The sequence below is a fragment of the Hippocampus guttulatus genome, chromosome 20 (assembly GCF_054856545.1).
Source record: "Hippocampus guttulatus isolate MCC_2025c chromosome 20, RoL_Hgut_1.0, whole genome shotgun sequence".
Lineage (NCBI taxonomy): Eukaryota > Metazoa > Chordata > Actinopteri > Syngnathiformes > Syngnathidae > Hippocampus > Hippocampus guttulatus.
The window spans coordinates 6,162,026-6,302,239 of record NC_141280.1 but is presented as its reverse complement, the minus strand read 5'-3'; the positions used below and the strand labels follow the sequence as shown (position 1 = coordinate 6,302,239).

The 140,214-nt window shown below is 46.0% G+C and overlaps 10 protein-coding genes and 1 non-coding gene across 17 annotated transcripts; 4 read left to right on the top strand and 7 right to left on the bottom strand.

Moving 5' to 3' along the window:
• Window positions 1-44,719: 44,719 nt before the first annotated feature.
• Window positions 44,720-52,303, bottom strand: LOC147187754 (serine/threonine-protein phosphatase 4 regulatory subunit 3-like). 2 transcript variants are annotated; one of them, XM_086100836.1, is made up of 15 exons: window positions 51,268-52,303; window positions 51,116-51,171; window positions 50,931-51,029; window positions 50,049-50,663; window positions 49,091-49,168; window positions 48,889-49,005; window positions 48,532-48,648; window positions 48,290-48,421; window positions 47,732-47,834; window positions 47,492-47,650; window positions 47,224-47,393; window positions 46,794-46,936; window positions 46,418-46,608; window positions 46,067-46,278; window positions 44,720-45,954 (listed from the first exon to the last, which is right to left on the bottom strand). In XM_086100836.1, exons 1-15 carry the CDS (start codon window positions 51,407-51,409, stop codon window positions 45,829-45,831), a joined length of 2,460 nt encoding a protein of 819 aa, XP_085956962.1. In that variant the 5' UTR covers window positions 51,410-52,303; the 3' UTR covers window positions 44,720-45,828. The 2 variants fall into 2 exon arrangements, with proteins under 2 accessions (XP_085956962.1, XP_085956964.1); XM_086100838.1 differs by having other exon boundaries at window positions 46,794-46,933.
• A 1,278-nt stretch (window positions 52,304-53,581) lies between these two features.
• Window positions 53,582-57,936, bottom strand: LOC147187752 (T-complex protein 1 subunit alpha-like). Its single transcript, XM_086100967.1, has 12 exons — window positions 57,820-57,936; window positions 56,804-56,889; window positions 56,585-56,713; window positions 56,031-56,128; window positions 55,838-55,948; window positions 55,578-55,759; window positions 55,209-55,335; window positions 54,862-55,037; window positions 54,654-54,777; window positions 54,295-54,487; window positions 54,041-54,204; window positions 53,582-53,943 (listed from the first exon to the last, which is right to left on the bottom strand). Exons 1-12 carry the CDS (start codon window positions 57,890-57,892, stop codon window positions 53,730-53,732), a joined length of 1,677 nt encoding a protein of 558 aa, XP_085957093.1. The 5' UTR covers window positions 57,893-57,936; the 3' UTR covers window positions 53,582-53,729.
• On the bottom strand, window positions 57,427-57,561 carry LOC147187753 (small nucleolar RNA SNORA29). The gene has a single exon (XR_015098505.1). It is a non-coding gene; the product is annotated as a small nucleolar RNA SNORA29 (small nucleolar RNA).
• A 1,238-nt stretch (window positions 57,937-59,174) lies between the features above and the next one.
• LOC147187751 (pleckstrin homology domain-containing family G member 1-like) lies at window positions 59,175-87,690 on the bottom strand. Of its 2 annotated transcripts, none has more exons than XM_086100876.1 (17): window positions 87,550-87,690; window positions 76,240-76,814; window positions 72,369-72,469; window positions 71,600-71,669; window positions 68,145-68,191; window positions 66,695-66,845; window positions 66,223-66,354; window positions 65,565-65,747; window positions 65,393-65,488; window positions 65,054-65,140; window positions 64,765-64,798; window positions 64,550-64,642; window positions 64,410-64,471; window positions 64,092-64,283; window positions 63,686-63,805; window positions 61,775-63,614; window positions 59,175-61,699 (listed from the first exon to the last, which is right to left on the bottom strand). In XM_086100876.1, exons 2-17 carry the CDS (start codon window positions 76,663-76,665, stop codon window positions 60,756-60,758), a joined length of 4,578 nt encoding a protein of 1,525 aa, XP_085957002.1. In that variant the 5' UTR covers window positions 76,666-76,814; window positions 87,550-87,690; the 3' UTR covers window positions 59,175-60,755. The 2 variants fall into 2 exon arrangements, with proteins under 2 accessions (XP_085957002.1, XP_085957001.1); XM_086100875.1 differs by lacking the exon at window positions 87,550-87,690 and adding an exon at window positions 83,326-83,709.
• Window positions 87,691-102,068: 14,378 nt separating this feature from the next.
• Window positions 102,069-103,684, top strand: LOC147187750 (uncharacterized). Its single transcript, XM_086100566.1, has 2 exons — window positions 102,069-102,130; window positions 103,099-103,684. The coding sequence occupies exon 2, from the start codon at window positions 103,124-103,126 to the stop codon at window positions 103,517-103,519; it is 396 nt and encodes a 131-aa protein (XP_085956692.1). The 5' UTR covers window positions 102,069-102,130; window positions 103,099-103,123; the 3' UTR covers window positions 103,520-103,684.
• A 2,561-nt stretch (window positions 103,685-106,245) lies between these two features.
• Window positions 106,246-107,612, top strand: LOC147187749 (enhancer of rudimentary homolog). The gene is made up of 4 exons (XM_086100930.1): window positions 106,246-106,389; window positions 106,597-106,684; window positions 106,852-106,972; window positions 107,033-107,612. Exons 1-4 carry the CDS (start codon window positions 106,387-106,389, stop codon window positions 107,133-107,135), a joined length of 315 nt encoding a protein of 104 aa, XP_085957056.1. The 5' UTR covers window positions 106,246-106,386; the 3' UTR covers window positions 107,136-107,612.
• Window positions 107,613-107,938: 326 nt separating this feature from the next.
• Window positions 107,939-110,879, bottom strand: LOC147187748 (acetyl-CoA acetyltransferase, cytosolic-like). Its single transcript, XM_086100929.1, has 9 exons — window positions 110,734-110,879; window positions 109,944-110,078; window positions 109,691-109,872; window positions 109,444-109,561; window positions 109,131-109,274; window positions 108,848-108,970; window positions 108,622-108,776; window positions 108,428-108,538; window positions 107,939-108,362 (listed from the first exon to the last, which is right to left on the bottom strand). The coding sequence occupies exons 1-9, from the start codon at window positions 110,780-110,782 to the stop codon at window positions 108,192-108,194; spliced, it is 1,188 nt and encodes a 395-aa protein (XP_085957055.1). The 5' UTR covers window positions 110,783-110,879; the 3' UTR covers window positions 107,939-108,191.
• Window positions 110,880-111,111: 232 nt separating this feature from the next.
• Window positions 111,112-116,464, bottom strand: LOC147187747 (pre-mRNA-splicing regulator WTAP-like). The gene is made up of 8 exons (XM_086101006.1): window positions 116,286-116,464; window positions 115,778-115,815; window positions 115,639-115,694; window positions 114,970-115,028; window positions 114,734-114,852; window positions 114,353-114,531; window positions 112,563-112,717; window positions 111,112-112,232 (listed from the first exon to the last, which is right to left on the bottom strand). The coding sequence occupies exons 2-8, from the start codon at window positions 115,805-115,807 to the stop codon at window positions 111,625-111,627; spliced, it is 1,206 nt and encodes a 401-aa protein (XP_085957132.1). The 5' UTR covers window positions 115,808-115,815; window positions 116,286-116,464; the 3' UTR covers window positions 111,112-111,624.
• A 735-nt stretch (window positions 116,465-117,199) lies between these two features.
• On the top strand, window positions 117,200-119,252 carry LOC147187746 (superoxide dismutase [Mn], mitochondrial-like). Its single transcript, XM_086099868.1, has 5 exons — window positions 117,200-117,359; window positions 118,023-118,222; window positions 118,307-118,423; window positions 118,553-118,732; window positions 118,811-119,252. Exons 1-5 carry the CDS (start codon window positions 117,217-117,219, stop codon window positions 118,954-118,956), a joined length of 786 nt encoding a protein of 261 aa, XP_085955994.1. The 5' UTR covers window positions 117,200-117,216; the 3' UTR covers window positions 118,957-119,252.
• A 499-nt stretch (window positions 119,253-119,751) lies between these two features.
• Window positions 119,752-128,565, bottom strand: LOC147187745 (mitochondrial basic amino acids transporter-like). 4 transcript variants are annotated; one of them, XM_086099860.1, is made up of 5 exons: window positions 128,437-128,565; window positions 128,204-128,295; window positions 122,930-122,973; window positions 122,317-122,400; window positions 119,752-122,231 (listed from the first exon to the last, which is right to left on the bottom strand). In XM_086099860.1, the coding sequence occupies exons 1-5, from the start codon at window positions 128,454-128,456 to the stop codon at window positions 121,455-121,457; spliced, it is 1,017 nt and encodes a 338-aa protein (XP_085955986.1). In that variant the 5' UTR covers window positions 128,457-128,565; the 3' UTR covers window positions 119,752-121,454. The 4 variants fall into 4 exon arrangements, with proteins under 4 accessions (XP_085955986.1, XP_085955989.1, XP_085955988.1 ...); XM_086099863.1 differs by lacking the exon at window positions 128,437-128,565 and adding an exon at window positions 122,633-122,706 and having other exon boundaries at window positions 128,204-128,252; XM_086099862.1 differs by lacking the exons at window positions 128,204-128,295; window positions 128,437-128,565 and adding exons at window positions 122,633-122,706; window positions 125,334-125,376.
• On the top strand, window positions 126,267-129,830 carry LOC147187744 (solute carrier family 25 member 47-A-like). Of its 2 annotated transcripts, XM_086099865.1 has the most exons (6): window positions 126,268-126,588; window positions 127,429-127,472; window positions 127,565-127,636; window positions 128,468-128,647; window positions 128,899-129,154; window positions 129,253-129,830. In XM_086099865.1, the coding sequence occupies exons 1-6, from the start codon at window positions 126,552-126,554 to the stop codon at window positions 129,564-129,566; spliced, it is 903 nt and encodes a 300-aa protein (XP_085955991.1). In that variant the 5' UTR covers window positions 126,268-126,551; the 3' UTR covers window positions 129,567-129,830. The 2 variants fall into 2 exon arrangements, with proteins under 2 accessions (XP_085955992.1, XP_085955991.1); XM_086099866.1 differs by lacking the exon at window positions 127,429-127,472 and having other exon boundaries at window positions 126,267-126,588.
• Window positions 129,831-140,214: the final 10,384 nt, after the last annotated feature.

Sequence of the window (140,214 nt, the reverse complement as noted above, 5' to 3'; positions counted from 1 at the left end):
TCTCACCATCCACTCACTGCTCACCCCCCCCCCCCAGCCCCCGACACGCAAACATGAGCCAGTACCCCTTTTTGCTATGCTAGTTCTTCCCCGGGGTGTTTGACACTGACCCACTTTCCCCCTCCTCAGCCCAAACAATTCCACAGCAAAAAAAAAAAAGCTAATGTCTGTTTTCCAGTCTAGAAGCTTTCAGGGTAACGTTTATGTATTCGGGGTTTTATTTGGACTCCCCAGCACAGTTTTGGACGACGATATTGAGCTCCATATCGGTAAGCGACGCTCTCCTTCCTAAAGGCATGTCCTGTTGAAGTACTTTCAGTGGCGGTGGTTTGAGCGCAAACAAATTCATTGCTCGTGTGTCAATTAAAGCACAGCTTGTAACCTGGATTCCCTCTTTCGGTCACCCTTGGATGAATATTGTCATTAGGGGGGGTAGGGAGGGCGTCAACCATTGCTACTGGCTTCAGCGTCGCCTGTTCAAAGCGGGCATGTCAGCAGATTTGCCGAGCCTACATGTCACCATGCGAGAGTGCCCTCGTCAGCCTCTGCCCTCACTCTGTGTGACGCAGGCGAAATGTAAAAGAGAGAAAAAAAAAAGGGCTGCGTCGGGACATTCTGTGTCGCGGAGGCTCCAATGGTCTTTGGTGAGTTTTTGCCAACATGGTGGTCTCTGTGGGAGTTTTTAACGTTTGAAATGATTTGTTGCTGAATCATTTCTTTCTTTGCGGAAAATAAAATCAGTGTGTTTGAGCCGTTTTTTGTGCCATCGCGTATGAGGAAAAGCGCGATGGAAACCTGATTTGTCATTATTTTCAAGTGTTTACGAAGGTGCACCGTTTAGTTCAGCTTCGGTGAAGGTCTGCACTCTCATATGCGATTATACATTGAACACTTGGTTCAAGAAAGGTGCGACATTCCTGGTGGCCCGATGGCCCGGGCAACCACGTAACCGTATTGGGCCACCTCAAGTTCACAGATGCTGGCACAACATGTTCTTGTTTTTTAATATACACAATGTTCAATAATTAGAGCTGAATGCACTTCATTTTATTGATTTTATTTTTTTACTATGCGATGTACATTCAATCGCCTCCATTCACTGAGTCATTGTGTGCTATACACTCGCGTGGATTTTTGGTACCGCCCCCTCAACTCCACCAAAAAAAATCCAAAATTGGGTTGTTTTGTGGGTCAATAACATGACCCAAATTTTTGGGGTTCAATCAATCACCAAATACATTTCTCGCTGCACACAAGCCGAAAGCTCCGTATTGACACCCAGCGCGAGTAATGCATCTCCAAATTCTCCAATGCCATCCAGGAGGGCGAGGCTGAGTTGTCAACAAGCCTTGTGCAACTGTTGTATAATCTTGCCAGTCACAAGGCAATTTCACACTTGACTCTTTTTTCTCCGGGCAATCTCTCGGAACGCAGCCTGTTAACAGCGCCGGAGGCAGTGTGTGTGTGTGTGTGCTCGTGTGTAGGTGTATATTCTGTTCTGTTGCAGTACTGGCCCCCACCAGAGGAACACGGCTTGGCGCTCACTGCGACGTTTCACAGCCAAAATTGCAAGAGAATGTTCTGCCAGCTTCTCTACCTAACGTCTTCTCCAAAATATTCGATTCCTCTAAAGCGTGCACAACTCGTGGAAAGCTCTCCGCCTCCTCCCTTCTTGCCGCTTTGCGCGGCATCCACAAACGCTCTATTGTTCCTTTTCATTTGTTTTTTTAAATTTCGGAGAGTAAAGTGCACAATGCACCTTTGTTGACGCCTGAGCGTCTGAAAGGAAACAACTCGACACTAAAGGTGCAAGTGACCACTCAATTGAGATGTGTTAAATTACCCCCCCCCCCCTCCACCACCCCAAAAAAGTGGTGGTGGTGGTGGTGGTGTTAAGACTACAATCGGAAGAACTATTTACGGAAGGAAGTAGCCAAAGCACGCTAGTCAAAAGGTACGGTTTTGTTCGGTTTTCCCACAGTTTATGATTAGACTCCTTTTTTCTGGGTGACAAGTGACAAGACAATTACACCGCATCGTCACCATCTTTTAAGTGTACACAACGATATTAATTGTATGTATCAACATGAACACAGCTCAGACAACTAAGAATGTTCAAGTCGCTGTCAACGTTTCCGACGTTTTACACGAGGGCCCTGCCAAATTTGACAACGAGGCGCATTTTCAACCAAAATACTGAAATTCTATTTTCAACACTGCAACATCATTCAATAACATTCCACATGATTCCATCTACTTCAATGTTATCCGAAATCTTTCAAATTCATTCTCCAGCATGGCATATGAATCCATCTTTTCTCCACAATTGCATATTAGAAAAATAATAAAAATATTTTTTTTCCAAATGGGATTGTTTTTGCCCCCGTTTTCCCGAGTGTGCATTTTTTAAGAGTGTGAACATCAGATGGTTTGAGACAACACCCACAAGCGGCAAAGGAAGTTCAAGCAATGTTTTCCCTCCGGGGGGGGTTGAAACCAATAATCAATCAACTCTTCAAATCTTCAAAAAAAAAAAAAAAGAAAAGAAAAAAAGGAAAAAAAAGTCAAAAGAAACAGCTTTGGGCTGTGATCCGCCCTCCATCATTTCTCTGTCACTCGTCCCATCCGAGCACCTCCCCCCCTCTTCACCCCACCGAGAAACACATTCATTCAGTTTCACTGTCAATCATCTTTGCACTCTCAAGCGCCGCTCTGCAATCTGCGCAATCTTTATCAGGGATCAGACTTCCGATCAGTGGAGTGTGACGCCCGGAAGTTCGCGGCTGCAGGTGTGACTAAGTCACGGCCTGGAAAACGTTGCGTGCACCCTCCTCGTCCCTCATCGCCCGCAGGAGGAGAGGGTTTGGGGATGAGACTAAATCGGATTAGAGGGCCCAGTGACACCGGTGAATCACGTCTACTTTTTTTTGGGGGGGGGGTGGGGATAAGGGTCGCGTATTTTCACTTGCGTGTCCCGACACAATAAGCCCTCTCACACCTTGACTCGACACCACTGAACTCGTAAGGTCTTTTTTCCGAAAGCATCTGCACTTCGACGTCAGTACGGGAGCGTCACAAGAATGCAAAAGACGTAACAGCGACGAAGACGCAACTTGCCTGGAAGGGCCGTGAGAACGCAGAGGTGCTTCACTTCAAGATGACATCAGGTATGCAAAAACGGGACATAAACAATTGCTCAAGTCTTCCCTTGCCTCCCGCCCTCCCCCGCCTCCGCACCTCTTTGTGCTCGCGGGGCATTTATCAAACACATGTCACTTGGCTGAGGTTTGAAACAGTGCGAGACAAAGGTGTTGAGAAACAACTGGCTAATCGGCCGCTTTCAGGAACAAACAAAGTACTTTTGCAGGGGAATGACAGCTATCAGTGTGATTTACCCTGGCGCTCATCGCTCCCCAACGTCTTCCGCTCAGAATAGTTTGGGAATTATTCATCACAGCTTTTTTTTGTGTGTGTGTGTGTAATTTTAATTCTTTTTTTAGAGCAGATTTGTTAGTTTTGAACACGGGATAGTGTTTTCGAAAATGCTTCCTAATTTGTCTTTTTTTTTTAAGTTTATTTTAATTTTTTTAGTTTATTTATTTTCATTTTTCTTGCTTGGGCAAGGAAAACAAAAAAAATCCCGGTAAGTAATGTGTGTTAAAAATTCAACAAAATATTTTGTCAATTTATTGTGGGCAAGGAAAACAAAAAATCCCGGACAGTAATGTGTGTTAAAAATTCAACAAAATATTTTGTCGATTTATTGTGGGCAAGGGAAAAAAAAATCCCGAAAAGTAATGTGTGTTAAAAATTCCACAAAATATTTTGTCTATTTATTGTGGGCAAGGCAAAAAAAATAAAATAAATCCCGTTAAATTATAATAATAATAATAATAATGCATTTTATTTAAAAGCGCCTTTCATGCCACCCAAGGACACTGTACAGACAATAAGAAAATACAATGTAAAAATTAGTAAACGAGATATTATATAAAAACAGGACATAAAATCATAAAATCATAAAAACATAGGAAATGGAAGAGCTATGTGTTGTAGGCAATCCTGAACAGGTGTGTTTTTAGACGGGACTTGAAAGTGGAAAGAGGTGTGCAGTTTTGGAGGTCCGGAGGTAGGTTGTTCCAGAGCTTTGGAGCAGCGTGACTGAAGGCTCTGGCTCCCATGGTGCTCAGTCGGGCAGGGGGCACTGACAGGCGGAGGGAGGACGAGGATCTGAGGGAGCGAGAGGGGATATGCACCTGGAGAAGGTCGGATAGGTAAGGAGGGGCCAGGTTGTGGATGGCCATATATGTATATAGAAGCAGTTTGTAATTGATGCGATGTTGAACAGGGAGCCAGTGAAGCTGTTGGAGAACGGGGGTGATGTGCTGCTGGGAAGATGTTTTTGTGATGATGCGAGCAGAGGCGTTTTGGACCAGCTGGATTTTATGAAGGGACTTTTGAGGTAGGCCGAAGAGGAGAGCGTTGCAGTAATCAAGGCGGGATGTGACAAGACTGTGGACAAGAATAGCAGTGGTGTGGGGGACAAGAAAATTATGTGTTAAAAATTCAACAGAATTACATTTTAAAAACCATCACCACGTCTAATACAGGTACTGCACAACAGTCCACAGACTTTGAATTACACTAAACTGCTTCTAACGTTCGATACGTCATAACCCGAACGTCTCAACATGGAGGCTCTCACTTTCCATCCCTTGTGAGCCAAGTTGCCAACAACTAAAGTGGCTCTGTGGCTTCAATTCCTCTTGACAAATATTAATCCTGGTTGTACAGCGTACGTACTATACGTTCTGTATACATGTATAGTTGTCATAGATGAAGCCAAAAATGACACAGCATGTTACCTCTCGGGTGGCGTACCAACCTGAGCGCGACACTCATTCCAAACCCGCAAGCCACAAAAAAAAAAAAAAAACGGGTGTCGCCTCGCGTCTCGGCGACACAGCTCAAGGAGCGATGACTCCCACACACGCGCGGATCTTTATTTTACTTGCAGTTATTTTCTTAATTTGAAGTTAACTAAATTACCCTTGCACATTTCAATGACGACAACACGTGAAATTGTGTTCATTATTCTCTTTTGAATTAAGTTCCCAATGAGTGACCAAAAGCTTGCACGTTGAAGGCTCCTTTTAAAACGCACGCACACACGCGCACGCTTGACATACCATGCGCAGCGCTGGCAAGCAGCGGCCCATCCAGCTTGTCACCTTCTCAGCTGCGCGATCAATCACGCCATCCCGGGGGGGGGGGGGGGGGGGGGGTGTTCTTATTACAGGTTGGGCCCCTCTGGGTCAGGAGGTGGGAGTCTTTATAGCGGCGCAGACGAGCGCCTCAGAAACTTCACATCCTCCGGTGGAGGAAGATGTGCTTGCACAGGTGGGATTTATTATCACTTCCTCCTCTCCAGAGGGAGAAAGTCAAACGGTGAATAATTTCCTGATGAAAGAGCCGAAACGCTCATTTCTCATTTAATAACTTGTATCATTCAGAGGAACTGAGGTAGGCCTACTTGCCAGAAAGAACAACATCATGAAGTACTTTTTTTTTGTTTTTGTTGTTTTTTAATGAAAGTACTTTTTAGAACTGAGATCCACTCAAAATGGCAGCCGTGATGAAGTCACGCGTTGCTTAGTAAGTCGTTACGGGCAACACAGATGCTAACAAATCGCCATGCAATACCAAATATGGATGGATGAGACATGTTTACATAAACCTGCGAGACAACAAAAAGAAACCAACACGTCTGCGGTCGAGCCAACATTTTCCCATCTCGTGTTTCCTCCCAACGCCCTTTGCACTCAGGTGCGCTCTGCCCCGATGCCGATAACGACTTCTAAGCACACTCCCGACGCAGGTCAATCTTCAGTACGCATTAACTTTGAACGTCAACTATTTCCTCTCGGCTCTCCGGTGTAATTGTAGATACCCGTACGCCGGTTCGCAGCGCGCGGTACCCATTTGTCACTTTTGCGTGTCGGCGAAGCAGGTACGCTGACCCGGCCCCATTCACCGGCGCCTTAAGAAGTGCTCTCATGTTGCAGCTGCTTGGCTGAGCGTTAACAGCAACAAGGGGAAGGTGAGGAGGAAGAGCCCCGATGAGTCGTTTACAGTCACCGCGCCGCCGCGGCGCAGGTGAGCCGCCGCTACGGGGAATGCAGGCGCATTCAGCTCCCGCGGGCTGTGCGTCGGTGTTGATTTACATTGCGGCGCCCCGGCCGATACTTGTAACGGCAGGTTGAGTGCAGGCCTCACACGCGGTGCTGAAATAGACATGCAGGTCCTTAAATATAAATAAGTCACCGATGACTTCACTTTGCTCCAAGTCGAAATCCTCACTGAATGCATTCGCATCAAAATGCCGTTTTTAAAAACTGAATGGCGCATGATGTCACAAATGACAGGCACTGCACAGGACACCTGGAAAAAAAAAATCTAAGTCGAGAGGGGGGAAAAAAATGTATTTGGACTTTACTGCGTTACTTCTCACCACTGGCCACCACGCCTTACAGCTATTACCACCGCATTCCTGCTTTAAAGCCCCACTTGCCTTCCGGTTACGAACGACCTCGGTATGTGGGTCACTCAACTGGTATTCACTTGTTGAGCTCTACATACAGTAGAACTTTCTCCAGTGTGCCGACATCGGATGAATGACAGAATGTCGTCAATCACAAGCAGGCACGGCTGAAGCAGATAGCCCGCAGCTATTTCTGTCGGGTTTAAAAAAAAAAAACTAAAAAAAAACACGTTACCTATTTTTGGCATCCAGGCCGGGTGACGCCGTGACCCCTAAACGCTGGCCTTTACACAGCGTGACCTCGGAGGAGCAATAATGGAGACAGGAAGGTATTAGGAACGAGGAAGCGAGCGGAGAGGTTGAAGGGGGCCTGAGGGGGTCAAGCCCAAAATGATGCGTCGGGAGGGGAGATGAGAAGAGTTCGCCGTGGCACAATAAGGCCTCAGTCACCGGGACGAAAATTTGACCGACTGATTCCAAGGTAATTGTTACCATAACGAGTTGGTGTGGAGAGCTGTCAGTCAGTCAGGCCAACTTATTTTTGGGGCCAGAGAAAAAAAAAAAAGACTTGTTCGAAGGGCTTCCATCTTTAATTAAACAGACTAAAAAGGTGAATGGACGGGAACGACTTTCATCCATACACTGAAGTGGATTTATTGGCTGAGACATGACGAAAGAGACAATATCTGCATTCATAATCCAACTTTTCGGGTCGTTAATCTTCATTCACAAGAATCAACATTGCTAAAAAATTACTTTTCCAATCATATGAATCAAAACTGAATGGTGTACTTTCACAGACTAAAATTGTTTTTCCAACACGGAACGCACATCACGTTAAATTTTAGGGACCGTATTTTCCGCACTAAAAGGCGCACCGGATTATGAGGCGCACCTTCAATGAATGGCCTATTTTGTAATTTTTTTTCATACATTGGACGCACCGGATTATAAAACGCAATCTACAATGCATCCACTAGATGGAGCTACGCTCATTCCATTCGACTCGAGAGGCGTTCATGACCGCCTCCGAAAAACGTAAATTAACGATTACTTCGATGAAACTACGAAAATTGAAAATAATGCATCAAAACAGAAAATCAAGCGAGCAAATCACAAAATAAATTCCGTAGCCTCCCTACAGAATTTATTTTGGCATATCGTTGAGCGAACGATCAGATGTCAGTAAAATGTAAGAGACTGGACTATCTCAGAAGTGTTTGCTATTTATTCCTTTGTTGTGTATTCACAAGCGAGGACATTACAAGCACGTGCGCGCGCACGCACGCAGGCCGAGGTCGGATCAGAGTCGATCAGACGACACAAATGATATCAGAGACTGTTCGCACGGAAGGGCTAGACCGATTGTGTGCGTGCGTGTGTGTGTTGATAGACTAGGTCAGTGAACATGTCAACATCAATAGTTGGGGGTTGTATAGTGCACTGGTTCGCCCCCAGGGAGGTGGGCGGCAGGGATGAGGGGGGCATTGACATGGCTGACTGGAGAGGGTCTGCTTCTTGACTTTTACAAACAAGTTTTTAATCGCTGTGATTTAAGAGGGGGTTTAGGTGAGCCAAAAATCGCCCTTTCCCTCCGCGGTGAAGTTAACAAATAATCCAAACCGATATTGACAGATGATGGATTTTGACAAGCGTGCCAAAAAAAATCCCATCTCATGTGTTCCACTGTGGCCCTCTTTGTCCCCATGCTGGAATGTCGCGGCATTCCCAGATTTCCTGCTGATAAATCCAGGTGAGTGACAGGGATGACACGGTTTTATCTCGACGAGCGCTTCAAGTCGGGCTTGTCGTTAGAACACATGACCGGCAGCATCGCTAGCATCAGTTATCGACGCAACCCGAGTCCTTAATCATCCAATTTAAAGTACAGTCGAGAGGTTTCAATTACATATTCACACTCTCCTATAATCTGCTCGTGCTCTTTTTTAGCGACCAAGGGGAACCAAATGAATTTCAGAGACTTGTTTGTGTGCGACGTTTTTACCGGACGCGCGTTTTGGGCCGGTCGAGGAGGCGCTGCCAGCTTCACTTCCTGCCCGCAGTCTGGCTTCGTCCGGTGTTGGGCCGCAGTTTTTTGCTAACACGTGTGAGGCGTCGATCGCTTGATTCCGACCCTTCTCCCCCGCTTGGCCTTTAAAAAGGACTCCGGATGCCAGAAGAAAGGGGTTCCATCCCCACTGCCCACAGGTTGAGTGCTCCCTTGACCTCAAGAACTAATGAAAAAAAACTTACAAAAAAAAAATAAATCTCCCCCATCCGTACGCTATTACTTATAGAAAAGCCTGCTCCCGCCTTTTCGTCTTCCTCCCTGCCTCCCCTTGGTCTTTACTAGCCTGCCTCCTTCTTCGGTAGCCCTCCTGCTGCGAAACGCTTGGCTCCTTTGATCTGGCCCGGCGCTCTAATTAGAAGGAAGTGAAGTGTAGGCCAGCGAGGTCACCATTACCCGCGACCCCTCTCATCGACCACTCCAAATGTCGTTGGGGAGCGAGACGTTCTCACGGCGTTGACCCGCTGGCAGGGATGCCGGGGTGGGGGGGTGCGGGGTCTGGATCACGTTAGGGACTCCCGTAAAAATCAGGCACAATTTACATCTAATTTGAACCGCTGGAGAGGTCATCGTGCGGCGACTCGTTAGTGTCCGAACAGGGGGAAGAGACTCTAGCGTCAAACCAAACTGGCGGAACCCTCGTTAAGGTAACGTGGCCGGCCCAAGGTTGGGAGTTCATCGTAAACAGACCTACTGGGACAATTTGTCATAAAGGCACGATTAGGAAATAAAGGTTTACCTTGGAGGCCTGGACCCAACATGGCAGAGGGCTAAAAGCATGAAAGCAAGTTGGAGACTTGTCATAAAACGCAATGATTGGCCTCATTTTGTGGATAAGAGTGATGAAACAACACGACTACTGCTTTTGATCATGGCTATAAAGTAGCGGGGGCTTTACTGTGTGTGTGTTGAGGGATAGTGTGTCATTACCTGAGCGATGTGAGTCACCAGAACAGGACCCGGCGCACATAAAACCGACAGACATCAGGAAAAAATGAAGCCTAATCACATTTTGACTTGGCTTGTTAGGGGGTATTTCCTGGCCCCAGACTGATCCAATCTCGCAAAGCCGGCCGGGTGAATCGCAGACGCTACAGGAACTGTACGATGAATCGTCTGCGGCGGCGAACGCAACGTAACACGGGACGCTCGCGTCGGGGGCCGGAAACCACATCCGCGGCGCTGTCGCCGTCTTCCTGGCGAGCTAAAGTTCCACGAAGGTCGGTTGAGCATTGATAAAAGGTGTGTTTGGGGAGAATGATTTATTGCGATATTCATACGTGAAGAGGCACTCCATGTAATTATCATGTTTGGAGTTTTTATTTTATTTTTATTTTTTAATGACCTCAGAAGGGTTCAGGTTGACTGCGTCACCGAACATAAGAGGCGAGCAGCAGCCTTCTGGACCAACTGGAGACGCGCAATGGAGGACTGGCTGACTCCAATCAAAGTAAATAAAGGGTTTGAAGTGGATAAAAATAGAACCACATAATGTGACGCCCCCACCCCCCGCCGCCCCCATTTAAAGATGGACCAAAACTGCTAGGCAGCAAATGAGCAAAAATGCCGGTGAGCGACATCTGCCATCTGGTGGTGAACACTGTTATTACAACTTCGCACCGCTCAGCTATTGTACACATTTGTCAAAATTCACCGAGGGCCACCCCATGTGCGGGTGCCGGCCGCATTCCGCCAGTTAGCCATCACGGCTCTCGAGAGTCCACTCAGTGGCGCCGAGCTAAGCACTTGCGCCCTGAGCTACCGAGACGACGCAAGTCAACTGCTCACCTACAGATCAGCACAGGAACCAAAAGTGTGGGTGGTGGTGGTGGTGGTACCCTCACAGCTACGAAGCGACTTGCCTTGAAGTGATTTGTATGAGTTTTGCGTGGGTGAATTCCAATCCCGCCAAATCTTCCTTGGCTTTAGCGGTTTTCCTTTGAACGCGCCGGCTTTCTGCATGAACACAATTGGTTCTCCCTGCGAGCGCCAAAAAGGAGCAGAGTCCTCCGTTGCTCATGCCCGCGCTGCTGTTTGATCCCGATAAAACACAACAGAGAAAACAAACACACACACACACACACACACACACACACACACACACACACACACACAGTGTGAAAGGTATTCATTCATTCATTCATATTATTTGAGCACGGCTTCCTGCTTCTCCCTTTTTGAGATGTGGGGAAAAGTTCAACGTAATAGAGCAGAGTACATAAAAAAATTTTAGCTTCAACCAACAGGACCCCTCTGCCTCCTAGCTGGGTTCTTTGACCTCCACCTGTCTTAGTGGGGCCGATGCAGCCTATCGGGTGGCTTCCCCGAGGTGGCTACTTGCTTAGGACACTAGTCACTTGACAGCCGTGAAGCCAATCACTACCCCCACCCCCACCCCAACCCCACTGATGCAGGAAGGAGAGCCTCTGATGCTCACACAAATACACAGACACGCACACACACGCGCACGCACGCCCCCTCTCACCTCTGATCTCGGCGTATGCACACCTGAACACTCGATACTATTGAGTCATGGCTTTGCTAGCGTTTCATCTCTTCGCTCTTTTTATTTCGCGCATTCTTTTTCGGTTGTTAAATGAGTAGCCTCGAGCGGCCCCCCAGAAAAATCACAGGGAGATTTTTTTTTTTGACAGCCTGTGTGTGTCCTTTCATGAGATATAAACACATGGAAAGGGAGCCGGGCTGTCGTGACCTCGTGGAAATGCACACGTGGACACGCCGCATACATCAAACACACCTTATGGTATCATAAAGTACCTTAACTGCTTGAAAGGTTACCCAACATCCACCACTTTGTTTTTAAGAGACGATCACACCGATTCTAACACGCACAAAGTAAGAATTCCATCACATACTGAACACGGAGGTAAAGATGTGAAGGTTGCTAAATTTACAAATACAACAAGTGCCTTTTTGCCCCCCCTGCCCCTCAATGTTTTTCCCAACTTTGTGCACGGCGTACACACATACGCGTCGGAAAATGGTGCATTTGTGTGTTAATGATTAGAAGAAGGGGGCCATTTGCAAGCGATGGGAATGTGGGCAGTGGTTTCCTAAGTGGCGCTATCTGGGTCACGGGGCCAAGGCTACCGGGTTGCTATCAGCTGGCTCCTTCGCTCAGCGCCGCTTCACGTGGAAAAGATGCGAACTCGTCCGTGGGCCCAGCACTTTGATCCCGTTTCGACAAACCGGAATGGCACAAAACAATGGATATTTTAACCCCTTGGAATGTTAAGCTGCTAATTATATGGCGATCGAGCGGTTTAGCATGTCGGCCTCACAGTTGAAAGGTTCTGGGTTTGAAGCTTTAACCTCAACTCCTGTTTGGATTTCGAATGACATTGAGGAGAATAATGCAACCCGGACAAATTGTGATATCGCGCAAGTCTGTATGAATGTAGTTCAACTTTCCCTACATGACATGGTGGGCTTCTATAGACTGCCTGGAAACTGTAAAACATACAAACAATATAAAAGGGATCATCGATGTCGTTCCTCTCCGGCGGCTGCAACGTAACCCGAATCTGTACTTAAGTCGGACGGCGCCATAGTCTATCACTTACCTATGCTAACCATGCGGAACAGTCTCCACTTAAATAGATAATGGCATCAAGCAACAGCGTGTCACGTCACAGATGCGTGACATGGTTCAAACTCCTATTTTGTGAGCTCGCAGGCCTATTTTTCCGGATATGTCAAAATCTGCCCAAAGCGTTCAGTCGAGATGAGGGATGTAATGACATCAGAAGCCCAAATTAAATAAATGTTCTGAGCCTGTCCCAGCGTGTTCCCGAGCTGCCTCCAATAACACTGGGTCACGATGAAAGAAAAGCGTCTCTTTGTCCTTCGTGGCGCTATGGTTTTTAAGTCGTTGAGGGGGCTGCCAGTAGTCATACGGCTCTGCCAGCAAAGCATATGTAAGCACATTCATGTGCATGCGAGGGGAAGTGACAGCTGTGTCGGGACCCGCCGACAGGGACCAGCGTGACCGGCGAATTGTAGTGACAGTGCGCTGGGGATGAAGAAGCGGGATGGCTCCGGTGGACGGGCGACCTCTGACCCTCCGTGTCAGAACCGAGGCCTCCCTGAACAATAGCGTGAAGAGTAGCTGAAGCTAGAGAAGATTTTAAAAAAAGGCTCGGGGTGTCTTCACTGGCTTCCTTGATCGAGCAGCGGAGCCATATCAGTATGTCCATCTCTGACACTAATGCTATCCTAATGAGCCCCACTGATAATGCCGGCTTAAGCAAAGGGACGTGCCGGGAGGCCCGAGGTGACAGGGGTTAATGGGAAGGAGGGCCAAGGAATTGGCCGACCATCCACATGATTGCAGGCAAGACATGGCTGACGCCCCCTGGCTCCGAAAAGTGAAGCCGAGGTGGAAGCACCTTCCAACCTGTAATCTTTTTTCAATGGTCAGCACGGGAGTGCTCGTGACAAGAGTATTACATCCACTTTCAAATGCTATGTTGTGACAATATGGTGGAACGGAGCCAGTAGAAAGCAGCAAGGCAATGCTGATCTAAAAATATAACGCACGCAAACAGAATATGATACTGATTGATCTGTGAAAGACAGAGGTCTAGATTGACACAATTACAACAGACTACTATGGCCAAACTTTCGGGCCCCGAATGTCTTCACTCATACAAAAATCGCAAAGAAAAAAAAACAAAATCACCATTTACAAGAAAAAACATGCACTTGTCCTTTGTTTAAATTATCACGAGTCCTGACCTTCTATTCACTGTTTGATTCCACCAGTTGGCAACCGCAGCAACAAACGTACGCATTTTCAACTATGAGGCAATTTCACGCAGCGATGATGACACGGCCAATTAATTGGGTTCGCACTGAGTGATGAATGCAAACCTTGTTTTGACTCACCACTGATTTGGGCAACTTTTGATTGGCCGCCAAAGACAAGTGAGCTTCAAACAGAAGCGGAATATTGTGGCTTCTCTGTTTGCTTACCTGTCATCTCTAGAATGATTTAAAACGACAGCGTCACATCTTTCCCTATTGCGCCAATCGAATGAGACTTGAGCTGATGTCTGATATGAACGCTAGAATCGAGGCCTGTCGACTTGAACACTGCAGACTGACATGTGATGTCACTGTGTAAGAGAGCCCCCCCCACCCCCCCACCTCCACCCCCACCTGTCTAACTTGCTCTCTTATGTTGCCCAAAGCAAACTCATTGCTTCGGCTGGAATCTGCTATGTCCACACGGTGCCTCTTTAAGCAGGGAGAGGCAAGCGAAGAAAGACCAAATGTTAGGGAGTATTGACTCAACGGCAGGCGCCCTTATCACGGTGAGAACCTACACAGATGACGAATGAGTCTATGGAGCCGCAGATAAGACGGCAGGTAAAAGGAAGGGTCACGGATACAGAGACTGTCCCAGTAGGAGTGCAATATATAAAGTGAGCCTACGTGTCTGCTTTGTCTCCGCATGACTTGGACAGAGGTCAGACACGCCAGATTGACAGGGAAGGAGTGGACGCTTTAACGGGTTAATCAGCGTTCTAAGGGCCCGTTAACCACATACAAGCTGTCAGAAACACGTCCGGGCTCTCTGTACACCCACATGTGTGGAAGAGGAGAAAGCACACATAAACACACACGCGTGTGTATGTCGACACACACACGCGCATCGGGTTCAAGGGGGCACTGAGTACAGGGCGGTAGGTGTTAGATTACAGGAGCGGGGCCATCCAAAGCCCCGCCTGCTCCTATCTTTATTTAACCGCTGATTAGGCGGACTCTTTCAAGGCCTCTTTAATTGCCTCCGCGATGGAGCTTTTAAACCTGGGAGCCTTTTTTCACCTTTTATTGATTTCTCCTCTCATGACACCAATAAAAAACGCCCACACGGATGCCTTCTGTTTTTCCGCAGCTTTCCCTCTCTTGTTCACCCCAAATTCCTTCACTCAAGTCTTGTCTCTCTCACGAGTCGGATCAAGTGTTGCGCCACAACCGAAGGCATCGGAGCTAAATAAAGGGATGCAGTCAACCCCCGAATGTTCGCGGTGCCATCGGGATCAAAGTCATCAGCTTGATGATCAGGAATAATCACTTCTCTGTTTAAAACCCTTTCCCAGGTCGCAATTTTATGTGATCATTACCTTCCGTTTCACGTTTCCAACATTTTATATCAGTCAACACATTAAATTTTAAAGCCTTTTTAACAACAACAGTCCGTTTTACGCGGCAACAAAGAAAAATAACGGCCAAATTGCAAACGATTAACATATTTAGAATAAACTGTCGCAACAAACTCATTGGCTGACAACAATTACTCACACTTGACCAGAACTGTTCAGAGAGCTTATCCAGTATACACATCAAAATGTTCACACATCAAGCAGGACCAAAAAATAAATTGGACAACAAAACTATTCACGGATGAGTCAAAAAGTTGCACAATCAAACCAAACAACAGATTCCAACAGAAGTGTTTTCTCGCGAGCATGGTCCTCCCATGACAATCACTACGATCGTAAGCATGCGTCGGTTGGTTTTTTTTTTGTCCCGAATACGACTTCCATAACCCCGACGTGAGAGTTGTAACCTTGAAGGGGTTCTGGCAACTGCCGTGGTTCTGATCCCATCAACAGACTCATTGATTGTTGTCTGGCTGCCGTTTTGCAGCATCAGCTCAGGCCCCGCCCGTATTGATTTCAAGTCAAAATCGACAAAAGCTCTAACCGGCCGTCAATGACACTCTCGGGGGGGATAAACGCGGGCCTGCTGTAATAGCAGACGGGAAGGAGTCGATACCAACTGATATCTCATACTACTAATTTGGAAACGCACATCATTAATACCACGAAGCCCTCACCGACTGAACTGGAGACTGGCACACTGACAAAGATTCGAATTGCGTCATTAGGGATTTGTAATCAACTAATTTACAAGGCAATCCCCTTGCATCCCACACGACCTCCGACCCCGACCTAAAAAGGTTTTGATTGGCAAGAGGACGCCCAACCGTGTCAGAGACAGCAGAGGGAAGGTGATGCCGTGGGGTAAGCATTCAAGGGTGATGCGGGTTGGGGTTTTTTTTTTGGGGGGGGGTTCTCGAAATGAATTCCTCTGAGAGTGTTAATTAAAACTGTTGATTCTGCACATGCTGTGCAAAGTAGTCATAATTATCGGGATTATTTCCCTAACGATGGCTATTTGCTGTTGTTTCCATCTAAGATGCCAAACCGACACAGCCTTCGTGGGATGCCAACCCATTTTTCTGCGCGTAACAAGAGCGATGAAGTCATCCCACTGACCTGGTTTCCAAGGTCAAATAACGGCGAGTGATGTTATGCCAGCTGACTGATTCAGCACCCCCCCTCATCTCTTGTTGATACCCATCAGCTGACCAAATCACCCCGCCTCTGCTGCATCAGCTGAGGGGATGCCACCGCCGCCCCCGCCTCCCCCTCTTTAAACCCTGACAGCTGACAGTCTGGGGGCCCGCTACCCCTCCCCGCGCCAACTGCTCACCTCAAATGAGCTGTGCCATTTTTTTTCGCCACTGGAAAAATTGCAAAAATCCCAACATTTGGAGCGTGTTTGATAACATCAGCCATACGTCTCCCACCTGAGTCGGGGTCACCACCCCTAAATGTGCATTTGGCGCCACGTCTTGCGTGCAACATGGATATTCATTCAGTGAAGATGGGATTAGAGAGGCGGAATCTGGGTTAAAGACATACAGTCCATCTGTTGTTTTGGTTTTTCTCCACCGTTGATCAGAGGCGTTTATCCTCTACCTCCCCCAACGCTAAATCATTACGTCAATCGGTTATTAAAGTTTTTTTTCTCTCCCCCCAAATGCAAAAAGCTTTACGGAACTACTACTTTGTGGAACATAATGCCACAACATAGTTCATGGTTAACTTTGGTTCTCCTCTTTCTGTGCCCCTTTGTGTTTATCTTAACCCTGTTATAGTTTCCCAGGCTCCAAAGGCTGATAACTCAAGTTTAGTGATTTCCACTTTAGACGCCGCGCACACGCTCCTGAAGCAGCCGCTTGCATAAACACGCATATGGAAACTCACATTTTGCGACAGACCCTGGACGGTCGTCAATTATTGATTTTAGGGGTACACGGATGTGACCGGGGAATGTGAAGTTACAAATAACTGAGCATCGACCATTTCATAAATGGAGTCCAAATAGTTCTCAACAAGCACAAGTCAATTTTGCACCCAAGTAGTCCAACTCGTCACTTTCACGCAAAGTTTCAAGGCAATTTCTGGAAAATGAACAAAAACCCAACAGCTAAATATCGAGAAGCATCGTAGGTGATCTAATCTGTAAAATTGCTTATAACTTTCTTGTTTGGAACCTAAACATGAATGTGCGTGTGCGCAAGAGAGAGCAAAGTGGCCCTTAAGCAACGTTAGACCCACCCCCCCACCCCCAATCTCATCCATTCAGACTCCCAGGACCCAACACAGAGGCAATCTTATACCATTGACAAAAAAAAAAACATAAAACAGTGAGAAGAAAAGATAAATCAAGGTCGTAGAAAGACAAAAGCAACTGGCCGGTGGGGCCCCGAGTGTCATCTTGCCTCCACTTTGGCTGAAAAGAAGGGAGGGCGTAAAGAAAAAAAAAAAGGAAGTCTAGAATTTACCAGAGGAAAGTTCTCTTTCTTTTCCCGGACAGCTGAGCGTCTTATTATGGGATTAGATTTAACCAGTGGCCCCCCTCCCCCACTTGGAATGTGCAACAGAGGGCTGGTGGTAAAGGGTGTGTGTGTGTGTAGGGGGGCACTGTGGGGGGGTTCGGAGGGGGGTGGGGGCGGTGCCTGTATGGTTTGGGATGGCGCTTGGTTGTGGTAGTGGGACGGGTCAGGGACGTAGCTTGCGGGGAGGCCTTGGCAACATGCCCCAAATGTGGGGGTGTGCTCAGCGGTGGGGGTGTCCAGCCGCGGCACAGGGGCCCTCGTGGAGTCATGCCAACAGTGCAATTACTCCTCACGCTGAACAGCTGGCACATCACAACAGTTGTACCAAAATGTCAATACTCAGATATAGAATTTTGGAAATAAAATAGACCTGTATATTTTTTTAAAGTTCGCAAACCAAGAAAAATAATAATAATAATGAGATACAAAGACATTCCCAAAATCTAAGTCAATCGATTAATTGTGCAGCTCGAATGTAACTGCCTCTCGACTTCTGCTAGTTACACGCATTCGTGAGGCTTACGTTTCTTAACTTGGCGGTATAAAGCTAATGACGTTCCAATGAAAACGTCCGACGACTCACTGTGTACTGCGTCCAGATATGAGCTTGTTTTGGTCCGTTTTGGCACAACCAAAACAATGGCAGACCACAGCGCCGCTGTTGCATTTGTGTTTGCCTTGCAAACATTTACTCGATAGCACGGTGGAGTCGCAAGACTTAACCGAAGCGCTCATACAAAAAACCAAAGCATGTTAAAAGTTGGTCTTGGCTCAAGATCCAACAGGTTTGTTTCTAGAGTCGCCACCTTGTGGCCTGGCATGCATATTATTTTTATTATTTTTTCCTTTGCCTAATAACGTGATCATCGTTTTGCAAGCCGAGCGCAAAACGTCATCAGTTGCGCTACCGTCAAAGCAGGAATCGCAAGAAGGTGCAAACACAAAGCAAGCAGAGACAAAAGACCCCGAGTCATCCAAGTGCGGCGATCGGATCGGCCTGGCCTGGGTTTGATCCAAAGTAATATGTCAGCGGGCTGCGAGTGAAGAGTGTGTGTTGGGGGAGAGAGTGAGGGGGGAAGACGGGGGGATTCCGTGTTTATAAATTCCCTCCGTTTGAAACTCAGTCCAAGTTTATAATCCACCCACTGTGCGGTGGGCTTTGTGCTTTCCCCTTAAAGCACTCACACAATGTAAACACCACATTTAAAAAAGGGGGGGGGGGATTCTCTCCCCGCACTAACCCCCCTTAAAAATATACGCGCTAAAACACAGGGAGCAGGGGAAATGGACTCCTTTCTAAAAGGGGAAAACAAACAGAGCATCTGTCAGTCAAACTCATATGGTGCCGTGATGTCACGGACGGACGAGATGCTGTGTGTTCCTGGCCACCAGCCAGCCGGCTCGCACATGGCGAGGGCATGTACGCGCGCCCATGGCCGCAACATCCGCCGGCGCAACAGCTGTCTTCCTGTGTGCGAGCACCTCTGGTTGGCAGGTGGCGGCGCCGATTGAGGTTGGCGGTGTGCGGCGCTGCGGTGCTGAGTCAACAGCGGGAACGCAATTTGGACAAAGCCTCACTCCCTCGGTTGTTCCTTGGGCGTTGGCGCATCTAAAATGTGTGTGCGTGTGCGCACGTCACGGCCAAGGCTCGAAGTAACGTTTTTCACCCAAGCATTCAACCCTTTCATGCACAAATAATAACTTGGAACCTGATAAGATGTCCACTGTCGTAACCGCTGTTCCTGAAGGGGTTAATTCTGAAGTTTCACCATTTTGTTAGCTTAGCAATTAGCATGACTTCTCCGTCTTGTTGATTACTGCTCTTCATTCCTCTGTGAGAACAGGACAAGCTTATTCGCTGCCACAGAGGTGATGATGACTGATTTAGGAGTGACCCCCCCCCCCCCCCGCAACGTATTTCGACCCATTGGTAGCCCGTCGAAGCTCGTTAGCTCGCTAGTCAAATTTGACCCCTATAAATTCTGCTACTCAAATGCTACCCTTAAATCCCAAAGGGTCAAATTTGGCCCTAATCCTAAATTAGGATTAAAGCATTAAATATTTGAAAAAAACATATATTTTGGTCTTCAGTGAACATAGAGCAGGCATTTCATGTAAAATTCATCATTTTCCAAAGAAGAAAACGGTTCTTGGGTTCTCCAGGGTTAATCAGAAAAAGCAACAGTGGGAGTTTTGCGAGTCTGTGTGTCTTCATCAGTATGCAAAATGTGACTTTTGACTGACTAATACGAAAACGATTATTTTGCGCCTTGTTTACGCCTATACAGCTGTGCGGAATACAAAACAGATGATGACGCTATGCCAAGTACTTAGTGTAAAATACACGCACGCAGCCATCTGAGGGAGTTTAACTGATGTCATCCGCTTTACAGCAGCGGTAACAGACACGGAGACCTCAAAGCCGACACAATCTGCCTTTTACATACGAAAATACATTTGTTTGGGCTTTATGGATCTGCTCTTGATTACAGCGCAAAAAAATGTAATCCAATTTGTTCATCTTGATTCGTCTTTGAAATGTTTATCCAGGCGACGTGGTCGTTTATCCGGTGGCACACGAGCTCGCTAAGGTCTTCGACGGGAACTGTGGCTTCCAAAGACATTTCGAAGGCTAAATTCTTCTTACATTTGCGTGTTAGTACGGGTTGGACAGGCAAACAGCCGTAATGCTAACCCGAAAATGATCATTCTTTCAGAAATTAATCCATGACAGGATTTCCATAAGATTTTGATCTGGCCTATTTTGTAATCATATATTGGACGCACTGGATTATAAAACGCAATGCAATCTACAATGCATCCACTAGATGGAGCAACGCTCCTTCCGTTCGACTTGAGAGGCATTCATGACCGCTTCCCAAAAACGTAAATTAACGATTAATTCGACGAAACTATGAAAATTGAAAATAATGCATCAAAACAGAAAATCAAGCGAGGAAATCCCAAAATAAATTCTATAGCCCCCCCCCACCCCTACAGAATTTATTTTGGCATTCAACAAAAACGTATTGAATAAAGCAGTGACACAGTTCACTGAACCAACAGCAAATTATAACATTTTAAGCATGTCTCCAGCAAGGAGCCATTTTGGGGTCGACATATTAACGTAATGACCATAGACAAGCGCAGCGGATTTTAAGACGCGCTGTGAGCTTTTAAGAAAATGGAAGACTTTTCGGTGCACCTTATAGTGTGGAAAATACGGTTGATAAAAGTCATGGTAAATAAGCTACCAAGGGGGGGGGGACCGGATGAGTTGCAGTTTCTTTCTCTTGCGCTTTTGGCCACACCTCCGAGCATTGACAGCAGTTCATAAAATTTCACGACACAGCAGTTCTTTGGGATTCTTTTTTCCCTAACCTCATTGACCTCAACACTGAAAAGATTAAAAAAAGGGAAATTCCTCCTCGTATCATTCAGTCACTGGAAGCCGGGGTGGTTGCGGGGCTGCAGAGTCAAAGAGGCGTGTCAAACGGGGGGCTGGGGGGGGACCGTGCCAAGCACATCGGCTTTCGGCAGCTGACTGTAATATGATTAGCGGGCCACAACATAAGTCACCGCCAGCCTCGAGGTGCAACCATGACTCCCATGCTCATGGTCAGGATTATGATAATGTTCGCCAGAACTATTGAGACAGGGGAGTGTGTGGAGGGGGGTGGGGGGGGGGGTTGTATTTGCAATAGGAAGTGTAATTACCATGGGGGAGGAAGAACATGGACCGATTTATTTTGGGTCTTATGATAAACATACAATTGGGTCGTTCGATTTCCATAAACTTGAGATAAATGCATCATTCTGTATCTGTTGCCCAAGCGTGCTTTATACCGATTCACACAGCACCGCGCAACTGACCAAACGTGCCGGTATATTCGAAAAGGCCCTCGTAGCATTTCCTGTTCAACATAGCGTAAATATTTGAGGGAGGCGTCGCTAAACAAATGCTGTTTGCTCATAGAAGTGAAGCTTTTGAAAAAACTAGAAAGATATGGCATTAGAGGTGTAGCTTATAAATGGATAAAAAGTTATTTAGAAAACAGATATCAGTACGTGCAACTCAACAATAAAAAAACGAATCAACTGAAAATCACTCACGGAGTTCCTCAGGGGTCAGTGCTTGGTCCAAAACTATTCATCTTATATATAAATGATATCTGCAAGGTCTCAAAACAATTTAAATGTGTCCTATTTGCTGATGATACAACTTTCTACTGTTCTGGAATAAATCTGAAACAGCTCCTGACAACCGTAGAAAACGAATTAAACAAATTAAAAAACTGGTTCGACAGAAATAAATTGTCACTTAACCTGAAAAAATCGAAGTTAATTGTTTTTGGCACAAGACCAATCAAACACCAAGCTAAAATTATGGTAAACTCAATTGAGATAGAAAGAGCGTATGAAACCAAGTTTCTCGGATTAGTAATAGACTCAAAACTATGTTGGAAGCCACATATCGATAACGTAAAAAGAAAAATAGCCAAAACCGTAGGGATCCTCTACAAAACCAAGGAAATGCTAAATAAGAGATCTTTGTACACATTATACACTTCATTATTATTACCATATATGACCTACTGTGTGGAAATATGGGGAAATGCCTGCAAAACAAACACACTCCCTATTCTCAACCTACAAAAAAAAGCAATTCGAATTATTAATAGATCAAAATATACGGAACCCACAAATCCACTATTTATCAAATTAAATACGATGAAATTTTATGACCTGGTTGACTTTAAAATCGCCCAATTAATGTACAAAGCACACAATAACCTGCTCTGCCAAAACATCCAGAAGTTTTTCGAAATTCGAGAAAGCAGCTATGATTTAAGAGGTACCAACTTATTCAAAAAACTCAAAACAAGAACAAACATCAAGCAAAGAAGTGTATCTATCAAAGGTGTTAATCTGTGGAATAATCTCGAAACGGACCTGAAAATGAGTAAATCGCTTGCTGAGTTCAAAAACAAATTCAAAAAAATAGTACAAACAACCTACATCAATCAGAGTTAAAATGATAAATTCAAAACATTAAATATAATGATAAATCAGAACTAAGTTGATAAATAGAGAAAGGTATATAAATATCCATTATGAATACAAGAGAAAATTGACACAAGAGTGTCAGGGTGTGGAAGTATATAATCCCGATACAAACCAAAAGTTGTAAAAATATCACGGTTAAGGGTAAAGTATGAGCCTTAATGGAGACTTCTTTCTTCTTACTTTTTTCTTTTCTGATTGATATAAAAATGATTTATTAGATATAAACACATAACGGGGTAGGACTAGATAAGTTTTTTACTTCTTCCTACTCCCTTGAACATAATAACTGTGTTGAATGAAGATTGATTTCTTTCTTTTTACTTTTTTTTTATCTACCTTATTTTCTGTCAAATTATTACTGTATATATGTTTTATGTTCAATAAACAAACAAACAAACAAACAAAAGCCTACAAAAAAATGAGTTTTTTTTTAACCGTTCCTAAGGTTGGGGGCGCGCCCGACAACTGCAATGTAGTGTGAACCAGTCCACAACAGACCTGCGATAGACTCACACTGACCAAAAATATATTCAAGAATCCCAATTCAAATCGACACCATATTGTACAATTTCATAGATGCGCATATTCTGCATATGCCTGATGATTTTTTTTTTTTTTTTTAATGCTAAAACCACATCTTAATCCAAAACCGGTCCAGAACTGAATTCATTCATTCCTACCCCACCGTAAGTATTGTGGAAATGACTTACGGGACAATTTGCATAATCTTTCAAATTAGTCATGAAAATGATTTCATTTCCTCAACTGAAAGACGTTCTATTGCTTTTGATTTTCGGCTTAATCTTGAGGGGTCAGTTTCGAGGAAATGACCCCGAAACGGCGCAATCCCAACAGATTCGTCTTTCATTTGGAACGAGTCATCAAGATGCCGCAAATGGACCGAGGCATACATCAATCAATCGAGACGTCGCTTCATTCCCATTGATGTTGCCGAGGTGAAACTCAAGGATACATCTGCTTCTTTAAGGTCACGGGGACTCAAGTTGGACTGCGACTGCACCCACCGGACCCTCCCCCTGCACAGCTGGCTCCCGTGCAAACCCTCTCAGATATCAGCGTCTAAAACAAAAGCCCCGATGGGCTTTTAACACCCGACGTGCCAAACAAAGAGTGACCTCGGAAGCCGCCTAACTATGTTTCTTAACGCCGTGAGACGTCTAGCCTGTTGGGGGGGGGGGGGGGGGGGTGTCAGCGAAGCCAAACTCGAGGCTGACTTTCAGTGTCTGGGGACATTTATGACGTCTGGGTACCCCCCCGAATGGGGATGGCGGCCGTGATTTACAGCACTTAATCTCGGAGGTTATTCAAGCCCGTGGAGCTTACAACCTGACGAGCTTTGATGTCTTCGATTGTTGTAGCATCTGACCGCCTTCTCTGGTGCGAAGACGTGATTGGATTCCGGCGTTCGGAGGAGAAACATCTGTGCGCTGGTCCGGCTTGGAATAATGGCTTGTTGCGTCACACTCGATTCTTGCTGCTTACTGTTTTGTTTTTTCAGTCGGGGTGTGGGGAAAAACAAAATCAGAATATCAATTTTGATTTCAAACGTCTAACTATATCAAGAGATGTATCAAATCGTCTTTTATTGGAGAGACCCGCGCTACTAAGTGTCAGTGTGTACATATGTGCCTGTAAGAGTCGGGGCTTGGCGGGCTGGGGTGTGATGTCAGTTGAGGCTGCATGCGTGTGTCTGCCGAAAAGTGCATGGGCGCCTTTGGCTCTCCTTTCCAGTCAACCTAGCGGCTCTGAAAAGCGGCGGCTCAATTCCATGCAACTCCCCGAGGAATCGTAATTAATTTCCATAATTACTTTGGAGGGGGGGGTGGGGGTCGACTGGGCCAAAACAATGGGTGAGAAGTAGGCTATTGTGTTCCTACATGTCTACGCAAATGTGTGAGTGGACCGCAACCAGTCCAATTTCCTTTTCCTGTCAATTTTATTTCTTGCTCCCCCTTCGGCTAATAAAGACAGTGACCTTGCGGAGTTCCCCTACTTTGCCGCATCCCTGGCGTTTCATTGCTCCCCATTGTGGGTCCAATCTGCAGGTCAAAGTTCATGACAGGAGGTCATTAGGCAGTAAAGGGGTCCAGACAGCTCACTCCAAAGCTTTTATTTATTTTTTGGAATATTATTTTTCAATAGCATTTTTGTTTTAGCTAATCACTCCGTGGGACGTTGAGATATTTATTGTTCCAGATAAGACGTGCCGTTGGATTACAAATTACTAACCGCCCAGAATCTGGCTGCAGCTGGCGTCGCAGAGGTGTCAAATAGGGGAAGGGGAAGCATGGCTGCACTTGCACAGGTGGGGCTCCATGAACCAACACACCCCTCCCCAATTGAAGCGCAGAGCAACGTGGGAAGTGATATAATCCTCTGGACTTCAGCCAACGTTTTTCCACAGTGTACTTTTGCCACTGTGGATGAACATGAGTGAGTGTGCATCTGTCTGCGCCTTCCTCTTTGTGTCATCGATGCAGTTGCATTGTGAGGTCATAAAAAGCGGCATGTGCTATTGGGGGTTGGGGGGGGGGGGTTATGGTACATGGCACTAGGGAGCTGCTAACCTCAAGGGATTGAGCAGAATTCCTGCACTCACCACCCCCTTTCCCCGAACGCTTTCCTCGCCCGCCCACTCGCTCGCTGCACACACACAAAAAAAAAAAAAAAACACTCCCGCACACGACAGGTGCAGGCTTAAGTCCACTCTCCTTCCGTCTAACGTTTCTGTAATTTAAACTGCCACCGGCGCATGGTGCGAGTATTTTAACACATGAAGAAACACATACGAATATTTGAGCCCATGCCCCAAAATTACAAGTTTAAGGAACATTACAACTAGGTTCAATGACAATTTTTTTCCAGAAAGATTGAAGTACAAGGACTCAACTCATAGTCTCAGATACCGATATCAAGTATCAATACCATTAATACTTTGCACACATTTTTTAATTGAAAAATAACCTAAATATCATATATATATATATACACTACGATTTCCTTGCTTGATTTTCTGTTTTGATGCATTATTTTCAATTTTCATAGTTTCATTGAAGGAATCGTTAATTTACGTTTTTCATTTTTCGGAGGCGGTCATGAACGCCTCTCGAGTCCAACGGAAGAAGAGAAGGCACGGAGACTGACAAAGACATACCCGTATTTGTTGAGACTGTGAAAACCATAAAGTGTGTGTTTTAGAAAAAAACAACACCACACAGCTCTCCTTTTTTCGGAGCTACAATAAAAACGTATTTGATAAAGCAGCGACTCAGTTCACTGAACCAACAGCATGTTAAAACGTAAGCATGTCTCCAGCAAGGAGCCATCTTGGGCGTCTATATATTACCGTAATGACCATACACAAGGCGCAGCGGATTTTAAGGCGCGCTGTAAGCTTTTAAGGAAATAGAAGACTTTTTGGTGCGCCTTACAGTGCGGAAAATACGGTACTTTAGTGTCAATATGACCATTTTTTCCTCGTAATATCAAACCTTTTTTTGCTTATTGCAAGTGTATTATTTATCAACTTTTTAAATTTAAAAAGCCAACATCCATCCCTTTTTCTTTTCTTATAAGCGTGGCTCTAATACACCAATGCACAGAAATGTGTCTTCTTTTTTTTTTTTTTCTTCAAACGGCGTATGAATACCGTCGCCTTCTTGAACAACTCGGCAGACATGAAGAACCCAATGCAGTTGAGATCCTCTGTGGACCTCTCTCGTGCACGTCTGGTACATTCCAAGCACATCTGTCTTGAAATCAGGCCCCGCTTTTCTTTGTCGTTCTATATTTGTCTCCTGCCTTTGTCTATTTTTGCCTCGTCCAGAGTTCTAAATCATTTCCGCCGAATGCCTCTTGAGCATCCAATTGTGTCTGTCTCCATCGGGTTTTTTTGCTCTCTCTTTCTCGCTCTCCCCATCGTTCCATACATCCCCATACACCCCCTCCCTTTTCCTTATATATTTTCTTTGTCCTTTTCTTCGCCAAGCACTCTTTTTTTCCTTCCCCTCCCTCTGTTTGTCTCCTATTCCTCCTCTCTCCTCCCTGGTGTATCTTGTCGAGAGTCGATGCCAGACTGTAGCGAGAGCAGCGGCGACTCCAGGCGCTTTCTGTTCCTGTCAGCCGTTAGACACGCGCGCACACGCACAAGCGGAGTCAACGAGGACATCGTGTCTGGGCTTGTGGAGGACAAGCGTGCCAAGGCTGCCACCACAAGGCGGCAACGGGTATTGCAGCAACACAGGCGAGTTCATCGGTTTGGGGGGGGGGGGGATGATGAAATAGTGGCATCTTTTCAGTAACGGCTAGTTCCAGGCGGGCGGGGCGAAGCGCTGTGAGCTCACCGCTGCAAGCTTTGAGCATCAGCAGCTATTATGCAATAGAAAGCAGGGGGGCGGCAGGGGGGGGGGGGGGGTGTTGGAGGGAGAATTGGGGGGCTCAGGGTGGGGGCGCGATGTGAACAACAGGAGGCTTAGCGGGAACGATGATGCACCGAATGTCTTCGACGTCGGCGCATAATACATTCCGCTGGCTTTGCCTCTTTTGTCTCCGAAAGAGAGGTGACACCTTGCTTCAGACAGGGGGGGGGGGGGAATGTTTTTACGACTCTCAATGATCTTCTCAAAGACAAAAAGTGATCTCCCAGGGCCCGGCAGGTCGTATTCGCTGATAAATGGCTTTAATTAGTCTCACCGAGCGGAGCTCTCAGACAGACGACTCAAGGAAATATGACGAGAACATCCAAAATGATATGCAAATCGTCAACTGCGAGGCAAATCTATTCAAAATGTCGACGGTATAGCCAACGCGGAGTGGGGTGGGGGGGATGTCAATGCACACAAGGTGACCCAGAAGGAGGGGGCAACGCAGCGCTAAAGTGGCAAAAAGCATTTTCTCGCTCAATGTCTATTTTTAAGGAGTCAAGGAGATGATGAGAGTGAGAGTCAAGTGCGGGCAAGTGTCGTCTGGGTGATGAAACGCAAGACCGAAGACAAGCGTCGCAACCGGCTCGCCACATCATTTTATGCGGCCGGCGAAAGCAAATAATGAATCATAACCTCACACGGATGCTTTTTGAATGTACGAGGAAGCTGGACTACACACGCAGGCAATGGAGGAGGGGGGGGGGGGCATGTAAACCCCGCACAGGAAAGCCAGAGCCAAGACTTGAACCCCAAACCCAAAGACCGTGAAGCTAAAATGCTCAACACTAATGTCACTTTGTGTCATATCCCAGTTTTTGGTTTGTTTCTGCCCACACCTTCCCAGCGCCATCCGGCCAATCGCTGGCATGGGAACCCCGCCCCCCACCTCCCGATGAATTTGAACCTCAAAGCGCCACCCATTAAAAGACAATCAAGGACTGTGAGGACAAAAGGCTGAATACAAAAAAAAAAAAAGTGGTGGGGGGGCAGGGGGGGAGAAGAAACATTTTTTTCTATTCACTGCCATCTCGAAGACGGTTTAGATGTTGCCAGTTTCTCAGAATTAAGCCTGACAGGCTTCCTCGAGCCCAGTGGGGTACTTATAATTTGTTGGGGGAGTAAGGGAGAGAGGAAGACGGGGAGAACAATGGCATTGGCCCGCTTGTGCGAGCGTCTGATCGGCCGCCTCCGCCGGCGGGTTGTTAACGGTAATTTGCTTTATGCACAGTAAGAAGCAGGGTCAGGGTAAAGCGAGGCCTCCTCCGCAAAGATCGCATGCCCTCATCGTGGCCCAATCGAGGGGTTTACATCACCTTTGTCACGTCGACCACCCAAGCGGGCGAGATTACAAGCAACTGGCATCCGCGTGAATCGGGATTGAAATCGCCGGCATACGCTCGGATTAGTATCCGCTCGGATTAGTATCCGCTTCTTGCTCGCGGTGACACGAACATCTTTTTGGGCTTCACAATATCGATTAGAAGCTCGGCGCGAGGGGGGGAGGACGCGACACCTTCATCCGACATTTGGTTCGGGGGGGGGGGGGGGGGGGCTAGCACGGAAGGAATCGGGATTTGTTCACACGGACGGTCTACACGCGTCCGTTTTAACCAGAATTCCCGAGCTTCACGCGGCACGACAGGAGGAGTAATAAACTTGAGGAACGGCGAGCTGGAGCCGGTCAAATAAAACATCGGGCACGACTAATGCGGCGGGACAGCAAGCTTTGTGCAGTCCCAAACGGCGTCGTAGCTTCCCCTCGGCGCTCGGTGCCCTTCGTTGGCGGTAATTTGCCATTGTCACTTTGGGTTCATATCAAGGCTGTGCTGAACGGGCCCGCGTCATATGAAAGGGCTTCAACGGTTTGCCTCCGCTGTCCCAGGGCTCCCCCAGTCAGAGGCCCCGGCGAGGAGTTCTATGGCAGAGAGTGACAGTTAACAGCTTGCCATTTGAGGAGGGTGGCTTGGATCCTGCAGAGGTTCGCAAGCCAGGACCCTCAATGTACAGCATGGGAGGGACTGGACTGGACTCGTAAGCTGCGCGAGGCATCCTGCTCATCAGACCGCAGGGTCATGATTAGTCGTGCAGTCTGGCTACGGCACTCGTGTTCGGGCTGTCTCTTTGGAGGGAGATGTGCTCGTCAAGGAAAAGAGGGATTGGAGAGACAAAAGGTGGTGCGGGGTGATGTCGGTGGGTTGGGGGAGGAGGAATAAAAAAATAAAAATAAAAATAACGAAATAAATAAATAACATAAAAAACATGCAAGCGTGACGACAACAACGGGCAAGGACAACAGAGGACAACCGACACCATGTTTACACTCAATGATCCATTTTCTTGTGCGACTGAAATGATCACTCACTGAATTGTTGTTTGAAATCGTTTAACAGAAAAAGAGAACTTCTGACTGAGTTTTCCAATGCAGCATTCCTTCCTTCAGCGCAAAGCAAACTGGTCGGGACTGATTCAACAGCGCCTCTACTGGTTGGAGCTAAGTAGTGCACACTGCAAGAAATTCCACATTGTGTTTTCTTTCTATTCCAATGCCATTTTTTTCCCAACAAAAATGACTGATTTGAAATCAGAAACCATCCAAAATAATGAACCTCAAATATTTAAGTATACAGCTATTGCTGAATTTTTTTTCCCCGCCCCAAGACTTGAGTTTGACACCGGTGCTTTCGCACCTCTGACAATGACATCATCGTGCACCGAGTTAAAATGTGGTACCTGGTAGGAAACAAGGAGGCAAGAGATAGAGAGAGAAGAGCGACAGACAAAGGAAGATGATCCGCTACCTACGTAAGCTGTTGCTGGAAAAATAAATAAATAAATAAATAGAATCTGCTGTGGGCCTCCTCCCCCCCTCCCCTCGCAGAGTGCGCGAAGCTATTACAGTAATGAGCGCAACCGCCGGAGTGGCGTCATGCATCCGTAGCGTCGCCGCGTCCAACTAAGGTATGGAACAAAGAGAATGATAAGGAGAGGAGGAATGGATGGGAGTTGCTTCCCTTCATCCCTTCCCCCAGCTGACTGCTTTGTTACCTGCAGGTGTTACAATCACATCAGCTGTTAGATAACAGCAGCAGCCAGTCCACCCCCCACCCCCTCCCCACCCCGCCTGTCCCCCCCCCCTTTTTTTTGCCAGACACATTCAATTTCCCGCCACGGTCCAAATGAGAGAGACAATAAAACGCTTATTGTGCATGTTTGGTGGCTCCTCCCTCAAGACATGATGAGGATAATCAACAATAGCGATAATTAACTGCATCACCGACCGTAATTGGCTGGAGATCGCTATCGCTCCCGAGCCGGATGTACGACGACGCTTTGTAGGCGGCAAACGGCTTATAAATTTGAGGGCGGTCGAGTGCTCGTGTAGCGTTTTGTGGTAACAAGACTATTAAGACACTCGTAGTGAAGAGGTACACAGCAACACTCCATTTTTTTTTTTTGGAACAGCTAAAGAGAAAGTGCCTGGATCAAGGGCACGCTAATGGTATACTCCAAAATAGGTATGTATAAATACACCCCCCGCCCCCGTCTTGATGAAAAAAAATATATACAATTGCTTTCAAGAAAATTATTAAATGGTGACGCTTACCTAGATGCCATTTGACATTAAAAACACTAACTTCACAAACTGCAAGGACATTCTAGAGAGAATAGCAGAATTGTATCGAGTCGCACATGTGCAAGTCTCAAAAAGTCAAACTTGGTGATGGTCGATGGCGGGATTTAAATCCCAGTGCCCGGTTGCAGGCAAGTTGAGCACTCCCTCAGTTTCTTCATGACAATTCATTATTGAATCATAAAATCATCCATTAAAAAAAAAGCATAGAAATTGGATATAATCTGATTTAAGGAGACACAATCCAGCGAGATTGGAACCGTGATTCAATGGCGGCCATTTTATGACCCTCCTGCACCCTCCCACATGAAAAATACATCAAAGACACAAGACGCACCTGGCATTGAGTGAGTTCTAACCCCACCAGCCCCCACTCGCACGCCATTGTGGGAAATCATAACAAATCTCAAACACAAAAATGACTTCTGGGAGACTGCTTTACCAATGGGATTGAAGCGATTAGCGGACGTCCAAACAAAGCCTTCCTTGCACGTACGCCACAAAGGCCTCTGTTGCTAGCTGAAACACAAGCTACTTGACTGAAGTCTATCACTAACGTTTCCAAGACAGAGAGCCTCTTTATTTTTCCCCAGTCATGGAACTGAGGGGCCCTCTTGAGCGTGACCAACCCCCCCCCCCCCAAAAAAGAAGTCCCGCTGTTGGCGTTGACACCATCAAGAGACGGGCAGGAATTTTTTTTTTTACCTCAGCGGCGGAAACGGGCTCTCCTCAGGCAGAGCTTCGTAACGACGGAGAGGAACGCGCGCACACACAAACGCACGTATTCAGACCTTGGCGGTGAACCCTGCCAAAGCACGCCGCCCCTTAACCTTCCTTGAGGGGATTTGGGGGGAGGGGGGGGCGCAAGCTTTTCCTCACCTTTTGATCCACTGCTCGATCTGCGTTGCATGGTACAGCCATTACATGACTGCGTCAGATGGATTTTTTTTTGACACGAGTAATTTGAGTGTTTTAGAGAGTGTGTTGAATTATTGATGTCCAGCACTGTGCACGATTTAAGCAACATTAAATGTTTGTGGCCTAAGCTTCCCCTGATGCCACTGTAAAGTATTTCATCAACTTTGGTCATCATTTTTTTTTTTTTTTTTTGCCAAATTCTGCAAACTGTAGCCTCCTGACTTGACCGCTGGGGAAAAGAGTCATTTAAAACAACAAAGCGAGTGGCTTTGCACGGTGTGAGCACATCGGATCCCGAGGAATGTTATTTTCCCAGGGGCATTAGAAGTGGACCGGAGGGGTTAGGGTAGAATTTGAAAGTGAAACCGTGCAAGTAATTGTAGAATTGAGCAGATATGCTATGGTGCCCATAGATTGGGGGAGAAGCAAAGTTTTTTTCTGGTTAGCGGATAGCCAACGTCATTTTTGAGCACTGGACGAATGCGGTATTACGCAAACAGTCTTTACTTTGTTTGGTTGCTGCCTCTCAAATAATAAATCAGAGGAACTGCATTTATCAGCACACCTGGGGTAGAACCACTCCTTGGTTCCGATCGAGATAAACCAGAAGTAGTTTTGTGATACAAGTGTGATCACCGGTGACCTGGCAGGCATGGAAATAACAAATCGAGAAGCGTTACTTTGCCGAAATGTCCGCAGTGCAGCTTGGACCTATTTTACAGGCAAGCCACAGATCCAATTTCAGAATAAATTAAAAAAAAACACAAAAAAAACAAAGCGAGACATTATTGCATGTATGATCTGCACGTGTGTCGCAGAAACATGTGTTTCTGGGGAGTTAATCGAGATCTGCATTTTAAATAAAGATAATGGGAAGCAGAGGCAACAGTGAATGAAAGGGAGACGAGGAGAAAAGAGGCGGAGTATGCGATGCCTAGGTAGAGGTAGAGGTAGGGTGGTGGAGGGCTTGGGGGGGGGGGGGGTGTCACATTCCTGAGGCCTGATGTAGGTAGTAAATTCTAAATATTCCCGGCTGCTTGGAGGGGGTCCAGCTTGGCGGATACACGGCGCTTAGTCAGGAGGCTGGGCTGCTGATCCAGTAAGCGCTCACTCATGGCCAATTATGCTTCTTGTGATGCGTGTTTGGACCCCCCCACCCCCACCCCCACCCCCTCCCTTCTACATCCGACCCTTCCACCTCACGCCCACCGCCGCCACCTTTTTTAGCCCTCTAGCGACGCGGACTAGAGAGAAAGCGCCGTCAAAGCGCCGACCGATCAAACCTCCAATCAAACGGCGGCTGTCGCCCGGACAGGTGATGATTAATGGCTGATATTCCTGACCCGGGAGAAGAAAGGGGATCCAGCGAGGCCCGCCACAGATGGGAGTTTTCAACTCATTACAAAAGTACTGTAACATGTGCCGTGGAGACCCCCCCCCCCCCCCGTGAACAATGTTGGGGGAGATCAAAGTCGAGGCTTTCTTTGCTACCGGGCACATTAACAAACGAGATACGACGGTGCATGCTATTCACCTGTGTCTCATTCACACATACTTGAGCGCAAACGAGCTTCCTCTAGCTTCACCCCCCCTCCCCCCCGCCCACCCCTCTTCTTACCGCCCACACACAAACACATTGAAAGAGAAAGTCTCACCAGTGGCGTCTGCCCAAAGTCTGCGGTGGAAACCAAACACAGGAGTGTTGTGACTGGATGTGATCCTTGTTTCCGGGAGCGGCGCTTGCCAAAAGGCGGATTGATGGCTCTCGACCGCAGGAAAATGTTTACAGGAAAATCGTTCACCTTGGAATTCTTTTATTTTTCTTGTAATATGGTGGTACCGTGACTTCGGAGTGCCCCCGGACTTCGGCCCCGGCCGGCGTGGAGGGAGTTGCCCTCCAATCGGCGCAACTGTTTCAGATTAGCGCTCGCCTTGTGTTTAAGGACGCCGACTTCTGCTACTCCTTGTCGGATTATTGACCTCGCTCGCTGTTATGTTCGATTGGAAGGAAAGTTAACAACGGAATCATAACTGGACAGAATGTTGAGGAATTTAAAAAAAGGACACGCTTAGTGGACAGCCACCGTCCAAGGCTTTCCCTTCTTGAATATTTCACATGGCCGACAATAATTGTGATTAATCGCATGGTCTTCGCACAATGGTGTTTATTTTTCTCGTGCCTCAGCAGTTCACGCGGTTGCTTCCGTTTGCAGATTTGACAGGATATCGACAAGAGAAAGAAGGGCAGAAAATGAGTGAAGAGGAGGCGAGCCGCCGAAAAGCAAAAAAAAAAAAAAAAGAATTCGACGGAACGCCGAGGCAGGAAGACACAAAGGCGGGGGGGGGACAGTGATCGAGAGCGAGCGGACTCCTGGGACGGCTGGCAGAGGCGAGCCCATCGATCCAGGACAGCGAGCGGGCTCACATTTCACCTCCTCAGCAGTAACGCAAGCGCCCCGCCGTGGAAGTCTGGGCAGGGTCACCTCCACGGAAAGCAAACGGGAATGTCTGTAATATCGCATCTTTTTCATTCACGTCTTTTTCGGAACCTGGAGAGAACGCCGCCGCCGCTATTTCATTTCCACAAATCGATACAATCGGTCCGACTGAAAGCATTGAAAGAAACAAATCTATGAACCCAGAATAAGTCATGGCTTCCGGGGACTTTTTCAACTTGGGTACACTGCGTCCAACCAGGGTGACCCCCCCCCCCCACCCCTCCAGAGTCACATGCCATCTTCCTCAGAGGCCCGAACAAAGTGCACGCATCCCTGAGGGGGTTGGACTTTTCTGGCGGGGGGTTGCTGCGTCTCGTCTCTCAAAGCCGGGCACTGTCACCAGAGAAGGCTCAACCATGTGACAGACGACCGAACATGTGGCATCTCGCCGACCCCTGACCCAGAACCCCCCACCCCCACCACCACCACCACCACCCCACCCATCAGGCCCCTGCTGTGGCTAACGGATGGACCAGAACCCTTAGCGAGCACAAACCACTGGGGCTCTTTTGTGCGAGTGGTCAATCACATCAGAGGAGGTCACGCGGGGGTCGCATGAGAGACAGGCGAACTTTGGTCTCCGTGCGCTAGCCTTAGCTTGCGGTATTTGGACAGCGTGTGTAAGACCATTGATAAGATTGAGCTTTACGGAGGAGATGACAGATAAGACAACAGTTGGTGAAGAGCGGAGGGGGGGGGGGGGGGGGGGACCACACAGACATTTGGATGATTGACTTTAAAAAGTCCGGTATCTCACATTGGGTTTGGTTTCTTATTGCGCGGGGTAATGATTCAGCTTATCCACACGCGCACGCTTACATTGGCTCTGCCCCATTTCCTGCTGAGCACTTAAGTGTCTCACTTTCTCGCCCGGGAAACTTAACAAGTGTGATTTATCAGGGGAAGAGACCTCTGAGATGTCAAATCTATTCAGAATGGAGTGTTCAAGCAAAACTAAAGCCTCTACTAAGGTGTGGAAAGGCAGCCCAAGTCTCCACCAGAGAGAAATAAACACTTTACAGCTGGGATTGAAATTCTCAGCAGCCGGTGAATCTTCAAGAAAAATCACAAATTCCACAACACTGGCTGAGGACTATTTTCTGGTCTCGGACCAAAAACTTCTCAGCGCCACTTGGGGTTTATGTGCCACCCGATGAACATGACCACCCAGCGGGTCGCGTCAAGCCCCTTCAGTGGCATTAGCGCACGGCGATACCTCGTGAGCGCCATGACCAACAGGCGGAGGATTTAACTGAAGGCAAGCGGAACATTATGCCCTCCTACACAGGTGCTTTCCCTTTTTTAACATAAGAAGAAGAACACTGCCATGCAAATAAAATATATAGCTTGTTCTTAGAGAGGTTAGCAGGCCAAGTTGTTCTTTTCGTTTTCAAACGTCAAAATATCAATCACCTGCAAAAATGGCTGAAGTTATACATATGAATCCAGCAATGTGATATTTGTTTAAAAAGGTAAACGACAACTATTTTATAAACGTTCTTTTCTCATTTGTGTTACGACCATTGGCGGGTGACGAGTGCAGAGCGTACCGAGTCTCCTGCCGAAAGTTAGCTTGCATCGGCTCCGGTTAGCGCACAACCCCAATTAGAAGCACCGCAGAAAATGGATGTCGACTTTAAGCAATTCTGGAAAAAAATAAAATAAAATTGAAATATCCCTTAGTGTTGTAAACATCCTCAATTATGCTCTAATACCCACTTGATAAAAAAATGTATACATATATCGTATTTTTCGCACTAAAAGGCGCACTGGATTATGAGGCGCACATTCAATGAATGGCCTATGTTGTATTTTTTTTTTCATATATTGGACGCAATGGATTATGAGACGCAATTTACAATGCATCCTCTAGATGGCTACGCTACTTCCGTTCGACTTGTGAGGCGTTCATGACCGCCTCCGAAAAACGCAAGTTAACGATTACTTCAATGAAACTACGAAAATTGAAAATGCATCAAAACAGAAAATCAAGCAAGGAAATCATAAAATAAATTCGATAGCCCCCCCTTACAGAATTTATTCAACGGAGCGTCGAGACGAAAAGCCGAAACGAAAAAAAGGGCCCAAGCGTCCAACAAGGAAGACATTTCATCACGTATGTTGACACTGCATCCGAATTCACCTCCTACAGTGCGGACCGTGAACTTCGGAACTGACACTGGCTGTAAAAACAGAGCGCGCTGACAAACCTCGCAGACGTCTCGTCCCCGCGACCGGCCTCGCAGCTCCGGGGGACAGACGTACGGCGGTGCTAAACCAACACGCCGTTGGTCGAGGGTCAGCTATTAAACACAAGAGGAAGGCGGTTGGGATTTCAGCCTGCGTCAGACGCTGTTAATTGGCAGTTTATTTTTTTTGTTCGGGGGGCCCGAGGACTCGCGCGGAAGGCCGAGCGTACATTTACGCAGCGCATACTTTTCACTGCAACTGTCATCGAATTCAACCCTCTTGTGGACGTCATGAAATGATGTCGGCCAAAGTCTGGGAATGTGACAGCACAATTACCGCCAACCCCAGCCTATTTGTGGTTCGCAGTTTGGAATTTTTAATTAATTTTTTTAAACTTATCATCAGCTATTTAATTCTTATGATCTATTCCAGGGATGTCGAACAAATTTTTGTCGCGGGCCACATTTAGTTACCGTTTCCCTTGGAGGGCCGCTCTGACTGAAACCACATAAAGAAGTCAAGAAACTACTTGATACTACTTGTTACTATCACTACACCTTACTATCGAGAGGTTTGGTAACAAGAAAATGCTTAGAATCTCTCTCTTAATTAGTCCATATGAGAATTTACATTGTTAGTAGACATTTTAGAAAACATCATGGAAGTTGACATGTTTGATCTGCTTTTGCGGGCCACATAAAATGATGTGGCGGGCCAGACCTGGCCCCCGGGCCTTGTGTTTGACACCTGTGATCTATTCTACAATCATCTCAATTTTTTTGTATCTGAAACTATTAATCGAGGAATTTATATTATTAATTTTTTCACACTAACTTCTGGTTGGTTATGACCCTTCAAATGTCTTCCATCATCGTTCTACAGTTGACTTTGCCTTTCATCATCTGGCCAACGCAACAGCTAGCAGGCGGCAAAAGGCCAAGGCGGAGGCGGTCCATTGTGACTTTTGTCAATACCCCTGCACTTATCTGTAATGCAAGACGCTTTACGAGACTGATCAGTTTAACCGGGGTGGGGGGTGGGGGGGGGGTTCATGGAACGAGTGCTTTATTTGTCTTTCTATTTGTATGCGCGAATGGTGAGAGAGCGACACAAACGGGGCCCGAGGTGAGATATGCTGAGCTCGCGCCCGCCGCAGTGCCCTTGAAATCTCGGGGCGGATGAAGGGGCGCGGGTGTTTCGAGTGCTCAATGAAAGGAGAAGTGTGTCACCTGACTCTGGGAACTATTACACCCGGGAGCCCTTGACACAGTGTGCGAGTAACACAATGTATGCAGAAGCCTATAAAAAGCCCTCGTTGGAATGGAAGCAAAGGGGGGTGGGGGGGGGGGCTGCCCTTCTTGGCGTGAACTGCGATAGCCGCAGCGAGATAATGATGAAACGATCCCGCTGGACACGAGACGTGGCGGGCGCGGGGTGATAGAATCCGAACTGCGGAACAACGTGCTAATAATAGCGGCTGAAATTGTGCTATTCCTAACACCCGGGATCATCTTCACACTTTTCGAGACGGAGGGATACGTCGGTGTGGATTCTCAGTCATGCGGGACATAGCCGACGTAAATTCAATCAAAGGCGCATGGACTCGTCGTTCCACGGTGCCTTCCCGGTTGAGACCGACTCAACAGCGCCTATGCTGAGGGCGTGCGGCCTTTTGCTTCTCGATACGATTAGAGAGGTCTTAAAAACCACTCAAACTCTTCGTATGTCGGGGCAAGAGCCTTCGCAATTTTGATTGACGGTCCTTTTGATCAGCGGGCAACTCTTCACTCCATTTCACTTAACTCCACATCAACTCATCGGGCCACGCCCTGCCCTCGAAAGCCATACACACTCAACGTCACAGATACGACCGCGTACAACGGCCGACCCAATTGGTGAAAAATACCACCTGCATCTCACTTGTGCGTGCGATTTTGTTTCACGATGAAAAAATTCCTTTTATACACTTACTGGGTGATCAATGGGACCATTGATAAAAGACTTGATTCAAAAAATATTCTTGAGCTGCAGCCCGAGGTATTATTCTCCACAAGACGGAAAAAAAAAAACATGATGCCGGAATCGTAAACTTGGCAGTGTATCGATAACCATCTTACATTTGCGCACACACCACAGAAACCCAAGCAATCAAGAATCAAAGCCATCGCAGAGTGTGTGCATGTGCATGCACGTGCTATAGAAATGTGAGTGTGTGTTGAGGAAGCCAAAGATAAATGGAAGCAGAGTTGGGTGGAAACCACTTTTCGCTCCCCGCAAAAAAAAGAAAAAAAAAAGCGAGCGGCATCGCGCGTGCCTCTGATGTGCCCCCACCGGAGAGCAAAGAGCCTCTTTTCATTCCACATCGCCAGGGCCGCCTCTCCTCCTTTACCCAAGAGCATCTGAAGCCCATTCCCGCACACCCCCACCCCGCCCGCCTCTCCTCCCTACTTTGCCGTCACCCGCAAATATAACAGCGCCCCCTTCTCCTTCTTCTGCTCCTAATTGTGCCCAGCCGTCAGCGAGGCGGAAGAGGTGAGGAGCCGGGAAAGAGGGTAACGCGAGGAAAAGAGGGAAGAAGAAAAGGGAGGAATTAAAGATGTGTTTGTTCAGTAGCGCACGCTGACATATTCCTCTTATCTCCTGCCCAGACTAACCATATGCGCCTTTGGCCAAGCGAGTGGGGGAGAAAGATGAGCTGGAAGGAAGTGTGAGGGTACTAAGTACAGTATATGCCACAAAGCAAGTGGCCAAAAAGCGTCAATTTTTTTTTTTTTAACAGCGCCTTCAATTGTCAGATTAAAATGTCGTTCGCACACAATTTCTTGGCAGTGGCCTTGGGAATCATGTGACGAGAAGAAAGTCAAGTTGAAAACTGAAAGAGCTTTTTTTTAAGGCCGTTTCGATCAGATTTTACACCGCTCTGTCACAAAGTACGACTTGTAGGGGTGGGCAATCTTGGCTAGCTTAAGACAACGATGTCATCTTTGTCGTATAGTGAATCCTCGATTTAATGGATTAATCCAAGCTTGTCCATCAGAGCCGAGTGTCACATCAGTTTTTCTTTTTTTTGGGTCTAAAAAAAGTCACTATAGTACAAAATTATGGACTTGTAGGGGGTTTTTTTCATAGCCATTTAAAAAAAAGACCACAACAGTGCAGAATTACTGGAAATATATTTTTTTAAACTCTGTGTTCATGACCCACGTTAACACTTCCATTTTTCACCTCTCTTTTCATTACTCAACATAGATAAGTGCACTATTACACACACACACACACACAAAAACAGCCATCGATACAAATAGGTCGCTACGCTATGCTAAACTAGCATCTTTGCTCCATTATTCCATTCCCTTGCTAACATGGCCGCCAGGTCTGTCCACACAACGTTTTGATGGCAAAGTCGCCCCCCCCCCCCCCCCCGGCCAACATGGCTGCCACGTTGACGTGTTTTTTAGCCTGTTGCTGACTAGATGCTTTGAACCAATTATCAAGATCGTCATGCTATTGCCGTTATAGTGCCCGATTGAGACGGGTGGTAATTGATTAATTTGTTTGTTTAATTCTTATTCCACAAATGCAATACTTTTAAAAATCGATACGAATACAAGTTCGGGGTTTGACAATCAATCAACTCTTACTATCGCAAATCCAGAGACGGTGAAACTGTGACTTTTCAGGGAGAAACGAGAAGCTCCCTCTGTTGCCAGACACAAATGAAGTTGGTGTCGTGTTTTTTAAAATATGTCTCAAAAGACATCCAACGGAATTAAAAACGACAAGCAGAAGAGTTTAGCCAAGTTACATTTGTGGTTTTTTACCATTTTTGAAAAATCTGACAAAAAAAAATTATTTCAATTCTCATTCAAGGTCAGCCAGGGAAGACACACATTAAATATGATCATTCAATAAACAGACCCTGAATAGACACATGGTGTGGCACCAGCTTGGGTCCAAACGGATCTTGACCCCGCCACCCCGCCACCCCCCCCCACGTCGCCTGTTGACCACACACGCAAAAGCGGAGTGCCGCGATGAACCTGGCACGACGTGCGCCAACCCCGCGTGACGTCGAGACACCATCAATAGTCTCAGACAGTCCCGAGCAGCAGGAGCCATCAGGCCGAGCTGTACGGACCAAAAAGAAAAAAGGAGGGGGGGGGGGTTGATTATAGAGCAATATTCGCTCTGTCAAACAGAGCTTTGACTGCTACTGTATTTCGGGAAACGTTGCTGTTTAGTTAGTTTTCGGTTACCCGCCGTAAGCAAAAGCGGAGGTTTGATTTGAGTGGTTGAATAGTGACTTGAATGTACACAGCGGTAATCCTGAAAAAAAGTGACCAGAGGGCCGACGTGCGCGAGACTGGTCCCACATGTTTCAACTCCCACTGAACCGAGCGTCCGATTCGCATGTTTACAGAGTGAAAACGGACACCTTTAAAGGCTTTCATTCATGCTAACTCGCGGCGGCGGCTGCGACGAGGCGGATTCGATCGCTTGTGTGGCATCGCGATTTTGTCTCCTCCTTGACCTCGGAGATTTTTATCAGCCTTTTTCTTTCAGCTGAGGCGCCATGATGGCAAAAAGAATAAAATGATTCAATTTGACAATTTGCGGACGAAACGTTTTACTCAAATTGACAAACACGGAAGTGGCCAAAAATTGGTTCTGGGGTGCCACAAGTCTGGTTTTAAACATCTGAATGATAGTTTCGAGGCAGACATTTTTTGAGCCGATACATTTTCGTGCACCATTTAACTGAGTCAGTCGATTTTTTATTTTTTTAATCCTGCACTGCCGGTAGACCTTAGAGATTCAACTTCAAATGAAAACACGCCACTACTAGGAAGACACAAAGCTATAAATCATAGTTCTATCCCCGCCGCTACTATCTGCAACTCACGGCGTGGATTTATGGCGGGCCCCCCCGCCCCCCATCAGTGTGCTGTACTTCCGACCCATCGCGCACACGCACACACGCGCAGAGGGTGTAGAAGGTTCAGTCTTTATCACTGTGACATTTCTATTTCACATGCAGCCTATGGAGCTCTTAAACTCACATCCATGTTTCCTGTCGCCGCACTGAGGCAACAAAACAAGCCACTTAACATTAGTGACGGCACATCAGCCACAAATTCTTCCACTTCCTGACATCAGCCATGGGAAAAGTTTGATTTGAGATTGACAGAGAGCGATAACAGGTCACCAGAACACTTGCATAGCATTGAAGCATCAAACTCCACCAAGCATGAATGCGAAAAGGCAAAAAAAAAAAGGGGAGGGGGCAATGACGATTAGCAACTATCTGCAGGAAGTCTCACTTTTTCAACAATATGAAGCTGTCAAAGTCATCACAGGCCATTTGCATACTTCCTTAACACCAATTCCGACTGTTCTAAAAGGCAAAACTTTGGCACCATCTTGTGACATCAGCTCTATCAAACAGCACCAACCTTTGCAATTAGTGAACCACAAATGCGCAGGGAATGACTCCAAACTACCAACAGTGTTTTTTTCCTGGCTCATGACAGCTTTCAGCAAAACGTAATTCAGAATTGACAGTAAGGGGAAGTCAAATATATCCTGTTACCCCTTGTGCTGAAGGGCCGTTCACGTTTTGATTCTAAACTGTTATTGATAAAGGTTGAGAAGACTGAATAGTACTTTTTTGAATGCTTTAAACACTTTTTGTGGAATACTGATAACTGCCAGACTCTTATCTCCAGCGGCCCTTGCGTTAATTGAGTTTGAGATCCCTGTGCTCTCCCGTTCATGGCAACAAATGGTTCAAAGCTTGGTCCACATAACAAATTCAACTTGCAAGGTGCAGTTCTACTTAAACAAGGTACACACATAGCACACAAAAAAACACTGCAGCACAATATGCATTTGCATTTCATTGCTTCCCACCACAACCCAAAACATGACAATCACAGTGGCAGTTTGACCAAGCTTTAAAACATTTTGCACAGCGGGAGAATTTCATTTTCTGCCCTTTTCACTGGAAGCTGTCAAGCTATCAAAAGTAGTAGGCCACCGTGACAGGTCGGTTCGTGAAAACCGGCGTGGGGTTGGCTTCTGTGTGTGACTGTATCTTACCTCGTTGGTAATGTGCACCAGATGGAACGGATGATGGCTTTCCTCCACTCCTTTCACGGATGGGGCGGATGATGGCTTTCCTCCACTCCTATCACGGATGGGGCGGATGATGGCTGTACTCCACTCCTTTCCTCCTCCATCTTTCACGGTCGTGTCCCATCGGTCGTGTCCTGGCCTCCACTTTCACCTGGAGAGTCAGTCGGCCGGCTCGAGTCTTGGAACGCGGTGATTAATCATGCGACGCCGCGGGCGTGCGGGGCTGCAAGCCTCAGCGGACGCCGGGGGAACTTCGGCGGACACAGAGAAGACTTTGTGTCGGGGAAACACACGTTATTGTCCGTCACGACGCCGAGGCTCGTAAGGGGGTCCGTGAGGGTAGACTTTGTGCCGGTGTTGACATAACCTAGGCCGGGCTTCCGAAGTTTCGACGTGCAAGACATGTTTCCTGGTCGAGTGGTTCGACTGCGGGATTCCAATATTATATTACGTTTTGGATATATTCCATGGTTTGTGTGTTACTTTACACAGTCCATTATGTTTGTTTGTGTACATTCGACCAAGTATGTTTCCAATACTTTCCTAATGCCGTGACAAAACGCAGCTGACTGTTTTCGACAAACCCACTCAATCTTGTCACGAATTTTGACGTCACCCATAGCATTGCTAATGGTCTCGCCCAACAAGTCATTTGATTGGTTGATTACGTTCCCCAACGTAATCAACCAATCAGATGAAGCAAGCTAAAACCAGCTGCCATTTCCACCAATCACACCATTCGGAAGGCGTTCCTTGAAATTGCGAAATTTGCGACTTTCTCTTAAACGACGAGGTTATCGATCAGGACCAGTCCAGGTTCTCTAAAAATGTGAATCTATCCTACTGTGAAAAATACTTGACGTTTTGATTTATCACCTTGCCCCCCCCCCCAATAAATACCTCTATTCATCCAGCCATTGTCTGAGTTGCTTATCCATATATAATTGATAACAATATATGACGTCAGAAAAAGTTCCGGGGCTGATATCACGAAATATATCGAATCAAAATCATAAACTAACATACTTTCCCAGCCTTGTGGAAGTATTTTTCCAGCCTCGGTACCTACGTCATCACGGCCATGTTGATGCCTTCACTGTCTTCAGAATGGGTGCCCGTGATGCCCCCTTGAGCTTGGGAAAGCAGAAAAAAAATCTGAGTCAGGTCAGGTGAGCGGGGAGTTTGCTCCAGCATAATGATTGTTTTTCTCAGCCATGAACTGTCTGATGATCAGAGCGTTATGAGCAAGACGTGTTGTCCTGCCAAATCTCTTGTCTCTTCTCGCACACTAAATGAAGCAAATGCCACAGAAACAAAAGATTAGGATGGATGGATAGGTAAGCAGAGACATACATACTGTTTTGTTTTTTTTCCAAACCAACCAGTCTAATCCGGGGCCAGTTAACGTGACAGACAGGGTTGATGCCATGGAACCGAGTCGATCAAAAAGAAGTGTCAAACATGCTTTTCACAGGCCCAGCAGGAAGTGGCGCAACGGCGATGTCTCTGTTGGTGACCCTGCAGACTGGCAGACATACAGGCGGGTCAGGCCGGGACGGTCGCGGCTTCTTGGCAACGGGGAGAGATGGCTGCAGCGTGCTGGAGCGGAGGCGAGGAAGAAGATCACACAAACACACACGGTGGTAGAGAGGGCTTCTTTTGTCTCATGATGGCTTTCATATGAAAGCCATATGTGTGACATATGAGCAATGTGCTCCTCCGCTGTTGACTTTTAATTAAGAACTGGTTGAAGGCCATAATGCACCTAAGCAGAAATAATTTTAGGCCTATTGTGGGGAACAGGGTTGTAAGGAATGTTGGAATGTGGCATTTGGTTTCATACAGAGGAAGAAAAATTGCTGGACTATTTTTTTTTTAGAGCATCTTTTTTTCATGAGTTTTTTAAATTTTTGTATTTGTTATACCTGTATATCTAAAAAAAGGTCACGAAGCAATGTGTAATAAACTAGAATTCTCAAACGACTGTTTGACCTTCTAAACAGACGCACTGCAATAAAAAAAATTGGTTTCTTTCTTCCCTCTGTGTCGTTTTTGGCACAGCAATGAGGAGGAAAGGCGGGAAAATTATTTTCACAATGAGGATTCTCTTTTTGGAGGTCTCAAGACGAATCGACTTATATAAACACTATCACCATGGAAGCTGCTGTCAAGATTTTGAAGACGCACTTTTCTGTCCAGCTGAGCTCACTCCGAGGTGGAACTTAAATGACCCATGAAACGACACGATTGACGCTTGTACAGTATCTTCTCTTGCAAGACAAGTTCGCCACCTGGTGGGCATAGAGGGAACTTGCAATCCCATTCTTGTTAATTTGAAATTTGAAATAGGTCAAGATCAGGAGGGAGAAAAAAACCCACAGGAGTGTCATTTTTTGCTAGTTTGTGATGGTTGTCACGGTCGTTCATAATTTTCGGGTCCAGTGGAGCAACAATAATAACTCCTCCTGGACAAACTCCGCCACGGCAAGGAGACACGTGAGGACAAGCGGTAGTAGGACACCTGACAGCAAAGTTCATTTTAATGGTCCCAAGTATTCCGAACAACTAAGTGTACACTCATGTAAAAAGAAACAAAATGAGAAGATATGACAAAATACATCATATCTACAATTCCACTCAATCTTTAATCAAGATGGGATTACAAATTTCTCCAAAACATCTGCAGTTTCAAAGGGCAAAAATGGTAAAACTAGCTCACCGACTGAGGTCTTTAAAAACCTGTTCAAGTGTGACTGAAAACATCCTGAACATTTAAAGGCAGGTCTCTTTTTGTCCTCATTTACGAAAAGAGGGGGCGGGGATGGAGGTGGGGTACCCCCGAAAACAAAACGGGAGAATGGCTTGCGAGACAAAGAGAAAAATGAAACGCTGAAAGAAAATGCTGGCTTTTGTTTCTCTTCTCTTCAGAGAAATTGTCTGCCAGAGAAGGACGACACTGATGACATCATCAAACTACAAGAAAAGACAGCTCTCTTTTGCCCTGGTCCTCTATGCCTAAACTTAAAAAGGACACAAAACAACAAAGGAGGAGAGGAAGAAAAAAAGAAAGAAGAAGAAGAAGAAGTGGATTCTGGAGAGGGTCTGCGGGAGGTGAGTGTGTGGGTCTGAACTGGCTGAACCATTTGGCCAAATGATGTCCTTCCCTGAGTGGGGGGTCAGTGAGTGAGGGGGCAGTGGCGGGTTACGATCCAAGTGCTCCAAGCTCTTGGGGGATTTCAGTCTGCATATCCATTTTTTTTTTCATGTGGTCATTTCCTCCGTCAGCTTCATTCCAACAGTGCTTTCTCACCGCCCAGTCGTTCCTCCGCCGTGACTTGACGTCCGCCCGCCCGCCCGCCCGTCTGTCTGTCCTCTCAGACGCGACTTCCTCCTTTGCTCTCCTGATTGGCACTTATTTGAATCGGGCTGGTCCAAGAGGGGGGGAGGAAGAGGAAGAATCCGTTGGCGTCCGTCTCCTCTCGCTGAGCCGCCGGCAGAGCGGGGGGGCTTTTCATTCATTCGATTTTTGTTGCAGGTTCATCGTTCCCGTGCTGAAGAAGAAATTCCCGTCTTCAGAAAACGTCCGAATGGAGCACAAACGGAAGTCGGCGGCGCGCCTTTAGGAGTTCAGTTTGGACTTTTTCGAGGGTGGCAGAGGGTCGTCTTTACTCTCTCCTTCCTCCTCCTCGTCCTCTTCCTCGTCTTCATCGTCATCGGGATAGTCCACCAGTCCCACTAATCCTCCCTGGAGAAGATTTGCATTTTTTTGATTGGAGAAAGTGGCAAAAAATAAAAACAATATTTGGTGTTTGAGGCGAGATGGGCGTCAACCCAATCTGCTCGTTCTTTTAGCATACCTTTGTGGTTACCGCCGGGGTGGGGCCTGAGCTGCGCGCTCCCGAGCTCGGAGACTCCGGCGAGCCGGGGGAACCCGGGTTCAGGGAGGCGGATGACGGCGGGCTCGACAGGCTGCTTTTGGTGGAGCCCGAAAAGGAGAGTTTGAAGCTCGGGTTCTGCCTGCCGGACAAGGTCGACTTCCCCAGAACTTCCTTGTCATCTGCTTCTTTCACTGCAGGCGGAGATGGCAACACTTCGTAAGACTGACAAAACTTGGAAAAGAAAATATGGACAATCATCCAAAACATCTTGCGTGTGTTTAAAAATGAAAAAAAAAATGTTTTTAAATTAAAAATAGGAAAGCGACTTGCATTTCTTCCTCTCCATGAACTTGCTTATGGGCTCCATGAGGTCCTCCTCGCCCTTCATCTTTTCTGAAGGGCGCACGACGGCCTCACCGTCCTCGAGGTCCTCCTCGTCCGTGTTGAACCACATCTCCTCCTCGTCCTCCAGGGTCCGCGCGTCGCGACGGAAACGGTGGTTCCTCAGGATGGAGCGCATGCTAACCAGTAAGGCACAAGTTGTTCTTCTTATTATTTTTTTTAAAAATACGATTTAACATCCTCACAAAAGCGAGTTGACTTTGAACCTGACCTTTGTCCAATTACATCAGACACTACAATATGTACTGAAATTCCCGAGATTTTGCTAGCATTTGGGTAAAACGTGAAGCCGGTCTTCCCCTACCTGTCTAGTTTGGGGTTGTCCTGCCTCTCGCGCTGCTGCTCGTAGCGCAGCTTCAGGCCCTTGAAGGTCTGGACATAGTCCACGTCCTCCAGAGCCTTCCAATAATTCTCAATGATATGAGCGGTGAGAGACTTCACATCCTCCTAGGAGCAATGGAAAAGAGGAGAGGGGGGCAGGGGGGGATGATGTGGGGAAGACGGCGTGCGAATGGATCGGGAGAGGGAGAACGAAGAGAGTTTGGAGCGGCGTGGTCATGAGGAGACGCAAGGAAGAGGAGGGTAGTTTGGAAAAAGAAAAGCAGCGAGCACAGGAGAGGAAGGGAAAAAAATAGACCATACAAATGAATAGGCATTCATTTAAATGCTTCATTATTTGACAGTGTTCAGATGTTTGTTTTGTTGAAGCCCAAATTATTTAAACACCTACTCACCACGCGGACGTACTCAAACATCTCAATGATCGCCGAGTTCATGAGGTTGTAGCGCGAGCCGTTCTTGAGGAAGGCCTTCACGACAGGCTCGAAGAGGAAATTCCTCATAATGTAGCGGTTGTAGAATTCATCTTTCAGGCCGATGATTCGCCGCATGAAGCGCAGGGCACCTGGCGGGGGGGCAATAATTATAAAGTGATCAAATTCTGACACACACGCACAATTTTTTAAGTCAGCGTTAGCGTGTGGCCAAAGCCCGCAAACTCACATAGTGCCAAGAAGGCGTGCTGAGAGGCGGTGAGGACCAGGACCCTCCGGAGAATGTCCTTGTTGATGATGTAGTTCTTGATGTGGTAGGTGTGGTGCTCCACGCAGAACGTCAGCAGTTCCAGAATGAGCGCTAACAACTGGGATGTTTGGAAATCATCTAAGAGAGGGGGGATATTTGTTCATCAAGAGCTTTTGGACACAAGCACCATCTGCGCACGCAGACATGGCGGAGGTATACCTTTGCTCGGCTTTTCCTCGGTGGTGTTGGCCAGAAGCGGAGCCGACAGTACGTGCATACAGTGCTTGTAGAAGAAGCTGAGAAACTCGGTCTTTTCGGTTTTCTGGGGAAAAAGGTGTTGTCGAGAATGACACTTTGATTTAAGGCCGAGGACATGAGAATTCTTGTTTAGATTCGACACATCCAATATGGCCGCCGTCTGTGTTTTTGTCAACAAAAGTGCATTGACGACATCACTTGTTGCATTCAATTCTGATGGGAGTCGCTTCTGCAGAGTTCAGCAAATTATTTATTTTTTCCTGAAAAAAACTTGTTGAAACGAATTACATTTTCCTGTCTTGGCAACATCGAACATTTCAAAATCCACACCGGGCGAAGGCAGAGTGGACATTACCCCCACAATATTTCCAGGACATTTCCAAAACTTTATCAAACATTTCCAAGGACCTTAGAAATGCCTTTTTCAATTTTCATCACTGTTGCAGGTTTGAAAATGTATTCACTCCGCGACACATTTAAAATATTATTGTGTTTGGAAGCACGGCGGCGCAAACTCACGTTTGCGGTGGCCAGCATGTTTTCTGGATCGACCAGAGTTCGGAGCAGACCCATCAGCTGCACGGCCCCTCCCAACTCGGGGTCCGTGTCGCAGATCATGTGCTCGATGATGAGGTTGATCAGTAGGATATCCTGGAAGATAAGTCACCGTTGTGTGCGGTTATTTTATTTATTTTTATTTTTTAATGAATCGAATGCTACAATTTTCAATGAGCTGGTTTGAATTCATCCAGAGTACTCACGTCATCGTTCTGCTGAGACTCTTGCATGACAAATTCTCGTACCATGGAGGGGTTGTACTCCACCAGATAAGAGAAGATATCGGTTGCTGCCCCCCGCACTTGAACGTCATCCATTCCCTGTCATAAGCAGAGGTTGTGTCAGTCTGTGGAGTCTAATATTTGGTCGGAAAAAAAAAGAACATTTTAAAAAACAGGAACAATTGTCCGAGATTCTTTCAATTTGCCGCAAAAAAACAGAGCAGGAAAACAGGAACAAGTGCGGCGGCTCCTTGTGTTTGCTCAGCAAAGCACCGGATGAAATCCCCAATCGTGATCGCAGCACACAAACCAAATCGGCGTTCGAGTGTCTCCGCTCACCAGTATGACCTCCAGCGCGGGGAGAATCCCCATATTTGACAGAGTCTTGAAGAAGGCATCTCTGTTTTGAGGTTGTAATGTTTGTGAGAACGCGCAGAATTCCTTCAAGAAGTTCACCTGGAAAGGGAAAGGTGCCGTCAAAAAAAACAAAACAACAACAAACATCGAGAAAGGATTGGTTTGGAGCCAATCGCGGCAATACCAGTTCATGTCTTTTGTCATCGTCTGTAGCCTCGTCTGTGAGCTGTGCAAAAAGATCGGTCAGGAACTTCTCATCTTCCTGTCGTTGAATTAAAGGGGAAAAAAATTGGTGAGCACAATGTATCGATGAATCCTAAAAAAGATATCATATGATCGCTGTCCTCATTTTCGGCGTGCCATGCAAGTGAAAAAAAAAAGAGGCAAACAATCAATCACAATCAGTTGATTTGATCACAATCATTTTGTCAAGATTACAAAGTACGACGTTTTACTCGGGATGACAACATTATGTGTGGCGTACTTATCTAAACTACCACTTAAAATGAAACTGTGCGCTTCATTTCAATCGACACTTGCCCTCGAGAGTCTTCATGCCAAAATATCACTGTCAACTTTCAAATGAACGTCGCCTGAGGCAAAAGCGCGCACACACGCGCACACACACACACACACGCACATGTTTCAATTTTCTTGTACTCAACAGATTGACACAACACTTTTTGGTCTCTATGGAGACAGCTACACACACTCTACACAAAAGGTCACATGACCATTTAGGGAAAAAAAAGTTGGATGGAACAACAGGAATGTTCCCGATGGAAGACCTCAGACAAAGTTTTTACAGTCCAGTCATCTTTGCGGTGGAAGTACTTCATTTGACATGATTTTCCCAAGCGTCTTCTGTATATGAAATTTGGGCTTAGCCAGCTAATATCATCAAAGGTAAAATTTTCATAAAACGTTCCGGATGGCATCAGCATGTCTGGAAAGGTTACATGAAAACTTAAACAAGGAATTAGCAACATGTAGTTTTCTACACTTGATTACGTTTCCCAAAATTTATCGTCTATGAAGCAAACTGAAAATTGGAATAGTTCCTTTCAGTTTACGCATCTCTTCTCGACCGTCACATCTCGATCCCAAATTTAAGCTCGTGCGGATGGACGACGTGAGCTCACCTGAAGCATGCCCACAATCTCCACCTTGTTGAAGAAGATGAAGGAGTGCAGGGTGGACAGCATGTTCTCCTCAAAGACGGAGGGAGTGGGCAGTACCATGTCCTGAATGTACTGCACCCGATACGTCTGGTGGATTTTCTGACGCAGTTCAGGGTCCGAGATGGGGATCACCTCCTTAAAGCGGGCCGTCTTGGTGAGGAACTCGCGGTGCCGCCGCGGTTGCTGCAGCGCGGGGTCGAACTCCAGGCAACCGATGACGTCCATGATACACTCGTCCGAGAACATGACCTCGAAGAGCGCCGTACGGTTGAGTAGGAAAATGCCTTTGATGATTTCGTAGAGGTGGTGCAGACCCTCGCGGTTCTCCAGATCCTCGCAGACGCGGAACAGTTCGAGGAGCTTGCGGATGTAGCCCTCGTTCTCGACGGCCAGCGCCAGTTTCTCGCGCCGCAGCGGCGACGGCAGCGAGGAGGCCACCAGCTCCGCCAAGTCCTCCAGACGATTCAGCTCGCACGGCGGCAGCTCCAAACCGGGCGACATGTCATCGAAGCGCTCCTCTTCCAGCTCGTCCACCACATCTTGGGTGATGTCCACAGACGGGTCTTTGCCTTGCACCTTGAGAAAGAAGAAATCGCATGAGTGCCGAAACAGACACGAGTGGGGGTTTATTAACAGCCAGCTAGCTAAGCCAACAACAGGGCTATCGATATGGAGTTGTTCTCATTTCAGAGTTCAGCGATCGAGACGGTTCGTGTTCTTAAATTGGGAACATTGTTGACATCATCAAAATCAGTTAAGATTCTCTCACTTCTCGACACAAATTCGCAATGCCCTTGACAGCAAAATAAACACAAGTGTCGCCGACAAACACGGCTCAGTAACCTGGCAAATTTTCTCCCAGATCTCATCGCAACCGGCTTTCTCCTGGAAGCTGAGGGCCAAATCGTAGTTTTCGGCCTCTGACCACACGATGAGCGTATCCTGTCAAAAAGAGAGAAGCAAACGTGCATATCAACACATAGGAAATGGTGACACGGCACTTGAGCTTGGCAAAAAAAAGCACCAACCTGCTGTTTCTGGTATGCTGTGTTTGTGTTTATTTTGGACTCCAGTAGTAGGGAACCTTGAGGGCAACAAAGAGAGAAAGAAAATCAGAGTGGAAGGTATTGGCAGTTGCGAGTAATGAAGTAGAAATACTATGCCTGCCCAACGTACTCACCGTCACTTTCGGCTCGCACGAGGAGAGACGTGCCCTTCAGCCGGTCCACATACCCCGACGAAACATGTCCGGTGCCGCGGTCGTCCCACTGTCTGTCCTCATTGAGGGTATAGACTTTGACTCGTCGTCGAGTGTCCGTCATCCTGGCGGGTGGTCTTAAGCGGTCTTCACCTCCCACCACCCCCACCCCACCCCACCCCCTGCTGGGTTGTTACAGGGTACCTGCTTCACCTTAGTAACGCCACAGCTTCAAATTCACCTCTCGACCCGATCCAACAATAGAACACGTCAGTGGCCCTTCAAGCTTGTCAGATGGCCCGACAATTCCTTCCCCGTAGCAGGTGCAACTCTATATTCACACCAATGTGTTTGCGCTATATTATTTCCACCAATGTTTTTTTTAATCACCACGCATTACATAACAGCCACCGTCAAGAGTCGTAACAACTAAACATTACAAATGTACAACGCGGAGGGGGTAGGAGTGAACACCAACTGCTACACCGCGCAATGTTGACATTAATTACGTGCCCATATATATGCAAAACTATTTTTACCCCAAACACTCTCCGGTTGTTGTGTTCCACACAGACACATACACAACGTTAGCGAATAGCAAAGCTAACAAGCTGACTTGCCTCCATGTAAGACAAATCCAAGCGATTCGTTTGACTGTGTTAAGGCAAAATGACCCCAGCTGCACACCGACAACATTATTTTCACATTTACGGGCAGTACTGCGCGTTTTTAAAAATCCAAAACAATGTTTCGAAATAGCACTCAATAATGCGCCAGCTGGCTAGCGCTAGCTGCTATTTCTTCCCAAAGTGTTCCGCCATGTTCTGGCTCGGGGCCGCGGAGAGAAAACTCTCTCCTTTCTGATAGGTATGCATCCCAAAAACAATACCAAGCAACGACCCGTGAGCGTCAAATTACTTCGAGCGTTTTGCTTTACACCGTATTGCTATTTGTCATTCATTGGCGATGTCTTGCTCGGATATTTGCTAACAGTCCCCCGTGAGTAGTCAGCCATCTTGGGCCCCAACAGGCTGTACGGGGTTTCCAACACAGCAACAACAGGGCAGCCCGCCACATTTAAAGAGACAGTACATGACGGAAGACACGTTCCGCTTTATTACGACAACGGTACAGAAATAGTAATGTTAAAAAAAGAGCCTCCTTCGGGGCACGAGCAGTGAACGTTCTGTGGGAATTCCACTGCGCAAAGAACATGAACGAAACACACCAAACGTTGCACACAAATTTATATTTTGAAGTGACCATAGAGATTACAAAGAAAATGTCTCTTGCACCCCCAGAAATTGATCGGACCAGGACTACAAAAATTAGGTGGCACGTGTAGCACGCGGAGACCTCCAAAAAAGACGTTTGTTACAGTTGTAGCTATATCCCAAATCAAAATATACAGCAAGTGAGCAATGAGTGAGTATTTGAGAGTACACTTTTTGCACATATACAGGGGTCTCACTTTTGCCCCCTTATCCGAGAGCTTTGGGGTTTTCGATATTTTGTAGAACGAGGACGGAGCATCAAATTTTGAGTTTCATAATTCTTATAAGAAGCATTCTTGTTTGTAAGTTTCAATTAGACAGACAAAAATCGGCAGGGATGCTATTTATAGAGCAGATGCAGTATTTAACAAACTCCTCCTAGAAAATGTATCCAATCGTCTTCAAACTTGTTTCATCCTAAAATGTTAAGGATGAAAAGTTATTTTGTTCCATCACACTTGTGGCATTGTGCCGTTGACAAAGAAAAATAATTGAGAGAATTTTACATGTTGTTGCATGTTAATAAATGTGGCAAAAGCTACAGCCGTAACATGGAACCAGCATACCACTGAATCAAACCGAATCCAAATGTTTTAAATTCTTGACTTTTTTTATTTGAATCGTATCGGACCACATGTGTCGAGAATCGTATTAAATAGTCAAACTTTTGGCATTTACTTGTCATGGTCAGCGGAGGGTATCCACTTAAAATCCAAATCGTGACATTTATTTAAAGCAGGCATGTCCAGTTGCAGTCCGCCGCTGCCTTGCCCTGTTTTCCATCACTCCCTGCAGCAAACAGATTCCAAGGAGCAGCTCATCAGCAAGCTCTGAAGAAGCACGAGAAAGACACCCGAAAAATAGTTTGGACACCCCCAGATTTCCAGGTGGAGAACCCAATATAAATAGCCACGTGTAAAGTGCATTGGACTTTACAATAAGGCATAAGACCACTTTTCACCGCATTTTTTGTTTTCAAATAACAGACGAACCACAAAATGATGTTGAACTTGAATCAACAGTCATCTTACCACCCATTGGAGCTTTATTAAGTGTCCAAAACAAAAGAAAGCAAATCACTTACAGTCAAAGATTGGGAGTGGGGGACTCAGTAAACAGGCGAAGTGCAAAGCCTACATACACTTGAAGCAAGAGCTCCGTCACATCAACTTAACCCTCCAGAGACCCAGAGCGTACGGCGTCTTGGTACGACGGGCCGCCCTCCTTGGGCTCGGGGAAGAGCTTGATGAGGTCGTCGATGCGCAGGATGGTGATGGCCGCCTCCGTGGCGAACTTCAGGCTTTTTGTCTTCACCATGGTGGGCTCGTACACGCCCGCCTGCTTGTTGTCTCGGGGCTTGCCGTTCAACAGGTCCAGACCGATCCTGACGCAAACCACACAGCCCCGCCCACTGGTCAAATACTGCATGGCGTTTTTTTTGCATGGTTTGGTGGGCTTTCGCAAGACGCAGAATCACTCACCACTTGAGATTCTTGCGTTCAGGATTGACCTGAGCCTCATTGTGGAAGGCCCTCAGCTTGGCCACCAGATCGGTCGAATCCTGCGCCGCGTTGACGGCCAGCGTCTTGGGGATGACGAGCAGCGAGCGTGCAAACTCGGCGATGGCCAACTGCTCTCTGGAGCCCTGAGCAAACATCACAACGCCGAACCGGCGCATTCATCGATCGGTTGCGTCGACACGGTGGGCCGCATCACGACGCGGCGCTTGCCTTACCATGCTGGTGGCGTAATTCTCCAGGTAGATTGACAAAGCCGCCTCCACGGCGCCCCCTCCCGGGACCACAGACTTGGACTCCAGCACCCGCTTGACCACGCAGAGGGCGTCGTGCAGCGAGCGCTCCATTTCGTCACACATGAAGTCGTTGGCTCCGCGTAGAATGATGGATGCCGACGTGCGCGCTTTGGTGCTGCGGGTTGGGAGAAGACGGACACAAATGATGAATCTCGATGACAGTATCTTTTCTCTTATGTTGTAATGTGATTAAAAAAATAATAATTTGAGAGAGCACTTTGTATGCAGCTGTGGTTATTTTCAAAGTGCTCTCTGAATAAAGTGAAGTTCTGGCCATTTACTTCTTGACGAGGATGAGCTCATCGTCACAGATGCGTTCTTGCGCGACCTCCTCGGCTTGACCCAGCATGGTGGCCTCAAATGTCTCCTCTCCCTCCAAATTGGTTAGAGATGGGCAGATGGTGGCTAATGAAACGGACAACGCCAACAAAAATATTCAAAGAACACCAAGGCCGCGTGTAGAAACGTCCAGTCGTGTTGTCGTCTTACCGCCTGTGGCCTTGGCGATGCGTTTGAGGTCCCTCTTGAGAACTCTCCTCACAGCCATGGCGCCAACGTCCACAAAGTACTTGAGGCACATGTCATCGATGCCGCCGGTGGTCAGCACCACGTTGGCTCCGGATGCCAGAATCTTCTGGATCCTCTCCTTCGTGATGTCGGATTCTCTGCAGCAAACATTTGCCTGTTGCTCACTCGCTATGGTTGGCGTTTTACGCTTGGTTGCTTAGTACAGCGCTCACTTGAGAGGACGCCTTTATCACTGTGCAAACTACGTCTTCAGTAACACAGCAAATATAAATGGGACTTTTATTTTATTTTTTAACTTCTCAACCAACCTCTGGCGGATTTGGTCCAGCTTCTCTGGATCATTGATGATAACTTGGACACCCATCTTCATCTTGGTCTTCTGCAGGCTGAAATCCAGGCAGGCAATCTTGGCGTTGATAACTCGCTTTGTCATGCCTGCAGATACAAAAAAATAATAATAAAGTTCCTCGCAGGTTTCATTTGATACAAGTCGCAACGACGAGTGTCAGGCCAGGAAAGCGTTGTCATGCGCAATAAACCAACGTGACCACGTTCTCGCCAAAGCCAGGTTGCTGTATCCCACGCGTATCACTGCCAGCGTCATGGCAAAAGACACGGCAGCAAATAAAAATGGGAAACTGGGCTTTCGATTCTGGAAGGTTCCGGAAGCGACGTACCTTGCGAGCCCACCGTGCAGTTGAGCGCGTAGCCATTGACCAAGAAGCTCTCCTTTTGGCTGCGACCGTGCGCTTTCAGCACATTGACGGAGTTGATGGGGTATTTGGCCATTCCCTTGCCGTCCACAAACTTCACGGCCAGGGTAGCGTCCACCACCATGTTGGCGAAGAAGTCGGCGTCACTGGCGACGACGGGTTAAGGCGGTCAATTGTGCAGAGACAGTTTCACATCGGTAACATCTCAAAAGCAGAAAGGATACACTCCAATGATCTTGGAGGACATGGAGGTCTTCGCCGCGTTGAGCAAGCACTCCCTGCCCAAGTCGTCTGTTCCGATGGTGAGGTTCTCGTTGATGTAACGCACCGCCTCCCTGAAGCAACCGGGTCAAATTGTGTCAGACCATCTCGAGTCGGCGACAGATGACCAACCTTCTTCGGGGGAGGACGTCTCACTTGCAAGCCAGGCGATAGCCGCTGATGACTGACGTGGGGTGAATCTTCTGCTTGACCAGTTCATCTGCACTCTTTAACAACTCCGCAGCGATGATGACCTAACACAGACAGACGGAGACAGGAAACAATTCATACCTCTCAGTATCATTCCACATCAATTTGTATTTTTTTTCCCAATCAGCATTCACCTGCAAGTTCTCTTTGTTTTATGTGTACTTTGACAAACTCAGTTTGAAACCGCTTTTTGGAATCATCGTTTACTATTTTGGAAAATAAAGATCCATTATTCCAACGATTTTATTCACATGCCTATTCCCACGAACAATATCAAACACTAAAATGTAGACTTGCTAGAACATTAAAAAAAAAAGCACTGTTCCATCTTTTCATTAGAGGCAGCAGAAGAGAGGCTGCATATCCTCTTCAGACACAGATGGGGAGTTTCTCTCTCCTGTTAGCATAGCCACACATCTGTAGCAGTCGGCAGACGCATGGTACTATAACAGGACACGGCGGCGCACCACATGGCAGGGACCGACGACCTTTTGACTCACCACAGATGTGGTCCCGTCCCCGACCTCCTTGTCCTGCAGGTCGGCCAGTTCACACAGGACTTTGGCGGCCGGGTGCTCCACTTCCAGGAGCTTCAAGATGGTCGCTCCGTCGTTGGTGATGGTCACGTCCTACAGATAGATTTGAACTCAATTAATGAATACATCATATCCGGTTATATAAAAGAAAAAAGACGGTGGAATGCGATCAACCAAACTCACCCCAATGTCATCCACCAACATTTTGTCAAGGCCCACTGGTCCTAGGGAACTCTTGACAATGTTAGCGATCGATGCCGCAGCCATGACTGAAATGACAAACAAAAATGCTACTCCCAACATACATTTCCCATTTTAATTTTCTTCTGCAACACTTTTTCTTTAAATCTCTTCCGGTGTTCACACTGCCATATGGACCTTTCTACAAAACCTGGGAAATCACATTATAAATTAGCTACTATTAGCACAGGCCCGTGGAGTACTCATGATGTCCCTGGGGGCTACCAGGTGCCCACTGGGAGCATATTGGTGACCCTTGTACTTTATCTTGTCCTATATTGTGGGTTCACCATTTTGTTGGCCTAGTGATGTCTCCCTGAGTTAATGTTACATATTCCTCTGGTTTTAATTGAGATGTGCCCTGCTGCATAATAGTATCTATCCAGCATATGGTGGCATCTAAATAAAATCCTGAAAATGTAACTGTAAAAGGCTGGACAAAACAATGAAGAATCCTGATGTATTGATTCTGACGCAGTTTGGGCGTGTATTTTTTTTTTCAACGAAGGTGTCCAAAATATAGTAGAATTGAGGACACATTATGGGTCATGAACGAATGAGTTTTGTTGGTAGTATTCTGTCATTTTATTGGGTGAGGAAACACCGACGCAACCACACCTTCAGATCATGACAGAGTTCGTCTATCCCTTTAGCATAGCCATCCATCCATGGTTGAGAGTGGAAGGTACTTCAATGGGATTGCAATAAAATAATACAAGTGGTTAAGCTGCGGGTATGGCTGCCATGTTATCATTGTTCTTATTTTACTTTGGAGTTCCGTTAATGCTTCATATGACGTGCATGATCATGACACCTACTTTTAAGCTAGCGTTAGCATATAGCTCCGCACATGTGCTAGACAAGAAGCTCAAGGAATCCTTCATTTGGCCCCAATAAGGAGAGCAGAAACCACCAAGATGCGACTAATAAACGTCGCGTAGTTAAGCGCGACTACTCACCATTTTGGGTGCGAACCGACTCGCCGGTTGTTCGCTGGCCGAGCACGTTTAACGGACCTTCCAGTAGGGACATTTTGGACCACCACTCCACCAAGAAGAAAGAAACCAGCGGCGCAATGCACTATGGGTAAGCTGGCCTATGTCGGAAACTTCGAGAAAAATAATAAAAACATAATTCTCACACCAAAGGTTGAAGAGTGTACATTTCATAAATTAATTTAGTATTAACATCACGGAGGTGTATGATGACTAAATCGCACGAAACACCACGAATATCAAGTTTTTAACGTGTTACTTTATATAAACTACATATTCCAGAAATCCGCAACTCTTCTTCGTGGGACTTTTTGGTGGAGCCGAGTAAGTCTGCGCCACCTGTTGGTTATGTTCACTATGGGGTGATACTGTATAATTTAACCTTTTGTTTTATTAATTCCCATACCTGTCAACTTTTCGGAGCGCCAACCTGTATAAACCACCAAAAAATCCTTATAAAGAGCAAAAAATCCTTATAACATACCAAAGCATTTTATATGTCAAAATAACGACAGAAAAAAACCTACGAAATTTTCAATGATATTTATTGTAGATCTCCATAATACAATGTCTGGTTAATGTCTAATCATCATTCTACTTAGTGGCATTACTGTGTTCAGAGTTGTATTCCTGCGTTACTTTTTTCACCAACTCCAAATGCTGACCCATCGGCTCGAAGTTACAGCATCCATTCATATTTACTTTCGAAATGAAAGTATTCGAGTAGACTATCACCATTCTGGGCAAAAGCAAACGGAACTACCTGTTGGGGGGGCGGACGGAAATGTTCAGAATCCGTATGATTTGTGCGATACGGCCATATACGTAAGATTCACCACAAAATCCGTATGAACTATGGCTAACCGTATGAGTTGACAGGTATGAATTCCCAAAAAAGGTTTGTAACAATTACGAATGGCATGAAGGACTATGCTTTTCAGCGTGATTTGATTTTCAAATTTTATTTTTGCCCCACATACAGCACTTTGTATACAGCAGTGGTTGTTTTAAAGTGCTCTCTACTATTGAGCCGAGTTGAAATTCCATTTCATACATTTTTTATTATGCCATAATATTATTTAGTTATATTTCCTCATCAATTTTCAGTTACTTTTAAAAAAGTATGTATTTGTCTTTGCCGATTAGTTAAAATCTGTTTTTTTCCTGCCTCATCGTGCAGGTCCCGTTATGACTGCCCACTCTTCCATCACATGCATGTATGTACATTACACAGCTCTGTGAACTTAGGATGTCCAAGTTAATAAATCCATTTTATTTAGTGAATGAGGACACACATGCACACAAAAAAACAACACGACCACAGTTTAGATTGAAATTTATTACCTCCAATACATTGTTTGGTTGGGCAATGACAACTAGGCCGTTAAAAAAATACAGTACACTTGACCTAAACATTAAAGCATTGTAAAGCATACTTGACATACAAGAATAACTTTCCTAAAATGTACATCTTTACAAAGTGTTTACAAAGTAGACGTTTGAAGCAAAGTGCAAAAAAAAAAGTCAATGAAGATTGAGAATCTCCACTAGTGAAGCAGGGGACAAACGTATACAGTCAAACAAACAAAAACAAACATACTTCATATCTCTAACTCATGTTTTTGATGCATGTGTCCTGAAATGAACAGTAGAGCGTGATGTTGTGCTTTCTAACTTTACATTTGGAACTTGCATTAAGCAGTGCATAATTAAAAAAAAAAAAAAACAATAAAAGAAAAACCACCCATTCACAGTTTATGTCTACAATTTTGCGAATGAACACCTCCAAGCATCTGAATAGTCGTTCAATAAATACATTAGTCTTTCATTTACAACCTGTAATGGACCTGCCCTTGCATGAATTGTCGTAAAATATCACAAGGACGCTTTGGAATAAATAAGATGACATGCGTATCTGTCGTAAAAGTTGCTGTTGTCCTTAAGATACTAAGAAAAAAACCTTTTAATCAACACCCCCCTTCAACCGTGGCCGTATAATCAGTAGTGTGATGCATGTTGGTGTTAAAAACTCACTCAGTCTTCAGAATAATTCTCAATGTTAGCCATGATGGTCCCAGAAGATCATTTTTTAATTGGTCGCTCAAAAAAAAAAAAAAAAAAAATCAAAACAATTCACGTATTGCAATGCACACATCGCATCCATTTTGCCTTTTGCTCGCATGTTCAAAATAAATATGAATTCTTAAGTTCTTATTGAGAATGCAAAATATTATCAAGTCTCCTTGTTTGAAAGCATAACGGGTGGCAAAGTGAGTGAAGAGAGGCTTCAGTCTTCTATGTGAACTAGCCAACATGTGATCCTGCGTTATTTGCGTGACCGCTATCGCTCGCGTACGTGCAAAGTGACATTCTCGCCCGATGACAGCCATTCTTAAAACGTGCAAAATTTGTGAAACGTGTTTCATGCCGAACAAATACAAGTTTTCTTTTATTTTTTTAAAGTTTTTTTTGGGTAAGGCTAGGCAGATGAAAACCAAAGAACTTGAAGAGGTCCACCGGAGAAGATCCTCCAAAGATCATCAGATCTTGTCCGGTTTAGCCACTGATGCGATTCGACTGTTAATCACCGGTAACACCCGTTGCAGTTTGATAATTTCGTGAGAAGTGCTAAGGCAAGAATGATTCAAAGCGCCGTCATTCCCAGTGAACAACTTCGGTCTTTTACTTTGAAGCCTGTGACATAAACGAGAGGTATTTACAGTAAATATGTTAGGTGCTCGAAAAGATCCGTTTTGGCTCGTGTAGAACTTTGTGCTCGATTCCCTTTTGTTCGTGGGGTTCACTGTCGGTAAAGTAGTAGTCGTAGCAGGATCTCTGATTTGTTGTTTGTTCGTATGTAGTATGTTTGATAAGATTTAGCTTCTGGTTGTGAGGTCGACTCAGGCAAAGCTACTGGAGCTCAGACACTGGAACTTTTCCCGAAGAGACTGGACGATGTTGGGCTGGCTCTGCTGCGGTTCACTCCAGAGGTATTTCTCCAGATGCTCGCGTTCCAGAGACCTCAGCGCGTCGCCGGAGCGCACGGGCGTGCAGGGCAAACTCCGCGAATGGACCAGAACCCGGTTTTGGTAGGTGCAGCCGGCCGCCGACCCGCCCTGCTCCGATTCCACTTCGTCCTCCGAGCGGATCTCCACGTAGTCGTCGTCGTCGTCATCGCCGTCGTCCTTAAAGTTCGCAAAGTAGTTCTGGGTGGCGGCGAGGATGCTCAAGGCCGACGCTCGGTTCAGGACCACCACGTGTTGGCCGTCGTGTAAGGTGAGGTCCGACTCTCCTTGGGAAGATCTTTCCGGGAGGCTACTCTGTCGACCGGCACGGCTCAAACTGGGACCGCCGAGGCGTTCTGTCGATCCGTTGCATTTAAGTCCCGACTGGTTATCTTCCTCAGGCGGCCGGCTATTCAGAGAGCCGACCGACTGACAGTTCCGAGACGGGGAGGACGGTGCGTTAACGGAAGGATGTCTCTTGATGGTACTGTAGACGTGCTCTTCTTTTTCGCTCGGGGCCGATAAGCAGGAGCTCCATCTCTGCGAGGGCGGGCTGCTCGGTGAGGCCGGGGCGGTCTTGAGGGACGGGATGGAGCGGGAAGACGCGAGTCTGCGCTGGGGGGTGGAAGAGGCTCGCGTGGTGTGCAAGTCGCCACTGGAGGACATGTAGCTGGAGAGCTCGCCGTTGCTGTAGGTGGAGTGGAGCCAGTCCTCTTCCTGGGAGGTTTCGGGCATGGACGGAGAGGACGGAAGACCTGGATGAGTGGAGTGTGTCGGCGAGGAGGAATCCTTGAACATGACTTGGTCGTAAAGCTGGGAATACTCGGCTATCCTTGCACCTGAAGAATACAGGAGAAAAAGATTTTTAGTCAATAGTTTGTTTGTTTGTTTTTTAATGAAAGGTTTTGTCTTACCGATGGCGGCTCCCCCTTGCTTTTTTTCTTCAAGGATGGCCGCCAGGTCTTTCTGCCTTCTGTCAGCTCTCGCTCGACTACAAGAGTCCCCGGGGTCCATGCTCCTCATGCGCAGCAGCTGATTGGCTTTCTTGATCTTCTGGCTATACTGCCGCGCCATCAAAAAGACACGACTCTTTGTTTTGTCCATCAGTTCCAGCGGAAAGTCCACCGACTCGCCCAGCAGGAGCGAGGAAGAGGCCAGCGGCGAGTCCAGCGAGCCACCTGCGAGCTGCCCCGGGAACAAACTATGGATATCCTTGATGGCATTCTCTCTCTGCAGAGGGATTTTCGGAGGAAGTTCCACAAGGTCGTCGTCCTCGAGCCGGAAGCTACCGCTGCTGAGGCGGGCCAGTCTGTTGCGCATGCTCTTCACTGTGCCTGGCTGGGGCTCTGGCACGACTGGGAAGGGTTGCGAAGCGGGAACGGGAATTGGATTTTCGTCTTCGGCGGGTCGGTCGCTTTGAAGGTCAGGGAGGTGGATGACCGGGATGTTGAAGGATTGTGACGGGCGCACAGGAGGGTGTTTCGGTTGATGCGCAGCGCCACTCTTAGTTGGACGACCGCACGCAGGAACCTTTTTTGTACGACTGCCTCGAGCTGAGGATTGCGGCTCGGCTGACTCGCCGGCGCTGACGGGGAAGGCGGCGGGCAGTCGGTCCGCTTTCTTCTCATTGTTCCTGATGTAGTTCTCCAGGTCATTCCAGAGCTCATCGGCATGCCCCGACATGTGTTCTCCTTTCGGGGACTGTAGGGAAGCCAACGAAGTGGATGACGACAAGTACTCGGCCTCTGAGGAACACGGGCCGGGATGCGGGACATCTCCCAAGTGAAGGCTCTCCTGTGAGACAAACTCTGGCGAGCTTCTAGGTAGGCCTTGCTCTGTCGCCATTGGAATGGCTCTCTGGGGATCGGCTTCGTTCACCTCATTGATCCTCTGCGCATTGATCGATGGAGGATCCCGAAAACAAATGGTGTCATAGATGTTCTCCTCGACGATCTTGAGCTCAGGAGTCTCGGGCGATCTTTCTTCCTGGGCGAAGGACTGAATGTGCTCCTTTGAATGGCTGTCGGACTCGATGAGTGGTTCCGAGATGCTCAGAGCATCTGGAACATTGAGTGCCCGAGCCGCTTGGATCCGGAAACCCTGTGCGGCAGAAGAAGGTTGTTTCCGTGCCTGGTATTCACCCGAATCTCTTCTAATCAGGCCCATTCGCTTGAGGTCTTCATAGCTGATGTTGTCGTACACGTTTTCGATGTCATCCATCGTCAGCTGCTCAGCGGATGAGGATCCTGAGATGTCGTTGCTGGAGGACTCCGTATGAATCACTTCCAAGTTGCCACCCGCCGCCTGGCCATCATCCGGACTTTTGCGAGCCTCCGTGGCATTCTCGCCGACGCTGCTCGCCCTTCGCAGAACCCTGCCGCCGCCGGATGGCGGTTCAACCTGGACGGAAGGGGGCTGCTCCACGTGCCAGCTGCAAGGCCGGGTCGACCTCGGAGACGACGGGACCGCCGATCGCTCGGAGGGAGACTCCGGTTCGGGTCCACTTGTCTCGGTGGGAACGAACATCTGATAGATGTCGTCGTCGTCGTCGTCATCGGGGTGCGTGGTTCTCTGTCGGGTGGGGAACATGGCCCTGCGAGCGCGGTGGTCTGCCCAGATGTTTCGAACAGAATGATCATTGTCTGTCACGACGACGGATGGCACGGGGGACTCTGGAGGTTCTTCCGTCACACGAGCGGTCCTGCGGAGCGGCGGGTGGTGACTTCCGTCCCTCACGAGGGATTCTCTGGCTCTCTGAAGGAACCGAGGCAAAGATTCAGACAAGCACCCTAATGAGTCACGAAAGCGATCCTTTTTGAACATACCTGAAGATCTGAAGCGCTCATGTTGAAGGTTTTCCACTGCTCTATGCTGTCCACCGACGCTTGAGGGTTCAGCCTCTTCCGGCTGCTTTTGCCCGGGACTCGCAACCTCTTTCCGCCACCCTGCAGGCACGGTTGCAACATTGAGTGTCAGATCCAAGAAAATACCAGTCAAATGGAGTCAAAATTAAAAGAAGACGAGATGGTTGCGATGAGCTTCACTTCCATTTGGTACGTCATTTGTGTTGAGCTATTCCATGGTCTCTGGTAATGATTGGTAGAACTACAATTCAAACAAAATACGGAGACGTGGAGACGACTCCAAGCCATTTGGGTTGTGTTTTGATTTGATTCCACTCGCAGCCAGCATCCGTGTACCAATCTGCGATCTCCAACGAGTTCCCCTTACCGAGACGCTCTCGTCCTCGTCATCGGCGTCTTGTTGGTGCGGCTCCTCCCCTTCCTCTCGATCGCTGTGGTCGTAGTGGTCAGCGGGGTCCAACGACTCCTGTGACTGGTTGATGAGACTGCGGCTGCGGCCTATCGTGCCCAGAGCCAGCTGGGACACAGGAGAGAGCAGGCTTGCGCCCAGACTTGTTCGCTAGGGTGAGGAAAATTCAAAGGGTTATTTCTGTTATGCGAGCGGCACTTGCGTGCGGTGGATGTGGGTTCTCGAGTTGCTTCATTTGAACCCTTTAGCTGTGTATCGTCATTGCTCAAGACCAACCTTTTCTCCGTCGCTGTTGACTGCATTCTGCTTGGCGTTCTTCAGTAATTTCGAGAGCGGTTCTGACGAGACAAATACAGATTTATTTATTTTTAAAATTGGGTTTAATGGTGCAAAACGTGCTAAAAAGAAATTCTCACCTTTTCTGCGCCCCCTGCGAGGAGTGGGGCCTTCTTTGGTCTGTGGGGAATCCTTCTTGTCACTGTCAGGACTGTAGTGAAATCCGGGATGATCTGGGAAAAAAAAAAAATATATATATATATATATATATATATATATATATCGCACATTAATTTACAAAATATCACGCGACTTGTGAAAATGAAATGCAGCAGTATCGTGACTTGGCACTTACGCATTCCGTCCATCTCCAGGATGGCTTGCTTCGCCTGGAAAAGGGTGAAATTAAACCAAGTTAGACAGCCATCATTTTTGGACACCAGGTGTCACTCAAATCACAACCTTGTTGAAACCAGAAAAGGACTCTGGTAGATAAAATGGATTGTGGTGGATTGGAAATGAATGACTGCATCATTTGAGGGTGTGAAATGAAAGACACTGGATCGGGTCGTTGCACAAAAGCTTGTAGCTTCTGAAAAAGAAAAAAAAAAAAGGGAAGCCATCCGCAGACAAGCTGTCCTCACCTTGGCGGGGATTTTGGCAGGGTGATTTTCAAGTATAAGTCTCTTGAGGTGTAAGATCCACATGCGCTTATCTTGCTGGGACTTGGCCTGCGGGCAGCACCAAACAGCAGAGAAGATAATAGCGGTCATGCCCACGAGGTGAGATATGTTTGGGATAAAGCCCCAAAAAAACGGAAGAAAAAAAAAAAGGAACTCAGCTTGCAAAGTTGAACCCTTTCAGGGACCGTGGTTACTCCAGCTTACAGGGTGCACGAAAGCGTTCAACACGACATTTGAGTACACCCGCAGCGCTCATGACTTGTTATTGCCAAGTCTGCACTTGATGTCACGTTACATTACCTGGACAGTGTGCTGTAGTTTGGGATTCTTGTAGTGAAACACACTGAAACTCAGCGGCTCTTTCGGGATGACTTCCACCAGCATGAGGTTGCAGCACTGCAACGGGACGTCAGGTTCAACGCGGGCGCTGTCGGTCACCACAAAGCGTCACGTGACGCGCCGGCCAACTGACCAGGATGTGAGCCTTGTACGTGAACGTCTCCTCCCGTTTCTTCGTGATAAGCAGGAGCTTGTCGAACAGGAAGAGCGTTCTCTCGTTCTTGGCTCGCTGCAGTCGAAAGGTTCCTTCCAGGACCAGCTCTCCGTAGCCCATCAGATCGGGACCTTTCCAGTTGGTCAGCAAGCTCTGGATTTCCTGCAATGACGATCGATACGGTGGTTTCGTTTGACTCAACTCTGGGTGGCTGCGTTTGGATCCTAAATCATGATCAATTCTTCGATGTGACAAAGACTATCAGTTTAGGTCTTTTGTGTTTAATTAACAGCGTGCTGCTGAGTGTAATCAAATAAATCTGTCGCCTGGAAGCTGCGGACGGACAGCAATGAAATCATGCAACAAATGAGCCGGGATTGTAAAAGTGACAAAAGTTGTTTCACAACCCCGCACGCATTCCTGAATCCAATTGACTCTTCCGGCTGATCAAAGAAACAAGCTCCCCTTTTATGTGCCCTCCTTACGCACGGCCGTCAATCAGCCCAGTGGAAAAACTGGGACGAGCCCAAAGCTCACATCATTCAACAACAACAAAAAAAAAAAGAAAGATCAAAGTGCGCCGGCTACACATTATTGTAATGGTTTTAATGGTCAGGAATCCATTTGTTGACTGTACCTGCAACCTAACGGCGTGTTCGTGCTTCCGCTTCATGTCGTTGATGTGCCAAGCCACTCTCTGCATGGTGTCGATGGCTTCCTGAACCACCTCGTACGTCTCTGTGTCCTTCTCCATATGGTTGGCGATCTCCTACAAACACACCGCAAGCATAATGCCAAAGTAAGCGGTGGATTTTTTTTTCCACCCCCAGTAGGCTGCCCCCCCCCCCCCGAAAGAAAAAAATACATTCAAACGAAAGAAAACATCCACTTTGTCTCCAAGTACGCTTTACTACATTCTCTTCTATTTACAGCATGGCAGGAACATTCCCACCGAGTACCATATGTGTGTAACATTTGGTGGTAAAGGGAGCCTCATCAGAAACTCTTGCTTTTGTGGTTTGGAAGGAAACGTGACTGATTTTGTGCCATGCGTGTGCGGTCGAGTGGAAATGCACGTTAACCATGAGGGAGGTGCCACGGGGACGTACGTGAAGCAGCAGATGGTACTTGAGGATCCTCTGCACCGGCTTCAGCAGGTAGGAGCCCAGAGGCAAGGAGTGGCGCAGAGATTCTTGGCGCTCGCGGAAAAACTTGGCCAACGCCTTGTTCCTCATGCACTCGGTGAGCACAGCCACCGACCTGCCGAGTCAAAACAAGGCAATGACCCAAAAAACATACGGCCAACACAACAAAATAATCCCGCGGGTGGTAGGAGTTGAAGGTTTTAGACTGGCCAATTAAACCGAATAGAGCGTGTATTTTAGCTGCCAAAGAGGAGACTGAAGGGATAAAGCCACAGAAACAAAGGAGAACTAAACAAGGCTGCAGTAAAGGCCTGGAAAAGCATTTTGCAGGCTTGCTGTCGTTTTTTTTTTTTTTTTTTTTTGCAGGTAAGAGTTAGGCCGCCAAATATGAAATGCTATTCACCTTAAGTTCCTTTAATAATGTCTGTTCCAATGGATTTGCTCCAAAACTAAAGCTCATACTAAAACTAATAAAATCGAACGAAGATCACTGGCCTCTCAACTGAAAGACCTTCAAGGGTGTAGCGAAATGTGACAGTGCGTGAAATGCATTTCTGCATGTCCGAATGCCAGCGGAGCTCCCGTACAGTCTTCACATTGTTCTTGGGAGGAAACCCGACCTTAGAGTCCGGCGTGACCTCGATCCATCTGCAGCCGAGTGACCGTCTTCAAATACGTCTGTGTTGTTGTTGTTGTCCTGTGTGACCTAAACCGGGGTCACCAGCTGTGGCGTGGACACGGGGGGGAAAGGCCCGTGTACAAAAAGCTGACAGACCCCACAACAACGAGACCTAATCATCAGTGAACTGTTGGCGAGTATTATCATAAAACCCGTGAGATTTGCATCCAGAGGGCAAGGTGTGCTTGTAGCGTTATCTTGGCATGAAGATCAGCCTCACGTTTCAAACTAAACCGAATCACGCACTGTCACATTACTCCATCCAGGTGTCTCGTAGGAGCACCCACCCAGAAAAGAATAATAATAATAGAAAAAAATTTTGAAGTAGGTAGCTCTGATAAGATGATAACAACCCCTTCTGTCAGCAACGTGTGCTTTAAGTCTGTCAAGCAGTGAATGAAAGAATTTAAAAAGGGAGGGAGGGAGGAGTGAGCGGCCCCGAGGCACAACTGCAAGCAGACAATTTGACTCCTTAGCGAGGAGCTAATACATTGATGGGCATACACAGCGGAGTCATATGAGACTCTGGGAATAAACGTGGAGATGCGATCAGGGCGACAATGACAACAGAATAATGCCGTCGTACAGCAAAAAAGGATGGGAAATGAACGCCGTGCAAGCTCAGACGCTCAAGTGTCGTCCGGCAAGACGCCACGAGAGACTTGGTCGGCGTGAGGCGCATTAGACGCGGTTCTCAAACTGGGGTGCCCCGGATCCCCGGGACTAAAGTCTTACCTCGGGTAATTGGTGCAGTACTGGGTGTATATGTGGAATTCTTCACTCTGAAATGAAGAAGGGGAAAAAAAAAGAAGGCAAAATTAGATGACAGATGTATGTCGCAGGACGTGGCTTAGTCCTATTTAAATGGAGACTTCCTAATAAAATAATTTCAGGTCTCTCGGCTTGTCTGCGTCCCCCCCCCCCCAGCCTGTATTTAAAAAATGAGTGAGGCACATCACGCTGACGAGTGCAGGCATTAAAAACCCCTCCATTGAGGTTTTCCGCCCCCTTAATTGAAACCTTTCTCACATCGCACGCCCCCTTCAGTGAACATCAAACACGCGCGAGACAGTGTGACTTCATCGGAAACTTTTCCTGGCAACTCATCTGAATATCGTGCGGCCAACTTCGCTTTCGGTATTTGAAATTTATGCCGGGGCGGTTATGCTTTTGTCACGGTGCGGTGACAAAAACGACTAAACTAAGTTCCACTCTATATTACACTTGAGCCATTTGCGGTGCAACGAGGTTACCCTTCAAAGGATTTCAAAATTGGTTGTTGATAAGGACGCTAAACCAGTCACTGATAGTTTTGATTTACAAAGACTGAAAGGCATCGTTATAATACAAGATGTAATTTGGACACCCCAATTCGCGACGCAAGGAGTGCAAATTAATAAGTAATGTGAGGCGTGAACCTTTGCTCGACCTCGGTTCAACTTTTGGACCCCAGCAATGTGGCAGATTTTTAGGGGGCGGGGCTCCAGGAGGCTGACAGACAACAGGAAGCGACGTCACAAACGTGCAGGGAAGATGATCAGCGATGCAGACCCAAGAGTTTATTTTTGACCTCGCAGGGAACTGTGCATTCATTTTAAGGACCTCCAAGCCAGTAATTGAGGAGCCCGAGGTGCTCCCTGGGAAAAGGAACTAAATTGAAGAGCAGAGGTCTCCAGTCGTCGGCTACCACAGACCGGGCCTAATCGCAACCAGATGTATCCGCCATCCAGTTTTTTATTTTGTGGTAAACACACAGCGCTAATACACACTTACTAGACTTTAGTATTTAGACCGCAGGATATATCAACGTTTTGATAAGAGTACTAATTTGTGTGGCACATACGTATGGGAAAATGCAGACCTCCAGGCATGCGTGCCCTCAAACTCGACCGCACTTTTGTATTTATGTCTTTCAGATTGTTGAACATGGATGCTAAAGTGAAAAATTAATTAGGACTTATGACATTTAAAGCACTTTGGCGTTGTAAGAACTAACGGGTAGATAAAAACATGATCAGAAACTAATAAGGTCAAACGGGTAAAGATAACATCGTCTCTTTAATAAGTTGGCACGAGGCCTGTGCACAATTCTGAAGATTAGCCTTGCCTCGGGGTTGCCATGGCGACAGTTGAGACATTTGTCCTAAAAAAAAAAAACAACCCCCCCCCCAAAAACATTACTCCATTCTCCAAAATAATTTGAAGTAGTAAATAAAGACAACATGTCTTGAATAACTGTACAACTAGCCCTGTGTGTAATTCTGAACGTTAGCACTAGCCCTAACACCAGAGGCCCTGACTGCTCCACTCACTGATTTTGGGGGGCGGGGGAGTGTTGCCATAGTGGTCAGAAACAATGAACAAATAAAAAACATGGTCAGACCAGCCAGTAAACATTCCGAGTTGAAAAGTTTCCACAAGGCTTGCACACAACTCCAAACATTAGCACTAGCGCTAACACAAGTCATACTGGCTAGTCCACAAAGTCGCTATAAAAAGTGGGAACTTAAGTTGCCTGAGCAATAACAATACAGGATCCTCAAACAAAACAACCACACCCCCCAACCTAAAAAAATGGTGAAGTGAAATGTTACAGTTATTTTAAACAGCTTTTCTTGGTACATTCTTATCTCAACTTCACCACAAAGCGGTCATTTATCTTTACAACCATTTGCTTCATCCGCTTGCATAAGAGCAACTTCTAAATAAATCGGGCAGTGAGATGAATTTGTTTTATCAATGTAAGACGGCAGATAGCGTATACACACACCAAAACAAAAGTAGCTGAATGCGTGTTACATGGAATGCAAACCGGCTTATGGGGGCGGCGCGCCGCTTTGTTTACGTTTCTGGCGGAAGCGGCGCTGGGAGCCCGCGGTCAAACGAGCCACTGACAACAATAGTCAAAATGTTTGCGGACCAAGCTGGTGACGCAAAAGCTTGTTTCTCCAGCCACGGTCGGACTGCTGGCTTTGTGGCGGTCGGGTGCGACGGCCGTTGTCTTTAACGGTGCCTTTCAGGGGGAAATGTCGAAATGCGGCATTTTGGGATATAATTATATGCCTTTTTATGGGGAAATCGTTGGAAGAGGCATAAAAGCAAGCAAGACGTCAACAACAACAGAAGAGTTGGACAACGCTTCAAATTCCTGCGGGATACTGTACTATTCAAATTTTAGCCACAGAAATAACTTTATAACATAAACTGTCTCCTCTTCGATCGGTCCAAAGTTTACGTGTGTCAAATGCTGGTGCTGGAACAGGCCGCAACAAGTAACCGAAACCAGCGTGCATGTTAAGAAAAAAAACTGTCTGGGGGTGGAGAAGGTGATGAAAATCGCTCAACAGATTGAAGCCGAGGCTGCACATGCCAAATTTGGATTAGGGTCAAATTATACGCCTTTGCACACCATCTGAAAACTCTTATGAAGAAATTTGGGAAAAAGTTGATATGACACAAGACACCGTGCATCAAATGATTAATTTCCAAGCCGTTTACCTTGATTTTTTTTTCCTCCCACAACAAATATCCCGTACCACTGGCGAAAGGAGACTTTGATTCCACCCTTCTTTCATCTACAACCACTTAGAACAATGTTGCGGGTGCATGAATAGTTGTTATCTCTATTGTTGATGTTTTATGGACTCAAATTGAAAGTGGTCAGACTCCAGGGTTAAAATACACACAGGATATGACTTGTTACGAAAGTGAGAGTTTAGATATTTGAACACACGTGGTGCAACAGGACACTATAACAATACCCAGTCACGGGCATATATTCTTGATCCTCTGCGATTGTTAGTGCAGTTTACTGAGTCACTTAAAGCAGTAAAACTCCACACGCAGGAAGGAGCAGCACTGAATGAATGGATGTTATTTTCATGTTAAAAAATACCTTATAAAACGTTGGGGGGGGGGGCTGGAACGGATTAATGGCATTTCAATTCATTTCAGTTTGGCAAGATGATTTGAATGAATTCAATTTGTACAGTATTTGAAGGCACCACTGCCGTTTTATTTTTATTTGTTTTCAAACTTGATAGTCAAATGACTAGGCCCATTTTGTCCATTGTGGCACTCCAACAAAAAAGTTTGCCCACCCCTCTGTTAGTGATTATTGTGTCGCCTCTGCATAATCCCTCCCACTGACAAACAAACACAAACAAAAACACTCAGACAATCATTTCTACCTTCGATACGAAGCATTCAGCAATGGCCACGGGGTCCGCGTTGCACCTCTCCAGCTCATGAAGCAAATCTCTGAAAACAAGAACATTGATTTACATGCCTGACAATTGTTCCCATATCACACAAACACACAGATTGACTCATTAAAAAAATGCTGTGGTTTATTGTTTCTGACTATTGTATTGGACTTCACAAGTCACACTGGGAAAATAAATTCGGACTAAGGGCAACTGCCTTTGAGAAACTTCCTTGAATTCAAAAGCACAGCTCCTGTGGGTTCACAAAACCACCCCCCCGGTGGTGAAGTTATTGTTTCATGACTAACAGATGAGGTCACTGCTTTTATGCTTCCTTAAACTGGCCCATTTCTTTTTGATTCTTTTTTTTTTTTTTTTGCTGCCCGACAGCTGACAAATGACTGGGTGGCAGGGAAAAAAAAAGGTTTTGTCCAAAGACCACCATGATACTCAACTATCCTTCAAACCGCACAAAAAAACTGTTTAGGGCACTGTCACAGAGAGCAAGTATACAGACGGGGGGGACTTCATGATAAGTCACCTCTTTTCATGACATTTTTTTGGTTTTTTGTCTCCAAGGAAAGTTAGTGTAGTGAGCACCGTCCGTGGTGGGTGGTGTCAAAGCACCCTCTTTCTGACCAACCGCCACTGACAGGACTCCCTTCTCGAATACAATGCTGGAGGTTCTTTTCTCCTTGAGTCGTAAGACAATAAAGTAAGAGAATTCTCAAGTGTGTCTCTGCAAAAGATGCACCTGTTGAAGTGGTAGATGTCCTGGATGTTGCCAAACAGAGAGCCTTTATCCTCTGAGCTCAAACCCAGCCGAGCCTGGCTGCTGATACTCTCCAAGTAGTCCTGCAGAGAGAAGAAGGAACAGATGATTTTGTTGTTCTTCCTGTGGGTTTCATATAGTTTTGAATTTTTCTATTTCGCCAGTCTCAAAAAGAAAGACAGTTGAGGGTAAAATGCAAATCACTACACTACGAATGGCCTCAAGTTTTCTTTTAAATGTAATAAATGTCTTCAACCATGATTTTGACCCGCCCTGATCTTCAAAACACATTAAAATGTACTCATTTATCATTACTCATTATAATTAACTGCCTCATAATCTAACCTAGATAATCACTTATGCAATGTCACCTGATTCCTAATCTATAAATTCACGCAATAAAAGTTCTCATCTTCGATGTTAATCATCCACCTGTCCCAGTTTTATAGTCAGTCATGCCTTCGCATTCACTTCAGCCTTGATTACTGCGTTCAGAGCGAGCAGAACACTTCTTAAGATAAGATATAGTGAAATTTCAGGATGAACCGAAAATGCACCCTAAACCTTACAGGTCGACGAGTGCGCAGTAAAGTTTGTACAAGCCCTGCCCGACAGGAATTTTAGTGCAGATTTGAGCGCAAACTCACAACATTGCATCCGAAAGCCATGCTAACAGATCAAGACCTTGAATTATTTTTGCGTTCGTTTATGGACTTTCGGTAGTGATGTTGGTTTTTATCATTTCTTGGCGCAAACAAATGATTTTAGCATGGAGCTCAGTTAGTGTAAGAGCCACTCCTAATTTAAACAGCAGCTTTAGCGTCAATGCTAATGTTCACACATTGTGAGAGTATTCCCGAGATGGTTCGCCGAAACCGGCTTCACTATTCTGCTTATTACAAGCCAATGTACGGTAATGATATTCAAGAACGTTTTTAGCTAAATTTACTGTATGCAGTTTCTCTAATTATGAACCACGTTGATGCTAGCTCCTTGTTACGACTACTCCTACTCGTAATGAAGTATGACGGTTAAAAATGTGATCATCCGAAACTAATTTGTCTTTTCCAATCCGCCAAGTAAAACCAAAACATTTCAAATGACAATGTGGTTACTCTAGTCATACTTTGGTTTGAGGTTTTCATTCTTCAAATCCAGAGTATGAGTCAATGCAGGGCTCATGTCGGGAGGAGACATGGGAAGATTTTGTTCATTATCAGAGGTTATGTGTAAGGTGATGCTCTATTAGTCACGGGGTTGTGCACGTGACCCGGCTTGACCTCCTCACTCAACGCGTTCACCTCCGGCCTGAGTGAGCTCAACAATGGGCAGCTCCGACGCCCGCACCTCTCTGAAGGTACACTCCCTGCTAAAGCGTCAGATGCAACATGTACTAACTTGATGCTCGCTGGAGTTAACCATTAACCTTCAAATGCACACTCGTTTCCAATCCAAACACTTTACTCTGTCTGCACTGTAGTTGGAAGTCATTACTCTTGACAATTCCCAATGTAAACATCCACATCTTCAAACTTGGAAAAAATGTCACGTGTGACTTCCAAACGTCTAAAAGGCCTCACAATGTTGATCAGGCGTCAGTACAAAAAAATGTTTATGATAGTTTGGGTTTGTCATCATTGTTGAGTTTTTAATTAACTTTTTCCTTTCCTGATTCAGTTCATTTTAATTCATTTTGGGAATAGATTTGTTCATTTTTATTAGTTTGAGGGGATTTTTTGTAATATAGTGAATTTGTAAATGATTTTTTTCAAAGGTAACAAATATTGCTTATTAAAAAAATAAAATAAAATATTTTAAAAATATATTAACTTCTGAACAATATAGAATTAAACATCAACAAATAAAACATAACAGTGCATTACTGGCGCTTCAAAAGTGACAATGCAAATTAAAACACAAAAGTGTGAATGACAAACATCTCCTGTCATTTTTGTGTTGAAAGCGGTCACCGCTGGGGAGACGGGACAACCTTTGCAGTTCCCGACTTTGGAGGTAGTATCAGAATCGGTTCAAGGTTGAACAATGTCAGGTCTACTCGCACGGCTCAAAAGCCGATTTTTTTTTTGTGTGGAAGCAGTGTGATAGGAGTTTAAAAACGACAAGCGCGTATGACAGCTTGCTCACAGGAAAGGGTATGACAGCTCTGACCACCGCACCCCCTGCTGTGAGAAACCGAGCCCATGGGAGTCTGGGTAAATATTTGTCTTAAGCCCGTCACACCCTTTTCGCTCGCAGGAAGCCGCATGGACTCGGGGATTATGGAAGAGGGGGGGTTGCAATAATGCAGGCTTTGGCCACCAATAAGGGGATGTTAGTGTTGCTACTGATACGATCTGGCCTCACTGGAACCGTCATGTAAGAGGCCAGGACAGGCCGAACGCGCATATATTGTGACAGTAAGTGCCGCTGAAGAATCGACTGCCACCTAAAGTGGTAGTCCAAGGGGTGGGTGGTCCATTAACGTGGACTGGCAGTGGTCTGCGGGAGGTAGAGGGTGATTAACTGCGGCTCTTAAGCCTTCTTCTGTGTTTTCTTAACCTGCTGTAGACACTCTTATATCAGAGCTAAATCCTTCTTTCCTAGCCTCCTGTCGAGATGCCCCTTTTCCTCACCTCTGCATCCGAAGAGGATGGGGAGGGGTAGGAAGGGGGAACATCCATCAAAAGTGTCACGCCTAAACTTCAGTGCCTTTACTCATCCAGTCTCCTGGGATTTGGTGGTCCCTGTTTTGATTTTAAACAACCTGTTGAACCGTCTTGGTTTTGGGGAGGACCGACTGGTTTTGAAATCAGATTGGATAGTCTTGTCAGACATGGGAGAGTGATTAACAGATTCGCGACCGGGTGGGGTTTGGGGATTACGGTGATGGTTCTTCTTCCCCTTGATAGGTTTGACACGTGATGACAACGAAATGTTGCGCGTCAGCAGTCAATTTGTGGCTCTTAGTTTGCGCAACGTCGCTCATTATAATCGTTCGCTTTGAATTTCTGGCGCAATACGAGTTGGAATTGGAAAACAATGCTTCTGAATTGGCCCTTTGAATGCCAAGCTTTGTCAAAACAGACTCAATATATTGTCAGAAAATCAGGCCAGAGTGACGTTGTCCATGGGGGATTTAGGGGGTGGAGGGGGTTTAAGGTTCACTGTCACTATCACTTCAATCAGAACTGGTTAACCGACATGAAAAACATGCGTCACATCTGTTCAACACATTTGAGAGCAAGAAAGGGGCAATAACAATGAGGAGGGGATCGAGAAAGGTGAGCCAAGTACCACAGACGATCCAAACCAAAGTCTCCAAATCCCTGAAAGGAGGCAAACAAGATCCATTCCGCTCGAAGCGAGACTTAAAAATAAATAAATAAAAAATTGCCCATTTGTCTAAACGTGTGCGTGTACAGTGCGTGTGTGTTTGTGTGTTTTCGTCTCAGTGTACGTGCGCACACGTTTTCAATGTGCGCCTGTTCTTCCAGGACAAAGGCACCGGTGTCGTGTAACTCAACCGAACCCGAAGGCTGCGAGCACAGGTGACACTATTGTGATGAAAGTTTCCGACTGTTAACAAGCGGCGGTGTGTATGTGTGTGTTTGTGTGCCACGTGTGTGAGGCGACGCACAAAAAAAAAAAAAAAAATACCCAATGCGTGTTTTTCATCACCTGATTCAAAGCCCCCCGCCCACTCTTGGGAAGAGCAAAGTCAACCGCATACTGGACCGAGATATTTACAACCGTCACTTTGAACTCAAGCGACCTCGACCTTCAAATAAGTCACACTTGAGAGGTTCTGCAGTTGAAATCCCAAAAAATGATGTATAGTAAATGTGTCACTTACTTCCACAATGCTTCTCAGGTCTTGGACGTAGGTTCTTTCGGTGTCCAGTATCTCCTGCACCACACGGTCTACATACGTCCTGGGTCCTTGCACCTGACCCATCCGCTGTCTGCCCCCGTCGAGACCCAGCTCCGGTTCCGAGTGATCTGTCGGTGTCTGTTCGGTGCCCTTCTGGCCCGGCTGCCTTCCTGTTTCCATCCCTCCGTCATCTCTGGGGTCCTCCTCGCCGAGGCCCAGCTGCCGGGCGGGAACCAGTTCTAAACGTATTGCCCCGGAGTCCTGGTCCGAGTTCACGGGGTTAGAGTGGGGGGTGTGGACAAGCGTGGACCGGCTGCCCAGTGAGCAGTGACTGTCCCGGGAGGAAGCGGAGGAAGAGGTGGAGCTGTAGCTGACGGGCCTTTCGGCGCTATCCGGAGAGGAGTCCATGCTGTGGGCCGAGCAATAGCGCAAGGAGGCGTAATGGAAGGCCGGGTTGCGGAGGCAACGGGCGGGGATGTCACCGGAGCTCAGGACCGAGCCGGAGTCCGGCACTTCGGGTACAGGTGGCAACGCATCGGGCAGATAGCTGTAGTCGTCTGAGGAGAAAAAAAAAAAAAAAAAAAAGAGAATGAAAACTCAGAAATTGCACAATGTGAAAGTCCGAAAGAAAAGCGCGTTCGTGTCCTTTAGAGGCGCGATCGGCTTACAAACATAATTCCTCGCATACCGGCGGACCGCGACCAAGCTGACCGGTCGCCAAAAGCGCTAACCGTCATGGTTTGCCTGAAAGAATTCTATCAGGACGAGCCAACGGTCACCACCTTGCCAAGAGAGATAAGACACTCATTAAAAGGAATGCAGAGCATTTAGATGGAGAGATGGATTCCGATACAGTCTAAATCCGAGCGCCCACAGCTGATGGTCATGAATGAACGGCCTATTCCTCGAGGACAGGCAAGGTTTGTGCTTGCGGCGATTTCCACATCGGGGCGGTGCCAAACTGGCACCTGGCCTCATGTCGGTGGATGGGATCACTAACTCCCGGAGTGCCAGAGTCAGACCGGCTCAAGTGAGAGCAGTCTTGGAACGAATCGGACCGAGCGGCCCCGCGCTAACAACCCTTAACCCAAGTCCAACGTTGTCGCTGAAGTTTTACGAGGTCCTGCTCTGTAAACGGGTCAGCTTTGAGTGGAAACCAGAATGGATGCTCAAGGATTGATAAATCACGATGTGTCACTTGGCCACAATGTAACAACTCTTTGACCAGGCACTGCCGCCAATGCCCACCAAGTGCTGCAAAACTCACTTGTATTCTTTGGCATTCGACTCAGCATGACTTAGATTTGTTCTTGGTTTTACTGTTTGGTGCTTTCTACCGCCTTTATTACCGATTTGTCTTACTGTTTATTGTGCATGTTAAATTGCTCCATGTACAGCACTTTGTATGCAGCGATGGCTGTTTGAAAGTGCTCTATAAATACTGTTGACTTGACTTGACTTGACCGAACCTTTCAAAAACCGTGCACTGGCTAACGAACAAACGACCCAAATAATCAACCATTAATCACGCCAACATTTCCTCAGCATTGCGGCTCGCCTACGACCCCGCAGGTCCAGTATTCCAGTCACATGCCTTTGCGCCGCCCTCTACCTGCCAAGCGTCTGAGGCCTTCTCACATCAAAGCCACCGAGATCACACAGTCACCTTCAAAAAAAAAAAAAAGAGAAAAGAAACATGAAACGGGACGCAACCTCAAAAGAAATCAAGAGAGCTTGCGCGCACACGCTCTCACCTTTCTGGTACGTACCCGAGAGGGCTCTCTGGCGCACCGGCACCGTTTTCAAGCGTGCTCTGACAGCACGTCCTGCTTGTTGCAGCAACAGGGGGGGGAAAAAACGAAACAAAATGTGATTGGCAACAATGCGAGAGTCAGTCCAAATGTTTGTGCTCCCGGGGTCTGACCGGCTTTTTAAAATTACACATCAGACAATAGTCATGAATCAAATGAGTGACCACACACACACGCACACACACGCACACAGAGCACAAAGGCCTGCATTATCACCAATCGTGATATTAATAGGTAACAGGCCATTTCCTTTACCCTTTATCAAATGTATTCGACGCTGCCGCTTATCACTGGGAGCTATACACTTAAACTATGTCGTGCGTGTGTATCTCACTAAAACAGTTACATTATTGCCAAGGAGATAAGACTGAGTTAAAAGCATAATGACCCTCACATTAGCTATTCTATCCAGATACAGGTGGGCAACTGGTATGCACACACACGCGCACACACGCACACACGAAGCTCCGTCAGGTAAGTGCAGCAAAAGCATTTCCTTTCCCAGTGAAACCCAAACACGAGTCGAGATTGCTCCATCTTGTGTTTGTCCAAGCCCTCCCTCTTCCCACCTTCCAGCTTCATGTTTGGGACCCACCCTGCATGTTTCCTGGGTGAATTTCCTGGTGTACACATGCAGAGAAAGGCACACACGCACGCATACACACAGAGCGCCAACACAAGCAAGCTCAGGTTACCGGTTGCTCCACACTGCGTGCAACTTGATCTATGTAAATGATCTCTAATTAGGCTGCAAAGCATTGCAGGTTGGGACTGTTTCCCCCTCTGTGTGCGTGTGTGCGGGCAGTGTGCAGGGTGTTTTCCCCACTGCGCCAGAAATCAAGAGAAAGGAAGAAAAAAAAACAACAAGAAAACGTGTGAATCATCATAAGCCAGCGCAGAAACCAGGCTTCAACCTCTGCTTTTCATTTAAGCTGACAAAGACAGAGCAAAAGGGATGGGGGGGGGGGGGGGGTGTGATCATGAGGACATGTTTGCCAAGCTTAATATGTTGAACATCAGGCTTGTCTGGAGCCAATCAGAGGGAAGATCAGAGTGCTCCACTAACAAAAGAACAGCGCCAAACGCTGACAAAAAAAAAAAAAAAAAAGCTTTTGAGTTCGGTTTTGTTTTGACGCATTCCAGCAGTGGCCATTTCGATCCAATCGACTATTGTTGCTGCACAATGAAAAGCATGTCGAGTATTAAGAAAACAACTTCTCTGCTGTGATTCTTTCAACACTAGGTCATCAACTATTTCAGTAGGGATGTCAGACAGCATCGCTGCCCAGACTCCTCCATTAACTTCACCGCCAGTCAGTCGGCTTTTGTCACACTTCACTGCGCACCGGCACACTTTTATCGTCGCCACTTGAAGTGCGCTCGTTATTCTCGGAGGGGCCGGCAGCAGCCGCGAGCACAGTCTTTTTTTTTTTTTTACGACGGGGAGGTGGGCATCTTTTATGAAGAAGATATCAAAAAGGGGGTTGCTCATCAGGTAAAGGTGGCTAATATGTTTTTTTTTGGCTAATATGTTAAAAATTTATGGACGCCGTTAGTGTGTCTAGTTTTATCCAATGCTACGATGGCAAATGGTTTCTGCTTTTTCCTGACATTCAATTTGTCTCCCCTATTTCCATCATTTAAAGACTGCCGTGCCCACATTAGCACGGAGCATTCCTATGGGGTCGAGCCATGCCTCTTCCAAGCATATACTTTACTGTGTAAAAATACACACGCTCCGGGCATTTGACTGCGGACCACCAAGGAGCACACGTGGTGTTCATACGGAGCGCGGTGAACTGACTTTAAATATTACACGGTACAAAACAACACAGAAAGAAGCCAAATAAACAAGAGTGAACATGAGAAATGGTGACACACTTTGGAGTCTGGCATGAGTTGCCCCTTCCCCACAATGCAAGAATTTCCAGTGCCTTTCTTCGGTCATCCAATCGAAAAGCGATGTGCACTAAGCTAGCTAGCGATGCCGACAGTGAAAAAATGCATCGCTTCGGATTGTCATCCGGCTTAGCCACTTTAAAGGGCCATATTGTCAGCCATGGGTGTGTGCACTATACTGAGAGAGATGAGTGAGGAGGAGGGATTTTTTTTTTGGGGTGGGGCGTGGACAATTTAGAACGCCTCATTGTCGGCCGTTGCGCGTCATGGAGAGAAGACATTCAAAGTGAGTGTGGAAAGTCGAAGTCTAACGTGACAGCCAGTGTGTGCACAAGAGCTGGCTGGCGCTGAACTGGATGCTTTGGAGAGCCTCATTGTCAGCCACAAGTGCGTGCATATCACAGGATGGATTCCAGCCACCTAATGAGGACAAGCACTATTAAAAAAAAATCCACTGATGTTTAATTCAACCTTGGTGGTCATTGTACTCTCTTTTCTAGGGCAACTGAGCTCATCGTCGAAATATTACACATGAGAAAAGATATCGTAATCTTGCAAAAATGCTCAACATGTGCAGGAAGGGAGATGAGGAGGCCTCAAAGAATGAAAGTAGGATGAGAAGCTGTAAGGGGTGGACAGAAGGTCAAACACCACCCACTGCCTTTGCTTATTTTTTTTCTTCCCATGTTTCCTTTCTCCCACTTGTGACAATCCAGCAATTGGAATCCCTCCCTTTATAGCTCGCGAAGTCTCCAAAGTCCAAATGTGATGTCATCAACAGGACGGCCCCGGTGATAGAGATGCAGACTTGATCGCAACTGACGCTAAGGACCTTAAAGTGTCACTCAGGATTTCACAGTAGCGCGCCGCCGCTGAGGCCTTCCAGAGGAGAGAGGGCAGAGGTGGGAGAGGCCAAGGGTGGGATTGTAGTCAGGAGGCGGGGTTTACCAAATGGGTCAATGCAACGTCTGTCCCAACAAAGACCTGTGCTGACGAGGCAATCCGTTGCACGTTTTCAGCTTTCTCTTTTTTTTTTTTTTTTTGTGGAGGATGGGGGACGATTTCAAAGATCTCATTAAATGCCACCATAGTGGCCAGGTTTGATGTTGAAACATTGACTCGAGCTAACTTATGGCGTCAGACAGTATTATTATTACTAATGTTGTCTTTTATTTAAACATATATTTTTTTGTTAACATGGAATGGATGATTTGGATTGACATTTCCACTTGTTGCAAAATCGCAACCAACTTTTTTTCTCGAATATCAATTAATCACAAAAACTGAGGTTTCACTAGAACATACAGTAGCAGAAAGAAAAAATAAAACTAAAGTGTGAATAGACCGCTGCAGTTTTAACATCCTTATGAAAATTGGTTTCAGTAAAAACACACAGCTTCTATTACTAATTGGCTGCATTTTTCTTTTTTCCCCGAGCAGTGAATGATAAAGGTCAACATGCACAAGCGCAATGACTCAGAAATTCCCTAATCAGCCTGGGCCGTCCTCCAACAAGTTTCACTTCTGTTTTTTGACATGCAGGTTGAAATCTGCAGCATCTCGCCCTGGTGGGAAAACATCCCAGCGCAAAACTACACTGCCTATTTTTAGGGCTCGCCACCCTTTCGGGACACAGCCGTGCGACCCTTGTCCCTTTCTCTGACCTGATTGGATTTCAGCCTGGTGGAAGACCTCACGGCTGCGTCCGAACCTTTGCCATTTTCCACACGCTTAAAAGAATACTGATTGATGAGAACAAATGATTCCAAAAAGGGGCGTGACCTCTATTTTGACCCTTTTTCTTCAACCACTCATGCAATAGCTTGCCTGATGTGATGTGCTGGGGGGGGGGGGGGTGAAGCGGTGAGGGTAGAAGGGGCAGACGTCCCTCCAAAGGATGACTGGGTGGGAGAGAGGCATGGATGGTGGGCTCGCCATTGTCTCCATCATTTCAGAACCAAATAGTTTGCCCTAAACAGTAATTATACCGCCCCCCCCCTTCCTTGCTTTGCCATTTGTATTACCCCCCCCCCACCCCACCCCACCTACCACTCCTCCAACTCCGTTCCCCAATTCGGGTACCCTTTAGGCTCTAATTTGGGTCACAGGCTGTAGAAAGGCATCCCAACCCTCCCACTGAGAGGAAGCCGGCGAGTATTGGCTTTCAGAGCCGTAAACTGTTAAACTCACAAAACGGTTGTTGTGCATTTGATGACTAGTTTGGGAAAACTAAATGAAGATTTTTAATCTTTAGTCTCACGGTCAAATTCATGATGCTTCAAAGCGTGAGACAGTGAGCCACATCAAAGTAACGCCCCCCCCCCCCCCCCCCCCGCCCAACTGACCCCCGTGAACAGCAATTTGTGGCTGTTGTTGCTATACTGTGTAAAAATAGGTTCGAGAACATGCTAGGTTACACTCACTCATGCTAGCATTTTCCCACCATCACTTGAACTAAATGCCACTTATGTCCTTATTTAACATTTAAAGGCATTCTTTTAGACATCCCCCCCCCCCCCACACTATTTACAAACTCGTTGCAGGGGCCTGATTTTTAAGCGCACTATTGTTTTTTTGTTTTATTTTTTTGAAAGACCGCTTCAACATAAATACATTTCGAATCTGTTTCTGGAGTTGAAACCAGATACAAATCTGAATCACACACATTAGACTTGCCTTTGTCCATATTAAGCTTGTTTTGTCCATAACAATCAACACTAGGTAGAGTAAAAGTTGGTATTTAAAATACTATGGCTGCACAAATTTCACTTACAAAAAAAATGTCATTGCTAAAATAGACCACAATGATTCCTACCGTGCAGGCTCCAACTCTTTTCCTGACACTTGACGTGTGCCATAAAAGCTGCGCAACAACACAATGAGACTCTGTTAAATCGAACGAAACGGTCAGATCCTTCAAATGACGTCAGTAAAAAATAATAATAATAATTTGACCAAGACACCATGTAGACCACAAAGATGTTCAAAACCTATGAATCCAAAAGTATCCCACCATGGGGAATCTAAATCCAGAAAGCCACAAATGAGCCATCGGGGGGCGAAGCTACAAGAAAGCAAATGCGCTGCTTTTAACACCCTTCTGTTAGAAAACAAGCGCAGGGGACGGCGTTCAGACAGCAGGCTGGACACTGCGGAGTCACTTCGCGCACAGCTGTCAACTGAGGACCAACTATCACGCGCACACGCCACCAACGAGAAACACGCCAGCAACACACACAATCATGTTTGTGTGTCATGCCGGCACACTACAAGGAGTCATTTTGCCCCCATCATCAAGACCGTTTGAAGAAAACATTTTTCTTCTACCAATGCATGCATGGCGTGTTTTTGAGCTTACCCGTCGGCATGGTGACAAAAAAAAGTTTTCAAAAGGGACAAAGTGAAGGATTCCCCCACTGCATCAAATAGTCCGAGTATTCCAAGAAGTAAATTGCCTCATCTGACCCGCAGTCTTCATTTCAGAGCGAATCCGTTCTCCAACCCCCCCCCGCGGGAGCAAAAAGTGCGCCGTCCACTCCTGGAAATGCGCTCAGCTCACTCATACATACACGGCCAATTGCTACTGTGTCCTTTTGCTTCAGTGTCGTTCCGAGGGGGACCCCTTCTTCGCGGCGCTCGTCATTCTTCAATTCTGTGGCAACACATCCACTGCACGCCTGAGTGTGTCTAAAAGTGTTCCCGAGTGGCTTTCGATGTGATTGCGAGGTTGTGTGTGTGTGTGTGTGTGCGTGTGTGTGTGAATGGCCTCTGCTTCTTCCCTGCTGGCTCATTCCCCTCCCCCTGACTCCTCCCCACCCTGCACTCCCAAGCTGCAAAAATGACAAGGAGTTCTCCATTCAGTTCTCTCATCTTTTCTCTCGACGTCCAAGACTTCATGTGCAATCAGACTGGAAGGCTTTGGCAGAAATTGCGCAATTTTACATGCTGCGTATCGGCGTGTGGGAGCGCTTGATCAATCGTCCAGCTCAAATCAAAAGCTCCTCGCTCCAATGTCGGGAGGGCACCATTGTGTGCAAGATCAGAGGAAACTCAACCGGCACAATGACAGGGAAGAAAAATCGGGGGAGGCCCGGACGCATCATGTACATGAATGTTCGGGGCGAAGGGGGTGGGGCTAAAAAGTGACCCGCATTGACACCGGACTCTTGTTTCTCTTTCTCCCATTTTCCATACCTTTGACCTCACTCGGAAATCAGGAAACCTTTGCTGCCGCTGTCATCTTGGGACAAATGCGAGACGTAGCGTTTTAAGAAATGTCTACTTGAGGCTAACACAAACAATATGCTCCAGAATGGGCTCTCAATAGGTGAAAATCTGTACCTGCATGGGCCTTTAAGGGACCTGGGTCCTGTTGAGTGACATCAGGGGCAAAGTTCATATGGCCGTTAAGCTAGAAGTCTAGCTAGCAGCATAACTAGTGCTGCAATGGGCAGCAAAAGTTGGACAACAGCAGCACTATCGGTGAGGAAAACAAGCTGCATGTGTTCCTTGAAGGGAAAGAAAAGCTTCGGCCCAAAGGGTTGACGAGAAGAGACTGTAGGACTGAGAGTCCCAGAGGCATGGGGCCACCCCCCAGCTGCCTAGCAATACAATAATCAAGCCCCTCGCCTCGACCATTCTCCGGACCCCAAGAAGCGCGACCCCCGTTTAATGACCCGAGGGTCCGCTGACCCGCGAAAGGCCTTCAAGCTTCACTCCCAATGCAAACGTCCCACCCCACCCAACGTAATGAGCACCTCTAACTTTGGTAAACATACACGGCGGCGACAGTCCGAAAACACTTCGCTTCAGCCGATGACAGAGAACTGCCGCGGCGGTCTGCTTTATCTGATGGCCCGTAGGCGCTCCCCCTGAAGGATGTCGACCTGAGAGCCACTTTGGTTCACAGCTTCACAACACGTAAACAGGTAGACAAATTGAGCCGTGCTTTCAAAGCCATCCTGGCATTGAAGTTTTAGCACTGCACCCGTCAGTTAGGGGTTCATCTCATCTAGATTTGAACCCTTTCATGCACTCCGTAACTTGATCACATGATGGGCTGTCTACTGTAGTAAGGGTTAGTAGTAGTACTGTAGATATCCCTGAAAGGGTTCAAGTGCAGTTATTCAGGATCTTGTACGACTTTCGATGGAATTTTGTTGAAGCCTTAGGAAACTTAGGACGTGAATTTGTTTGAGCGGTCCCTTGCAAGATTTACCGCATGGCACGACAGCATAAGCTCAGAGGATCAATCACGCTGACCATCGCAGATACAAATCAACTTGAATTAAATCCTGAGGAGGAAATAAAAATTGCTGAAAAAAACACAGCCTTCATGCACTGAGATTTACAAGCGACAGAAGCGAGTCTTGGGCTCTTTTGGACTTTACTGTAAGTTCTCGCGGAGTCACCATGGCGACGGCAAGTGTTCATCCCCAACGCAAAGTGTCATGGTGTGAGGATACAGCGGGCAAATGCTTGTTGCCAATAAAGTACTTCATTTCTCATCATGCCGGGGCAGCGTTAACACTTAAGAGGTGTACAGGGTATACACACGCGCACACACACACAGACCCACACACACACGGCCTATTCAACATTTTACTGGCGCGCACACACACGTAGTATTTGCTTTTGGACGGCATCGTAAACGCCAGCCTTAAAGGGGAAACGGCCTCTTGCAAACGCTTAAGAGTGGGTAACAAGACATAAAAAAAAAAAAGATCGCACGCGTGCGCGCGAAAATCGACAAGTCAAAATAGGACGCGTGGAAGTGCGAGGAGAACGGCTGGAAAGAATGAGCGAGACTGTGACTAATGACACGAGTTTGCGGGTGGCGGAAGGTTGGGGAGGTCATTCATATACAGTTCGCCCCCCCCCCCCCTCCCTTGGAGGCCCTCGCTGTGCTGGTCACAGGCCAGATGGATCATCTGCAGACACACGTCGTTTTTAGTCCGGAGACGCACACAGACACTCAACTGACAGGGATCTTTGTTGTCACCAACTTTAATTCATCGCTCTCGTTTTTGCCCGCTCAGCTCCCCCTTTCAAACTTAACACCGGACAACCATCGCCAACTACTTCAATCTCACATGCGCCGTCTGAAATATTTCAACTGACATTAGAAAACGTGCTCCATGCAGCCATTTGTGAATGATACGGACTTCATTTAAAGGTTCAGTTACGGAATTCATTAAACGCCTGAGTCCTGTATCGATTTTCCCCTTCCCGGATTACACGGGGGCTTCCAGATTCCCAGATGCTATTCCCCGAGGCAGTCTTGCTGCCTGCTTGCAGCGCCAAGACTAATTCGGGAATTTGGGAGCCTTGCTGTCCTCCTCCAAGACGTTTCAGCTAAAAGAGAACCGAAAGGAATTTCCAGCAAACTGAGGGACCATCCTGGTGAACTACACACACACACAAAAGTGTGTGTGTGCGCGCAAGAGTGCGCTTCAATGCGCGTGAGCTATTGAGAGTATACATTGGCGGATATGTGGAGGAAGCTGTGTTTGGCCTGAGATTAAAAATGCAGGACGAGGGTCCCCGCTTCAGGAAAAGGAGTCCAGCAGAGCAGGGAGCGAGGGACTTTTTGCCATCGAGGGGAAACGTGACTTGTACTAAAATACGCATTCATGCTAAAAACCACGTTAAATAGAAAGTTAACGGAACGTACATAGGCAGGCTTAAAAGAGATTTGGATATTTTTTGTTTTGGAACGTGAAGAAAATGTTCTATTTACGATGAAAAATTACGTCAATGGCAAGACTATCAAAGCGGTTGAATGTTCTAATGTGCCACAACGGTCTCGACCGCTGTCAGCCACAATAAATCCGTCCCCCTTGATGTGTGTTCCATTTGCTCGCTGCCCCAGTTCACCTAAATTGGGACGCGTGTGTGTGCACTCAAATATTTTTGAGAATTGCCCCTTTATTTTCACGTGCTTTAGGTAAATACAGACAAGCACATTTAAATTAGTTTTGAACACAGCCAAATTGTGGGAAGACACGCCGAGTATCTTAGAGAAACAAAAGGTTCCAGTATCGACCGAATTGGACATTTAGGCCAATGAGATTTTTTTTAAAGTGTTATTTTGGCAGCTGTCTAATTAAACAAGCAGACAGAGGTGGCATTTAAATAAAAAAGAAAGTCTGCACTGCATAATTGTCGGTTTAAGTGGCCTTGGTGGAATTAGCCAACTAAAACTATACTTGGGACTTGACGACATGAGCTCATTTTGTTGCTTTGCGCTTGGTCACGCAACATTTTTGCATAGAATTCGACTGACTTTGTCATGTTTTAGTTAGTTTGCGCAACAGGGGGACTTTTCGTTGTAGGGGGAGCAGAAAAGTGGGAATGGCTTTAATGCATCAAGATTTTTCACACTAGGGGGTATTTTCGCACATGGAGGTGTCGTTGTTGAGGAGTTTTCACTAAGGCACATTAAGTTGGAAAAATCGTACAAGACACCAACAATCAAAAATGTCACCAAAAAAAGGATACGAATGTCAATGTCATACTTTCAACACTCACAGTGCTGTTAGCCTCCAATCACACACAAAAACAATGACAAGCTGTCACTCACCGCCGAGTGAACATTCCCAGGGCTAGCCTTGCCTCTGACGTCGGTATCCCAGCATCCCATCCCATCACACATTAATTCCATCTCCGAGGGTTTGAAGCAATATCGTTCGGAAAAAAAAAAAACCTACAAAGGCGATCCAATAATGTGCTACACACCTGTCTGAGGTCAGATCCGATAATGAGAGACACTGGGAGAAAGTGAGAGAGAGCCAGGGAGATGGTTGCGGGGGAGGGTAGATCAGATGGAAGCAACCAAACTGACTGCCCACTGACTGGGAGGGGGGCGGTGGGGGACAGGGCGAGAGGAGCTCCCGTATCGGAGCAGCAAACAACAGGAAGACCAATCACCCCGAGGCTCCGCCCGATTTCCGGCATGTCACATTTGGTTGTTTACAGACGAAGCTATCAAACAGGATGCGACATCATTAAGGCAGGTGAATCATTGCTCATGTGACGGCCTCGTCACCGACACTGATTTCAGCGATGGTATCTCCCGTCTTCTCGGACGTCCTGCGGACACACGACATGCGGTAAAGGAAATGTTGACGTCTTTTGTTTGTTTTACTGCCTTGACGTGATCCTTGTCATTGTCGTTTCTATTCTGGCCACCATTCTAGGGGTCATGAGTTCTCCACACTCAAGTAATAAACCTCAAAACAACCTTTGGTTTGGAGGTCCTGCGTTGAATGACACGACATGATCTCAGAGTCTGATTGACCTCAGTACAACGAGTCGATAGAATGTCGGTCAGTTCAAGTGCACCTCAAGGCTGTTTTTTTTTTTTCCTGCAAAAGGGTACAAGGGAGACTTCACTGCGCCAACCGGGCCTTTCCTCAGCGAGAACAGAGAAGATGGTTGTTCCAGCATGACATGACCCAAAACTCTCGAGTGTCCAGACTCCTCCATTAAAAAAAAAAAAAAAAAAAAAAACTTGGGAGGGACCTGAAGCTTCCAGTTACTAAGCGGCATCTGAGGAACTTGAAGGATTTGAAAGTTTCGGTAAAGAGGGGTGTGCCAAAATCCCTTCTGAGCTGGGTGCAAACCTGGGGATCATTCTCAAGAAACATTCTCAGCGCTTGCCAGCAACGATTTTTTTTTTTTTTTTTTTTTTTTGCAGCGGCACTTTGTTACATTTTGCTTAGTTAAAATACACAACATTGTATACTTTCATATTATTTACAAGATGATATCAACAGTGCTGACATTATTTTGACAGTTAATACGATTGCAATGTTACTTTAACAACCTCATTTTACTTCTATTTCACTAACCTAGTAAAAGCGAGTAGATACTTAAAAAAAAAAAAACACACACCATCACCCCCGGAATTAATTGTTTTCACCCCTGGAGGTTACATTATATTGAGATTGTATGAATACCACAACCTGTTTTTTGTTTTTTTTTGAAAGGCTACATAAGGAGGATTTGAGAACAAATTTGACGGCTGAACTGTTGGAACTTGAATTAATAAAGCCACGGGTGAGTACAGCTTTGTGGTTATTAGTTGGTCTCCTGCCTGTGTGGGGTTTTTCGGAGGATAAAGAGGCAGGAGTGTGTGTTGGCAGCGTCCCTTTGACCTGCGCAGGCTTACTCCCCCCCACCCCCCCTCATATTCATACGGCGCTAATACTCTGCGGTTCCCATGCCAAGCTTGAGCCGCGCTCTCTCTCTTTAGGGAACCTAAGATGTCACGGCGCACAAAAGGAGCCGTGAAGGCCGTTTCAACTCAAGCGGGGGCTATTATTTACAGTAGCAAAGGAAAAAATGGCTGCTTTCTCGCCCACCAAGTCCCCCGTCAGACTTCTGTCTCCTCGTAATGCTCCCTTTCTATTTGACCCTCTTCCAATCCCTTCCTTTCATTCGCCATCTTCTTTTCTCGGCCTTCGTGCTATCCGCCAATCAGTCCTCACTTAGCGCCGAGATTCGGCTCCCCCAGCATAATAAGGTAAGTGGTGGGTTTTGTTGCCAGTGAGCCCAAAATTAGAGGTGAGCCCTCAACTAAGGCTTTGGCAAATCTTCATTGAGCCCTCTAAACCCCCGCCTCCACCCACCCAATAAAAAGAAAAATCTACTCTGACTAGGGAAGAAATGACTTGCGGTGAACTTGGTCCAAGACAAGTTTTACATGACTTGGGTTATGACTTTCAAATTGTCCCGCAAATTGTCCAACGATGCACTTTTCTTCGTGCGTTGCGGACGGAAGGGCTTCCAAATTGCTCCCACAAATTTGGAAGCGCACATACCTTACTGAAATATTAGGATTCAGTGAAATTAACTAATCACCAGAATAAAAACATGTTAAAAAGTACAGTGGAACCTCGAGTGATGAACGAGCCTATTTACGAACTTTTACGAATTGACCTGAACCTTATATTTTCCACTAATATGCCACTTGCTTACTGTACATCAAAAATTGATTAAACTTATCGGCAGCAATATTAAAATGATCAGAAATTATGCAAGATTTAAAACCTTAACAATAATTAATATTCAAAATAAATAAAAAAGTCTTTTTTTTTTTCCATCACTGTGTTTCAGATGCATTCACACGTTGAGCAACACGTCCTAACTCATCCCACATGTGACCCAAAAGATGGCGGGGGGGGGGGCATAAAGCCGCGCCCGCAGACGCGCTAACACAGCAACTTTGACGCCCTACAGACACAAATGGGACGCTAATCTCCCGGGTGACAAACGCAAATGTCAATCTGGCCGTGTTCACGATATTATTGATGGTGATCATAACTGGTTGTTCTTTTTACATACATATGCTGCAGTTCAGAACTTTAGGGCTCATACGCACACACACCAGTTTGTTTGGGGGGGAAATACGGTCCGTTATCGGTCTTTAAGTTAACTGCTCACTTCACAAAGCGGATTGGATTTCAGATGAAGTGTGCTGTGAATATATGCCATAGGCGGCCACACTGACAACACCCACGGACCCCCATCCTGCGAGACACACACACACTGTATGTGGTCACACGTCCCCGTGGAGCTGTAACAGAACCCGCAATCTGGGACGCCCGCCTGAGAGAGATCACATCTTGAAATGTGACCCATCAGTCAAGAAAGGAGAAGCAGCACTTTGTGCGCTTTCCGGCGGCATGCGCAATTGTGAGCGCAGGTCAACAGCTTTACTCGAGAAAGATGTACATTAGTCCACTTGGCCTGGCTCCAGGAATGTGTATGGCAGGATAGGGAAAGTCGTGCCTTCAATCGCACAATTGTTCCCCTGTGTTGTTGTTGTTGTTGTTGTTGGTTTTTGTAATGATTGAATTTGAGACATCAAGCTTCACTGCTCAGACAGGCTGAGCAAAGCAGCAGCAGAAGAGAAAGATGGAAGTACCTAAAAATACTCAACTACTATATTTTATATATTTTTTTAAATATGAATTGCACTGTACCTGTGGTATCTCAAAACACTGCAGCTTTCTACAGTACAATCCATGCATTACAGGAACACACACACACACACACACTGCAGTTGAACTACACTCATGCGGCCATGGGGGGGGGGGCTATTTATAAACCACTTCCTTTTATTTACCCAGCTCATTGTTCAGACCACATCTGTTGAGGGCCAAGGGCACAATGGCCGGTCCGGAGCTGACCACACACTGACAGACGCACGCACATAGCACACACACAAAGAGTACGACAGGAGCCAGACACAAGCCGGCATTCTAAAATATCTACAGCTTTTGTTCAACCTCTGAGTGGCAAACTCCAATAGCTAATACCACCTGTTAGACATTCTTTCTAGGTGACACGCCCCCCCCCCTCACACACACGCACGCATATTGGGGGTGCTGGCACGTTCTGGCATTTTGCTGACTGTTGGTAATGACAGTCCGTTACATACCTATTTCATGTGAGTTTCAATACAAAAAGAAGTCAGTTAAACAGCCACTTGACAAGCCTTTCACCATCATGCCCCAAAATCTAATAACAAGAGGAAGAGCATTGTTAGCAATGGTCGGAAGGAACTGAACTGAAATAGATTTAGTTTTCTGTGCTTTTGCTTTTTTACTTTCATCCCCGAATTTTGAAACCAACCGCGGCAGAAAAAAAAATGGACAGGCATGACACGGAGCCACGTGAACCTGTGATTACTCCCACAGCGGCGCAGCACTCCCTCCTGTTGATCGGCTGGCCAGCAATTATCTGCAAAAATACCATTACTTGGTCTCACCAACCTCAGTGCAGAGATGCACCACGCGCCGCGCAGGTTTTATGCACCGTAAAAAACAAAGCTTGTATTTCTGGGGCTAAAACAGCTATTTAACAACTTTAAAATATAAAATATTAAAATATCTGATCATTTTAATCATTTGCAATTCCACTCGAGTACAAAGTGTGGGTATCTTTGCCACCTGTGTCAGTCACGCCAACTCAAAGTCACACAGAGCAATGCTGTGGAAATAACAGAAACATTCCAAAAACAAAAATAGCCTTTTATTTATACGGCGCCAAAATCCCCATGAAGTGGTTATCTCTATTTCGGTTTGTGCTGTCTCTCTTCTTTCTGTCCATTTACTCCGAGTTATTTCCGATGAGGAAAAGTGGCCCTGAAGGGTAAACAGCTCTGATTGTTATCGTCCCAACATGTCCACAGATGAGACGTTGACTTTGCAGAGTTGGGAAAGCGTAAAAGGAGGTGCAGGAAACCGGCGTGCTATTTATTGTTTTATACAGCAGCCCACTGCTTCAATTGCGTAACTATAGAGCCAAAAATATGGGCTGAAATGCGCATTCTTTGGGGGAAACAAAACAACAACAAATCTGGCAATACAAATTTGAAATTTTGCTTTTAGTGTCGAGACAAATTGGCTCCAAGGTAACAGATCTCAGAGGTGCAGTCGACTTCATATTTTTGGTAGTATTTAGGGTTTTTTTAGGCAAGGAAATCATAAATAAAAATATTCACTGGAGCTGATATGTAAAGAAAATAAAAAAAACTCAGCAATGATTAAATTTTAGGACTGTCGAACAAGCCAAAGTGATATGGGTGATAAGTAACGCCTTACAAAAAGCTTATTTAGAAGCCAACCGCTGTTCCTAATTCGACACTTAGAACCGAGCATCCATGCTCTGAGGGAGTCGGACCCCTGTCCTGTTCCAGACGAGGGAAGGGGCGGGGGGCTGCCAAAACGCTGCCAAACAATAAAACAAAGGCATCTTAGTGCGGCTGGTGCTGGACAGGGAGGGATGGAGGGAGTGCGGAAAGTGAGAGGAACAGCTGCTGTGTGGGAGACTTGGATAAAGGGGAGTTGGTGGTGGGGTGGTTAAGGGAAGCTGGCGGAAGGGGTGAGGGAGGGGGGCTTCTCTCTTTTCTATGGCAGGGGAGATAAATTACTTTTATGTTTGTTGTTAGGGTGAGGCCACCGCCCCTGGCCAAGCCACGCAACACACTGACAAGACCACAAAGCCCAAAGCTGACCTGTCTTCACAGGGGGCACCCAACACGTTTTAGGCTGACTCGCTGAAAGCAAGCTTCGGTGAAATCCTTAAAGGAAGACTGAAAAGAGAATATTTATGAAGTTAGTTAGAGAATACCAATAAAAAGGGGATTTATCAATCGAGGCCACCTAAAAATGTATTTTGCAGTTTGATGCTGTAATGAAAAGGAGCCATTTGTGGAGCACCCTTTCGTATGGACAACATGCATACTGTATGCAGTGGGCCACGCGTAGTACTTCAACGGCATAAGTGCCAACGTTCAAACACAGCTGCGCTGCCCACACAGCCAGCTGCAAGGAGAAAAGCAGCAAAAAAAGTAAACGTTTGCCACCCGAGCCTCAAAAACATTTATTTGAGCTCCTTCGGATCATATAGTCTGCCTGCTCTCTAATTTAATAGAGAAGCTAAATAACGTTGAAATGTTTGCCAACTTGCTTGCCACTGCTTTTTTTATACTGGTCATTATGGTCGTAATGACCCTCCGTACATTCAAATGAATGTGGAGCCGGGAATAGACTGCCGTATTCATGGAAACTGTAGACATAATACGAGAGAGGAAACGGCATATATGAGGTCTTGGGGAGGGTGCAGTAGGGAGCAAGCGGGGGTTGGGGGTTGGGGGGGGGGGGGGGGGTTTCAAGTGCGAGTTGCCTTTGCATTAGCATAGAAGTTATGTGGAACACCAGTCCAATTCAAAGAATTAACTCCATTTGTCTGCTTTGGGTTTTATTTAGCTGTCTGATAACTTCATAATTTAGAGGAAGCTTGAAAGTCAAACTCATTTGATGCTGTACAATATCCACTTCGATCCAAGTTTGAGGAAACTGCAAAGTCGAAATGTTCGTTCTGTGATTTTGTTTATGACAGGGATTCGTTCGAAAGCTCACCGTCCCTGATTTAAAAAAAAAGGTTTGGGACGAATGAATTGGATTTACAATATTTCCTATGGGAAATATTGCTTCAGTTCTCATAGGATTCGTTTTTAATCCAACTTTTTGGAACGGATTGATGATGAAAACCAAGGTTCCCCTGTATTACCGTTATCTCCGAGAGGTTGACAAGCATCTCCATGCTTTACATCACAGTGGCAGTGCTTCACACACTCCCTGCAACTGGCCTGCTTCTAGTCGCTATTTCTGTTCCTTAGCCGTCAGTTTACCCAGTTACAACCTCCAGGGACGATCGGGCCTGGAGAGGATGGCCATGTGCATGCACCAACCATGTCCGGTATAACGCACTGGGATTCATTTCAAGTACTAACAGCAGTTGATTCTGTGCAATTACAAGAATTCAGATCATGTAGAACAATAAAGATAATTTCATGAGCGGAACTCAAATCATTTGAGCCCATAAAAAGGAACTTGCCAGTCTATTGCACGTTCCTCTTTCAAAAGCATGTTTACATACTTTCAAAGATCATCATCTGAACCCAAACGGGGCCAACCTATCCCTCCCGTCTGTTCTCTCAAAGCTGATAAGTACAAAAAAACGTGTTTCTGCAGCCAATCTTAATAGTAAGTGATGGTTGGAAGCAGAGAGTAAAGCGGAATCCTGGCTCACAGTTTGCAGGTGTGATGGCAGGAATGTGCTTCCCCGCTGACATCCATTTGTCGGCAGATGCGCAAGATCTGTTGTGACACACTGGGGCACAGTCAACAAATATCAGATAGTATGGGCGCGTGTGTTTTCAACAGGCATGCATCAACTGACGTCTAACATTGACAGGTCAAATCAGGTCAGTGGCACCGCCGATATTTGCGGGCATTTGGTACCAGGGCCTTCTGTAAAGACTTGCCGAACTCAGGGTAATATAAATGGCACAAAACAAAAAAAGAAAAAAAATCAATGCTATGCGAAAAAAACGCTGGCCAATAGGCAGTCCAGAAGCCATCCAAGCTAGCTGACGGCTAGTGTCTGGCATCGTATATAAAAATATCACTGCAGTACAGAGCACGTCTGAGCACGTCCGTCTGCTGCTTCCAGTCTCACCCTTGGAAATGTGGGCTGCACCTGAAGAAAGACCAATTACCCCCCCTATCACAGAAAAAAATATATAATCGTACACATACGCACCTGACTACAACGGGAAACACATGGCAATATCCATCAATTTTGGCCACCAAACAAAAACACTGAATTTGTCTGAATTACGGCAGGAAGGAGCAAAGCATGTGCTTATCCATCGGGGCAACAAAACGAATCAACCAAATAGAATTATTTGGACTAAGCAGGATTTTCATGCAAAATGCAAGATTATTAAAGTAAAACCACCCATCCATTTTTTTTTCGACCGCTGAACCTGCTTGGGTCACAGTTGAGCTGAAGTCTATCCCAACTGACCTTCAGCAAACGGCAGACTGTGGAAGGGTACATACAGAGACAGAGCATCACTGAAATGCAAATTCATACCATCGCTGAACTGAATCTGCCTGCATAGGAGTCGAAAGTCAAACATAATAAGAGTCCTGGGGTTGTTGTGTTCTCGTAAATACTCTAATATTGTAGATTAATCACAAAAATGTTGCAGGCTCGTAGAAACGTTCACGTCATCACCCAGTTGCACTTCATTTAAAAGATTTGACAGCCCGGCGCAAGTGCTGATCCGTCACAGGCACTCTATTCACCAAAGGTGAACAACATACCTTCTTGGAAGGATTTATCACGGCGCAAGTATCAATGTACAAGCGTAAAAGCGAGACGGCCGGCCCGTGTCGGGACCAATCATTTCCCCTTTCCTGTGTGGGCCAGCAGGAAAACTCACTCAACTGTGCAGCGGGAAGGAGCATGAGATGATGGATGGGCTGCAGCTTATAGCACTCATGCAGGACCGCTAATTCGATTTGGACTCACTGTAATAAAAGAATTACCACCAAGTTAGCACACGCAACAGGAAAAAAAAATTGTAAGATGACGAAAATAAAGTCACAATATTACAAAGAAAATTCAGACTGTGTGAAAAGTGTTGAGTTTTTCCCCAGAATTATTTTAATTCCCCATACAAGATTTTTCCCCCTTATTATAGCATTACAAAAACTTTACGTATATCCAAATACAAAGAAACAAAAAAAAAGTTTGAGTTTGTTTCAGATCCAGTCGCCCTTCACACTTTGTGTCCCCCCCACCCCCATGATCAGTTCTGTCACGCCTCTGCCCTAATGTGACATGCCAGCAGGGAAGGCTACCAGCCCAAGGTGAAAGGTCGCGACCCCCACCCCGGTGCCCTCCTCCTGCGGGTAGAGAGGCTTCGGCGTCCTGCCTCGAGTAAGGATTTGTAAAACAAGCGGATATCACCTCTCTCAGCAACAGCAGTCCCAATTCCAAACCCATTAAAGGCCAAATCCCATCATCAGGTCATCTCAAAGACACCCGAATAACAAGCACTATTATCTCATGAATTAGAATTAAAACTGCGTGATCATTCTTTTAATTCTAGAGAACAGCCTGTTGATTTATGTGGTCATATTTGACAATACAGGGTGTCCCAAAGGACATCGACGGATTCATGGCTGATGGCTATATTTCTTTTTTTCCACAAAAGAAATACAAGAAAAGCATACTGTACGGTCATGAAGTTGACTGCAAAGCTTGGTGGAGAATGATAAGGCATCATTCCGGGGCTGATTTGAGATTATCTTCAAGGGACGGAAATGTTATACATCACGAAAGCAAGAACGACATTTGGAGAGTTCCCTTTCCAAATGAAATCCAGCATGAAAAACGTTCGTCATGGAGACAGAGCCAAAGCGGCTTGACAGCTGCGAGCTCAACCATTCATCATGTTACTTTCAAAGCTAGCGACCAGAGAGTGTTTGAAGTGAGCTCAACAGAAAGTATTTCATAATTTTACGTGGTATTGGTTCCACATGAACAACAAAGTGTCTCTCCCTGTCGGCGTATCGATGGGAAATCTCACAGGTCTAACATCTGACGCGAGATGTTTGTTGTTTTGCAGGTTTAAAGTTACACTGTAACTGCTAGAGGTTGTTGAGTCTCCAGTTATGTTCTCACAAGATTCAAAACATGGAGAAAAAAATGCTGTGATGTGGGCAAAAAAAAAAAAAAATGGTATTCATCTGGCAAAGCTTTAGAGGCAAATTAGCTTTGATTTAATAACGCACATATTAGCTGCCACATGCCCATCTGGTTCACAGTGAATTATTGATTTTAATTTTAAGCTCGGCATCATACCCACGTCAGTCGGGGCGACCGATGAATAATACAGTATATGTATTGACCAGCAAGCACATTTTATTAAGTTTGGGGGAAGCCGGGTTAGCCATCTCCCCAGCTGTTAGCGGCTAAGCTAAGCTAAATTGGTTTTTGGCAGTAGTTACATATTTCTGGGCTAGTTGTACCTCCCAGTCTATATTTTCCAACCAATCTCCAAGACATACAGTAGGTCTTCCACTTCTTGGGGGAAGGGAAAGGAAATGGGGTCACAACGAGGATCCCCAGGCAATGGAGAAACAGGTCTATTAGTCACATCCTAGCCTCATCTTGCCATGCCCTTTATTTTTATTTTTATTTTTTCCCCACACGAAATGTAATCTTATTCCACTGAGAAATCCCTGCTACACATACTGTGGTCGTGTTGTTCATTTCTATGTGATTTATAGGTCCCAGTATACTTAGCAGCCTCGGCCTTTAAGGCTTTTTTTTGCATACAATCTCGGCTTTCCCAACGCAAGATGACTTCATTGTCAACTGAAACCACGAAAATCCTGGCGGTGATAAGCATTTGGCCTCAGGTAGCAGCCAAACAGACAAACAATACCGACGTTGTCTATTAACATTGCTGACCTCTCGTCGTGTCAGTGTCTCGCTTTCTAGTGAAAGACGTTATAGTTGGTTTTAATCGCCCACCCCGTCCAACGTGAACAGACAAGTCTCAGAGTCCAAATAGTTTGGAGTTCAAGTCAAACATTTATGGTCATAGATCTGCTTAACCGTTACACTCCAGGTGTCAACAAATCAATTTTACCGGTCACAAATCGAACACTTCGGTAACCTTCAATGCTATTTACAGGTTAAGTCCGTCTTAAAATGCCAACGTGAATTATGAGCTTCATGCTGGGTTAAGAAGAGTACCCCAGAAATTTCTTAGCCGCGATGAGAGTTTTTGTTTTTCAGCAATACCATCAAGACCAATGATTACTAAACCACAAGGATCTTTAATTTCGAGTCACCGAGTAAGAAGAAAATGCCTGCAGGTCAAAAAAAAAATCTCTCAGGGTAATGTGTACATTTGTTTACATGCGCGCGGCGCTACAGACATTCAGACAGCAATTTCAAACAGATAGGCATCGGGATTACATTGTTCTCCAGTTTATACGCTCGGCAGACAACTCTGATGTTAAATATGGAGCAACGTCTGCCATGTTAACCCTTTCGGGGACAGCGCTTACTACAGAGGACAGGTTGGCTGTCTTAAGAGATAATTACTGGACAAACGATATTGTATGGAAAGGAAACACAGAGGCTGCTGTATGAGACGCTTCCTGGATCTAAAGGGGGAGGAGCTAATGAGTTTGACCTCCAGAATGTGCAATTATTTCCTCTCCTCTGTGCGTCCTCTTCAGATTATTAAAACATTCAAATGTGTCCATTTGATAAAGGAAATGTCAAGTTGACAAATGTCAATTCATTGCGGTTATAAAATGACTGAGTCATTTTTCTTGTGAATGGCCCAAGTTTGGACCTCAAAAGACTTGAGTTTCGCTGGAACAAGCCAAAGTCACTTATCCTATTATAGTTTAGGGCAGGCAAGTCGAGCGTGTTTTCTTGCTGATTAGCTGACAGCGGCCCCCCGAGGGCCAAGTTTGGACACCCCTGGTTTCGGGAAATCATCTTAGCTTATTTCAGCTTGAATTAGCCAATCATGATTTAGCTTAATATTGCTCATATTAGTTTTGTTTGAATCAAATGATCTTTTCAGAAGCTTAGTGTAGCTTAGCTAAGTTTATTTTTGTGTAGTTTAGGTCAAATATGCTTCGGTTATGTTAAGCTTATATTTGTTTGAACGTAGTTTTTGAAGCAAAACTTAACTTACATGGTTTTAGTTAGCTCAAATGTGCGTAGGCTGTTTAATGTCTTCTATCTGCGCTAAGTTTTAATTCATTTTTGTCTTAGCCTCATCTTATCTGAAACTATACTACCCTACTTTAGAGTGAGGAGACTGATGGAAGTAGGCTGCCGTTTCGCTAAAGTTAGCATGCAATTAATTCACACGATAATGAGCTGGAAGGGGAGAGGAGGCAAAGCAGATTTCCCCCGGTGCCTGAAAACCTGTTTCGTAGCCTCAATAAGGATGAAATTAGGTCTTTGGAAGAGGGGCAGGGACTATCCGAAGGGAAGCGAAACATGACAGCATGAAATCAGTTGATGTGGAATTCTAATTAATAGGGGAAAGAGAAAAATGGATTGAACGAGACAACAATAACCGAGTCAACATTCCTCGTTTTAATTCTAGCCTGATGGATTGTTTCGTCAATGGATTCGGTCTGTTCGAGCAACGCGACGCGCACATCTGTTCTCATCTTATTTGAAACATCCCTCATCCCCGCTCAAGCTCCGGTTTACGTTTCTTTCACGAACGTTCCCAAGCTAAGCAATTCGTCGGGGGGGAAAAAAATGAGCGAGGTAAAGCGATCAATAGCGGCCGCGTGTTCCACTCGACGCCTTTGAGGGACAACGGTTACGATACTGGACAGCTTCTCATGTTATCAGGTTACAGGGTGCACGAAAGGGTTAAAAGGACATCCTTGTAATTTCTCCACAAATATACTGTATGTACTCTTGTTTATCCTTCCACCTCGCAGGAGCAGCAGTACGTCTGTTCCGACAAGTCCTGGCATGTGCTTGACAGTTTTATGGTCTTTATTTATGTTAAAGTATCGAAACATACTCGTTAGATGGGCTAGCATCTCCCAACACTTTTACACTACATTCCCGGCATTTCATTTTTTTTTTCTCAGTCAATTCTCAATGATTTTCAGGGACTTTGTGGTTCTCTGAAAGTGAGGGAGGTCCCATTGTTGGGGGAATTTAGCCATTCATGCACTTGTACTCCCCCCCCCCGAGGGACAAGATGCGGAATCCCTCCCATTTACCAGAAGAAAGAAAGTGATCCCGATGTAAAAGACTCAACCGCGAACGATGTGTACAGCTCCCCTTTGAAGAAAATACTCCCTCGTGGAATTTAGTTTCAAGCTCTGTTTTATTTAGCGAGGCTGGCGTTTGGGGATTTTCGGACCTGAATCTCATTTTTCATCCTTTCGCGAAAACCATTCCTCGTAGCATTTGTGCTTTCCGATTCAAAGTTACTGTCTGGCCATTACGTTCGAACATTTCACTGCATGTTGCAAGCACTCACAACAATTGCCAGAAGGAGAGCCATAAATCTTATCGGCACACCTAGTTGGGTCCCTAAGTGGTCGTTAGGGGCTAAAGACGTCCTATGGGACCCTTCTTAGTCAGCGTCCACCACTGCAAAGTACCAGCATTTAATTCTTTCCCATTCTAAGAGTGACACAGATCTTTTCGTATGCTTTCATTAACGTGAGCAAATCAGGGAGAGAGGAAACAGGATGTCTGAAAATATTCAACAGATGTACCAGATGTGTTGTTGTTGTTTTTTTTTCCTGAGGAAACAAATGAGCAAAAGTAAAGCGCTCAGAGATAAGTGGACGGCAAAACAAGGACAAGATCTAAAATGGTCCACATCTGATGTGGGGGTCAGGCAGTTGTTGCAGGTGCATTTTTCTTTTTTCTTTTTTGGTTTCAAGAAAAAGAAAAAAAGCCCCACGTGTGAATCTATTCCACCAGGCACCTCTGACGCTCATATGGACCGCAACAATAGTCCTTTTCTCTCCTCTGCCTCACGCTTGGCTGGGCTCCCTGAATAGCAAACCATCCATACTTTCGACCCCCCCCCCCCCACACACACACACACAATTGGTATTGAGACGATCGTATGTGTTGGGCAGCCTTTTAGATATATGACAATACTCAACTGAAAGTTGAAAAATAATAAGAACATTAATAATAATAATAATAATCACACAAGTTCTACAGACCTCATCTGTGAGTCAAACACATGCAGTATATGGAGCAGTCCGAATAATAATAATAATAATAATACATCACATTTGCAAGCGCCTTTCATAACACTCAAGGACACTGTACAACCAAGAGCAATAGTAAAACACAGATAAAATAATAGACAAAGAAAGAAAGATTTAAGGCGGGTAGGCAAGTCTGAATAGGTGGGTTTTGAGCATGGAAAGAGAGTCAATATTACGAATGTTGGGAGGAAGTGAGTTCCAGAGTTTGGGGGCAGAGCGACTGAAGGCTCTGCACCCCATTGTACTGAGACGGGCAGAGGGTAGAAAAAGGTGGAGGGAGGATGAGGACCTGAGTGAGCGAGAGGGAATGGAGATTTGAAGAAGATCTGACAGATAGGGGGGCGCAAGGTTATGGATGGCTTTGAATGTATAGAGAAGTAATTTGAAGTTGATTCTAAGTTTGACAGGAAGCCAGTGGAGCTGTCGGAGGATGGGGGTGATATGATGGAAGGAGGGGGTTCTCGTGATGATCCGGGCTGCTGAATTCTGAACAAGTTGAATAACAACATTGCAACACTGCCCTCGTCAGAAAATTTGAGGGACTTACAAAATGTCCGCTCGAGGCCAAAATGTGACGTTCAAACTACGCTTGCAAAAGATGAAAATCCGAGAAATCCCCTCAAACTCACTTTTGTTACACAAACAAAAACATCAACTAAGCCTCGCAAAACCATATTCCAGTATTTAATTTTTTTTAACTTCAATATTCTTTTAAAATGAAGTAAACAGCTCAAAAGTCGCAAAATACATTTTTTTGGAGGTAAAGCTAGTTGACAAACTTTTTTCTTTCCCGCAATAAATCTGATTCAAACGCGGCCCAAAAAAAAAAAACATGAACCAAAGCCAGTGGTTTTTAAATGGAGTTTTGTGTGTATACGTGTGCCTACATGAGTGTGCGTCTCTGAAGAAGTGGGCGAGTTCCAAAAAGGATCCATTTATCTTCGGTCTACATGCTGTAACATCGCGGACACTCACACACAACAAGCAGAGAAACAAGTAAGGCTTTCCCTTATTTTAGCTCATTCGTCTTATTGATGTTTCAAGTTTTTTTGTTGTATTTGAGGTGCTGCTGCCACATTGCATTGATTAGTTAAAATCACTCCACTTGTTGCGCTTTTTTTTTTTATTGTAATGCAAAGCCATGTACAATTTGTATGGAGCTGTGACATCGGGAAAAACTTTGCTACCGTATTTCATTCATCAGCGTGGATAAAGGAAAAAATATGTATCGAAATATATATACAGTACATGAATAAACTATTTGAATTGCAAATATGGTTTTCGAGTAGCTATTGTTGACAACTCAGTATTTAAAGGGCAGCGGTTTTCATCCCCTCGCAGAGCAAGTTGTCTTGCCTTGATAAGAGACTTGAAGTGGTGTGAGGGTCCTTATCTCAATTGACATTAACAGCACCGGTGTTCTCTTTTTTTTTTTTTTGAACCCATGCACAAGCCTAAGTTATTTCATCCCCGTGAAAGGGAAAAAGAAAGCAGATCGTTGCACAACTTACAGTGCATGTACTGTACGTCCACATGACACTGAGGCACTCGGTTGCTCTGCTGCCATACATTTGGATCGAACCATCTATGGAAATAAGCGTTGATGCCGTCAAAGCGGCACACGCATTCAAGTCAAAGAATCGTTCAGAAAAGAGCTAAGAGGCCTTCCAAGAAGAATTTTCCCATGGCGACGTTGCATCACTTGTTGCTAGGCAGAGCTCATGAAACGCAAGGACCGGTGGCCCCATCGTCCAACTTTAAATACATGAATATGCCATTCACGCGAAGTATAGCCGTTTGAATGGGAACCAGAGGTAGTGGAGCAGTTTGCTGGACAGCGAGTCAGCATGATTGACTCATTGCCACATTTCCACACCTTTTTCCAGCCTCACCCGAGGAGCTGAAAGTCAGCGCCAGCTGGGCAGCACATAAACCACTAGCTGAATTATCGACTTGTCTTCCAGCGACTCAACTCAAGCATCAGGAGCCATGGACGAAAACTCAAAGCCAGAAGCCGAAGCAGTGGCGGGGACATCGGCAGAGGGGACGTCCCTGGAGTGGACGTTGGAGGCGGACAACAGCCAAGTCGACGACAACCCGGCGACTCTCGAGGTGACGGCCGAGGGTTTGAACGAGCTGATGAGGAGCATGGAGACCATGCTGTCGGATGTGGAGGAGCTGAGGAGCCAGTGCAGCATCCAGGCCAGAGAGCTACTCGAAGCCGCCATGGAGCTGAAGCAACAGCAGGATGAGCTAAAGGAGAGCTACAAAGAACTGGCGACGGATATGCAAGAGATCATGGACGCCATGGACGACCTCTGCATCAGCAAGAGTGCCTTCGAGGCCAGAGAGAAGGACATGGAGAAGCTCGGCGAGGAGTTTTGAAGGACGCAAAGTGACGTCGGGCTTTGTGGGCGGAGAGTGAGGGGCTGTGGTTTGATTATTTAAATGTGTCAGCTGAAGCGCGTTGATTATTGTTTGGAACTCTCAAAATGGCATGATGAGCATATGACTTCCATTTCGGGCAACAATAAAATGAACGACTGCTCATTTCGTCTTCCATATTTGTGTGTTAGTAACTATATCAGACCAAATTGTTCTCTTTATTGCTTTTCAGTAATTATTATTTTTTAATTCAAATAAACATTGAACAGTATCATTTGAGTTGACCTTATTTTGGAAGCTAAAACAGCTTTTCAGGGACAGCAGTTTTCAGGGACAGCAGTTACTACAGTTACAGTTACTACAGTTACAGGGTTCATGAAAGGAATATTTCATCTATTAATCGACAAAATAAATGACAGATGATTTAATGATCAATCCGAATAAATGGTTGTTGCAGGATAATTTTTATCCTCCTGATTATTGTTTCTATCGGGGATTATTTTAGGAATTAAATGGTAACCTACCTCCCATTCTTAGGTAGGGATGTTTTCTAGATGGGGTCACTGCCGCTAACGGATTTGGGAGAGCCAGATGTCCAGAATACCGTACCACAGTGGTATGAAGAATGCTTCCGTTTATATTCTGTTAAGAAAAGATAATAATTGGTCAATTGAAATCTTGGGCGTCTCATCATGCCTGAAAACAAACAACAACAAAAACCTTCCCAATTTTTGCAAGTGCTTGCATCCTGGTAGAAATGAAAATAAGTGTCCCAAACTTAACCACACAAAATTCACTCACTGGCATCCCCCGGAAAGCCAAAAGCAAATTTGCCGTTGACACTAATTTCATCAAATCAACTTGGACATTCGGTCGATAATGACAAGAGCCACAAAGAGTCTCAGGAAGCCATGAACAAAATAAAACAGGAAGTCAGACATTTTGTTTTCAAGTAGCCATTTTGATGACCTCCGAGGCTTTACTTTGACAAAGTGGAATTTGCCTGATTCGACATATGCGGGCTAAATCAGAAAGCTCTTTTGTGTTTACCTTTTAACGTGAGTGAAGAATGACAACAGTATTTTTTTTTTTCATTTTGAGGATTCACCATGAAAACGGGCCTCACAGTTTTGTTTATCGTATTGTGCTCATCTGTTGAGCAATATGATGCATATTTGAACTGGATTTATTTCCACTTAAATTAATCTCCCACTGCAGATGTGATTCATAATTTATTTACCTTGTCCTTCGCAGCACTGGGTAGATCCAGCCCCTCCTGCTCCACAGACCATACGCTCCCTGCCGCGTGATGAGGGCCCCTGCGATATCTGGAAAAGACGATTATATTTCAACGCAAGCATCGGCGAATGTAAAGGGTTTTGGTTTGGAAGCTGCCAGGGCAACGCTAACAATTTTGCTTCTCTTGGAAAGTGTCAGAGAGCATGTGATGCCACATCATAAAAATGTGTAAATGCCGAATTTTACAAAGAGTGCATGATATGACTGAGGTGATATACAGTGCACATTTGTACTGTATAGAGTTACAAGGCCTCCTTTCATTCTGCTTTGCATGAAAAACATGTCAAGAATTTGTTCATACAATAAAAAATGGATTTGTCCTAGTCTGTTTTTTTTTTGGTTGTGAATTGTGGCTCATGTGCAAGGGACAAAATAAAGCAATTTGGTTTCACACATTAAATGGGATACATTTTCTGCCATGTATTTTTCTTTGAAGGCTTTTCCATCACTTTATTTCGCTAATCGCTTGTCCTCACTACTGTCTGAACTTGGGCCTCTGCCGCTTACACTCTGGAGTAATTGCACACCATTAGCAAAGCTGTGATTGGAGTCGAATTCGCTCGGCGTTCGTGATGAATTTTCCACATTTAAAGAGGTAGAAGACGCAAATTCTGCTTTTGAAAAGACGCAAAAAAATTGTACTACCGGCATGGAGGTACGCGAATCTTCAAAGCAGCCCAGAAACGGATGAATGTCCCTGATAAACCCACTTAAAGGTGATTGCTAGACTGCTAATGGCGACAACCGCCATTGTATGACTCATGGCAAAATAAACGATTCTTAACAAGCGACACATCACGCTGAAATAACCAATTCACAGCCAACCTACTGTAATCACGGTAAAATATCCAAAATAACTCTTTGGAAAGTCAAGTTTACTTACCTTTATGTCACCTTTCCTTGACCTTTGTTGGATGATGTCATCGTTAGCGCCGGTACAAATGAATTGGACTCCGTTTTTCCTAATGACGTCATCTTTCGGCGGCAAGAATTGCTGACGTACATCTCGAGCTTGCCTACTTTACCTGAAAAATATTAGTCTAATAATAAAATGGATAAAAAGAAAGGTTTCATTATTTTTGGAATTTCCCATTCTCCAAGAACTAATGAAATGTGTTTGTGGGTGGGCGTGAGAGGTCGACGCCGGCACTCGAGATTTTGAAGGTCTTGGACGATGTGAGCATGGCAACACTTCGAAGCAGAAATATGATTGGAGAGAATAAAAAATATATAAATAATCCATAAACGACTGGAAATCGCGCGGCCAACACACAAGCTATGAAATGACGACAAAACACTGCTGGAAATAAATTATGACCACTGCATTTAAACTGGAAATGTAGGTAGGTCTGTGCTCCTGGAAATAATACTGTACAGTGAAATTCGGGGCTCTAAACGTTTTATTTTGAAACCCTTTCGCTTGATACCGGAAATGTAATGACATCTCTTCCCCTCGCGATCTTGCCGTAAACAGCTTCTAAGCACAAGACATTTCCCGAGCATAGAGTGTTGTTTCATCCCAGATTTTTCGTACCAGAATTTAAACTAGGATTCAATTTAACACGAACATGGTGAGTGATTCATCTTGTTTTGTGCTTGAACAAATAAATGTGCACCCCAGTCAATCGGATGGGCAGCTGCAGCCAAGCTAACGAGCTAGCCGGGTAACTGAGTCAATCGTGCTGTGCAAACGTAAAAATTACCTAACGAAGTAATATTGTTTTTGTATTGATCATACTTACATTTTTGTGGCATTCATCTCACCTTTCATTTCCCAGTCGCACACGATCCTGTTGGTTCAGCCCACCAAGAGACCCGAAGGCCGGACATACGCTGACTACGAGTCGGTGAATGAATGCATGGAAGGTCTGGACGCTTTACCGTCAAAACCTCTTAACTCGCTATAAAACTACCTGGCTTATCTTGAACGAGAAAAGTTTGCAAATTTCCTGCTATTTTGTAATTGTCTCAACCAAAATGCTATTCAAAGTCCATATCGAACAGTTTTTAAACACCTGCATCTTTTCTCTCAGGTGTGTGCAAAATGTACGAAGAGCATCTCAAGAGGATGAACCCCAACAGCCCGTCCATCACATACGATATTAGCCAGTTGTTTGACTTCATTGACGACTTGGCAGACCTGAGCTGTCTTGTGTAAGTGTTTTAAGTGTGAATTTGCATTCCTACAAATTTTGAACGTGGCCTTTTTTTCAGTTATAGAGCGGACACCCAAACGTACCAGCCGTACAACAAAGACTGGATCAAGGAGAAGATTTACGTCCTATTGAGACGTCAAGCTCACCAAGCGGGGAAGTAGTGAGACCGATGTCACCGTTGTTCTTCGATACACATCCCAAAGGAGTCGATGAAACACAGCTACATTTCGAAAACTTCTCTTGAGATTTGTGTGATAGAGGACAAGGGAATACTTTAAATGAGAGGATGTCCATTTTTTTCGGGGCCGGTCTGGGTCACCTGGCGGTGGCCCTTTGGTTTCTAACTGAGTTAACTTTTTTTTTTTTTACCTTGCTATTCTCAGTAACGCATCCAAGCCAGTTTCCGTGCTATGGAATTTCAATTAAAATTGTTATGGAGTGACGACACAAAATTTACAAGAGTTGTATTTTGTTTTTGTTATTCTGACTATTGTGGTTACTTTAGTGACACTTAATGCCGTTTTGTTTTCTTTTTTTGTAAACTTTTTTTTTTTTTTTTTACACAATGTATCGGATTCCTTTGATTCAAACATCATTTTGGCTGTGGAACTGTTCCTTAATAAACAACTTGAAAGCGATCACACTTTTTGCAATCTGCGCCCCCGTGCGTACATCATTGAATGATTTCGTCCAAAATGCAGACATGCTAGATGGGAAAATACTTCTATTATTTTAACCCTGTTGCATGAATATTTTCAAATGCAAAGAAGGTGACTACTGGTTAGTGAGAAACCCAACAGAGGGTATAGTGTTCACAAATTTCATAATTCCAAGACTCATAAAGGCGATTGTTCTTCTATTGTCTTAAAAAAATGTTCTAAGATTCTTTTCAATCAGAATATTTTGTTGGAAGGAAAAAAAAAACCCCCGACTCATAGCATTACTCCCTCCCACCACCCACAAATAAAGATTGACGCCTTTCTTGAAAGTAGGCCGCTTTTTAATTTCGTCACATGGTAGCTATATTTAACCCTTTCAGGGACAGCAGTTATGACAGTGGACAGCTTATCATGGTATCAATTCTGCTGGACGATAGCCCGTTCATGATTACAGGAAATGGATGCGGAATGTGAAGTTTGAAGCGCAACAAGAAGGCCCCGGCAATGACACAGAACCATGAAGCACTCTCATACACTGAAGGGATCAATAATGCGCCATCAGAGCCTCTCCACGCAAATGGCGATGCCCATGCCTCCTCCGATGCACAGAGACGCCACGCCCGTCCTGCTGCCGGTCCTCTGGAGCGTGTGCAGCAGCGTCACCAGAACCCTGCAGCCCGACATGCCGATGGGATGACCCAGTGAGATGGCGCCGCCGTTCACGTTCACCTGCAGCGGGAAATTTGGTTTTGCGGTGCCACGTCGAGTCTCATTTCTTGATTTGAAAAAGGTACCTTTTCTTCTTTCAGTCCAAGCTCTTTAACAACGGCGACGGACTGCGCGGCAAAGGCCTCGTTGATCTCGAAGAGATCGACCTGATCCAGTTGCCACCCTGCCTTCTCCACCTAAAATAAGAAAGACATTTTCTTTGGGGGGGTGGCAAGAAATGGTCAAGATTAAGATTGAATGTAAAGTTTCCACTTCTCACCGCTTTCCTGATGGCGGGTATGGGTCCGCTGCCCATGACGGACGGGTCGAGCCCGGCTTGAGCCCACGACACGATTCTGGCCATGGCCCGCAGGCCTCGCCTTGAGGCCTCCGATTGGCTCATGAGCACGGCGGCGGCCGCGCCGTCGTTAATACCTACGGCGTGAGGAGGGAGGTTGGCAAATATCCCGTTCCAAGAGTTTATTTGTGTGCAACGTCACGCTCACCTGAAGCATTGCCGGCGGTGACGGTACCGCTGGTGTCTTTGATGAAACACGGCCTAAGTTTGGACATGCTCTCGAGACTGCTGCCATGCCGAGGGAACTCGTCCGCCTTCACCTCCACCGTGCCTGAAGAAGTTTGATCAGTTTTCTTTTTTTTTTTTAATGCTTCCTTTTAGTTTAGTTTTCATGAGCAATGTTTGAATATCATTATCTTTGTCTTATGTCCCAGGGTATAAAAATAATCATCATCAGCGTGAAACAGTGAAATGCTCAAGTTGTTACATGCCTTTCCTGGACGGAACCACAACTGGGACAATCTCCTGATGAAAGTATCCCGCTTTCTGAGCCGCTTCCGCCTTATTCTGCGAGCGGACGGCGAAGACGTCCTGCGCCTCTCGACTGACGTCCCACTGCTTGGCCACATTCTCCGCTGAGGGGCGGGGACACACACACCGCATATTAATGCCAAAAAATGTTTTGAAATTATTATCTTGGTCTCTTTTTAAAAAATATATATATTACAAAAAACATTTAAACAGGGGGTGTGTAGACTTTTTATATCCACTTCATATGATTTCAATCATTTCGCACCGGCACACCTGTGATGCCCATGTGGTAGCCGTGAAAAGCGTCGGTCAAACCGTCGGCCAACATGGAGTCCTGCAGGGAAGCGTCTCCCATTTTCACTCCGGCACGCATGTGCAACGTGTGAGGAGCCTGAAAAGGGAAAACAATTCACGTGATGTCACACAACTCCTTCCCGGTTTTGATGAAAGAACAATAGAGAAAGCGAGTGTAGACTGTAGTTTTTTTCTCTACTATGTTGTCAGCCACTGCAATCCTCACCCTGCTCATACTCTCCATGCCTCCTGCCACCACCACAGTGGACTCCCCGGTCTGGATGGACTGAGCTCCCAAACACACAGCTTTCAGCCCAGAGCCGCACACCATCTGGCAGCTCCATGCCGGGACCGAGTAGGGAATGCCTGCACCGACACTAGCCTGACGTGCCGGGTTCTGCCCGTGCCCTCCGAGACAGATGGCAAAGGAAATATTAATGAGTGGATGTTGACCATGCCAACTTGACCGCTGGTAGTACCTGCCGTCAGGACGTGCCCAATGATGACCTCGGACACGTCTTCTGGCCGCACTGCAGCCCGCTTTAGGACATCCTTTATCACCACAGAACACAGATCATGCAAAGGCACCATGGACAGAGAACCGTTCAAGGACCCTTTAGTGGGAAAAATGGAAATGTAAGGCAACATATTGCACATGGATTCTGTTTCGTGTGAGGACAGGGTAGTTGCTCATCCAAGTACATCTTAGAAATATTAAGATAGGAACCACAAATTAATATATACTGTAAAGTATGCCAATTCATAAATATTAAACTGTGACACAAAACATATAATCTTTATATTTCACATAATATGATTGGTTTAACATTAACATTTTTTACTTTCACAAAATGGAAAAAGCAAACAGTTGTTGACAGTCATTTACAACGTCAATGATTTCCTGGTCCAATGTGCTCGCATGTTGTCAGTAACCAATCACATCATGTCATTTCCGTGGCCCTATGAATATTCGCCAACCACATCCTTCGACACAGAGCAGACGCTCAGATGCAGCCAATAGAAACACAGTTTGACCAAACGTCATGAATTCACTAATTTCAATTCAGCTGGGGAAAAAAACATTTTATTTCAATATAACGACACAATTTAATACGATTAACATTGGATTTCGAGTTAGCTTCCAGGTGAATCGGTTGAGAGGACGACGAGCCACAGTTAAGATGAACTCAATGAGAAAAATACTTAAAATGGAGGAAGTGAGTGGCTTTTAAATGAATGATAGTGGTGTGGAAAGTGTGTGTATTTTACCAATTGGTGTCCGCGCGGCAGAGACGATGACAACAGGATCCTTATTCATGCCGATGAAACGTTGCCTTGGATGCAATCTGCTGCTTTCTTTGACTGGGCTGTACTGTCCTGTTGTGGGTAAAATTGCAGCAGATCCTGTTGACACGGCTGCCGTTATTGGAATGGAAAGGCACGCCAGCGACACCAGGTGTTATGGAGGTGGTAGCGCTCGTTATAAATCCAAGCACATGCCTTTTGGCGTAAAAATATATATTAACACCAGTTTATTGGAACAATAACACTTTATAATACTCTGATAAAGCAGGTAGCCTGTTTTTAAGCAATGAATGCGTCTCATGTCAATGTATTGATCAAGAGTAATTAATAAGTGGCTTTTCCTTTGTATTAAAATTCTTTATTGGTATTTGGTCAGTACATGAAAAGGACTGGAGTCCAAATATGAACATCTCTTAGAAACTACTCACAGAATCTTTTGAACTTTTTTTTTTCAAACGAAAGTTTAAAATTGAAATAAAAAATATGAACACAGGTCAAGACCTTAAGTGAGATGTTTATGCCGCTTAATTATTGGACTTGACGAATTACAACAGCGGATGTGAGTGGCCAACTCAAATCAATAGCAGAATGAAACATACTAAAGTTGATGTTGAGGGGTTTTTTTTGTCTGAAATGAAACATCCACTCAATTGTGTCTAACATCAACCATTTCCCATGTTCCCAAATGTGTTTCACAAGAAGCAAAAGGGGAAGGATAGGAAAGCAAAATGCCTGACAGCAATTCTGCATTACACACTATGCATTTGTCATCATGTTCTGTATTTAAAAAAAAAAAAAATAGAAGGGGGGGGGGGAGAAACAGGAAAAAAGAAAAGAGACCCCTCCAAGGGTACATTACAAAACGGCGCCGTCGCTTGTGGTGGAGTCCAGGCCGTTTTGAGCATGCCGTGAAGTCCTGGTGCCCTTGGTGACCTGGGCAGCAGCCTTGTCCTCGTGGGGGTCAGTGGTGGAGTCCGTGTCGTTCGAGTGCTGAGTCAATGAGGTCTCGCTGCCCGTCGGCGAGTCCACACTCTCGTACCCTGCGCTCAAAGCGACGGGCGCCCCCGCCCGGCCGCCATGGCTCCCCGACACCTCCTCCGAGTGGTTGGACAGTTTGGTCTCGGCTTCTCCGGGGCTGGACGCCATGGGTGACATGGCAAAGTCTTCGTCGGTACTGCTGACCTCCCGGTACAGGCTGCCGCCTTTCTGGGAAGGGGCCCCCTTGCTGGGCCCGTTGGACACCCTCCCGAAGTCTTTGGCGGCGGGGTCCGAGGGGGCGGCGGCCGACTCGGGCTGGGTGGCTGGCTCGGCGGCGGCTGACGCCCTGCTGGGCCCCGCGGAGACCCCCTGAGGAGGCTGGGTGAGCTGCTGCCGGGTGTCCTTGAGTTGCTGCTGCAGCACAAGGATGGTGCTCTGCATCCCTTCCACCTCCTCATCCAGCTGGATGATGAAGTCATTCAGCTCTATGGGGGGGTCAACCGGCATCACAACGTCAATAGCACAAAGGTCTCATAGCAGTGATGGACGATGATGAGCAGGAAAACGCCTCCTTGTTTCACTTCACTTATGAGTTTGTCGGCCATCTTAAAATGGCGGTCATGTTGAGAGATGTCAAAATTAACTGGCAACGAATATCCGACCGAACTAGTCAAAATCAGTTTCCAAAAGATTGGTGAGTACATTCATCTCTCAGGTGACATTACTTAATTGGTTTTTTTTGTCCATCATGAAACATTTCAAAATAAGATTCTAAAAACTATTGGAGAGTGATTGTCCTTTTGTCACGTTCTCACCATCTTGGCTGCTCTTCAGCTCCTCGCTGTACTTCTTCTGCAGCGCCAGCTCGGCCTCCAGCTGGGCGATGCGCCCCTGCGACTGCTGCTTCCCCAGCTCCTGGTTTTCCTGGATCAGCATCCGACACTTGGCCATCAGCTTCTTGCCCGTCTGGCTGCAAGGGAAAAAAGGCTGACATCACATGAGGAACCAGGAGACCAAAAAAATATGGCGAGGCCGAGGCATCCCAGCGACAACATTCGAAACGACCATTAAATTGTATCAACAAAGAGAAAGTGGAGAGAAACTGGTCATTTCGGGGGGGGGGGGGGGGGGAACACTTTTGGACACAAATAAAACAAAGGCTATGTAAATGGAAAGACTCTTAAGAGTAAACAGATGCAAGCCGGTACACACTTGGATGAAATGTGATGAAATGGTAGTCACCTCAGTACATTCGGTTTTCAACACGAGCACAATTTGGCTCCGTCATATTGGCCATACGGTCCCAGAAAAAAAAGGGGGGGGGGGGCGGGGGCAATTGGAACACGACGAGTTCAAAAAGATTACTGAGGGGCGACTTTGTGAGGTCATGGCTTTGAACATAGCACAAAACAGTCAAAAGAGCCAAAACAATGCTACAACAGTCCTGCTGGTTGTACAATAATATGAATCTTGCACCACAGACATTTCAATATATTAATTTTTTTAAATTTTTTTATCTGCATTCCTGAGGAACCAAGTGACTCTCAATGCAGCTGAAAACAATGGATGTTTCTGTCCCTGGACCTTTAGCAACTCACAGCGCTTAATTGAGGACGTGGGGTTTCAAACCCAAAAGGCACTGTAGGTTATGTCACTGAATAAGAACGTTAATTCACGGGAGGGGGGCGGTGGGGGCACAAAATAGCTGCGAGAGAGAAGGATCATGAGCTCAAGAGTAAACACACAAATACAAGCGGGTACATCATCATCAACTTGAAAGAACATTTTGCATTGACAGCTTGTACTGGCGGGCTTTCGCCTCGGTGTTCAGAAAACACGACGCTCGACGTCGACGCGCGCGCCAACGAGCCCGACGGTCAGAAAACAAGTCACAAAAATTGCAACAAACAGAAAGCATGGAAACACACTACGTACCATGAATGAGAGGGTGGGGAAATGGGGGAGGGGGGCAGTGGACCCTCGCACCTCGATCCCAAAAGTACATTGCGGGGCGAGGTCGTGGCTCCGCCCACAGTTTTAAGTCTTACTTTTAAACTTGCGCTGCTGCGGTATCTAGACTGTCCCACAAGTCAGTACGCTTCTCAGGTACACGCGTGGGCCTGTTCCACAGTTTAGACGAGTACGACAATTGTCTTTAAAGGCTTCCAATTGCGCTTTTTCAGCTAGCCGCCCCCCTATTTTAAGCTGTCGACTGTCTGCTTTGAGCGGAGGAGGCGGATGGGGTGGCCATATCCGGGTGGTAAAGGGACAAGTCTTCAGGAACAGTCCAGACTCCTCAAGCCCTGTGATGCTGATGACAGGGGTGGGGCGGGGTGGGACACAAGTCTCACCTGACCATACTGTCTTCCCCCCCCCTTTTCTTTTTTTTTTTAAATGAAGTTAATGGCCTGCAGCTGCCGCAGCACAGATCAAAATCACCAATGTTTTTTTTTTTTGGTTTGGTAGTTTGAGTGGTTTTAGTCAGTTTCCCTCCCCCCACCGTGGTTGCTGCAGTGAGAGTGGTGGGGGCGTGCAGAAGTCTTGACTTCTATTGGGGGAGGTGGCGGTTTTGGGAGGAGGGGGGTGTTATTTCGATTGTCGTTACCTATCAGGTGTAAATTTCCAGGCACTCAGTTCATTTTGGGCCTGCTCCAGTTTATCTTTAGTCTGTTCCAGTTCCGCCTTCATTTTGAGGAAAAACAAGTTGATGGCCGGGTCCACCATGGACGAGCGCAGTTGGGCCGCGCTGGGCTGCTGGGCTTGCTTCAGGTACTGGATGTGCGTCTATGGGGAGAAACAAAAAGCTTACTGGGCTGCAAGGGAGAGAATTTCCCAATACTTACATTGTGGCCAATGAGGCTGCTTTAACTGATGACACCCAAAATTATCCACAGGCAAAATATAAACACAATCACAATCGCTCATCTTATCCACTCCACTTACGCCTATAATGTTGCCATCGATAAGAACAGAAAGATTTACGTACTGTGCACTCCTGCTCCTTGGTGGCAAGCCGCATGACCAAGATGTTCTCCCTGCGGGCAGAGTCCTGCTGCTGCTGCTTGAGTTTCTCCTCGGATTCCTTCAGGCCTGTTACATCATTGGCTGGCGGTCCCGGAGAGAAGAAAGTAAAGGCGTCAGGAAACTAACCCTCGGCCATCATCGACACGTGTATGATTGCCATCAAGAGTCACGCAAGTGTGACGGAGTATGTGTACTTACAACAAAGCTCAGCATATTTGGCCTCCAGGACCTGCACATACGACTCGTGCTGTTTCCACCTAATAACAGGAGAATACATGTGACGCGAGGCTCCTCGAACCAACAGGATATCCCACCAGCGATGTAATCCAGTGAAAAAGTGAAAAAGCTTTTTTTTTTAAATCCACCCCAAATAGGGATGTTCACTTACTAAAGACGTAATTTGCAGTCTTTTAAGTGTTCACGACCCCAACCAAATTCTATCAAAAAAGCGTAAACGTAAGCCTGTCTGTCATAAATCAGACTGCAGCAAAAATGTCAAGCAATTTGTAGCTTTAGCACTTTTTTTTGCTTCATCTTACATCAACATGTGGACTGTACTTAAGCATTTAATTTAGACACACATATATTACTGAATGTCTGAAATGAAGCAGATGTTTACTTTCCATATTTCCAGCCATTGCAATTTGAAAATTGCATTCCACCACACGGCGATGTTGATTTCAATTAAAATAATTGTTCAGCCCAGGTCCAAAACACATGGAAGGGGGGAAAACTAAGATTTTTGACATGAGGCCTTTCTATTCCACGGATTTTGATCATTGATGCATGGCTGCAGTAGCATATCACCCGCGATAAACGCGGGTTCACTGTAATGCATGTGTATAAAATGTGTGTGTGTGTATATACCGTGTGCACAGCTCCTCTCGGGTCAAGGTTTTCATATCAGATTCACTGAGGCGAACCTTGAAGAAGAAATAACAAAGGACTGTCAATATTCAGTTGCCATAACAGAATGTAGGATCCGATTTGGGTCAAATAAGCTCACCTTTTTGGGCAAAGGCTCCTCGTTGGTCATTGTGAACTCTGCAGGTAGGGAGGCACAGTTAGCAAAACAAATGCTTTAAACACACGACAATGCAGTTAAGCTCCTCGAAATGTTTTTTTGAAATGCATTATTTTGCTGAGCACGGCGTTGAAGCGGGACGCTAAGGGGAAGGCGAAGCTACCGGCTAGCACAGAGCGTCCGGAGCCTCGCGAGTGTGGCAGCTAGCACTTAGCACGACACCCATACTAAGCTAATGTTAACGCTCGCCCGCTGACTACGCGTCGCGCCCGCTGCTCGATTACACGCATTTATGTTAGCCCATGGCGCGTGGCTTCCACAACCCCCCCGATTTAAAAGCAACAATCATGCCAATATCGCCTATGTTCTCGGCACCTTGTTATCACAAAATGGCGGTGAAGGAAACGACTCCCTCCCTCGCTCGCTCCTTCTCCTCAAACGAGCCCACGGTCGGGCTGCACGAAACGGGAGGCCTTCACAAGCCACTTACCAGCTCCCCCTCCACCTCCCGTTTGCGGTGGTGGTGGTCTCCGGGCGTCTGGGCTGGAACGATTCGTTCACGGCGTGGCGTCGAAGGCGAGGTTATATTTAGGCGAGGAGCTCTGTCATGTTGTTTTGCGAGGGCAGGACACAAGCGGAATGGAGCAGGCGAGTTGGATGGCGGCCACCTCCTGCCGAGTCACACAAAGAGCGCAGCAAGAGAAAAAAATAAGACATGTCACTCTCCAAATATTTAGTGACACACAATGAACATTTCCGCATTATGGACACCAACTAAAGTTTAAAGTATTATTCGGAACTGTTTATTGTGCGACAGAATTCCATTGTTTCTTCATTAAAATTTTCTGCTGTAGATTGCAAATTTCTCCATTGTGGGACAAATAAAGGTTTTCTTATCTTATCTTATTCAATTTAAATAATTATTTTCATGGGTCAAAACTTGTTCAAACGATTTAAACTTTAGCTCATTTAAGACACCATGGGAACTATTGTTTTCAAACTGTCCAAATTTTCATATTCCTATTCACAATTTTAATTTTCATGTCCAAATTTGTTTGTGTTTTGAAGAGACATTCCTCTACTCCGATAGACGATCTTTGAAGATCAGTCTGACGTTTTTTGTGATTTTTGCCTTTTTAAGTGTACAAACTATTTTCAAATATTTACTTCATACAAACAATATTTGTATTTTCTATTTTGTCTGCAGCGTTTATTAAAATAGTGACATTTAAAATAGGCATAAAACATTATACATACATTTTATTATTCCGACAAACTACACAATATGAAAAATGTTACGTGTGTATAATATAATGTATAAGGTTTTAAATGTAATTCAGAAATACGAAATCCATTCAATACGTTTTCATTGATTTCAGTGTAGCCCATTTCATTTCGACAACACCCCCCGCGTGTTGACAATGGTACGGTCGCACGCGGCTGTCAAATTGAACCGGCCCAACTTGAGTTCAAGGGCAGTTGGTGAAAAGGCTCAGAAAAGAATCCCCTTCTGTCTCGCTAACATCGTCACCAACATGCTCTGCAGAGTTGCTCAGATCCGCAGGTAAAGCAAAAACTTCACCAGCCAGCGGCTCATTGCGTACTTGCTCTACAGGGTTCGTGAAATACCCACGACACAACAACGCTGTGCTGCTTATCCAAAGCTAACCTTGCACATGCTAACACAGAGGAGCTGTCCGGCTAGGTTACTTTGTTGCGCACTCTTTTTGAAAGACACACTAGACTGGTAAATATTGCGCTTATAATGTTGTGCTCAGGTAACATTGTTGTGGATAACGTTGCCAATTCATTTCCAATCAAACTAACTTGTAATCAGTCATTTTTTTCATCATCATGAAGGACTTGGAAAAAAAAAAAGTCCAATATGGTTGCCCAAATGATGGCACTGTAATCGATAAATGTGCAGTTCCCTTATTTATTTTTAAGCCAAGGCATGTCAGCAAACCGAAACATCACATTTCTTTACTCTGTCTTAGATGGTTATCAAACAAGTGTGACGTAAACATAGGTCAGTCAGTCATAAATCGAGTTGCAACTATAATGCAAACAGTGGTTTATCACTTCAACTCTTGATATAATTTGCTTCATAAACACGTGGACTGAACTTATCTAGACATGACTTAAAATCCCACTTAAAACAATTAAATAACACCGTATCTCAACAGTGACCCTAATGAAGGCAAATGTGTCACCGTGTGAGTTTCAGGTGCGCTGCTAGTTTGAGTCAAGCCGTGCAGCAGGCGCACAGACAGAAGCACACGCTTCCTGACCTGACGTACGACTATGGCGCCCTGGAGCCGCACATCAACGCGGAGATCATGCAGCTGCACCACAGCAAGCATCACGCCACCTACGTCAACAACCTCAACGTGACAGAGGAGAAGTATAAGGAGGCGCTTGCAAAGGGTTAGCGAACGTGGTGATGAATCAACGACAAGTAGCAAATTAGAATTATTCATCCTACGCCATCTTTTGGTCGTGGTGTTTTAGGAGACGTGACTGTGCAGGTCGCCCTTCAGCCTGCTCTTAAGTTCAATGGAGGAGGTCACATTAACCACACCATCTTCTGGACTAACCTCTCTCCCAATGCTGGCGGAGAGCCACAAGGTAACATTAGCCAAGTAGCATACATTGCCCTTCCCTTTTAGTCTTCGGGAAACATTTGTAACCCCGAGTGGTGAGTCATCACCCAACACTGAATCAAAACGCATGATGCTAAGCGGCATTGTTTGTTAGGGGAGCTCATGGAGGCCATCAAGCGGGACTTTGGCTCCTTCCAGAGCATGAAGGAAAGGATGTCTGCCGCCGCGGTGGCAGTCCAAGGCTCAGGCTGGTCCTGGCTGGGCTACGACAAACAAGGCGGAAGACTTTGCATCACAGCTTGCGCCAACCAGGATCCTCTGCAAGGGACCACAGGTCAGTCTTGTCTCACTCGGTTTTCCTTGAGTGTCTCTTCCCCAAATGCTTCACTCCTTCCGAACTCTCACCCCCCAGGCCTCATCCCTCTCCTGGGCATCGACGTCTGGGAGCACGCCTACTACCTGCAGTACAAAAACGTCCGGCCTGACTACGTGAAGGCCATCTGGAACGTCATCAACTGGGAGAATGTGAGCGAGCGTCTCCAGACTGCAAAGAAATAAAGACTCATCCATCCATTAGGTGGCTGGGGAAATAAAGTTTGTACAATTTGGCATCATGAACACCTTGCACGGACTTTAATTACAAATGCATTACCACAGGTCCTCTTCCTGTTGATAAAGCGCACAAAAAGTGACTTCATGTCAAAAACTGACGGCTTACCTGAATCTTTGTGGCTGTACATGGAGTGATGCAATCATAACATGTTGGAATCCGCCGCGGTAAAACCAGTTCATGCATTGTTTTTTTTTTTTTTTTTTTTTTTTGGGATGTCTAATAAAATCATGAGTTGAATGGATTTTCTTTCTTGGTTGTTAAGCAAGAGATGTCACAAGTCCAGATGGAAAGGCAACCCCAATAAAAAAAAAAAAAACCCTCACCAGATGAGAAAGTTAAAACTGTACTTGCATAGTGCCAAAGTGGAAAACGTGTCCATTCATACCAGCATGCAATTATAAAAGTGCATAGTTTTGGTAGTCACAACTGTTTGAGCAATGCTAAGCTAGCATTAGCACTGGAAACAAACTGACATTCGCGACGGCTGCTTATGTTGGAAACATTCCTCATTTGTAGTCGTGTTACTTTTACACCTTTTTTTTGTGTGTGTGGGGGGGGGGGTTACATTTGAATTATAAGTGAAAGAGGTGATAAATGTACCTGTGATACGCACTTCCATCTCAGGTTCTTCCTCAGGAACGGTGTTTCATCAAACTCCCCCTTTAAGTAGATTTGGTAGACACGCACATCAAACAAAGAAAATAAAATCGGGAGGGAAGTTTCTCATTTTAGATATGGAATTAGTGTATTAAAAAGAACAATTTATTGACCTCACTGTGCAGATGATTATTGCCACAACAAAATGCAACCATTATGTCTACATCTTTCACGTTGAACTCTCACAGTCAACCACGTGACAAATAAAATATTCAAATTGCACACTTGTCACCTCACGAGACAGAGAAAAAAAAAGTCTATACGTTGCATATACATATTCTTTGTACAATAGAAACCATCTCCAAAACAATTCTTCCGTCACATGATGTCAGTTTGTGTAAAAAGTAAGGCAAAATAAAGCAGATACTCTCAAGCTACCAAAACAGTCGCGTGGCTACTACGAGATCAAGTTCTTATTCAACCGCTTTGCAAACCAAGGAGTAATAGAGCTACACTGAAAGGATTTAAAAAAAAAGTTGTTGAGGCATTTTGTTGCATTTTTTTGGGCAAAAAGTTCCCATTAAAATGAAGTTTTCATTCATTTTAATCTGCTACAATTTTAACGTAATAAAACTACACAACAGCGTTCTCAAAATCATTTTTTTCCTTGAAAGACTAAAAATGTGAAATGAATTTTTAAAATCCCAAAATATGAACCATTTTCCTTCAATATGCATCTACGAATCCCAGAAAATACGTATTTTTTCCCCCCTCCTAAATTATCATATTCAACCTCTTTTCTGCATGGCCCTAATACTCCTTTGTACTTTTTCAAGTGTATCAGAGAAAAAAAAAGTTATTCTTTGTGCTTCAGAGAGGGTTCACCAGCAAAAAAAAAAAATTTTTTTTTTAATTGATGACCAGCTGATTGCATAGCTTGACTTATTTTGTTTCTTCCTAGCGACAAATCCAGCATTTCGGATTGTAAAAGCATCACGGGAGAGAATATTATTTTGCACACTTTCCAAAACATAAATAGGTGTCATTATAGTACAGCACTGTCCAGTTCTGGATCGGAAATACAATACATTCCTCAGAAGTAAAAACCTTGTACGCACAAACCCCCCCATTCCCCCGCCCCCCATCAAAAAATTTTATAAACACGCCAGTTATAAATATTCCCTCCCTCTTTTGGTTAATGTTCCCTCCACATTCCGCCACCTCATATCTTTGTTGTGCATTTCTAAAGCGCTTTTGGTCCCGGGTGTCAATCAAATCAATATCGATTTTTGTGATTGTATCGACGCAAATAGGTGCGACGCAAATTTAACTCATGAAAAAAAAAATCGATGATGCCAGAATAATTTCAATACATTTACAAGGATAAAATGTAATATTCTGGGGAGCAAAAAAAAAAAGTATTGAAAATACAGTTGCATCAAGAAAATAAGGTGCAATATTATGACAATTCAAGAGTATTTCGGAGGAGGAAAATGACTTATCTCAATGACATTTTCTGGGGGAGGATATTTAACTATTCTCCCGATTTTATTTTCCTTCATCCACGCCTCATGTAAATACACACAAACAAGTGCATATCTCAGCAAGTGCAAGTGGTTGCTGCTTGACAAGTTTGAACAACTGCGAAGCGAAAAAAGGTTGGGCTCGAGGAAGTTAAAAAAGTAGCCGGCAATCGTCGTGATTAACTCATTCAGTACCAGCCAATTCTAGACCAAGTCTGAAAAGACGTTTAAAAACGTCTTTGGGAGTGAATGAGTTAAGCGGTCGGGACTTCGCCTCGCTGGGGCTGTAAAGTGTCATCAGTAGACGGAATGGAGAAGCGTACTCACAGGCCGGAAGTCTGGGCTTGAGCCTGACCTTGAGGGTGACGCCCAGCGGGCTGGGGCGCCGCCTCGCAGTCGCCGGCGCCCTGCTCGGGCCCCCGCGCATACATGAGCACCAGCGCGACGGTGGCGAAGGTAGCGGCGTTGACGGGGAAAGCGCGGAGCAGCGTGGAGGTGAGCCCCCGCGTGAACACCACGTAGCCCTCCTTGCGCACGCTCTGCCGCACGCAGTCGGCGATGCCGCCGTACCGGTTGACGCCGCCCACGCCGTCCGCCTGCAGCCGCGACTTGATCACGTCCACCGGGTAGGTGGAGAGCCACGAGGCCATGCCCGCCAAACCGCCTGCGAACAGCAGCTTGGGGATCAGGTAGCGGTCGTCGGGCTCGCAGCCCAGCTGCCTCGTCAGCACGTCGTACGCCAGGAAGTAGATCCCGAAACCCGGCGTCTCGCGGACAAAGGTGGTCACCATGCCCCTGTTGATGCCCCGCAGGCCCTCGCGGCGATAGATGCGCAACAGGCAGTCCGCCGAGTTCTTGTACATCTTCCGGGATGACTTCTTCTCACCCGAGCCCTGCATCTGCATGCGCGTCTTTGCCAGCTCCATCGGGCAGCAGATGACGCACTGTATGGCGCCCGCCGCCGCCCCCGCCAAGAACTGGTTGGTGGGCGTGTCCCGGCCCAGCATGCGCATGGCGTTGCCCTGCACGCCGAACACGATGGCGTTGATGAAGGTCAGGCCCATCATGGGGGAGCCGATGCCTTTGTACAAACCAAACATCTGGAAGGAGGCACGGAGGAAGCGTTTCAATACGACTTTTGCGGTATTTCACGTCCAAGAGTAAGGGAGTGTTGTCAATACGTACCGACTCCTGGCGTATGATTGATTGGAAGCAGTGAAAGGTGCCGCGGTACAGAGGCTTACTAGCATTCTGGACCTGCAGTCTGACCTGGGGGGGGGGGGGGGGGGGAGAAACACACAACCGCGTTTTGTTGCCACACCCGCCATTTCCTGCGTCAGTGAGGTGGCATGTCAGGCCATTTGGCTGCGTGCACGCACTACACTTATTTGTACACTTCTGTTCACGAAAGAAAACCCCAACAATGGTCACTGAAATCACTTGAAGCTAAATAAAAAGTCAAAACAATTACAAATGGACCGAAAATGAACACTGTCCCTACCGTGAAGCTCGGAGGACGCTTGCGTATGTTCTGGGGCTTCTTTGCTTATTCAGGCACAGGCAAGTGGCTTCAATCTGTTGCAGGGTACAATAAAATCTCAAAAATATCAAAAGTGTCTCAATATTTCGCGGCTGTACAAGCCACCATTTTTTTCCTTTTAAAGATTCTGTTGAACCACAATTTAACCTATTTCAGTGACCTTTGTGGATTTATTTTTTTCATCAACCGAAGAGTACAAACACCCCCCCCCACTCCCACCCCAGATATGTAAATCAGTGTTAAAGTGTTCTTTCCTACCTTCACTGTGTCAAATGGGTGACCAACTAAAACTCCAGCAGCACCTGAGGACAAACCACAAACGAGGCATTCAAAATATGTGAATTTGTTCCAGCGCGATACACACCATCAATCTTGTTGACTCGACACCGAGCGCGGCTGGTATGTCGCAAAGCGAGGCCTGAAAACAAAAGAGAGGTTTTTCCTGCCAACAATTGAAAACAGATTCCCCTCAGAAATCTGAGAATTGGCAAATGTCGGATACAAAGTATGCTGGGTTCACTTCAGGTCACATTTGGACTATTTTTCAAAAGTTTTTTTTTTTTTGTCCTCAATGAGTAAACATATTTTTACTTTTTTTTCCCCTAAGAAAAAAATCACTTAAATGTTTTTTCTTTAAAAAAAATCCTACCAATAACTTTTTCCTTCCAACACTTTTTAATGGGTTTTAAAAATAACTCATATTATTAAGACTACAGAAAAAATACTTCTTCCTAAACCAAATACAACTTTTTTCTTTTTTTTTATCGCCACGAGTATGATCATGAATAATTCATTTCATACACCAATAAAGATAACCTGTCCACTGTAGTAACCGCTGTCCCTGAAAGGGATTAGGATGGACACCAATCTTAAAATTTTACACTCGAAAGAGACGAAGGGTTGCCGTCCTCAGTTGTAAACAAACGTCTGAAAGCTCATCCCCACGTAAGCACCCGCTTGACCACATGACCCGTTTGTAAAGAGAGCGCCAGGAAAAGAACACAAACGTGTGTGTGTGTGTGTTGACTCAAATCACGCCGGCCATTGATCTCAATCAACCACTACTAGCGTGTGCGTCACGGACACAAGAAAGGTCACCCAAAAAAACAACAACAAAAAAAACGTGTTTTAAAAATACATTACACGACAGAGGCTCCCTGCGTGTTTAAGTAGCAGTTTGAAGTTTTAGAACTACCATGACACCTATGCTAGTTTCTTGTAGCCAGCCTATGGCGTTTCATATTCAATGTTAGCATTAAGCTAGCAATTCAGTATGATCATTTGGTTGAACATTCACCGTTTAAAACAAACAAACAAACAAAAAAGGCAAAATTTATAGCTGATGTTGTTTTTGGCCCACCGCAACAAAGTTACATGAGAATGTTGGCAAGCACGTGCCCCAGCAGTGTACTGTCGGCAAAGCCTGCCATTGGTCAGCATAGGGGTGTGTGCATACCCCTTCCTATCATCCGTGTCATGTGTGTGGAAACTTCACACACCCGCCGGTGGCTGACAAGCTCAACTGCTCATTTTGGTCGCACCTCAAGCGGAACAACACGGGCTTAAGGAGGGCTTAACCTTCACGAAACGTCATTCGTTCTCCTTGTTTGCCGCGTAATGGTGGCCCAACAGCTCATGATTGCAATGACAATCTCTAGTCAAAAGTAAAGACACAAATCCACCCCCCCCCCAAATAATTTTTAAAATTGTGAGATAAGGAAGTGATGTTAAAAGAAAAAAAAACATTGTTAAGTAAGAAGAGGAAATGTAGGAAAACCAAGGTTACGACAATATTGCGACATTAGATTAAATCGAAGTTACAGTACAAGAATAAAGTTGCAAAGTTATGAGTTTAAAGTGATGTCACAAAGAACGACAAAGGCACCAGCCAAGTCTGAATGATACGATATGAAGTGGCGGAGTTATGAGGAAAAAAAATTGTATAGTTGAAAAAAAATTGCAATGTTTACACGAGAGATTTTTTTTCTCTTTAGCTGAAAAGAATTGCAATGTTTACACGATAGATTTTTTTCTCTTTCTACAGTATTAGTCATTTGCCCTTGATATTGCAAATCTATTTTGTAAAATGAGGATTTTTATTCTCATAACAAGCAACCTAAAATTACAACCTAAAATTACATTAGATCCAAACAACTTTTTTCTTGTAAAATTCTGAATTTACATTAAATTGCTACCCCCCCCCCCATATTTGTTGGGGAATAAAATCACCTCTCCCTTGTGATCAGCCTTGATTTTCGCAAAATACATTCTCATACATCTCTTGACCCTATTTTTTGCCAATCAAAATGTAGGCGCGGCTGCTTAATTTAAATCGAGACTGATTGAATTGTTCAAATGAGCGTCTTGCCAAACACCAGTGATGTTCCATTCCAGCAGACATTTCACGGACCTTCAGTGTCCCATGACCATCCACAAACCACCCAGAAGTGCATGAAACTAAGATCGGCGTTGCTCTCGTGAATTTTAATCTAAAAACCTGCACGGAGCTCCACTGTGCAGACTCTGGAGTGACGGCTCAAGAGCGATCTCGATGCGCTCCATCGTGCCCGCGGATCTACTTTGAATTTGCATTTAGTCGTAATCAGAACGCAGAGTTGCATCACTTTATCAAACGGGAAGGGATGGGGGGGCGCGCACTTACCGCCGACGCAGCCAGCCACAAAGTCCATCACCGCTCAACACCGAGTCACCTGGCTGCGTTTGAATGATTCCCCACTCTACGCAAAACACGTTAATCTCGCTTCTTTTCCACACCCACTCAATCGATTTCCTTGACGCCCAGGCGCGTAGTGGCGGCTGTAATCTGTTTGATTAACTAATTGAAGCGACGCTTAAGCGAGCACTTGGCGAGACTCTTCCTTCCCTCCCTGTTGGCTTGCGTGTCACGTTTGGCTACTAATTTGTAAATCTTTATGCTAATACAAGCACCGCGTGACCTTTTCGTCCTCACGGAAGCGCGCTTGACAGCTTTGTGTGCTTGCTTCACAGAAGTTGCCTTGGAGTACAGTGGGCGTCATAGGAAGTCAACTCACGGGGGAGGGGTTTGGCAGCTTTTTGACCAATCCGAGGTCGGGAACGGAGCCAACACCGGCTTGTACCAATGTTTATGTCCCATGATTGGCTAACGCGGGGAGTGTTGGGAGGGGCTCCAAAGGTTTGAATTACGTCAGGGCGGGGTTTGGTGGGTTCCTGACCATTAAAAGGGCTCGAATGAAGTCAACACCTGAGCGTATCGGCTGTTCTCGCCTGCGATTGGCTAATGCCGGGAAATGGCTCATGGCTCTCAACAGCGTCACGGCACGAGGAACGTTTATCTAGATTCCGAAAAAATACACGTGGCAGTCGCTGTGTGTTATAATACTCCACAAAATCATCTGTCAACTTTTTTTTTTTAATAGGATGCAGTTTCCAGAACGTAACCGGAAATAACAGACCGGTGTGGTTGACCAATCAGCGAATGGTAATAACGCTTTCATTTTGTTGTGTACACCCTTTACGCCTGCCATCGACCAACCCGGGGGAAGGGGAGTGGTCTTAAATGATGTCACGTGGGGATTTACATATGTGAAACGTCTCGAGAAAACACTTTAAATGACTAGCAATTTCTTTGACGTGCGCTCAAAGCCGGAAATTGTGATGACGTTTGGCTCACCGCCACTGACAGCCTCTCTCGCTTTAAATTATCTATTTGTCACGAACGACTCTCCTCCCGCACTTCATCCCGAGGACGTTACATAACAGTTACGCGTGCAAGGAAGTCAGCGAATGCAGTGCGAGGCAACAGCAGCGCCGGTGACAAGGAGAATGGCCATATGCTCCGACATAATTTCACGCGTCGTTCTATTTACATGCTATTAGGATGCACGTCGCCGATTTCGTCTCCGGCTCGTTGGCAGGTAACGGCTGAAAGCAACATTGCGGCTACTACATTTTTTGATGGTATTTGTCTGTTTGATCTAATACCGACATCGTACGGGCTAAAAGTAGATATCAATGAACATGTAGGTAATGAACAACGGATAGCCACTCACTCTCGCTACGTGTATTCTCTCATTCTTCAGAGGGAACAAACCGGTTATAAACCAAGTTGTAAACTGAACCGTACGGCTTCCGTAGTATTTTCTTCAGGGGCGTAGCTAGCCACTGAGGTGCCCTTCACATTCACGAGAGTAACTGTAATTCTTCACGTAGTGTACTTTAATCCAATGTTGACAAAACGTGAGTGAGTTTTTAAAAAATATGTAATTATTATATCACGGCATAAATCATTAGTTGTACATCAATCTTTAATCAGATTTTGAATCTTAATTTTTATCATTGACCACAAAAAAGTATACATTTGACAACATTCTCCTATTTCTTGAGCTTGCTTAAATCCTTAAAAGGATTCACTTGCAAGCAAATCCCAGCAGCGGTTTTGCAGTTATGAAGTTGTTAAAAGTTGTTAAGTAATGAGAATGAAGTGACGCTACAAGAAAAACATCACTAAATTCCAAGAATAAAGTTGCTATGTTCCGTAACGAAAGCAGTAAGGTTGAGAGACTAAAAGTTGCCAAGTTAGAAGAGTGAATCTGGGTTACAAGAAAGTCATAATGTTATGAGAATAAATCCAATTGCTTAGAAAATAAGCAATGTTATAAGACAATTGTTAGGTTACGAGGTGTGTGTGTGTGTGTGTGTGTGTGTGTGTGTGTGTGTGTGTGTGTGTGTGTACTTGCTTTCCTTTCTTTGCGCAGGGGCCTGTGGCGTGGCTGTGGGATACCCTCTGGACACCGTGAAGGTGCCCGGTTTCAATTTTTATTTTTTTTAATTTGCAAATATGATTGGAAACTCCATGTAAAAACTCAGCACTCATCTACTTCCATTCTCCAGGTCCGGATCCAAACCCAAAGACAGTTTTCGGGAATATGGCAATGTATCGCCACCACGTTTTTCAAAGAAGGGGTGAGAATATATGTGCATGGCCTCTTCATTTGGAACACAATCCGAGCATTAATCTGACAGTATTTTCGACGAGAGTGGGTGTTGCAATGGCGTCGAACAGTTTTGATTAAAATGGATAAGATGACTCTGAATTATAAGTTTGAGCTGATTATTTTTATTGCGCTTGATTTAATTCATGTTTTGTCTTGGGGTTTGATTTAAATCATGTTGTTTGTTTTTTTTTACATTGGTTTCCATTACAATTCTGTTGAACCCCCCGCCCCAGCCCTTCCTCTATTATGGCACACCTGCAGATGGAATGTGGTGGTGTCTTCTGCCTTAGAGCAGGAATGTTGCCCCCCGGGTTTTTTTTTATCCCCTAAATCCATACTGTGCTTGCCTTATAGGAGCGCCCCCCCCCATTTGCTTTTTCTTTTAATTGGCGAAAACGGGGCGCTGTCAAAAAAAAAAAAAAAAAAAAGAGGTGACCTAGCGGCATCAGATATTTTGCAGGTTTACGCAAATTCTACATGAGCATTTCTATTAATGCTTGTAGAGGGATAAGACATGACAAGGAAGAGGCCTTACGATTTCCGTGCAGATGGAGGAAATTACTGTTGGTCCTCTTGCAGTGGGGCCACATTGTCACGTTCCAGACCAATTCGCAACAAGTGAAAAATCTGCAAAAGAGAGATCAAACTTACTTTAACCCTTTCAGGGAGGGCGGTTACGCCATCGGACAGCTTATCATGTTATCAAGTTACAGGGTGCATGAAAGGGATAAAAAGACTTAAAAATATATATAAACAAAATAAACATACCTATGTACAATATTTTCCATGACGACATCAGGTGCACGGCTTCTTCAAAGGCATGGCGCTGCCGATGACGACCATCTCCATCACGTCGTCGGTGGCGTTCGGGATCTACCGAAACTGTCTGCAGTGTCTGAAGCAGGCGCGAGGGACTGTCCACGTCCCCAGTACCAAGCCGGAGATCTTCCTTTCAGGACTGGTTGGCGGAATAACGCAGGTACCCAAAAAACAAACAAACAAATCGCCATCAGATGCAACACCGCACAAGACTTTAGCATAGCTTATTAGCTTGGAAGCTACATACTCGTCACTGTTGACTGTTTCATCTTAGTCCATCCTTCCATTTTCGATTACGCGTTCCGCATCTGTGCCATCATTTGCGTCACACAGGCTACAGAAAATGGACGAATGGATAATAATAATAATAATATTCTAAAGTGACACACGTGCTTCGCTTTTCTTGCCAAGGTGTTGTTTGTAGCGCCCGGTGACATGGTCAAAGTGCGCCTCCAGTGTCAGACAGAGTCGATGCGGCAAGGGAGCAAACCCAAGTACCGCGGACCGGTCCACTGTCTGCTGAGCATCCTCAAGGCGGAAGGTCTGCGGGGGCTGTACCGGGGAGCCCTGCCACTGGCGCTGAGGGACGGCCCTGGGTTCGGCATGTACTTTCTGACCTACAACACCGTTTGCGAATTGCTGAGCGAGAACAGAACGGAGAAGCCAGGTAAAGGGCGACACTCGATGACAGATTTTTTTCCATAAAAACTAGGTTGTATCACCAAGCGCTAGCTTGACCGCAATAACGTTTGTCTTGTCTTCTAGCCTGGAGCGCAGTGATGTTGGCCGGGGGCTTTGCGGGAACGGTGGCGTGGTCCATGAGCACGCCGATGGACGTGATTAAGGCCCGCCTGCAGGTGGACGGCTCACGGGAGACGCGGCGATACAGGGGGTTGATCCACTGCATCGCGGAGACCACGCGCACCGAGGGAGCGGGCGTCTTTTTCCGGAGTCTGGGCATCAACTGCCTACGCGCTTTCCCCGTCAACCTGGTGGTATTTGTCACCTACGAGCTCTTAACTGGCCTTCTGCAGGCTAAACCGGACAGCGCCGACACCCCTCGGGTGGGCTTGGAATGACAGCAGGCATCCTGTTGACTTTGGGGGTAACCCCATTCGTGAAAAGGGACACTTGGAAGAAGCGCCAAACGAAAGTCAAGCGCACAACACGTTCATTGGAGTTTCTTTAGGGAAATCGCGTCCCCTTGTGGAGGGCTGTAGAATCGCTTGCGGGTTTTTTTTGTCATTGTGGCTCAAGCAGATTTGACGGTCAAAGTAATTACATTTTTAAGGTGTCATCCATGCAATGTTTATGATTAAATATATATTTTGCGTTTGCATGCACGACTGCCTCAGATGTTTATACTTGTGAGGCCGTAAACAAAGACCCACCAGAACAAACCCACGTTTGAATACATTGCATAAGTGGACATTGTGAGACAACCTTCAAGAAAAAATAACCCTCAAATACTTTTAACGGTAATTTACAAAAGGCGTCTCATGTTTTTCAACGCACATGCACATAAAACAAGCTTCGCCGCAGCTTCTCAAAACGTGTTTATCGGTTTCTGATGATCTCACGCAACAATTACGCCGACTTTAACGCCCATTACCGAGTAAGTTAAGAACCTTGCTAAAATTCCACGAATCTGACTTGTTACTGTGAAGCAATGGAAAAAAAAAATATCTCAATGTCGCCTTTTGTTAGCTGCTTTTGATTCAAAGCCTGCGTGTCATTTGGCCCGGGGGCAACAACGGGGAAATAATCATGCCAAAAAAAAAACGGCAGTGGATTCCATTGTACTTCCTTAGTTTACACACTCAGCTGTCGATGGGACCAGAAGTCTATTTGAAAGAGGCGTCTATTGAGAATTATGCAAATACAAGAAAGTGTAATCTCGCCATTTTGCTGAAATGTTTTATTTTTATTTTTGGGGTGTAGTGAATAACCCCAGGGCGGCCCGGTATCCAGTGGTTAGCACGTCGGCTTCACAGTGCAGAGGTACCGGGTTCGATTCCAGCTCCGGCCTCCCTGTGTGGAGTTTGCATGTTCTCCCCGGGCCTGCGTGGGTTTTCTCCGGGTGCTCCGGTTTCCTCCCACATTCCAAAAACATGCATGTCAGGCTGATTGGACGCTCTAAATTGTCCCTAGGTGTGAGTGTGGGCGTGGATGGTTGTTTGTCTCTGTGTGCCCTGCGATTGGCTGGCAACTGATTCAGGGTGTCCCCCGCCTACTGCCCGGAGATGGCTGGGATAGGCTCCAGCACCCCCCGCGACCCTAGTGAGGATCAAGCGGTTCGGAATATGGATGGATGGATGGATGGATGGATGAATAACCCCGGTGTTGTTCTAAAACTCATCTTCCGTATTCTGGGCGTGCTGCAGGTCTATTCTTGACCGCTAGATGGTGGCATACAACTTACTCTGGAGACCGTGTAAATTTTTAAGAAAGAAAAAGAGCTAAAAGCCAGAATTTATGAACGATTATGGTTATCGAGTCATGATTATTCTGTGCAACTGAACAGTATTCCATTTTTATAAAATCCCATTCCATCATATACTGCAATAACTGTTCCGCGGAAATGTTCTTGACAAAATCTAAATGATTCGGACAAATTGTTCTGGAAGTCAATTTCTCTAGGTTGGCAGCTTTGCTGACTGCGGGGGTGGTCTGACGTATAAATAGCGCAATGGAGGGGGAAGTTCTGTTTCGTAAATAAGTTCCCTGTGCAGTATCGAAGATGGATTGGCAATTGGCGCTCCGGGCGACCCAAGAAGGGGCTGAAAATGGAGCGCGTTCTTTCCACAGTTTCTACGATCTTACATCATGCCCTTTCACTTGATTTAAATTGAAGTAGACTGTATATATAAATGCACTTTGTCATATAGCTAAACTAAAAATATTCCACAAATACAAAAAAAAAAACGATGCTTATTATGTCATAAAAACTCCACTGGTGGCATTTTTATGGGTTCAGTGGCTCCATGAGATCATTACCATTCACAGCAGCACGCTGACATCACGTCTTGACATTAAAGCAACACGGAGAGCACCAGCTGTGGAGAAATAAAAAAAAAAAAAGATAAAACGCGCTGATAATGACCGCGCCGAGCAAGCATGTGAACAGGTTCACCGCGTCAGTCTTTCTGCCCTGTCCGGATCGCGTCTGCGCACCGTCCGTCCTTTCATAACGCTCATAACACTCGGGGCCCCCCTTTTTCGCGCCGATTGCTGTCTGGGCTATTTTGGGACGTCTGCGCTCTCACGGCGGTGACGTGTGCTGCTGGGTAAAACATTTGCAGCAGCTCAGGCGGCCCTGGGCCCCAGCGGAAGCCTCAATCGGCAGGGGGGAAATGGATGTAAGATGAGCGAGCAGACGGGAGAATATTAGTCAGCGAAGGATGTTATGTTGGAAAAGGCGCGATGACGCGGGTATCAATGTACAAAAAGTGGTATTAAAGATGATATTTTGCAGACAAAGATCACCTGAAGCGGGAATGCCCCGCCTATTACGCGGTTTCGTTTCAGAATACACTTCCCCCAATTTGTGCTCGTTCTGTAGTGCTCCAACATGCCACAAGGCGGCGCCAAACCCCGCCCACATAGGAATTGGTCTCGAGGAAATGTTGAAACGATAGATCTCGCAAGATTGAATATCAGGCCTGAATGCAGAATTATTCAAGACAGACCAGAGCTGTTACAACCAGTCTTTGCGTGGGAAGCCAAGACGATAGCAGACGATTGAGCTCAAGAATGAATTTGGAGACTACCGAAGAAGGGAACCTTGAGAGACTGTGCACCATTGTTCGTACTAATAACACAAGGTCAAGTCATCATCAGATGCCCTTGAGATACAATAGGTCAGCAGCAAGCAAGGATTCAGAAAGAACAGCGGATGCCGAGGCCAGAAGGACATTAACCCTTTCATGCACCAATAATGATAACCTGTAACCTGATAACATGATAGGCTGTCCACTATACTAGCCGCTGTCCCTGAAAGGGTTAATGAGCAACGGACAGAGCGGCAAGGGCAGCTGTCCATGCAATTTACAGATTGCCTTTTGATAGCCTCCATAGGAACCCCCAATAGAGCATTCGCACGCATACTGAGTACCAACTGAGCTCATGCTCATTAAGTATTTCGCATGCACTGCAGGCAAGTGCAACCACACTTTTTTTTTTTTGAAGTGAAAACGAGCATAGGACAGGATTGATGACCACGGCGATGTTTGGCATCAGAGTTGAGTGAGCGGCGAGACAAATGACTTGAAGACCAACCAAGAGGACATAGATCGAACAACCACAGAGGAGACAAAGAGAATCGACCTCTTCACCAGATGATGACAAAAATCAACGGAGACAGAGACGACAACAGACATCGAGCACTAAAAAAAAGAAAGAAAAAAAAAAAGGGCCGTTTAAGTCAGGCACACAAAAGTCACCTCAAGCCATGTGTGTATCTGTGTGTGTGTGTTCGCTGGTGACCTGGCTCAAGTGTTGGCTGGTTAGAAAAAAAAACAACAAAAAAAAAACACTTGAACAAAAGTCGTGTTGTTGTTTGAGCTTATTTGAGGACATCTTAACGGAGGTCTCACCGCTTGATGTGTTGAGTTATGCAAACTGGGTAAGTCGCGCTTAATAAGTGACCGTGTACATTCTGTATGTCTCCGTACTAGATTAGGGATTTCTGCTCAACATGCACAGTCTTAGCCGCCTATGCGGCATGACCTTTTACCTCTGCTGCTTACACAGCAACGTGTGGTGCGGGTGTGTGTGTGTGTGTGTGTGTCTGTGTGGACCACGTTCCGAACTGTTTCAAAATTGCAATGTGTGGAGGCCGCTGCCTTAGTAGCCGAACACCAGGTAGCAGTACGCCTTGCGAGAGACCCATTCATTGGGCGTCAATCCACCCCGGTGAGCCCCCAGGCTCAGGAGGACATTCGGTTTCCTTTACAAAAGAAGCCTTGTATCCGCAAGCTTTTGTCTTTGCGCCGGCGTAGCTTCAAACCCTCCGTTTGACGCCGACCTCCCCTTGACATCAAAATAATAGTCGGGGCCCAATTAATTGCGTAACCTATCAGATCGGCCGGTTGTGTTGTCGGCTTCGCTGCGACGCTCAATTGCGCAAGGCCGCTATATTTGCATTAATGCGGTCCGTCATTCCCATGGATGGGGAGTGCGGTCCGACCCCGGCGTCATAGCCGTGTTTGTCCAACAACACCAGCCTACTTTGTAATTTGACGGGGCGGAAGGCCAACTTTTTTTGTCCACAACAAACAAACAATGTCGTTCTCATGGCTTGCGAAGCATTGAATTTGACATATGGGGAATGAGGTGGTTGTTGGCCAGAATAATGGCTACGAACATTGCCTCCAAGGGGCTCTGGACGGTTGCATAATAGTGCTAGTTGGTGGGGATGTCCAATGGTTTATCCATGAAACCATAGAGATACTTTATCAAGTGTGGAAATCAGCTTTTTTTTTTGAAACCTTGGACATGTTGACGTTCACGGGACACGCTAACTTTCAAAAGTCGTAAATAAATAAATAAATAAATATATATATATATATATATATATATATATATATAATCACAATAATAATAAATAAATTAAAATTGATTTTCAGTTAGTTTTTAGTCAGTTTTAAGAGTTATTTTTCGAAAATGTTCTTTTTAGTTTTAGTTTTTCATTTAGCTTTTATTTTTTATTTTTTTAAATCAACTCAAGTCAAGCAGTCGAATCAGGTCTTGTCATTTTACTCAAGCGTGAGCACATGATCACAACCAGTTTTCATTCACACACTAACACAGTTTGCTGACATTAAAGTTCACGTCAGGTCTCCAACGCCCGCCCCGCCTACCCGATAGTTATGGTAGCGAAGAGTAAACAGGTCACCCAAGCAAGTGTTCCAGCTTGTACAAAAGGTTGGACACAGCAGGCTAGCATCACAGAACCCCCCGTGCTGGTATTCTCTGGATGTCAGAAAACAGTTGTAAACGCTCCAAATGAAAAAAAAAAAAGCTGCCCTACTTAAAGTCTTTTGTGGCAAAAAGGGGTTCCAACTGTCGCTGGAGTTTGGGATGAAGTATCTCCCCGCTGATGCCATTGTGGGGTCATGAGAACAAACGCAGGGGCCTTATTAAGCCTAATTGTTAGCATCCATCTGGAGAGCTGGCGCGGCCCCACGACAAATAGCAACACTCAATGACTTTGAGCAAATTCGTTTCTCTTGGGCTTCTTTGCGTGACGCCGCCCTCGACGAGCCGCCATCCCCGCCGGGCTGCTACAACCCAGGCGCCCGTCGTCCAAACGCTGCATGACTACACTGAATTTTGATTAGTCCACGCGAATGTTTTCGACGAGTGGAAAAAAAAAAAGGGCCTCATTAGGAAAGAAAGAAGGTCGCGTTTGGAAGCAAACGCAAAATGGACGATAATTGCGTTAACGTCATCCGTTCCATATCTATAAATAAAGATCGGATGGCCGATCCGGTCATCCGTCCGTCCGTCTATTATCCAACATCCATTTAGCCCTCTATGCAGCCATCACTTCATCATTTATCATTCTTATCCAGTCATTAATGGCCACTCACTTATCCTTCCATCCGTCCCTCTCCCTACTCTATGTTTATAATTTACAACACCCAAGGGTGTCATTGGGGGAGACAAAAAGTCGACAGTAAATGGGAACACCCTTTTCGAGACACTCATCCGTGTCTATTTGTAATCAGTGCTCGTACATCTGGACCGACAGCGTGGACTAGAACCACCGGGGCCGGCCTCAACGTCTCTCTTTCCCAAGAAAAACGTCCGAGTGGCTTGACTCAGGAGCCCGAACGGAAAGCCGCGTAGCGCATTGTAATTGCAATTAGTCACAAAGCAAACGTTTGAGTGGAAAATGCCACTCGGTTTCTTTTCGGATTAGTCCAAATGCATCTCATTAAACACTCCAGCATGCGATTGGCCCCCCGGTGGGGTCGTGAGGTGCAAACACAACAATGCGGCTCGCTGTAACGTTGCGCATTGCGTTAACAGTGACGGCGACAACGAAAGGGCAGAAAAGCGGTTTTGCTATTTATTTTAACTGATTGAAATCTACCCTTCAAGATAGTTCGCGGCGATAATAAAACACGATTGATGCTCTAAGATTGTAAGGAGCGTGAAACCGTTTAATGGAGTCAGTAACTGGAACAAGTTTAGATCAATGGGCAATCCGAACACAAGCCGATTACGTTTATTTTTGATCCGCTAGCACGGAAAGATGCCTTATACATCTCGGATAAGTTCCCGGGATGCAAATATTTAGACATATACAGCATGGCTGAGGGAAATAACTCAACTCCGGGGAGATTATTGGGTATTACTGTAAGTCCGGTTTGTTGTAAAAGTACGAAAGTGGCATTTTGAATCACAATTCAGGGATTTGCTCTTTGCATTAGCTTAGCGCGGTGGTGCGCCGTTGGGCGACCGGTTCAATGCGCGCGTGCTGCCGTGACACAACGGCGCGGTCGTGGCAGCTGCCGACCAGATTTGAAAAACGGTCAGTTCCGGCGCGGAGCGGCAATTGATGACAGACGCCGCATCCAATCGGAGAGGGGGTGGCGCCGTGCTTTTAGAGTGGCGACAGCGAAAGATTTAGGTGGATTTTTAACTTGTACAGAGAAAATGGAGGGATTTAAAAAAAATAAAAAATTATAAAGGCGGCGTGCTGAGCTCTGGGACACAAAGCAAATGTTGACTCACTGCTTTGGATGCAACGGGGTATGTTACCAGTTTTACTTTATTACATTATAAATATTAGTCTAACATTAACTATAGCATTAGCAAACATGCTTATACCACATTTTGCCTTCCTCCTCCTCCTCCTCACTCCGTTGCAACACTGACGAATACGTATTTGCTGAGCGGCGGCCTACTTTATGTCCAAACTGGCAAAAAAAAAAAAAAAAAAAGGGCACCGGGTCACTTCCTGTTTGGTCACTTAGCAACCACTGCCAAATATGGGCAAGCTCTGCTGTCATCCCCGCAGTATCCTTTTGTGCTTTCCCAACAAAGGATGCCGTAAAGAACAAATGCCTAAGTTCAATAAAGCACAAAAAACAAAAAACGTTGGTGAGTCATGTGTTCTCAATTTGCCTTTGTTAGTTTCACGTCAACACAAGCGAGAGGCTTCAGTCAATAAACGTAATATCTTGACTCTTGTCACAATTAAAAAAAAAAAACGTTAGCGCGGCCGCAATTGCCAGCGTTTGCGAATAATTCATGAGACGGATCCCGCGAGAAAATGGTTCGCATAGCTTCAGCGCTCATGCCAAACCAAAGGCGGGCGCGTCGGTGAGTTATGCGAGTGTTTGGTGCGCCAAGAGGCGGGGAAAGAGAGGAGGCGGGAAGGTGAGCCGAGGACAGGATATGAAAAGGAGAGAGTGGACTAGAGGACAGGACACGGGCAGGGCAAAGAAAGGCAAAAGAAAGGAGATTGGGGAGCAAAAAACGAAAACATTGAGGAAGGAAGGAAGGAAGGAAGGGCACGTTTGCTCCATGGCCGACGTCCAAGCAAGTGCTGAATTGTATTTCTTGGGCAGTCACACAAGTACAGAAAGCTTGCGGTCGTAGATTTGACCGAATGGTACAGTGGAAGCCTGCGGGCCCATCTTTGTGCTTTGAACGATGGGAACCAAGCAATCGTGCAGTGAGTGCCTGGAGCGACACACGATCGCCGAGCCCCAAGGACAGCATTCGTGGAAATGTCTCAAAGGACGACTACGAGAAAGAGCTGACGAAGATCCAATATCCCGCTTCCACTCAACGACTTGGAAGGAGATTTTTATGACCGAGAAGGCTCCTGCTCGTCTGACGCGGGATGATGGGCTGCCCCCCCCCCGCCTGGGTCAAACGAGCCTGGCGGTTTCAAACCAGGAGGTACACAAACACCGGGTCAAGTGGCGCAACAAGGGAAAACGCCCCCCCCCTGCCCTCCCCCCCACCCCTCACCCACCCAACCCCACTTCCGAAAACTAGGACACGGCGCTCTCGTAAACATGACAGCAGCAGGACGAAGAAGTGTTGCAAAGGCGCGCGTGCTCATCGCATGAGTCACACTTCGAAAGCACCTGCTGCTCACAGCTGGAAAAGAACTACACACACACACACACACACCAGACGCAGGTGGAGGACTAAGTGGAAACATAACCTTAACCGCACAGGTGGTGGCCATAAATCTACACCTAAGGCAAACCGTTTCCCTAAAGCGTCCAACGCTAACCTTAAAGGCCCTGTAAATCGACACCGTGTAATACGGCGTTGTTAAATTCCAAATTTGACAAGCGAGCCCACACGCGCTTCAGTAGCAAAGTATATTTCCACCGTCTCTCTGTGACAGACAGAGGCGCACTCGGGGCCAACGACGAGGCACTCTAAAGGCAAGGAAAGGCAACTTTATGAAGACCATTTCAGACTCAAGGCAACTCAATGTGCTTCACACAGCCAAAACAAAAACACGTGTGCGTAAAGCACTTTTCATGGCACCCTGAATATTCAATTAAAAAATTGATTTGGCTTTCTACATCCTAATAGAGGTGCAACAACCAAATCAGGAACAATTTTTCTCCATTTCCCACAAAATAAAAAATTTGTTTGTCCTAATCTGATCGTAAGGGCACGCCTTTTGCATCAGCCACTGTGGGTGGCAACTTGGAGGAGCCCCCCCCCCACCCCTTCCCTTCATCAGATGCCTCCACTAACCGGTTGATAACGCTTGCGTAACGTCAACACGCAAAGAAAATATGCGCGCTGGATTTGCCGATACGCGGGGAGCAAAACGGGGGCGCGCACACAAAGCAGGACTAATGACGGCAGGACTGTGGAAGTCGCAGCTGCCTCTGTTGGGGGGGGGGGGGGGCAGTGCGTGCACGTGCACAGAGTCACAAACGCACTGACACAAATAACACAGTGCGTTTGAGGTCAGGCGACATCGTGTGCACTTCCGTCCTAAAACGCCGCCAAACGGATTTGGGGTGTCGTGTCGACGTGTGACGCCGGAATCACACGATGGGGAGGATATTCACCTCAAACTTTCCAAAAGTCATTCAGCAGCGCCTAGAAACGTGTGTGAGGACGCTCATCATTAACTGTATTCCAATTTTTTTTCGTTAATTTCTTTTTCCCCGCCGCGTCTTCCTGGCGAGTGGTGCCCAAGGGCCCCCTACTGGCCAGGCCGCCACCGCCTTGCACACCAGTCCGACGTAAGAATGTGAAACTGGGACTTTGCCGACATTCATTCTTGCGACTCATCATGTTGACACAATTTCGCAGTTTAAACAAATCGAAAACAAGACTTTTTATCGCACAGGATTGGAAGCCGATTGATTCTTATCTGCTTGGACGTTTGACCCTCGGTAGCACACAAACAACCAGCGCGTCGCTTTCTGTTTGACGTCACCGGGTCCGTTTGAAGGAACACAAAGTGAGCAAAACAGTACAACAACAAGGTGCGGGTCACATCACGCGTGACGGCCGAGTGTGAAAGCGCCACTTTGGCGAGTCCCAAGTAGACGTGTGTGTGTGTGTGTGTGTGTCCTCGCATGTTCCGAGCACGCGCTGACAGAGCTCCAGCAGAACGTGTCTCCACGTGCTCGTAATTACTCAAGAGGCTGATAAAAACACGCGTTACTTCCGCCGCCTTGAACGCAAACATGCCATTTTGCACGTCGCCGCTAATGACACGGCCTGTCACCTCGGCGAAGTCCACCAAGATGAACGTTCCTGCCAATGTTTACCGATTCAAACGTATTTCTTACTTTTTACCACTCAGAAAAAGGCTCTCGCTATTGAAGTTGGAAGACTATCTCGTACAAAATGTTCCGAAATGTAACACAGCGTAAAGCCACGTTTATTGTTGCCGCGTGCCACGTGCCTTTAAGAGGGGGGGCCTAGTGCGCGCGTGGGTTGCTGTCACTCAAAGGCAGCACCCGTTGTTCATCGAAGCAATGCTGCGTTCAGGAAAGCCGGGAAATTTTGGATCTCCCAATTTGGAAAAGTGATGTAGCCGCATCGCAAAACCGTCACGATGTCCGAAACGTGTTTCATCGACGCTTCGCGAATCCTTCCAAGGTCAGCGTGTCACGCTCGACCCGGTTGGACGAGGTTCCCTTTGAACTAATGATTCACTTTCAAGTAGCTTATCTTGAATAACGTTGGGAAAAATGCTGCCGTGGGCGTACTTTGTCCGTTTTTTTATTGCTCTTCCATAGCATGTTTAAGTGTCGTTCACAAACACGGTCAAACGCTTCTTCGCAGCTACTTCAAGGTTAACCCCTTCAGGGACGGCCGTCACTCCAGTGGACATCTCATCCTGTTATCAGGTTACAGGGTGCTTGGAAGGGTTAATCTGGTGATGTACGGTCAAGGTCGAATTGCGCGGGTGAACCTCAGGTGATAAAATAGCCCGTTCTTGCGCCACACTTTGGGTAAACGGATTCGCTCGAAAATGTCATCGGTCAGAGTGTGCGTCATTGCGAGTCGAGGCCGGAATTTTTGACTGCGTTAACATCTCAGATTGCGCACGTCTTGCCCCTCGGCGTTCCAAAACCCCCCTCCAACCCATGCCACCAACCCCGTCGGGCGCTTTTGAGCAACACCCGGACCTTCTCACTCCCGCCGCGAAGGGTAAAACATGGTTGATCTTTTCGAGCTGTTGATGTCAACTTTGAGAGCATGAGTCAACCCGTG

Excerpts from the sequence above, each read along its gene's own strand:
- LOC147187754 (XM_086100836.1), bottom strand. The coding sequence starts at position 51,409 with ATGACGGACACTCGACGACGAGTCAAAGTCTATACCCTCAATGAGGAC. Across the intron at positions 47,651-47,731 it reads CGAGGAAAAGCCGAGCAAAG|ATGATTTCCAAACATCCCAG; the intron begins GTATACCTCCGC and ends CCCCTCTCTTAG. Across the intron at positions 46,937-47,223 it reads TGTTTGAGTACGTCCGCGTG|GAGGATGTGAAGTCTCTCAC; the intron begins GTGAGTAGGTGT and ends CATTGCTCCTAG.
- LOC147187752 (XM_086100967.1), bottom strand. The coding sequence starts at position 57,892 with ATGTCCCTACTGGAAGGTCCGTTAAACGTGCTCGGCCAGCGAACAACC. Across the intron at positions 55,760-55,837 it reads TCCTCCAAGATCATTGGAGT|TGACGCCGACTTCTTCGCCA; the intron begins GTATCCTTTCTG and ends CGTCGTCGCCAG. Across the intron at positions 54,488-54,653 it reads GAGCTCATCCTCGTCAAGAA|CACCAAAGCGCGCACGTCGG; the intron begins GTAAATGGCCAG and ends CCCAACCCGCAG.
- LOC147187751 (XM_086100875.1), bottom strand. Across the intron at positions 65,141-65,392 it reads AACTACAGCACACTGTCCAG|GCCAAGTCCCAGCAAGATAA; the intron begins GTAATGTAACGT and ends TGCTGCCCGCAG. Across the intron at positions 61,700-61,774 it reads GCAAGGGGGAGCCGCCATCG|GTGCAAGGATAGCCGAGTAT; the intron begins GTAAGACAAAAC and ends TGTATTCTTCAG.
- LOC147187750 (XM_086100566.1), top strand. The coding sequence starts at position 103,124 with ATGGACGAAAACTCAAAGCCAGAAGCCGAAGCAGTGGCGGGGACATCG.
- LOC147187749 (XM_086100930.1), top strand. Across the intron at positions 106,685-106,851 it reads GGTGAATGAATGCATGGAAG|GTGTGTGCAAAATGTACGAA; the intron begins GTCTGGACGCTT and ends CTTTTCTCTCAG. Across the intron at positions 106,973-107,032 it reads GCAGACCTGAGCTGTCTTGT|TTATAGAGCGGACACCCAAA; the intron begins GTAAGTGTTTTA and ends CCTTTTTTTCAG.
- LOC147187748 (XM_086100929.1), bottom strand. The coding sequence starts at position 110,782 with ATGAATAAGGATCCTGTTGTCATCGTCTCTGCCGCGCGGACACCAATT. Across the intron at positions 109,562-109,690 it reads GCATGGAGAGTATGAGCAGG|GCTCCTCACACGTTGCACAT; the intron begins GTGAGGATTGCA and ends TTCCCTTTTCAG. Across the intron at positions 108,777-108,847 it reads CACCGCCGGCAATGCTTCAG|GTATTAACGACGGCGCGGCC; the intron begins GTGAGCGTGACG and ends CTCACGCCGTAG.
- LOC147187747 (XM_086101006.1), bottom strand. The coding sequence starts at position 115,807 with ATGACCAACGAGGAGCCTTTGCCCAAAAAG. Across the intron at positions 115,029-115,638 it reads CGAGAGGAGCTGTGCACACG|GTGGAAACAGCACGAGTCGT; the intron begins GTATATACACAC and ends TCCTGTTATTAG. Across the intron at positions 112,233-112,562 it reads GCTGAAGAGCAGCCAAGATG|AGCTGAATGACTTCATCATC; the intron begins GTGAGAACGTGA and ends ACCCCCCCATAG.
- LOC147187746 (XM_086099868.1), top strand. The coding sequence starts at position 117,217 with ATGGTACGGTCGCACGCGGCTGTCAAATTGAACCGGCCCAACTTGAGT. Across the intron at positions 117,360-118,022 it reads AGAGTTGCTCAGATCCGCAG|GTGCGCTGCTAGTTTGAGTC; the intron begins GTAAAGCAAAAA and ends TGTGAGTTTCAG. Across the intron at positions 118,733-118,810 it reads TCCTCTGCAAGGGACCACAG|GCCTCATCCCTCTCCTGGGC; the intron begins GTCAGTCTTGTC and ends CTCACCCCCCAG.
- LOC147187744 (XM_086099866.1), top strand. The coding sequence starts at position 126,505 with ATGCTCCGACATAATTTCACGCGTCGTTCTATTTACATGCTATTAGGA. Across the intron at positions 127,637-128,467 it reads CCACGTTTTTCAAAGAAGGG|GTGCACGGCTTCTTCAAAGG; the intron begins GTGAGAATATAT and ends TGACGACATCAG. Across the intron at positions 128,648-128,898 it reads TGGTTGGCGGAATAACGCAG|GTGTTGTTTGTAGCGCCCGG; the intron begins GTACCCAAAAAA and ends TTTCTTGCCAAG.
- LOC147187745 (XM_086099860.1), bottom strand. The coding sequence starts at position 128,456 with ATGGAAAATATTGTACATAG. Across the intron at positions 122,401-122,929 it reads ACCCATTTGACACAGTGAAG|GTCAGACTGCAGGTCCAGAA; the intron begins GTAGGAAAGAAC and ends CCCCCCCCCCAG. Across the intron at positions 122,232-122,316 it reads CAATCATACGCCAGGAGTCG|ATGTTTGGTTTGTACAAAGG; the intron begins GTACGTATTGAC and ends GCCTCCTTCCAG.